Consider the following 133634-nt stretch of genomic DNA (forward strand, 5'->3'; position numbering starts at 1 on the left):
CAGATTTGCTTCCATCATTACACTTAAATTTAAGATTAACTGGATAATAATTTTGCAGGTTTAAGTTTCTCTCCTTATGCACTTGTGTCTTTAACCATTTCAAGGGAAACAATTAAAAAGTGTTAAAGTTCAAGTTAACTGTAATGCAGAAAAGAAAATAACCATTCAAAAAGGTTTTTAAATATTGGATTACGGTGCTGATTCTCTCCCTGTCAACTACTGTTCTTCAAACCTGCTTCCTGTCATTATCCTTTCTGCTTCATCAGTCTTCTTTAAGAAAAGCCTTTTCACTGTATCTCATCTACGAGAACTGTCTCAGACAAGGGGGATCTTCCATTTAGATGACATCAAGTGTACTTAGCAATAATTTAACATTCTTGTGTGACAGTGGTAATGGGAGCAGAAACCATTGAATTATCTTGGGGGCCATTATCAACTGTGCTTTTATCCATGCATCCATTAGACTAGATGTAAACATACACAGTATCACTCAGGCAGACCTCCAATTTATCAAAGAAACACCATGGGAGGGTTAGCTACTAGCTCCAAAGGGAAAATGAACCCAATTGGTCTGAAACCATAGAAACAAAAAGACACATACCACAAAATTGGTATAATTATTTGTAGAATCAGTTAATTACTACCTGACATAACACCAATCATAAAAGTCAAGTATGGTCAGAATACAAATACATAATATTGCAAAAATATAATATTTTTTTATGTAAATAATAACTACAAATTTACACAAATATGATCTGTTTTTAAAATAAGTTGTCATGGATGACTCAGTAAGATGTATGTCATTCTGCCACTATATTTACCATCAGTGATAGAGCCGTGTATTCGAAGTTACAGTTTGCCTATAAATGTGTCCAGCAAAATTGTATTCTATGCACTCTAAATCTAAAGCTCCAAGGACAATTCTGATGTAATTTATTGGTACCATGGTATGGTTTTGACAGACTGTTAATTAGGTTTAACATACACATGACGGACGGCTTATACTGAGTTTGTGTGTATGAACCATGATAATGAAATTTGCATATGATTGCCTTTATACGTGGAAACACGTCTGACTTATTTTATTGGTATTTTATTTATTTAACTTTCATTTGAATAACTGAGGTGGAACATCTCTAGTACCGAGGACAAATTGTTTGTAAACGCCTATTATTGGAGCTTGAAATGTGAACCACTAATTATAATGCAATTACTTTGGATAAAACATCTTAAAAACTTTGCCTGCCAGGCAAGTCGAGTGGTTGGTTGTTGCAATGATGCTAACGATGCATATTTAGGGAAGAACATCCCCTGCTGAAACAGCATTCCGGTGACTACCTGTGAATGGTGCATATTCACGTGGTTATGAATCCTAATTAACACTCCATTGGTATTGTTTACTTGGTACCAACATTACATTTTAACACATAACATGCCACCACCAAGTGATGCGCGATTAAGAGGATGTAGTTATTTCACATATTCCATTTTAGCTATGCTGCCAAAACAGCCTCCACTGTTCTGGAAATTGAGATGCAGGTGGCTGCTTCCATTCAGCTATTTTTGCTGATGTTGGGCTTTTCATCAGAGGACTGACTAGCAAACATGTTCGACATCATTTTAAAGTAGGTCAGTCAATCAGTCATTAAAGTCATTCAGTAGGGTGAAGATCAGTGCTCTGAGTATACTAGTTGGTGCTTCACTTTGCACTCTAGGGTACTGTCATGTTGGTGCCAATTAATCAAAGGTATTCATGTAATGTATGAACTAGCACCTTTATTGGGAAAACGGTGGCTTGTCTTCCTTCCACCATTGGAGAGGATATGTACTAGGATATGTATAACACACTCAAGACCCAGGACCAGCTAGAGGGAACTGATGTCTAAATTATAACTTGCTGTGCTGCCATAGATAGATAGATAAATTGCATAAGCTGATTGAAATGTTCAGTAATTGGAAGTTGATTGATATTTGGCATTCTTGATGTTATGTCATCGAAAAGATTTTCTCTTTGTGGCGCTGTCAGAGGCAGCAAAGACAGATGAGGAAATCGACGATTAACTATAACCTCAAATGAAATCTTTCATGTTACCGTAACATGAAATCATCATGCCAAGTAGTTACCTTTCTGCAACTATAGTAGCATACAAGCTTTAAAGCATACGAAGCCTTTCAGTTTTTTCCCCAACATAATACTGTCTGCTTCCTCTCAAGCCTCAAACGAAGGAGCATTAAGTCTCAAGAGTGCAAAAGAAATGTCGGAACACATTGTCTTTGCTGTGCCATGTCTTTGGCAAAAGGGGATCGACAGTTAACAAGGCTTGCCTTCAATTTTACTCATCAAACAATGGGTGTGTACACAGCCCATTCAAGGCAGGGAAAATGCAACACAACGTGACATGAACATCAAGCATTTGGCCATCCGGGGAAGAAGAGTGCCAAATAATGACTCCTTCGTGAATATGGAAGCACACTTCTTTTCTCTCCTGTCACGCCCCCAAAAATTGTTAATGAATGAGAAATATGTGTGTATTGATCTTACAATGTGTTGTGCTGACATTGGTAGGATTCTCCTTTCGTATGTGAAAAGGGTATAACAAAAGCAAAATGAAAACTATAACATAATGCACAAGAAATGCTGCTAATGCGGATGTCTGTGTCTGATTTGAACCCCCGCCATCGACCCTTAACTAACTTCCATTAAATGTATTTTCCCATTGCTTTTGACCCAATTCCTGACCTCACAAAGGCTCCTCATTAAAATCTTCAACACATAAATATTTATTTGAAATCAATTCGATGACCTTCACCATGCAAAGGCAAGTGCATTGTCGTACCCGTCCCAATTTGAAGCACTGCAAGGTAGGTAGGCACTGTCAACACGACCTGAGTAATTTGGTAGTGAATCAACACGTCATCATGTCCCTTTTTTTACTTTTAAGAACATGCGTGGACTGAGAGGTTCTTAGTTCTGGCAATACTGGTCCAGCGACTCTGTTGACTGGGTGCTCACCCGTCAGCCCAGTTTCTTTGATGCAGGCTAACTGCTAGCTGGCTTATTTTTGCTGATTCTTTACTAGCGCGTGTATACCCATCTCCTTGCTTTGCCGTTCTCGTGCTCTCATCTGGACTATAACTAGTCCAACTCGTCCGGACAGTGCGCCTTGCCGCTTCCTCAAACCGCGATCCGCTTTGGCTCTTTTGCCAAGTCAATCTGTCTGTGTCCCGGCTTTCTATGTGTCTTTGTTCTGTTTGCTCTATGGCTCCATTTTGGGCGAGCAGTCACACCCTGCCATTGTGCAAACTGCGCCGGGCGGGTTCAATTTAGTGCTTGTAACCAGGTCAGACTAAAACAGAAAGTACAATTCAACACAAGTACGTGCAAAACTGAACAACCCAAAATACAATTCTATCCAAACAATAATAATTACATGCAAACAGCCCTTTGTAAAATAGAATTATTTTAAACAAAATAGTTTGCCAGTTTGCCAAAATTAGCAGTTTAAGTAGCATCTCTTGAGGGTTTTTCAACTATTGAGTTAATTAATAAATGCAGAGATGTACATGTGAATACAGGTTGGGGTTTTATTGAGCTGAATGTACAAGGTGCAGCCAATAAATACATTATTGTGAGACAGTGTTGCCCCCGGCTCTGTTTTACAGTAGACCGATGGAAGGAAACATTACCACAGCATGTAAAATCACCTTCATCAAATAACACACAAAGGCTGTTACTTCTTGTGAAAGAGAAAGATCTCCACAAAGAATTAGAATTCGGGCATCCATCGTCAAAAGAAAACGCTGTCAAGTTGATATCTGTTTATGTTCTGCAGGTATTTTGGAGCATTTGTAATTTTGGAACATGGTGTAATGTTAAGCAAATAGGGACAGATAAAAGTGAATAGGTGAACATTTGTTTCTCTTTTGCTCTACAAATTGAGCTTGCACTGTACTGCACTATTGTTTTATTATCAATTGACATGTGTTGTCGATGCCTGCAACACTCTCACCCATGCTTTATCAAAAGAATACCACCGTTGGTTTAAAACACAACATGGGACATTTTTCAGCCCAAATATCCTATTTTATCAGTTCTGTACTTATTGTAATAAGTAGATTGAAGACATGAACGCACATTTAAATCAGTTCTCATTTAACAATAACCCGTAGGTCTCACACACACACACACACACACACATTCATTTGCCAATGGAACATGAGGCGAGGACATGTCAACGGACAATAATGGTGGTTCACTGTGCTGACCGTAGTCTAATTGGTGTGTTGCAAATACACTCATTAGCCTCAAGAGTTGTGCGCCTTGTGATGAATTCTGTCTCATACGGCCTCGGCCATGCTTCAACTTGTGAATGTTAAAAAATGTAATTGTGCTTAGGCCATTTAAAGATGCGTGTGCAATTATCTAATAATTTTCATGGCAACTGGCAACCCTACCCTTCTTTTACCCAGTTGGAATAAAATGATGTCATATCTATATATTCTATATTTTATTATTCTATATTTAATTTATGGAAAATGTAACAAAACAAACTAAAAGTAGAAACAAATGATACAGTAAATTAAGTAGATTTCTCAATGAGGTTTTTGCAACTCCAGCAGATATCATACATCTCGAAACCTCCACATTTTTGTATGTGGTATCTTCCCGATGAGATTTAAAGGGTTGATAACTCAAAGCAGTAATCTGATTTGAATGAACCGGTGATGCCCCTGGATTTATCTCTCGGTTTTTAGCAATTTTTCCTCCGACAGGATAGACTGTAATCGGCCTTGCTAAAGGCTTTGTCTTCTACACTATGCTGTTCTTGACAAAACCACCATCATGCACGCTGCATATTCATAAGTTCAAATATTATTCCATTCAGGGTATCTTTTTTTTCGGGTCTCAGGTTTTTACATATTTTCTCTGAAATTCTACCTCTGTTGCCAATAAGCCAAAAGCAAATATTGAATTGTCCTCACTCTGTCCACTCCATCTTCCTCGAATCCTTTCTGTCTCCCGAGATCCTCGTGAAAGTGAAATCGAAAGAAAGAAATGACACAATAACGATTCAACTCGTAGTGAATCTCAGTGGTTCTTAAAAGTTGCAATGAATAAAAACCCACCGTATGTGGACAAGAAAAAATGAGTTTTGTCAGGATGTCTCCAACTCTTCAAACGTGTCTGCTGTATTTCTACAGAATATTCTTTGGACACTTTGCACTGCCAACTTTCAAAATTCTTTCGTTTTTACTGTCGGCCAGATACAGTACCATTCCCAATTGAGGCAAAAATACACGGCCACTTTTAACGGAGCAACGAACAAAGATGTGGTTCTACAGCTATTTCATAGTGGTCTCTTTGAGACCGAGAAAACGTATGCTGTTTAAGCTGAAAGGATAATGAAATAATAGAATGGCATTGAATCGAGGAGGTAAATCATCTTTCTCAATAACTCTGTATTTTAATACACGCCGACCTTGCAATGTAGCTCTACTACCCCTTCCTTCACCCATCCCCTTGTACTGCTGTACCAGACTGATAAGATATATTAGTGAGTGTGCTCTTTCCTCCAATTATTTCTTCAGCGTGTGCATGACAAGTCATGGATTTGGCACCAGCAATCATGATTGATGGAAATGTCGAGAAAAAGGTCAATTTGATCGTTACTTCTTTAAATTTTTACCACTAAGTGCCTTAGCGGAAGAACCATTTTGATGTAAGATTGTGGGGAACAAATGTTATATTTCTGTTTGAGAACCTTCTAAAGTGATATACTTCAGAAACTAAAAAATGAGCTGGGTGGACATGTTGCGTTGGATCTATTGAGTAGAACAAGAAATCAGGGTAAAGAATAGTAAGTGGACTTTAAAGCTAATCTTCTGCTACAAAATTATAACCAAGGATTTCTTGCCATGAATAATTAATCAAGGGTAAAACAGTAATCTCAACCAGTGTCACACGTTTTACACATATATTTACATTAACATAGATATATTTGAGTTTTGTGAAATGTAAGAGCTTACTTATGCATCCTAAAAGATTTTGAAAACACTGCCTGTTTATTTTCAACTCATTAGAAATGCCAAAGGTTTCCTCTAAAAGTTATTTTTTTTAAATATCCAAATAGCCATATGAATCATGCATGAGGAATGTTGAGTATTCTGACAGATATTCCAGCTTTTTGGCTGTAAAAATTGGTTCCGAGGAGCATCCTCAGAGTCTTAACAGTAAAATTAACAAACACATATTGTTTGTTTTATGCCGTGTTTTCTCACTGGATGAATAAAGATGGAAATACAATTTCCCAGCAGTTGCTTTCAGAGTAAAGTATTATTTGGCCTAAACATAACAAAAGAGGTCTGGCTCTACCCCCAGATCCCTTGTCTTCAGGGATGTGTGTTGTGGCATGAAATGATGATAGAAACGGTGCACAGGTGAAGAAAGCTGGTAATGAAATCTTGCCAGGGGCTAAACTTTTTTAAATGCAAAGCTACAGCCATTCGTTGTGCGAGGTGATTGCAAAAGGTAATCCGTTGTGTAATGGTGGTGGTGATGATTTGACCTTAGATTGACAACAGCCCTTAATGACCTCCACACAAGCACCTGTAAGAATTTACTTTACACCCATTCAATTAGAGAGAAAAGTGAAAGCTTTATGATTTGTGATCAGGGCTTTATGAGCTGATCGATGTGTTGCATTGATACCTGTGTGGCATTGTGCTCTTCGGCTGCGAGAAGACACTACTGTGCATTTCTATTTAATGCAGCCTTTGAGTTACATTGTCAATTTGTATACAATTACGTTTGCCTCAAATTGTTCTGTAATTTGTTGTCATTTCCTCATATTATAAGTTTCATAACAGGAACTGCACTAGGCTCCTAGACCACAGGAATTAGATTATACAACACCATTTTATACAATGGAACTATTGTAATTGTCAGCAAACCTATCATTGGGCTAATTTATCTCCCGAGCCACAATAAGAGCTTTGCCACAGCCTGTTGACACTCTTTGGAATGTCTGAAAAGAAACCGAACCTCATTATATGCTGAGGTGCCAACGATACAGTAGAACTAATTGGAAAACGAAAAGCAGAAACAGAGCTCGGTATAAAAGTGAACAGTGCCCCCCTCTTCCTTTCCGGCGGATTTCTGAAGCACTGTGGCTACGGCGAACAGCAGAAGGCATCTGTGGTCCACACACGGCCGCGCAATCCACCTCAATGCAAGACGCTCTGCATCGCAGTGCGGCTTTAAGGGGACCAGGGCTCTTAAATCTGCAGTTGGCTCCTCCTCCCCCCCGTGATGTCAGTCGGAGGGAGAGCGAGAGAAGGAGAGAGAGAGGTGGGCAGAAATGAGAAACCGAGTTCATACAATACTACTGAGACATCTACAGCTTAGCAGACAGATACGGTGAACCGCCTATCCCAGCTCCTGTAAATGATGCTGCGCTGAAGCACACTTTGATCCTAACTCCGTTGGGGGGGCGATGCGCTCTCTGCATCCCTCCTTCAAGAGTATTTCGGGAGCGTGCATAACCTAGAATCAGTCAAAACAAGTGGTTGTAAAAAAAAAACAGGTTTACGCTTTCAGTTTTTCCATCAGAACTCTGTTTTTTGCGCTCTTGGATTGAAGTTTTACGAGGTGGTCAAGAAACATTTAACGCACACACGCCAAGTTTGGTGCCGGCGTGTTTTTGATCTGCTAGAAAAGAAGAAGAAAAAATTGGCAATTTCAAGGCAAACGTAGGCTAGGGTTACAAAGTTAATGTAGAACAAGCCAGGATCGCCGCGTATCGTCGGCCGTGGAATTTTGAGTCCAAGACATCCAAGGAGGAATTACAGCGACCGTTTCAGTCAAAGTTGATCGCTGTGAAGGTTTTTTTTCGTGCACACGAGGACCACCGTTTTTTTAGCACATGGATAAGTTTTTTTAGTGGATAACACATTTTTTCTACTTGCATTGCGTTTTGCTGAGACTTCTGATGAGGATCCTCTCCCACTTCAGTTAAATTCTCTTTTTGTAAATCAGTGATGTCTCCACGCGGCGGTACTCACGGTTGATTTTTCATCATATCCGAGCGGAAAAAAAGGTAAGATTTGCTCTCAATCTCGACTTTACTGTTCGAAAGTCCTGAGATCGAAATGCCTTTTCTCTCTTTTTACTTAAGTAGGCTGTGCGCATGTGAATGCACATGGCTGGTCCGTATCCTGAGCGCGTTCCGAGGAGCTGGAGTGCGCCCAACAGCCGAATCTGTGTGGTCCGTGTAAAATCAAATGGACGTCTTAATACCGACGAGGACCTGCATTCTATTTATAATCACTATGAGCAGCATGAGCCGGCCGTAAATGCAGTGCTAGTCCACGGCACTCTGATGAACCCCTGTGTTTCGATGGTGGGTCGTTTAGATGTTCCGCGGGGTTTTTTCTTTCCTAGAAGCTTTTCCATAGATAGAACGCATCGCGGCGCGGCTGCTTTAAACAGAAAGTATCCACGGACACGGTGCTTAGTGGAGAATCTGAGATGATTCGTTGCACTGTGAGTGATCCACACCGATCGCTAAACAGATAGGCCTACTTTCCAAGTGCATTGAACCGCGGGGACTTGTCGGTGCGTGTTTCTCGGCAGCTTGGCCGTAAAGCCCGGTGCGTGGGTGCGCGGTAACGGGGCGCTCCTGGTCAAGCGGTCCAGCTGTCACAGCGCGTCACCTCAGGGGGGCTCAGTCTGTTCACGCGCACACTCTAGGAATATAATTCGTAAATATACAGTAATGCATTGCACTGTAAATAGTTCAAACTGTCACGACGTAAATCCCCGTTGGCGTCGAGATGAAGTGGCTGAGCTGGTTGTTTGAGATCCTAATAGGTCACACCGGCTCCGTGCGCAATAGATTATTACTGGGCCTGTTTTTAAAGAGTCCCACAAGGCCAACTGAGCTCTAGGTTTGCTGGAGAATTAAATCAAATGTTAATGTGAACTATCCCAAGGTGAGCAGTTTATTTGGGCTTTAAGCTGAGACATTTGTATGAAAAAGAGTCAGTGGGTAAATGGAGGTAAGGCTGTAAGTAATTGTTTGATTGGAAATTTGCAATAAAACCATTTGCACACGCACGTCTGTATTTTAAAGAAGGTACAAAGAAATCCATCACGATCTAAAGCATTCTGGTGTATACCGGTCAAAAACAAATCTTAAGTTATTCTTCTGAAGCGTGTGATAAATTCAACAAAATGATGTAATGCCTTTGGGGGTCAATCTCTTGGCGGCAAACTGCATGTGTTGTATAGAGTTAATAGAGAAACTGACTTTTTGTCTCAGAAATGCATCCCAGAGATGCTTTATGTGAAAACTTGAGTTTTTCTATCATTTAGAACCATCTTAGGTTTTGGATCCTCTCATCTGATATCATAGCAGTTGAACTGTCTTTTTTTTTACTTCCCATAAGGGGTAATATGTATTGAAAATGACTTCCCACAATTGATCCTATATTTTAAAATTCACGGTTATGTCTTGAGCACCATTTTCCCCTGAAATATGGCTACATCAATATATATGAAAATTATTTTCCAGGATTATTAAAAAAGTAATTTCTCTTTGAGCAATTTCCATAATAGGTTAATCACAAGTTTTTGTTGTGCTTTGTTTTAATTAATTGCATGGTTTCTCCGATTTAACGTTCCATAATTTAAAATGGTGTCCCATTTTCATTAAAGATAATGGATTTTAAAGCCAAGTAAACATTAAAAATGATGTACACCAAGAAGATCCAACTTATATTTAGCATTAGGATTACAATTGCATGTATGGACTGCCCCCTTGAGGTCCATCATTACAGCGCTGTAAATTGGTTCGTCATTTTGCTAATGCAGAAGGGTCAGAAATATTACCTAACTATTAATTATCCAGGTCTATATGAAAAAAGACTGGGAAATGAAAAGCCACTGAGTTATGCAGCATAACATGATTGGCAGGCTGTATGCAAATATTGCGTGACAAATAATGCGTCAACGTTTCTATTTATCAGCTTTTTCCAATATGCAATCCCGGCGATATTTGAACTCTGATATATATCCATTCTCAGTATTAACATTCGTGTTAACATTGTCATTGGGGTAATTTTAAGTCACGCATCATTTTATTGCACTTTCTCACTTCCCAATACAACTCAAGTAATATAGTCGTTGCTGACATTTCCCAAGAGAAAACAACTTTTATTCCTCCACCATGTAAAGAGAATTGTTCTTGCTGCGTGGACTGAAAAATAACTGACTGATCTTGACAGAAACCTGGTCTGTCAGGCTGTCAGCGAACCTTAAAGCTGTTAAAAGAGAAAAAGCCCAAGACAATCAAAAGTAATAGTCCTGCCAACGCCCTCTTTTGAAAATCTCTTTGGATCCAAAGGCAGCATTGATAGATACAACAGTGGTGAAAACCTCCCTTTGACAGTTAAATCACTCCAAATGTCTTGGTTCCCAACCTCCGACTAAATACACAGAAAGTTTCCAGTTGAGGGTATCTTTAGGGGTGAAGGTGGGGGCTGACAATGTACGTCTCCCCTCTTACTGCTACCTTCAGGAAGGTCTGTCCATCACGCTGTTGTGTAAAGTGATCCTGGGTTGGCCTGCTCCTCTTCACTGTGCGTCTCCCAAGAGGGAGTCTTAAGTTTGCCTGCTGGATTCAACCTGCTGTCTGGAGCTCAAAATAGCATTTCAGGAGACCAGTGAAATGTAAGCAAAGGAGACACTCTGACTGACACCTAGGATTTCTTTCTCCTTCCCTTGTACTTTTTGCCCCCTTCCAGCACAATTCCTTCTCTCAACCAGCCCATTCCTCATGGACAAGCATATTAAGAGTTGTGACAAGTGAAACGCCATGCAAATGTTGGAAAAATCATGGGTACGAGAAAATAAAACTGCATTAATAAAATAGGAGTATTTGGCAAACAAGTTTGGCAGCAATGGGTTTTAAGGGCAACATTTGCCTTGTGTGAGTAAAATATCAAAACGAGAGAAATAGCTTTATAAATGTTTCTCCTATATTCATTACAACACATAGCGTACATGTATATCTCCTATACCATTAGCATTACCAGGGTGTTTCTTTTGCTACTACGTTTGTACTCCATCTTCTCCAAAACTCTTCATCCTTTGAAACATCATTGTCAAATCTGGATCATGCTTTGATCCTTTCTTTTTTTCCACTTTACTGAATCACATCCCATTTAGGGATGTAATTTAAACTTCATTATGCGTTGTGCGAGCTCAGCCTTGGACTGCCCGACGATCATCAGAGTAAAGCAATTGCTTCTCACTCTTAGAAAGATGCCCACTTCAAAGTAAAGGAAGTCACAGTTACTAATGGGATATATCCCATCAACATTTTGACATGACAGTACAACACTGCTCGTGCTATGTGTGTAAAATTAATAACCCTCAGACTGATCAATGTCAGAGCCATGTTTTTTCATGTTCTACTGTTCTTTAATGAGTCTCATGTGACTGCTTTATGAAATGTGTGAAAGGAAATATGTCTTTACAAGCTGCATGACTGCCTCGCAATTGTTGCTGATTCAAAACCAGCTTAATTAAATTCTTATTTTTAATCAATTCCCCTTTGTGTGTAGGACCGGAGCTTCAATGGCTAAGAATGCTGTTGCCGTGGCAATTTAGAAGACCCCTGTAGTGTAGTTTAGGTAGTCATACCTTTTCCCTAGGCTATTGTTTGAGTCATGTAAATGGATGGGAGTTTCACGGAGTATAAAATATTATGATTCCCAAAGAGCTGTTGGTGGTCCCCTGTTAATGTGGGTATGTATGCATTTTCAGCATCGTTTCTATGATGGCTGTCATAGATTTTTTTTCATACTTTAAAGAAAATGGACGTTGATTTTGAGGCAGTTGCCGTATGAATATAAACCAATGTCTTGAAGAGAATCATGCAGTTGATAAACACATAAACACTCAAGGGGGTTGGTGGACTTAAATACACAGTGGGATATGAGCAATGAAATTATATTAGTTGTAAAATATATTGCGCTGGAACACACATTTCTACGGAAAAAAACACTTAACAAGAATATACTTTGATAATTAAACTCTATTACCACCCCTGTAATGCGAAAAGCCAATTAAAGCATGTGTGGCCAATAATGTATTGAGATCTGTGACATTCTTTCTTTTATTAAAGTTACCCACAAATCGATTAAATCAATGAAGAAATCCAAATGTTAGCTAGGAAATTACATGAAGTCAGTCCCGTAATAACTTATTAAATATGCCACTAACTGGTGAAAGGTTGTCAATATTTCATACTAGCATATACTGGCAGAAAGGCATTGCAGAGCATGACTCCTTCATCATCTTCCAATGACCTACTTGGGTTTTGGCAAATGGGGTTCTTGCCCTTTGGCGAGCATTTGGAGATATAAAACAGGTACAGATTCTGTAGAATAACGGCATGAAATAAAGTGGCAACCGAAAATTAGATGCATTAATAAATACTGTTCAGTGATGGTAAACAATTACATAGGCATCGTTCAGCTCAGTAGACTGAAGGCTGTTCACATTTGATTTAGGAAAAAAACATTTCTAACGATGTAATGACGTTATCACTCAATTTCACTAATGTCACTGATGCCGGCACACTGGGTAAATAACACAATGTTGTCTCCTTCCACGGCAGATACTCTAAACAGCGCTCTTATCAGTCTGTGTATGTTCCCACATGGGTGTTCATAAAATGTTGGAGAGCTTGATTTTTTGCATTCAGAGCAATTGAGGTTTCCCATTAATAGCTGTTATCAAGTGCTAATATTGCAAGTGTGGGTGTGTGTCTGGGGGCATGCTTCCAAATAAGCTCAAGTCTGGATGTGGGGTGCTGTTTATGAAGACATCGATGCGGCATATTGACTGACATTGACTCAGATATGAGTTAAGGTTTTCGCTTCATTCCATTGTTTTGTGTGAGCAAGCTTTCAAAGCCCATCACAAATCAGGACTCCGGGGCTATGATACTTCTCAATAAAAATATTGTTTAACCACAGCATTGAAATGGATGGATGGAATATGTGAACTACTAACCTTTACGTGTCCGCTTGCTGAAAGGATGCCATGAAAGGTTAATTGTGTAAAGCCGTCGTTAATTTGCTCTGAAAGACATACAAAGGATGTGCAGTCGTAACCAGTTAGGATGAACAGGTCAAGTTGAAAACTCTCCATATGGGGAAATACTACTAATTACCCGAGAACTAGAATGCCATTTGTGCACTGACATTGTGTGTTCTCTCTTTCTCTCTTCTTTTTTTTTTCTTCTCTCTCTGCTTCTCACCTCTCTCGTGGCAGAATTGGCTTCTGGAGAAGCAAAGCTCCCATCCACTCTTGAGTATGGACTTAGCAAGTCAGGCCCATGTGCTGGTGGTCTTGCTCACCTGTGTGGCCGTGCTATGTCAGGCCCAGGAGAGGGACTACACGGTGAAGGAGGAGCAGCCGGAGAACGTTCGCATCGGGAACCTGCGCAAGGACCTGGACCTCAACCTTGACCCCAACATCAGGTTATCCTCACCGCTGCAGTTCAAGCCTGTGTACAAGACAGGTGACGTGCCTTTGGTGAGGGTGGAGGCCAACACGGGGGAGATCTTTACCACCAATCACAGAATCGACCGGGAGAAGCTGTGCTCAGGGGTCTTCGCTGACAAACGCTGCTACTATGAGATCGAGGTGGCCGTTCTGCCGGACGAGATCTTCCGTTTGGTAAAGATCCGCTTCCTGATCGAGGATGTAAATGACAACGCCCCCCTTTTCCAGTCAACTGTAATAAACATCTCCATCCCGGAGAACACAGCTATCAACACTCGATACCCAGTGCCCTCAGCATTTGACCCTGATGTGGGAATCAATGGGATCCAACACTATGAACTGGTCAAGGTGAGGCTCACACCCATTTTATCTATCACACATAGAAAAGAAAATTAGTAGGTATTTAATATATTTCAGGGTGACCTTAATCATTGTCACATATCAGGGTGTGGGGGGGGGTCTATGAAAAAGCAAACGTTTTCTAAATCAGATTTATGATTTCAGGTTCCTTTATCAATGCTGATGTTGTTTATTTAACACTAGGACTGCAAGAGTCTGTAAGTAAATTGAAGTCATGACTCCTATAGATCCTGGTTGAATTGTTTACTGAATTATCAGATGTAATTGGATAGTAAAAAATGTACTCGATTTCTTACTTAAGTCGATCTCAAGATCTTTATGTTAATTTAATTCAATAATTATTGATTGAACAATATTAATAGTGAAGGATACCGGCCTGAAGACTAATGCTACAGCACAAAGTTACAGGATTTACAACATGAACTTAAGAGAAAACAAACTTTGTGTGACTCTTAAATAGGCATTTTAGAAATCCCAGTTCACATAAATTCCATGCAATAAATCAAAGACCAGTGCAGCTAAATGTCTTAGAGAAACTATTAAAAAGAGATAAAGCGTAAAACAAAAGTATTAAATTAAATATCTTTTCAAATGACGTTATGAAAGGCAAGCAGAATAACTGATTGAATTCAACACATATTGTTGAATAATTCAAACATACTGCTATGCCTGCAGTATGCCAATGGTCTGATTGTTTTTTTTGATCATTAAGTCCTTACGATATTTACTGTCTTCATTTTTCTTACCATATATTTTGCATGTAACACGATTCAGATTCTCTCTAAAAGCTCCTCCTGTAAACCTGCTATATTGCTCTTGTAGAGCTTTAGTGCATTTTTCAAATTGGAAATTCATTTTAATTTGTAGAATATATGACATACTTTTTCATGAAGTAGAATACTGTATATCATAAGGCTTATCTTTTATCTTTTATAACTTAATAGTTAAAATCTATTATATATTTCAAAATGATGGAAGACGAAGGAAAAGTTCTCACCATGTTCGGTAATATCTGAGAACAGGAATTAGAAAGTGCACACAAAGCATATAGTGCATGTTCAATTTCCAACAATAGGTTACATGTGCTGAGCTAAGTAGATATGTGAGAAGGATAATAATGTATAATGTAAATAGATGTCTCATGAAGTAGAACTAGGAAAATCCTTTCGTCTTCATCCATTTAATGCTTCTTTTAAACTACAATGCATTTCCTATGTCGCCTAATGGAGTCAGCCTTAAAACCAGAAATGTAGGATGATATCATGCACTCTTCATTGTGGTCTAGACAACACTCTATGCTCTGTGGATAGATGGATATCGGAGATGACATGAGCTCTTTCAAATGAAGTGTAATTAAAGGGGGAGATGCAAGCACTCTGGAGGAAAACCTAAACATGAAAAATAAAGAAAGGTTAGTGGATTTTGAGGGCACGGTGTAAAACAGAAATGACTTGTCCATCTTAGATTCTCAGATAAAGTTTGTACTGGGTTGGAATCAACAGAATTGTCCCTCTCCGTGTCTGCCTTGAATACCAATTCACATTTTTAGGTCTACTGCCAAGGCCTCTCCAGTGCAATGTCGTGAATTGTTCATGCCTGGAAAATCACCAACCAAATGCTCCGCTCATTAGGACGATCATCTGCAATCATTTTCTTTACCCTTTTCACAATATAAAGCTCCCTAAAACCCTCGCCTAGAACGTGGTTGCATATGCAGAACATTTTTCTTAGAGCATCCTCGGCACTGTGTTCCTGATTTAGTTCTTCTCATTATACTCCCATTGTACTCAAGATTCATTTCCTTTTATTCCAGGTTCCATACGAGTAAAACACAGGGAAAAGCCTTAACCAGAAACATGTTCAACCTTTGTTATCTGTTACTTCAGAAGAGCAGTAGAAAGCCAAGGGTTTAGTGAGGAAGGAATGTGCAAGCATTTCCTAGAATAGCTTTGGCCGCTAAGCCACCCTTGGACTATCTTTGTATGGTCCTGTGAGATTTGTCTCAGAAGCTCCCTCGGAATGAAGTTTGCCCAGTTTCCTTGTGTTGTGCAAGGCACGGTGCTGAAATTGCTACCATTGTGTAGCACAGGGAGCCAAACTCAAGGGTCCACCACCCTTGTACTGTGTGGTGGTGTGCTACGCCATCAGAGCTGCAGAGAAGGCGTCCCAAGAAATGGTCAAGGTCAGAGTTAACAATCACATGGATGAAGGAAGGATCTCCCATGAAAGCAGATTAGATCACTTTACGTATTCACAGGATCACTCGGGGGCCAACATGGAAACATACTAAAGACGAAAGGAGATTCTGCTTTTGACTTTGCATGAAACTGTTCACACACATTGGCCTCTCTCCTTATTCCAGTGGTTTATAAGTGAGAAGAAAAACACACCACATGAATCAAAGTTGAACCTTTGTCTGCATCTTCAGACAGACGGGTGGGTGTCACGTTCAAGTAATTACATGTTGAGCCATGTTATGCTGATGAATTGTATGATGAAGTGTGTGTGAGCATTTCGGTTGGGCAATCTGGAGGGATTTTGGCTTTAACCTTTTGCCACCTACCTAGATTTCCCCTTGCAACATTTCTTTCTGAAATACACCTCAGATTTATGGGTAAATGAAGTGGTCTTTTTGCCGGCACTCCGTCTTAGCTTGAATAATTTCATTCCTAAACTGATGCTAACTTTGCATTTGAAGATGCAGAATTTATTCAAGCTCCCTTCCCAAATAGCAGGAAAAATGTGATTAGTGCATTGCATGCTGCCTATAGGCAGTGAATAGGTTTTAGGGGAAGAGAGCTCACTGTCAAGCTTTTCCAGTTTTCATTAGCATCCTATTTTGACACATTATCCTCTTCTAAGGGTTAACGAATAGAGAAAAACAATTCCCATTTTTTTGAAAAGTGGATGAGGGATGGAGGGAAGGAATGAGGCAGGAATGAGAGCAAGAGACGGAGAGTGTGTGAGTCTCCATCAGCATTATAAAGAGGTGCAATAGCATGTGATGAATAGCCTCCCCCAGTTAGCCCTTTCCATGGGCATCACCGTGACTCGAGTCCTCCTGATATATTCACAGCCCAATCTCAGTCTCCTCTTAGTTTTAATAAGGTCATCAACTTGACTGAACGATGCATCCTCTGATCAGTCGCTGTCTCCAAAACAGTGTTTGGTGTCATCCTTCCCTCTTCATCAGCCACCGCTGCTTCTATCAGTATCCCTTCATTTAAATGAGCTATCTGTGGAAAGATAGGGCACCATACGCTTACCACATGTACATCGCCATGAGCCCTCACTGATCGCCCCTAAAACCGGTAATCTGGAATGAATGGCAAGTCGTCAAAGTTCAAGAAGACATGTACCTGTAAAGTGCATGTGTGGAGGGAGAGAAAGGTGTATAATGGGCATACTTATCTGTTTAAAGAGTTGCGTCTTTCTCGCTCTGCCTCTGGGTTTCCAGTGAGTGATTCATGCTAGTATTTGGCCTTTTCTTAGCCTGCCCTAGATCTTATCACAATCCACCAGGCTAATTTTGCATTCAGGAGGATGCACACCCTAAAAGATAGCTCCCTTCAACTTATTGAAATGCACTGAGTGCTGCCTTATCACTTGTAAAATTGTGTGAAACCAAGACAAAAGCATAGAGGAAATGCTGGCTCATAAATCATTGTGCAGCATTCCCTTTGACACATTCTAACTCAACATCCTAATATTAAGTCAGGCTTTGTCAAATATCAGTGCATTAGATACTAAGATTCTGTGCCGCATGTGTGCACTATAACTGGGGATTGAGGAACTCTGTGGATGGAGTAGTCCTTAGCAATAGACCCCCCCACAATGTCTTGGACCATTTGGTGGAGGCAGAAATAGTTCTGCATAGAATATGAACATGTAGCACAGTCCATCCATGAAAGAGTTTCTCGACATTAGCACACATATTGCATACGCTGCGTATCACAAAATGACTCTTGCTTGCCGGAAAGATCACAGAATAGGGTCTGAAAGATCACTGCTGCAGTGCTTACTGCTTTAAGTAGTTCTGTCAATCACTGACATGTTGACAACAGTCCCCTTGGCCAGCAGTTTTTAAAAGTAATAATCATTTACATGCTTCAGCTGCATGTGTTCTTGAATCGGCAGCAACACCAGTACGGCTCGAGATTTTAAAACCTACTGAAGACTCACAATTTGGTTAAAATGTTACTTCCTTGAACGAGGCAAATGCATATATCTTAATCTCATTTGGTAGCTGTAGCTAGACAGAGTAATCTCTTCCAACATTATGTGCAGCATGAAGCTTATCTCTTTAAAGAGGATGCTTTTTCTTGTTTTACCATGAAACTACTTCTGACTGAATGAGCTTCAAAGAGCTTCTTTGTTTCATAATGTGCATGCAGCTCATTCATGGGCTTGATCTTCTTATTTCCTCCCCGTGCTCTCTCTCCCTTTCGCTCCTTTTCTGTCACTTGTCTCCCTCTCCCTTCCTCCCTCTTTCGTCCTCCCTTTCCTTCCTCTCTTGTGTAATTTGAAAAAAATAATGGATCCATACCATACCCAATCTAAAATGGTAAATGTTAGTGCTAGTTTTTTGGGAGGAAGGCAATTACTCTTAACAGCCGGTGCCAGTTCCTCCGGGTTTCTCATGGGGATTACTTATGCATTTGTTTTCAATTTTCTTCAGCTTTACTTTTGCCTAGATGTAGCCCTTCTTGAGCAAAAAGCCTTTCTGATATTCAGGGTTTTTTACTCCCTTCTCTTAATCTCTGGTTATCTAGTCATGCAGTCTATTTTAAAGGGGAGCTCAGTGTTGTGTCTCCATTTCTAGCATTCTCTCTCCCGTTATGAAGTAAAAGGCTGCCCGTTCTATTTTGACTTGACCCAAGATAGGAAGGTAGCGTGAAATCTTTTTTTGTTTTTTTTTAGTGGAAAGGAGGTAAATCAGTCCCTTCAAGCAAATGTTAGAAGGAGGGATGGAGGGACCTGATTTTCTACAATGATTGGTCACATTTGTAAAAATTGTATCGTGTAGGTGGGAAATTAGTCAAACAATCCAATGATTAGCATGTTTGAAAAGGCTTTTGATTAATGGAGGCCCTACTGAGATGAGCAGTGCAGAGCCAAGAACCAGCTGCATTGTTGAAAAATGTCCTGGGTTTATATTCATTTTCTGTTGACATTCATTAGAGCCTAAAAGCCTGATCGCAAAAAGGGTTCCCAAAAAAGCTGTGTAACCTAAGAAAAATACCCCGACAGCTGTTTGGCTTCAGAATATATTACATCAGAATATATTACACATTACTATAGGGATCGTCAACAATGTTGGTAGATTTTTGTAAGTACTCATTGTTACTAATCAGAAAAAGTATAACACAAAATGTTTTCTTGCCTTTGCAGAGTGTCAGCGAGTTTGGCTTAGACATCATAGAGACTCCTGAAGGGGACAAGTGGCCGCAGCTCATTGTTCAGCAGAACCTGGATCGCGAGCAGAAGGACACCTTTGTGATGAAGATAAAGGTTGAGGATGGTGGCAACCCTCCCAAGTCCAGCACTGCCATCCTCCAAGTAACCATCTCCGATGTCAATGACAACCGGCCCGTCTTCAAGGACAGTGAGCTGGAGGTCACGGTCCCAGAGAATGCCCCGATGGGGACATCTGTTGCTCAGCTCCACGCTTCGGACGCAGATCTGGGTTCCAACGCCCTGATCCACTTTGCCTTCAGCAATCAGATCTCTGCCCCCACCAAACGTCACTTTGTCATTGACAGCTCTACTGGGTTGGTCACTGTAAAGCAGCCGCTGGACAGGGAGGTAACTCCTGTTCACAAACTCATTGTCCTTGCCAGTGATGGCAGCTCCACCCCCTCCAGAGCCACGGTGATTGTTAATGTAACAGACGTTAATGACAATGTTCCCTCCATAGACACTCGCTACATTATCAACCTGGTTAATGGGACGGTTCTGCTGTCGGAGAACGCTCCCCTCAACACCAAAATAGCTCTCATCACTGTAACTGACAAGGATGCAGATCTGTATGGTAAAGTGGCTTGCTACACCGACCATGATGTTCCTTTTCGATTGAAGCCTGTCTTTAACGACCAATTTTTACTAGAAACAGCTGCCCCCTTAGATTATGAGACGACTCGAGAATATGCAATTAAGATAGTGGCCTCGGATAGGGGGACGCCTCCTTTGAACACTTCAGCTATGGTTTTAATTAAAATCAAGGATGAGAACGACAATGCACCCATCTTCCCCCAGCCGGAAATCCAACTTTCCATACCGGAGAACAATGACCCCTCTACACAGTTAATAAAAATCAGCGCCACTGATGCAGACAGCGGACATAATGCTGAGATTATTTATACTCTTGGCCCTGATGCACCCGACGGGTTTAACATAGACAGACGGTCAGGAATTCTCTCCGTTGGCAAACGACTGGACAGAGAGAAGCAAGAGAGGTACTCATTCGCTATCTTAGCAAGGGACAATGGCTCCACGTCCCTGCAGAGCAATGTCACTGTCAAGCTAATCGTCCAGGACCTTAATGACAACAGCCCAGCTTTCACACACCCAGAGTACAACTTTTATGTACCCGAGAACCTGCCTCTCTATGGGACTGTGGGCTTAATCACAGTGACGGACGCGGATGCGGGAGATAATGCGATTATAACCCTGTCTGTTTTAAACGGGAAAGATAATTTTATCATCGACCCCCAAACCGGTGTGATTAAACCCAACATCACCTTTGATAGGGAGCAGCAAAGCTCCTACACATTTATGGTTAAGGCAGTTGATGGAGGGCAACCTCCAAGCTCATCCTACGCCAAGGTCACAATCAATGTGGTCGATGTCAACGACAATCGCCCAGTGTTCGTCATCCCATCCTCCAATTACTCATATGACCTAGTGCGAACCACCACCAACCCTGGGGCTGTGGTCACCAGAGTGTTCGCCATTGACAATGACACAGGTATGAATGCTGAGCTGCAGTACAGCATTATCAGCAGCATCATCATCACATCTAGGGTCTCCCCTCGAGGTCTCTTTGCCATCGACAAGACAACGGGTAACATAACACTGCAGGAGAAAATTGTGACAGCCGATCAAGGGTTGCATAGGCTGATAGTCAAAGTCAAAGATCTGGGTCAGCCTGAGTCATTACATGCCATCGCACTTATCCACTTGTTTGTCAATGACACTGTGTCAAATGCAACCTTTATCCAAGAGCAGCTGCGAAAAAGTATGGAGACACCTTTGGATCGTAACATAGGGGACAGTGAGGTAACACCTCAAGCCAATGGATATGTGATTGTTGTCATAGCAATCATAGCAGGAACCATGACTGTCATCTTGGTGATATTTGTAACTGCCCTGGTCCGCTGCCGACAGACACCAAGACACAAAGTGGTACAGAAGGGCAAGCAGAGTGGCGAGTGGGTGTCACCCAACCAAGACAACCGTCAGATCAAGAAAAAGAAGAAGAGAAAGAAGCGATCCCCCAAGAGCCTCCTCTTGAACTTTGTGACCATAGATGAATCCAAGCCTGACGACCCCACCCATGAGCATGTTAATGGAACACTGGATCTCCCTGTGGAGTTAGAGGAGCAAACCATGGGGAAGTACAACTGGGCCACAACGCCCACCACCTTCAAACCTGACAGCCCAGATTTAGCCAAGCATTACAAGTCTGCGTCCCCTCAGCCTACATTTCAAATCAAACCCGAGACTCCAGTGGCCCCAAAGAAACACCATGTGATCCAGGAACTCCCCTTGGACAACACGTTCGTGGTGGGCTGCGACTCACTCTCCAAGTGCTCATCGACTAGCTCCGACCCATACAGTGTCTCAGAGTGCAGCTGTCAGGGGGGATTCAAGACTGCGGGGCAAATCACCACCCGACAGGTAATTCATGACTTCCTTTTTAAATCCACCCACACTGGTCCCCACTCACACTCCCCTTGCTGTCCGACGGTAGGTGATGTGAAAGGGGGGGGGTGGCAGCATGGAGCCCAGGAATTTTCCCATACAGACCATGACCATGTCTACATGAATGTCATTTGCACTTAAAAATGAAAATAATAAAATCTAATTTGTCACAATTAATGTAGGAAACCTGTCACGTTACTGTTATTAATTCATGTTTTCACCCTCCTTCACAAGCACTCATAATTGCATAATCATTTATAAAAATATGCAGGTTAATTTCATCTTCAATAGCTTGAGTAATGGCACCAGTGCTATTATAATGGCTAGCTATTTTAACGTCAGTCTGAGTAGTTGGAGGCAGTCTACCCTGATTTAGAAGAGCCTGAGCTAGGTGACAATGATTGAACTTTCTACTGATGTATTTGAGGTCAGGGGTGAATGATGCTGTGTGCTAATATTACTTGATGCACATGTTTAAACACGTCAAAAAAACAAATAAAAATAGCAGTGGAAAAACTCTGATGGTCATAGTACAAAACAGAAAAAAGGATCTGGACATCCCAAAACAATGTGATGAATAGTCCAACTTGTTGATTCTGTCCTTAAAATATTAGGTGCTGTCTTAGTTTTTGCCAGGGAAGTTTTTGTGGGAGGAAATCCTTATTTCAATGCCGAGGTACAGCAAAGGGCTTATGATTCCGTAACACATATCTGCCAAATGCGAAGTGCCCCAATACATAAAAGCCGGCGAGGGAAATAAATGTAAATCAGAGTTAAGGAAAGGTGGCCTTCCTCCGTGCTGACAGTCAGAGCAGAGCACTGTGGGAAAGACTGAGCACTTCTTGGGGCATGGGGAGGGGGTCACAGAGATCAAGGTGACGCAGAGCCTTGAGACCAATATACTTAAACACCAAGGGAGCAGTAGTCCATAAAAAGCCTGCTACGTAGACGTTGCATTCAGCCCATAAATACTCTACTTTAATGACCCCCAATTATTGTTATAAACGGCATATGTAGATACAAATTCTTTACATCGTTTCACTTACCTCACATAGGAGAGGCTGTAATGGCTGCTGTGATGTGTTGTAGTTTATGTTAGAGATAATTTATTCCTTAATACAGTGAAATACAGAGTATGTACATGTTGATACTTGATTGCTATCACAAGCGCAATGGATTGAATTAAAGCCGTGCATGTGGTAGCAATTATTTATACGGATAGGTTTCTAACCATGTTTCTCCTCAATGTCAATCATTGTTGAGTTGAATTTGTTGCCAATTTCAAACATTTGAATTTGTTTTTTTATAATTTCGTGAAGGTGTAGTTGTTGTTGCATTGGATTTCATTTTTGTTACTGTTTTGATCATAATTATCTCAACTGCCATTCATCCAATTCTGGGTCAATTTTATGATATTGCATCAATAATTGATTATGTTAGATGAGGTGCTTGCTTTTCTTTGTGTCTAGCGTCGTATTGCACACAGTCTTCAGATCTTTGGTTTATGTCTGTCTTTTGGCTCCCAGTACCCTTCTATGCAACACCTATAAGAATTCAAATGTCTTTATGGCATAGTTTTGATGAATGACTGTTGATCCTGTGAAGTATTGTGCTTAGGGTAATTTATGAAGACACCCACACAGAGTTGATAGTCATGCCCTTCATCCACCTTTTATTTGAAATCCATGTTAAAAACGATCTGCCATGGTACTTTTATACATAAGCCAGCTACATGCCCATACTACCAACGATTACGTTCATAATGTGTTTATACGACACACTGACAAGTTGTCAGGATGATTTTCCCCTTTTACTGGTAGGGACTGGCCTCAAATATCCCGAAATATTCAGTATGCGTTCTACAATTCTGAATTATTTTCTATAATGAATTTTATGCATTAAAACTTAAATTGATTTCCACTCTTGTTGCTGATCAGAGTGGAGTATTTCCGTCGAAATAATTCAAAAATCAATGAATATATGATTAGTAAACATCTTAATCTCCAGGCCCTGTTTGAATCTGTGCATTTCTAAGGGACTGTATACTCTTCTCCAAGAATTCTCAAAGAGAGGTCGGATTAATTGTCATATTTTAGTGCCACATGCACCCAAATATATCTATTTTTTTGTTCCCTAGAGCAATTGAAAAGTCAGGCCTCCCACTTTAGACATTAGATTTCCCACTAGTTTTAACTGTGCTTATTTAAAGCCTGTGTCATGGAGAAAAAAAAGAATAGCATGAAACCTTGCCTGATGAGAATCAGTGGCTGCAAAGGTTAATTAAATGCACTAAAGGGTTAATCACTCGTAGTACAGTATGATTAAAATCACTGTAATTAGGTTTCGAATGAGGTGGATAAGAAGAAAAAAGGCAGCCAACCTTTAAGATTATCAGCGATGCCACATCTGTGGGTGACTCACGTTCTCAGGATTCAAAGGGATGTAACAATACATGACAAGCTGTCCCGTCTGTCAAAGCTATTAGAATTTAATTGCTGCTTGACTTTCTGCTCCTTTAGAGTAAATTCACATTTAAAGAACAACACTTCTTTCCTTCAAAAGGCGTAGTTGGTGCCTTTATCTGAGGTGATCTTATTTGTTTTAGATTTTTAGAGATTATTTCTGACAGAATAATCTCACTGAACCCACATGGTCCGTCAATGCCAGCGATTCAGTCTCTCTTTGACCCTAAAAGTAGTACCAGAAGCCCAAAACTAAAGATCTCTGAGGTCTTTGTGTTTTACTTTTCGTTCATTGTGCCAGATGGTGCTTTAGGCCATTCACGGTGATATATTTTTGCCCCACAGCCTCCCATGCACCTTAGGCAGCTGAAAATAAAGCCAAGACAAAAAGCCTTCCCATGGAATAGCGATGTGGAGGGCACAAAGGAGGAGATGATTATGGTTGAAGGTCACCAAAATGTTTTCAGGGACTTTACAGATGTAACTGATGAAGAGTAAAGCTTGTTAAAATACTTCAGAGACCACAGCTTTGTGTTACCATATGGCTTCATCGTTCAGTGAGAGCTGTATTTGCAAATGCAAAACTTCCTCCCTCCCGTCACCACTCTGCTCCATTTTTACGCACCTCATCGTTTTCTTTGAACCCTTAACCCCATGATATTAGAGGTCAATCTGCCTCCAGTGATCAGGAGCTCTTTTGAGTGCATTTGCTTAAGCGGAGGCAGATCAAATGAGTGCCTAAGTGATCTCAGACATCCCCATGAATTTGCACGGCATAAAAAGGCTAATACATTCTTTTGTTTGGCCCATAATTCTGGGCACGCGTGGGGTCACCGCTTAACAAACCTCCTGCTGTGACTCAATGTAAGAGAAACTGATGTTGGTGTTTTTGTAGAATCACACACACGCAGACCTTAGACCATAAGTGTTGAGGTTATGAAAAGGATTGGATCACAAGGGCAGCATTGGACATATTATTTGCCTACGTGTGGGGGCGAAGATATGATGGGCCCTTCACACTAGCCGCCGTGTCTCCGATGACATGGCGCTTGTGCTGACTCACAATGGCTGCATTGCTGGGGGTAGAAGCCATGATTTTAAAAGGCTAACTCGTCTTGTAAATCAAATTGGATCCCAGTATTACATCTCCTCTACTGATCGTGGCTTTGTCTTACTTTGATATCATTGTTTTTAATTTATTTATTTTAAATTCATTTATTTCTGTTGAGTCATTACATCTGTGCATTACTGTGCCTTGTTCATGTAAGCGCTATCAGGTCAGATTCTTCCTGGCTAAAATATTGGCAGATGTGTTGCTAAAGTTTTTAGGAACAGCAACATGTCTTATTCTGTACATATCAGAGGACCCACTGGCAAGGGTCCGAAAGAAAGAGGGGGTCTAAATTCAGCAAAATGGCTCTTTGGTGGGGAATGAAGAGTGCTGCAAAAGTGTGGTGGGAGACAAAAAGACAAATTGGGAGTGATAATTGGACTGCATGCTCTGATAAGTACAAGAAAACACACAACCATGTGACACTTGTAGCATTCTTCAAGGAAACCTGACAAGATAAAGACTTGATTGCCAGTCGTGCCTTGAAGAATGCTTTTTTTAATCTTCTCCACTCTCTTTGGAGATTTTTTTATTCAGAGTAGCCTCACACTGATAAGGCTACAGCTTAGGCTGCGCAGAGCTCGATGATATTGTAACTACAATCTCCCTATATCTGTCTGTCTCTCTATATTTCAGGAGACGGCACTGAAACCACCACACTATGGCACACTCTGTGGCACAGGTACAGCTCGCTCCCACAGGATTAAAATCAATCTCTAGCTCCCACTACCTAAAGCGAGACAAAGAGAGAAAAGAGGGGGAGAGGGCAGAGGGAGGAAAGAAGGAAGGAGATAACTGAAGAGGAGAAACAAGTACTTTACCTTCTCTACTGCCTCAAAACCCCATCTCCACATACAATGGGGAGAAACGTTGAACTTGGAAGGGGACGGGCGAGGGGGGGGGTAATCTCGGAAAGAGAGACACTTCATGTTGCCGGGCTGAGACTTGACAAAGCTCCTCCTGTGAATCTGTTGGAAGTTTGAAATGCTTTATTGAGTCGTATGTTATTACTTACCTGTGGCAGTGAGGGGAATTCTGTATGCCAGGAACCCTCCTCGAAAAATGTCCCTATCCAGCACCCACGCTGTAAAATAGGTGTTAAATACAGTCAGTAGATCTGTAAATTATGTTTATATTTATGTATGTCACAGAGCTAATGGTGTTTATATTTATTGATTCCAATTCTTTGCTTTGTTTTCCTAACCGCCTGGTGGCCATTTTATTTTTTTATTTTCAGATTTTTGTGTCTTTTGACGTTGCTCTCTCTGGGCTCGCTCATGGAAGTAATCACTTGTAGTGCATTCGTGCTACGAGGTGTACAACCTGTAGGCTTACAGTAATACTGAGCGCACTTGACAGTGTACCTTTTCTGTCAACTTGGCCTCTTTCTGTCCCACTTTTAATGCCACTGGTAGCCTTGTTATTGACCAGGGTGGCTAACCTTACAGAAATATGCACAGCCTCACAATACGACCCACATTGGCTGTGATTTACAACCGTGCTACCGATCGCCACGCTGTTATTACAGTGGGACGAATGCTCGGACAAGTTTAATACTTTGAGCTAAGCCACAATCACAAGGGACTAACTGCTGGGGTTATAATCAAAAGCTGTTTATGTAGGGCAGATTTGAAGACCACTAAGCCTGACCTTTTGTGTTTTGCTTTCAATTTGGAAGTGATTTTACCGGTGAGAATAAGAATAATCCTCGGGTAGTCTTTAAAATGAGTTGTTGGACTTAGTATATATGACTTGACTTTATGCACTTATTCACATTGACAAAATACATTTTTTGAGAAAAAGAACATTGAAACACCAAACTGAAATAGAAATGTAGGCATCGGTTTAAAAACAGCAATTTGTCAACATTTGACAGAAAATCCACTTTGGTGCACTTACTACTTCTGAGCCGTTTTGTTCAGAGAATCATTTTGTTTCCATTGTTTCTTCACCTATAGAATCATTATGGTACAGTTTGTCCTGCCTAGAATCATTTCTACAGTATACACCAATAAATGGCTTGATGGGTTAGCAGCATTGTTGTTCAATAGTCCTGTTAATTGGTAAGCTAAAGACTGCTTTGATAGGTAAGGCATAAAATACACCTAGATACAACCATAGAATTAGTCTTTAAAATAGACATAGCCTGTGTATTCAATTTAAAATGTACAGATGGACTGGACCACAGGCCATTTCCCCTCTTGTGAGAGATTATATATAATTAAATGAAATTACGGAACAGACATCCGTTTTAATATGGTCCCAGGCTTAATAAGTCACGGCTATACAGACTGTGTCTATTTTAAAGCTTTCAATTGTATGCCAGTTGTCAGTTGTTGAAGGAGGTATATTCATGTAATTATGGTATCAAATGTATTCACTACTGCGTAGGATCCACAGAATGAAATATACATAGCATCCTAGCACTGTGTAATGGTTAGATTTGCCTGATCTTTTGGGGAAGGAAAAAAAAAATCATACACGGGGGAGAGCTTTTGTCCTTGTAAGGGAGACAGACAACCTCACTTTTATTCAATGTCAAGTACAATATGCACCTTACATGATCTTTGTGATTGAATTTGATTTGCCGGTGTGCAGAAAACTGTAAATGTTTTGTTTATGTATGTGTGCGCTTCTGAAATTTATTAAAGTCTTTTGCATTGTATTGCAGATTTTGACGACTCTTCTTATTCATTGCCTGGAGCATCAAATATTAGTCTACATCACCCAGTCAGTTGAGTAAAACTAAAATGAGGCACAGCACACATTGTAGAATAATTATTTGTTTTTCTCATATAGTTAGCCAGGAGCACGTAGTATGCGTCAAACAGGCTGGGGCCTGTAGACATGTGTGGCTGTGTTGGTTTGGACACCATTAATTGGACCATTTCAGCATGAGAAAAACCTGCCTGTTCCTCTTTTTCCTTCTACATTTGGCAACAGACTAACAAGGAGACTGCGATAGAGAAATGGTTTGGATATACATCGCTCATTAGGAACAGATTACGAATGAAAAAAGTTATGGAAATTTGGTTGGAGCACATCCTTTGAAGTGCACAGACAGAAAAAAACAGCGGAAGAAAAGCTTTTTTTGGAACAACACAAATGTTGTTTTTTTTGTTTCTCCTCCATGAGAGCTGATAATGATCATTTGATAAAGATAACCCTGCTATTGTGATGTATAGTAGTCTACAAACAGAGGGTTTCACACATCTGAGAGAAGATTGATGCTGGAGGGGGCAATAACCGCTGCTCTAACATTGTGTTATGCAGTGTTTATGCGGATTTGATCCAAAAATACTGACTTGAAAGGCATAAAACAAAGCCAGAGAGGAGACAACAGAAAATCTTTAATTGCTTATCAAAGTTACCTCACATTTTAAAACCGAAAAAGAGATAATCAGTTCCCTCGGGAAGATTTTCCTTGGTGATTTGAGAAAAAGATACACAGTCGAGTAGAGCATTCTCTTATGGAGAGTGCATAAATGTCAGCCTTCTTTAAATAGATAAATGTAAAGCTGCTAAGTGCCTCGTTCTTCTTTCAAGAAAAAAGAGCTTGGGTTGATCATAAGGTTGTATCTCTTTGAGTTGGATAAATAATGATTAGATTTTCCTTGTTATTCGTAATTAAGCAATGAAATGCTTTCAGATGATCCATTAATAAATAAGAAAAAAAAGTCTGACATAGCTACAGCATTAATGAGAAGATAGAAGTGATCAATGCGTTCTTCTCCCGAGTGCAAAGTCAAAGGTGAGAAAGGGGATGGCGTGAAAGAAAAAGATTTAGTGGAAGCAGGCGTTGCCTGTCTAGTTTATAACAGAAAATATCTTTGTCCTTGGACCATCTTGTTGTTGCTCTTCCATAGCCACAGAAATTGGTAGTTGTCTCAGCGTGCACCAATATTAAATTCCTTCCCAGTGTTTTCACTATCTCTAACATGACTTTTAAAGGTTGACCCAGGGTTGTATTGCAGTATATTCACTTAGAGAAGTAATTCACGAGGAGTTACTTCACGACGTATTGATTCATGATTTATAAAGATGCAGTATTAAATTTCACAGGCCAGGAAGCCAGTTATATGTTTGATCACATTTAATGCAATGATATTTCTGCAGATGGAGGGACAGATCCGCATAGAAGAGCTTACACAGACATACACAGCATTTCATTGTGCTGCAGTGGTCAGGTGATCCATATGGACTTCATTAATTGCATTTTTTATTGTTTTCCACGTTTTTTTCACCATTCACAGGATGGCTAAAGGGCTTTTTCAGTAAAGATGTTTAGAAAGTAGTATCAAGCATACATGTTAATGATTAGTTGTGCATTTTAGACAAATCAGAAACTAAAGTTTGTTATTTGAAAAAGAAGTTGTAAGACTCCAGTAACCTTCCACAACCTTGGCATTGTAATGGCATTGTAATCAGTAATCAGTACCTCACACGGTTATCAATGTTGACCCTCTGATAAATGTAACATCAAACCAGAAGCTTGGTTTTTCTGTGGATAACATTGCAAAGAAGATATCAAGATGGCAAGAACCGTTTTTTTCTTCTCATTACATTGATTTTACAGGTCACTCACATTGTCAGATCACAGTCATCCGCTGCCGATGGTTTAGAATGACAATTCCATTGAGTGATCTCTGCAGGACTACATTTTTCACAAAATTGTACTGAACTTGTATGATTGAAGGTTTATTTTTTTCTCCCTTCTTACAAGTCTCAACTCGCAGTTCAAACGCATCAGTGCGTTTCAGTGGTGACTTCGGATATTTTAAAATTCAAAACAGCTTCATTTGAATAATGGTTTCAATAACAATGTCCCCAAATTCCCCAAAAGAATTTAAATTATATAATATATCATTTATATAATTTTAGCAAAAAAACTTATCAACAACAAAATATCCGTTGTAATATGAACATTATTACAACATTGTATTCTCTTTTCTTGAATCGGGCTCTTTGGACCCTGAAATTTCAGAAATGAAAGTAAATGGCACTTATGTCATTGAATGTTTTACATATTCCTAAAATTGCTAAATAAAAGATCTGGACCATTTCTTTTGCCTCTGAACAAATCTCAACATGACTCCCAATAATATTACACTTGACTGTTGGCTCTGCTGTGCTTTGAGAAACTAGTAGGCTACTGTGCTCTTAGTGGCTTGTACATATTCCAAAGGTTGTGGGCTTATTTTCCTCACCGAAGACGTTTGCCCTCAAGGTTTAAAATGGTACATTGTAACTTTTACCATGGTATTATTTTAAACTCAACCCAGTACGTTCAGTATATTTTACCTTTACCGTTCTCTAAGTATATTTCTTACTGAGGCTCGTGCCTGCGTTCAATATCTATAGTATGTGTAGCATGAAATTGTCAACTTAATTATCCACACTCAGAAAGCACAATACTTATTCTAGATGAGTGCTAACATTTTTTGGCTCATTTCCTGAAAGCTCCAAAATGAGCGGCAGTTAACTAGTTCTATTTCTCAAAATATTGTTTCCACTCCTGTCGAACGGTAGGAACGCACATGGTTAGGCACAAGTTGATCTTCTAATCACAACACAATAGTACTAGCGTAAAATTGGAGCAAAGTTTAAACAGCGGAACCGGACTATGGCTGCTTCAGGGACGTTTCTGCGACAGCACTGTTTTAGCTGTTACCACTTAGCGCGGTGATCGTGCAGTATTGACCGTGCACTAGCTAATGGGGGGGGGGGGGGGGGACACTCACGAGCAAGAACTAAAAGCACTCAAGGGTCGACCTGCTCTGTAAACAGCACAAGGAGAATACAGAGGGAGAGCGACTTCATTATCTGGGCAGGTAAATTAAGCCATTACTCCACCTTATCTTTACATAGAAATTACCCGTTTACCACTGTATCAATGCTCTGAATAATTCAATATAGCAGCTTAATTCAGGGTAATGATGTTTTGCATTTTGCACTAGCAATGGACTCTTATGTAAGTGTTCAAGTACGAATGTGATAAATGCTTTAAATGGATCATTTAATGCTAAGTATGTCTATTGAAAGGTGTGGGTCAATTAGCCCAGCTGCATGCATGTTTAGAGTATGATGTGAAGTTCTCCTGAAGCAACACTGACTGTTAAAGCAGCGGCTATTTATGCATGTGCTGTGCAGTGGCGCAGGAAACAAGAAGATGCTGTCTTTCTGTTGCACTCCACTCAGGGCAACACTCCACACAAATGCTGCCAAATCTCTGCCAAACTGAATAATTCAATCATCCCTATAGCTGCGGTGGTCTAGCTACCTTTGTGTGTGCAACAATCAAATCAGTGTGGAAGCCCGCCGAGTGGTTCTCTCTGAGACACTGAGTAGCTCTACAGCCCGGAGATTGTTTTCATTGAAAACAATTCTGTTGATTAAACGAGGTGTGACTGTGGTGCGGGGATCAGAGGAACATCGATTGCTCCTACAATTGTTTGTTCCTTGTTAAAAGTGTGATCTAAAACAGTGGCTGCTGATAGTGTGCAAGGATCATATGGTTTGCCGGTGTGCCTGCAAGACAGTAGTGTGTCTCTGTCATCCCTAAAATACCCCGGGAAGAGAAATCCACCGTGACTGTTCGTGCAGGATTAGTGATGCCCTCACGAATGACTCACCAAAGGTTTGGAGATGGACGTGCTTTGGCATGGTTTGTCAGGGCTTGATTGTTTTGTTGAGTAGATGTTAGTCCAGTTGTTACAGTAGGGATAAGCAAGCTTTACAAGCACTCTTTAGGAGACGCCCTCTTCACCCATTTCCCTCACCCCACTCTTCTTTGATCACAAGTTTTTAACCATATTTTGCCCAGTGGAGATTTAATAATAATTCCCTGAAGCACACAGCCACAAAACAGTAAAGGGAAGGCAAAATGTATTTTTTGTTCCCAGGTGTATCGGCATTCTCCAGACCTCTGCAACACTAGCATAGAGGTTATTTGCTTTGATATTTGCCCTCATTTGATCCGCTTTGTAGCATACACTGGAAAACCTGTCTAGCAATCAATCATTCTGTTGCACTAATAAATGCAGTTTCCCAACCTAACCTCGTCCCACTTAGCATCTGTGATGCTGTCAATATTGCAAAGCGCAGGCTCTTTTCTGAAGAGTAACTGGGCTCTTAAATGCAATTGAACACTGTAGGGCTGCACTAGTTGGATTGTGTGGGAAAATGTTAATCATGTATAATTTCCAATATCAAACATTCATTTTCCAGCTTGAGTGAAAGAAACAGTGTTTAGGACAATGTAGTGACAGGATGCAGTTTGTGTATGTTTGCATGCTGAAGGTAGTCAGCTTGAGAGGCTTCAAGTTAAGACATCGTCCAAGGAGAGCTCTGTCTGTTTCCTCTTTAATCCTGGTAATCCTTGTGCAGAATTCTAGATTTGCTTTTGTAAAAGAGATTGGGAGATGATTAAGATGCTCGTCCGCCTCCTTAGAATAGCTGATAATCTGGTTTGAACAGAGGACTCAGGGGGTATTTAGTCTGCCTTAACATTTGCCCAAGCAGATGGCGTTGAAGGGGGAAGGTGCAACCGTAGCCGGCAACCCCCTCTCTTTTCCACATGGTCCACTTTGAAAAAAAAGAAAAAAAGAACAGTGGAATGATAATCAATGTTGTTTATTTTGCTGCTTGACTCTTTAAGTACTTTCAGCCAGATTATAGGCTTTTGCAGGGGATAATCGGGAGGCCGCAGACAATTGCCTTTTTCTATCCTGATGGTATCCTCTTTCCGATGCGTAAAGAAGGCGATTTAAAGTTGATGCCGACTCTTAATTCCTGATTAGTTCCATGGAAAACCCTGTTAAAATTAACTGGACACTGCGCTAAACACTGCATTTTAAACACCCCCAGTTTTGGCGCAGTGGACATGCCGTGAGTCCTATCCTTATAAGTAATCATGGTTGACGCTGCTCGTTCCTCGAAGTGATGAAACCTACACTATGAACCCTGGAAACCTACTCCAGGGTAACTGTAACACTTGAACAACGAGTGTGCTGACTTCTTCTGACTACAGACACAGGAAAGCCCCTTCTCTTCTATCTTGTCTAGTAAAAAGAGACAAAAAGGAAGAATCCCAATAGATGTACAGGCAACTCTCATTTCACTGCACTTCACTTTACTGTGACAACTACAAGATGCAGTATCATGTATTTAAGTATGACTAAATACAAACTTTTGCGTTCTTTCTATTGGGTTTCTAAGTGCACATCTCAACCATTGTGCTTCTGGAAATCTTTTCTGCTCTGACTAGACACTTGCAGCAAAAGAATTTATCTGATGAGATCAACCCATTAACTAATTAGAGCTTCCCATGACATAAGCAGGATGATCGTGGAAAGGTTTGCATATAGAGAAGGACTGTTTAGCCAACGCATTTGATGCTCTTCCTGGGTTCTTTGTGCAGTTGTGTTCTATAACAGGATATTGCACATGGTTGTCAGGCTCAATCTGGGGGGGAAACAACAAAAGACAAGCAGAGGCCCCAAATGCATCAAACATTTGCACAGTGCAAGTTAATCCACACGTACACAACAGCATGCTGATTTTATTTTCTGTGCTCTCACTTCCTTCAGTGACAAGCAAACGGGTTCAAAGTGAATGCTTGAAAAGCAACCTAATGTGAATATCTGATTACATTTGAGGCGGTTTGTACGAGACCCACGAACGTTACGCGTTATAATTGCAACTACATCCACAGCTTGATATCTTTGTGTCATATTTGCTATGATTAATGCCTTAATTACATTTTTTTCCTTGTCATCAGTGCTGTGCATTGTAAGTGCTTCCGCATAATACAAATGCACTGCTTGTCATGTTGTTGAGATGTGTGTGAAAACTGCATATCGGCTTTGAAGTTTGCGAAAAGCCATTAGCAGAGAATGATAGATGTTGAACCACAAAAATAGTAAATGCTAGTCAATGGTAACATACATTATACAGCACATTATAATGGCTCTACACCTGTACCAATATGAGGCTGAGGTGTTATCAAAAATGTCTTTAACAAGCTGTTAACAAAGTTTTGATGCAGTCACTTTTCTCCATTAGAAGCAGGGCTGCTTTATTTAACTAAACAGCATGAGGCTTTTAATATCCACATCTAGTAATGTAAAATATAGTTTTACTGCCTGGGATCCTTTTGCACCATAAAGGGAAAGAATAGACAGACCTTGAAACATGAAAGCACAAAAGAATCATAGATATTTTTGAAGAGTCTTCCTAAATAATGGTTGCGGTATTCACATCTGCTCATGAAGAATGTAAGTGCACAAAGTCTTCAAAAGAGGCAGTAACTCATTCCCAGGATCAGTCAGACAGATTACATGCCATCTTTTTAGAGAACTGACTTAATTTACAAGTAAAACCAATGAAAATAGGTATCTGATGATTCTCACAATCCTTACTGTTTATAGTCTTCCTCTCCATAAATACACTTGTAGCGAATCCTACGGGATTAGAATTGTGAGATCGGAAACACTACAAACCCATTTCATCAACTTGTTTTCCGTTTCAATTAACCTCTTTCTATTTCTGGGATCCCGTGTACAGACCACCATGTTTTCTCCAAATCACTTTCCCTCTGCTTGTGCTTTGCTGCGATTGAGGTTATATCATCTGTTTTCAACAAAAGAAAAAGTCTCAGGCACCCAAGAGAATTGCACATGTATTACAGACAAATTCACTACATATATTACCAAAACTCCACATATATGGACAAGCTTGTGATGGCGCACACGTGGTCAAGCCCTAAGGTAATGGACAACACTTCAGCGAATTGTGCCGACCTTATTGTATTGTGTGGATGATTGTGTTATGCTCCCCCAGATAATGACTCTGCCCCACTTTGACTTTGAGGCAGTGACCTGAAATAAGGCTCACAAGTGAAATCCGAGCCTGGATGAATCTGGAAGTAATTAAGGTCACCCAGACACACCACATTTGTTTGACCCCCACAGTGACAAACATCGACCAACGTTTGCAAATCCTTTGGGAGTCTTTTATGGGATTCCTCCCCAATGCAAACATATGCTATTGACAACAAATTTGGGATGATTGTCAGGATGATTATATACAGCTGCAAGAAGAGAAGTACTCCATTGTCCTTACAGATGCAAGAAAGCAGTTTGTTTTCTCTCCACAGGTCATAAGCTCTCTACATTTCTGGGGACAAATCTCCCAAAAAGTTGGAAGCACACAAGTAGCCAGGCGCAATTTTTCTCTCGCTTCGTTTTCTGGATGCAACCAGCTCTAGCAGATATCAACCTTTTTACGGTTCAGTTGGCCTGATTTGTTTTCGACGGGGTAACAATATGATATATAGTGTAATCGATGAATGGTGCTCAGCATGCTGCTACTTATGTGTCCAATACTGCAATGCACTCACTATGGGTGCTGACGGCAAAGAGGAAGAGTCACTGAGGTCACAAATAGTTCAATGGCAACTATCGTTAAAAGAATGCCAGTGAGCGTTGACAAAATGAAGAATTATTTATAGTTTCTTAGGCAATATATGCAAATACATTTAAGTACTTAAGTATGCATCACATACAGGCAAAACACAAAATGATGTGAATTGAGTGGGTCAGATGATAATGCGACACTGAATCCTGGAACTGCCCCAAACTAAACCCCATTCAGCTGGACATTATTTAACATGACTGAAAAGGCAGTTTCCAAGAATAACATGAGATTGTGTCGTCCTTTTGAGCATGGTTTGCTCTGAGAGGATCTCTGGCTTGCTTTCAGTAACCTGCTATTCTGCTGGGGATCAGTACACATTTCATTTCCACAGCCATGACACTCTAACAGAAATTTCTCATTCTCTGGTGTGCATGTAAATCAGAGTGGGGGATATAATGAAATAATGAAGCGAGGCTGCTTTTTTCCAGAGAGACCATTGGGACCCACTATTTTTAGCCACAACAAAAAGATTGCCAGGGGTGTCCAGTCTCTCCCGTCAAGCTATGGAGTTCTATCCACTTGTCAATGTACAATCGCTTGTCTCAGGGCTAAGACTCACGCTGGGAAGAAATAGAGGCCAGTATCTCCCCCAAGTGAATGTATATTAAGACTCTGTGGACTTCACTAGATGGATGTGTACACGGGTCATCATTCTGTCCACACTGATAGATGATAGGCATTGGTTAGTGAGTTGATTTTGAAACATACAGATGGTATCCATTGGCTACATGGTAACCCATTAAGATGACCCTTCGAGCCATCAGGAACTGCTTTGTCACTCAGACAAATGTGGCAGATGAACACTCAGCATGATGCCGGGGTATTTGTCATCTGTCCCTTCTCTTTCTATTGGCGTTTTCTGCTGATGATCCAGATCAAAGAAGGACAAAGTGCTCAACACCAGAAGTTAAGAACAGATTCTTAAGAAGGATCACACGACAGACCCTAACCTCTCAACCTCGTAGATTTCATAGTCTGAACACTAGTCTTATTTTCACTGCATCTTTAGCCTCAACTGCCACCAAATCATATCTGTTTAGTTCATAATGCTCTTTCTAAATTTTAAGGTTGTTACTGACTGCACCAGAACATGCAGGAGCTTTTCCCTCCTTGAGGACTGCTCAACCATCTATTTATTCATCTGGAACTCTGAAAGAGATGCATTCCCATAATTTATTGTAACACTATTATCTCCCATATTCTCAATTCAACATTTAACCTTCAAAACGCAAAATTTGCAGATGCAGCAAGACTGGATCTTTGCAAAGTCAGACATTTTCTGGCATCCTTGGTTAGGAGATTGCCATGTTTGCCTTCTAGAGATAACACCTGAGAGGTCATTTGAATGGCTCAGTGTAATGTTGGTCATATGGACACGTAGCCTCAAACGCACTGTGCGCCAACTGCCTGTCATGTGAGAGTTTTCCTCTCTACCAGCTTTTTGTTATAGGACACTGTCTGGTTACTAATGTATGTACGATCACTTAATACACTATTTCAATATCGCCGAGTCACACGCCGAGTCACACGCTGAGTCACACTGGGTGATAAACCCTAAGGCTACCATTTACACATCAGCCTGGTTTAGTGTGAAAGTCATAGCAATGTCCGTTCTACTTATATAGGATTTCTCATAAAAAAAAGTCACAGAAATGGAAACCGTGATTGTATCCCTAATATTCAGAATTAGAATTCCTCCAAAAGTACCTGTCCTTGAGTACTTTAAAAACACATAAAAGGCAGCATATGTCAAGACACACATTCCCCAGCAAAGTGAAAATGCCTGGCTCTTATCTGTTTGATTTTGCACTTAGGGATTTTTTTTTTCATCTCTTCCCTTCAAACATCAAGTACCAAAGTCATTTACATGTGCTAGGGGCAACCAGAGTTAAAACACAGACATACAACTTACTGCTGTCCTGAGGCAGTCTGTGAGGAGAGCACGGAAGTTATATGGATGGTTAAAATAAGGAAAAGTAGGACGGGTAAAATGAAAGAAAAAGGGAATAAGAAGGAAGGCGGAGGTAGAGGAGTAGACCAATGAGGCAAATAAGGACGGTAGGGAAACCAGTGAAACACAGAGAGGGTAATTCGTTTGAATAAAACTTTCTTCATACAACAGTGAGATTGGCCTAAACACCGAAATGAATTAAAATTCATGAACTATTGAAGAATGAGCTGCCAGTTGAAAGTGGATAACATATGGATAATATATTTTTCTAATTACAAATAAATTAAGATATTAGTTTACCTTGAATAAAAAACATGAGCTATCTGATTCCATGTGTAACTCATTTAAGACTGATTTGGATCCCCATCGATGTCGCAGGCAAACTGAAAGTTGTGAAGCGGAGCAATCCAACTTCATGGTGTTGTCTTACTGCTGCTGGCTGAGCGCCCTTTATTCAGCTTGAAAACACAGCAGACTGTTCTATACTTGGAAAAAGCATACCTGTATCGCTAAAGTTGACCCAATCCAATATCTACACTTGAACAAATGAAATGATTTATGATTCTTTATGAATTTGATGATTCGTCTACTAAGTGGAATCTGGCACAGAGAGAACACACGCAGCTCGCCATGCTCCCAAAACCAGCCAAATCCAAAGAAAAAGCCAGTGTTTGACTCTCGATCCACAATATAAATAACCAATTTATCAATTGTGCTTGAAGAGGCGTGCAATGGGCAGAACAGAGTACATTGTGTAGCTGGGATAATCCCTTAGAAGATTTGTCCCGACGTAGCCTTGAGGGGAATAGTGGGAGAAAGAAGCAGTTCTTCCCAGTCTATCTCTCTCTCTCTCTCTCTCTTTCGGGATTCATGGTCACTATCACAGCTCCCGATCAGCCCTGTTTAGTTATATTGCATTGTGTTCTTTGATATTCCAGTTAATCCGTGAAGTCAAAAGAGATTTAGCCCAAGATTACAGCGATCCAATGAACTTCTGATGATACACTACTCATGTCTAGAGCCTTGAGGCATTTCCACGATGCACATCTTGTGCGCTTGTATGTTTGTGTGTATTAAATAAGGTGGCTGTCTTCATGTCTTATGGGGCGGCTTTGACAAGATAGTGAGAGCGATGGGCTGACATACCCACGACTTCCTTTTAACTACTCACATGCTATTGTTGGCTTTTTGTATTTTAATTGTGAAAGACAAAACACAGAATTAGTCAGTTTTTTCGAATCCGAATTTTTGAAAGGTTGCTTTTCTGTTTAAAATAAATATACAGTATATCTACAGTACATGCTAGCAGTTAAAATGTGATCACAGACACCCGATTGCATGATCAGATAGGACACAGCATAAATGCAGGTTTTGGGCAGCGACCGAGTCGTGAGTGGATTTTATTTTCTGTAGTCTAGTGAACCTGGTGACTTGATCTATAGGCAGAACTCCAACAAACATACCACGGAATGGCACCGCCTGAGACTCTCTTACAAATATGCCATGGATAATCTAACCCAAGGTGAGTTGTGTTGCTTGGCAACAAAGTAAACAAGCCAGCATAGATTTGGATAACATCTGGTTGCAGTTCATGAATTCTGTCAGTGGGAGCATTCTGTTTGTGCAATTACTTGAACCAATCACATGCAAAAAAGCTTTTTCAATCTGGCTCCCTGAGTGCTGTCACTAGTTATTACAGTGCTTGCTATTTAGCAAAAGTGCATTTGCGTTTTGAAGAGCATCCCAAGATATTAGTGGCATCTAATTGCATTACCTGGAGGAGACTGATGGCGCCAGTTAAAACGGCTGGTCCTAGATCAGGCTGCGTTAAAGGCAAGTGCTTCTTCACAGGTTTCCGACTGGAATCTTCTGTCGACTAAGTGATTTTCTGACAGCTTTAAGCTTCCACTTGCCTCACCAAATACCCATACTTGCTCAGCAATTTTACATCTTACCAATAATCCACTCTCAGCTGTGAGTGTGAGTGTGGAACTCGAACAAGGCCAGAATGATAATGGCAGTTAATGCAGCCAAATTGTGATTGCATAGGTCAATATTTGTAGTCATTAACTTGTTTTGAATTGATTCATGCGTTCATGTTGTTTACCTAGCTAGAGTGTAAAGTGTCCCAGCCCAACCATCCATATCCAAGGAGGACAGCTGTGAGGCCATCTGCAGTACTTTTCCATTTAGGCTCTGTAAAAACTAAGTTTCACTTTTCTTATTCGATCCATTCTATATGACCAGTGATCAGATATCTACGTTTCTGTACCGATTGATTGGTCTGCTAATATTTTCAGCCAAATAGAAGAAAATCTCTATATACTGTATTTCTTCTTAGCCAGGGTAAAAAAAAAACGTACAGTTTCTTTAGGAAAAGAAAAAGTCATCTTATTGGCGGCTCAACATCATTTTCCAAAAGCCACAGGCAAATCTTGATGACTGAGAATACAATAAGTCGAAAACCGCCAAGTGACCCTCGCAGGATATGTCTCTAGCACCTTCTGTCTCCCCCTTCTAGATTTAGTATGGACTGGAGGGGTTTTTACCTCACAGTCCTCACGCAGCCCACTGGGACTCTCATCCTGGGAATAGCAAGCCAGTTTTATTGAGCAGGGAGTGGCAGTGGAGAGAGACGAGGGCCCTCAGAGACGCTTGGATGTTTTCCATATTAAACTGCATAGAGAGAGAGAGAGAGAGATCTGACTGAATGAAATGACTTTCATTTTCAATATCAAAATGCCAGATAAAGTACCATAATTATCAAGAATGACATCTGTTTTTTGCTGTGATATAAGATCTCACTTCACCTATGGCGCTCTGTCCCCTGCTCTCATCGCACTTGCACCCCACCCACACATTCCTCTATTCCTCCTGCGCCCTCCCTCTTTTCCACCCCCCCCCCATGCTTGCACCAGTACCCCTCTTACTAATTCCCCAACCTCTAACTCCTCCTGTTTTCTGCCTCACTTCCTACAGAGAGTAAAATGGCTATGGGCATTTATAGTCACATTAATATGAGCAAAGGATGTGGGGTAATAAATCGCTTTCTTTCTTCCAATGAGCCATAATAAGTAGTGATAAAAACAACTTTTCCTGTTGTTGGGCGCTTTTGCCTAGTGCGTTGCAAAAAAAAAGAGCTGTGTTTGAAGTTCAGATCAGTCTTTAGGGAGTCCCACCTATTGGGACGGTTAACCTTTAGCCATTCAGCTATAAAGCAAGTGAGTTCCATTAAAATACATAATGCATGAAGTGCCGAGATTGCATGCCATTGATCAGCACTTGAATAAATTGAGTTGAAATCCTATTAACATAACCAGTTACACATAAAGTGAGATGAATAAAGTGCAGTATAACACCTGTGAAAATTAGCCCCCATCAGACACATTTTTTTGATAGTAGGCAGACTAACTCAAGGCAATTTAGAAATTAACACTAATTCACTATAATTTCAGTTATTTGTGCAACGGGTTGCACTCTGCTTACCGATTGTTGTCTTTTTTTTGCATTTTAGTAGCAGCAGAACACCTAGTCTAGGTTTGAAAATCCCTTCGTAATCCTGAGCCTTAGAGAGATCTTGTTGTGGCCATTTCTTCATTTTATTCATAACAGGACACAAGGGGACAGTTTTTCCAACGTCAGTTGAAATGTGTCATAGTGTCACAAATGTGGGACTAAGTTTATTCGCTTTGCCTCTAACTCTCTTCCTTTTTGACTATTGGTCGTTGCTGGTCCTTTTGGCTCAGTACTCACAACCGTGTAGCAATGGAGCATTGAAGAGAACATCTTGACCATTGCCGCCTATGTTCTTCAGCGAGTGTGAGTGTTTGTGGGAAGACAGATGCCCCCCCCTTCCACCATCAACCACACTCGCTGCTTTAGCATAAAGCATGCATAGCTTCTTCCTTTTGAAGCAATCAAGGGCCATGTTGACATCTAGTCAGGTATCCTCCATCCCTCTAAATGCATGTGTGCCACAGGTTTTTGTGGGACACCCGTAAACCATAATTTCAAAAAAATGTTTTTTTTTTCTATATTTGACTCCCCCTCTGTCCTGTATCAGGAATAATTAGGTCAATTAATTCAGGTGGATACCCAGTACAACATATGTGTTTTCAGATTAGTTGCAGGGGAGGCTCTGTCACCCGACCTCGTGCAGACTGGGAGATGACCCAAATTAAAGCATGTTTCCTCCCCACCCACTGCTCCCCCTTCCTCCCACCCCGCCATCACCCCCCATACCCTCATCCCCCACCCCGCCTTCCGGTGCCGTGCCAGCCTCCCCACAACAATGCCAGAGAACGCCTGCCAATGGTAGCAGCTCCTTAATGAAATAGTAATTGTGACTGTGACTTGCATTCATCAGTTGCTTTGCTGTCCTGTTCTGTTTCATCGCACAATACCCAGAGAAGTCGACTGAGTTCCAGCTCTCTAATTTTATTAATGCTCAGTGTCGCACCTCTGCGTATAGTTTGTTTGCACTACAGGTTTACATTAGCTGCGATTGCTTTACCAAGTCTGCTGCCTTATTGTTCCAGGTGTTATCATCTATAGAAGAAATGTAGCACACTGTATACCGTATGCAGTGTGGAATGCACTGAATGCACTGGAGACTTGCATTCACTGGAGTTACACCCAATGAGTGAGATGCATGAAGTGCACTGAATATTCCCTAAAGGAGATGCGTAATGAGGTTTTCGTGTGGCGGCAGTAACAGCTGTTCTGAGAGACACGGGTGTGAAATATTTAAGATCAATACATCATTTATTTCACCGCGAGTCTATAATGGGAACACAATTGTACGGTCCATTACTGGACACAAGGGCCTAGACTGCTGACCAATCCCATCTAATGAAAACAAATGTACTGGTAGGCCGAAGAAAAGAAATACTCCACACCACAGTTCACGTTCCAGTGTCATTTGGTATGTGCACGGCGCCCCTGGACTATGCAGAACATCAGGCTTAACAACTCAAGTGTATCATTCAGTGTGGGCAGGGAGAGGGAAAGCAAAACGTGTCCTCACTGCAGACCGCTACTGAAACAAAGAAAAACAGATCACATTCATTTCATAGGCATGTAGCTGCCGTACAGAACAAATCTATATTAACTTGCAAATAGATCTATCTGTGTATCTGTGTCCGTCTGAATTGCAGAAATCTCATTATGTTACTAATTCTAGATATCGTGTTATGATTTTTTCAACAATAGTGTCTTTTATAGCTCATTCATCAAAAGCACCAACGAGATCAGAAATGTTATTTCCAAAGTGACCATGCTGATCCAACATCAGTTTTAGGCTTGGATCACCCAGGAAATGAAGAAAAACAAGGACATATTTAGTGATCCCAGATCAGCACACCTCCTCTGAGAGAACTTTGATGAGTGCAGCTCCCGATAAGATTAGAGACCTCGACTGATGAATGTAATCCATCATCTTGTAAGCAATGGAAATGTATGACAATTTCGTTTCAGTAACTCTGTCATGAGCCCTTAGCTTTTAGTTTTCAGACTCGCATAACTACAAACAGACTAAAGGAGTACAAGCGAAGGCTCGTGGGGCTGCATCTTTCAGGGAACTTGAGGGATTTTGATATGTGACCGTGACAGAGAGAGATTGGAAACACATCTTTCTATGTTGAAAGTGTTTTTTTTTCCTGTTTCTTGCATTTTGTTTCTTTATTTCACCTTTTGCCTTCCCACTGCAGGCAAAACAAAATGTGTGGCGGTTCCATTTCATCAACTAAACTCTGAGATAAAACATGTAGAAAACTGGATGTTCTGTGAATCTTTCACCACTTTATTCCGGTTTGAGAGACGACAACTTCTTTGTACTTGATTTCCCCCCCAATGGTGCAGCTAGTGTAGCTCATGAAGTGCGTATTCTTACTGGCCACCGAGGGAACACAAATCTTTTGTTTTTGTGTTATTCTTGTCATATTTCTGTCAGGTGTGGCAGCTCATCAAGCTGAAATAATGAGGCCATGTTCCATAATTTGTGACAATACTCTTTAGATATTCATTTGATTGTGAACTGTTTCCTTAAACTGCTTCAAATTGTTGGTTCTTGTGATTTATTTACCCAGAGATTCTTTCATTTTGTTTAAGTTTGTTTCATGGTCTTGTTTAAACCTAGAATGGCTTTTTTGTAAAACCACAACACAGCACAAACCATTGCGCAACATAGTGAATTAAAACCTCAAATTTAAATAAACATATGCTTAACATGAACATTTAAATGATAAATTGAAAACCAAGTGGGTAGATGCATTTAATTTAGGCAGAATATGTTGGCTGACATGATAGATGGATGTGGGTGGGGTGTTTTAGCTGCTAAACAGTTTAAATATTATGCTTTCCCAGTTTTATAATTCCTAACACCAATTAAGTACATGAAATAATGTGATTTACCCGAGGAATAACAATTTAAGTATTCCAATACTGAGTCTTGCTTTTCCCCTGTAGTGTGATTATGGCGTACATGTTGTTTGAATAGTAATGAAAAGCACATAATCACACTGAGCACCGTGGTTCATATTAAGCTGTTAAGAATGTGAGAGACAACAATGTCAAAGTTGGTTAGTTGCGTCTCGAACATATCTCGGAAAGTGTGATAAGAAAAGGCGAACCATGCATCCATCCAAGCGCTCCAAATAGCAAAGTGCGGGTTTAGGGTGAACTCTTTGTACGCTGCCTGCACAGACAACAGCGTGACAGTCGCTTTCAAAGAAAGACTCAGCACCTAAAAGGACGTGTGCAAGGAAGGAAAGAAAATAACTAAAGTGGTTCAGTCATGCACATCGCGCACCGTTCTTGTTTTTATTAATCCCTACTGTACATCTCCTTTGCACTTAAAACAGACTGCAGCTAGCACGCTCTAACTCACATCAAAGTCCACGCTTGTTTGTTCTGTCATCCTTAGAATTAGGCGTTCAGCCAAACGGCTGACAGTCACGTTTCCTGTTATGCAAATAGGAAGGTTGGAGTTTGTGTTGCTCTGTGCGTAGGGAAGTACTGGTTTCACATACTGGGGCAATGAGATCAACGCAAATTTCGATTTCCGCAGTTCCTGCTGACCCCAAAACTGAAACGATGTAATTTGAAGTAGCTAGCCCTCTGTTAGTTCACTGCAATCCAAATACCCGGGATCCAGTACAGCTCATTTCTAGCAGCTTAACTGTCTTGGCATCCGAGTGATATTGAACCAGGCGTTTCTAATCTGTTCACGCGTGCTTCTAAACACTCTATGTATTGTTTTGGGCACTGTCTAAACCATTTACCTTTTAGCTTTATTAGATACCACAGAGGTGAAACGTTCATGTAATTGAACTCATGTGTCGCCTCATATTTCAACGGCAGATGATTTGAATGATATCCCTTCGGTTTGGTGCACATGTTGCATTAATAGTGAATTAACTCGCCATCCACCTCTACGCTGTGGATGGCGAGTGATGTGAGTTGAATGCCGATAACGCACAGCAGGGAGAGCTTTGCAGAGCATGGCGTGCTAAAATCACACAAATTTAAATAATTGACATTATACATGCTGTGTTGAATAAATAATTATATATATAAATAACACCTACGGATCATAGCTGGGTTTCTCATTAGGAGGCAAGCTGTGCAACTTCGTGCTCAGGAATGACAGTCAAGTGAAGCAATTGCAATAATTACAGCGGCAAGAAAGAGAGTGCGTGCGCGTCGGCAGGGGTGGGGGCTTAACGGAAGGCAACAAGGAGGGAGGCGCTGACTGTCTACAGGTGCCTCTGATTAAGGGTAATCTGGGCAGCCCTCCCCCTTTTCTTGTCTCTGCAACGAGCCCTGTTGCCTCTGGGTGCCTGGAGCTCCGCGGCTGCTTGTCGTAATAAGCTCCAGAGCAGCTCAGTCGCTGGCCCGCAGGACAGTCCCTACAGAGCCATAATGAGCACTCCAGTGTACCAATTTGTGCTCCACACCAAGCCCCCACACCCCCCAACCCCCACACCACCACCACCACCCAAGACTGGCTCCCCTCAGACATGGGTGGGTACGGCCTGTTCACCAAACCTCCCATAGCTACGCTCCACTTCAACTCCCTTTTCAAGGTAATGCATCCCCTCTGGGTTCAGTGTGATTTCCCTGCGTGTGTGGTTCGGAGGGATGGCCCCAAGCCCGGGCTTGGCATCAATCAACCCACAACGAGTGTGAGGCAAGAGGCGGCGATAGGGACTGAGTTGCTGCAAAGATAGAGGGGAGGCACGGGATACTGGGATGGAGTACCGGGTGAAATGTGAGGACAGCTGGAGTAGCCGGGGATGGAAAAAGGTAAATGGTGGGAGAGGAATGGACAGGGTGAGGTAACTGACAGATGGAAGAAGTGCGAGAGAGGCAATCGTATGAGAGCGGGAGAGAGAGACAGTATGTGGGTATAATGAGGTCTATGGAGGAGGGAGGGTAATGAGGAGGGGGAGATAGTCAGAGTACAAGGTTGTGGAAAGATAGCAGGGGAGGGAGGGAGAGAGAGAGAGAGCGATAGAGAGGGAAAGAAAGAGACTTTTTTTGCCAAACAGCGGCCCCTCTGTTGGTGCTGCCTTGGATCTGCGTGTTTAAGAAACTGCACGGCTGTGCTTTCGCTCTCTTAAACAACCAGGAGGTGGTTGAGAGGATGGACGGGCCTGACCACATAGCAGGGCTTTGAAGATGCCTCATGCTGAGAGAAAGTGGATTGGATGTAGCAACAAAAAAATAGAGGACGAAAAAAGACAAAAAATCTGAAAAAAGAGATGAATCCAAATAAGTTATATAAACAATAAACATATTTATTGATAATCGTGGGATGCCTCACACATGGGATTTTGCTTGTTTATATTTATCTCTGTTTGGAAGATTAGCATAATAATTAACATTTTAGCAATATGGCAATCACAAACATAGTGTGGCAATCATTAGGATTATTTACCATCATTAATTGTGGTCATGAAAAATGTTCAAGGTTAGAAGTGATTCCATCTGTTTCTAATGTCGGTTGTCTTTTGCATTATAAAGGAAAAAGATAAAGCAGTTATCTTCAGTCGTATGTTTATCAGCGTTTTGCATTTGTTGATGCTTTTCTCTATGTGAACGCCTGCGCATGTGTGTGTTCTTAGACTCTTGTGAAGTACAGGAGTAAGAAAAAACACTCATCATCCTTCATCTGTGCTGCATTTATTCTACAGTAGCACTGCGGCAGCTGTTGCAGCGATATTTTTTTTTCTTTTTTTTAACCCCTAAAGTGTTTTAGACTGGATATTTTAAAACCTAAATGCTGTGCTTCTTCAATGGCAGCTAGTCAGACCACTGTTGCAGCTTCTGGCGTCTGAGAACATGTTTTCATTTTCTGAAGAAATACATTAGGGATGGAACGAGAGTGCAATATTACTGGCTGATAGACGATAGACAGTAAAGTGAAAAAATGAAAAGTTTTTGCACTACAATAGCAAAATCTTTGTCAGAGAGGATTAGCATGGCAGGAAGGATTGGACTGTGTGTCTTATTTTAATTACTGTATATTTTAAATCACTTTTCATTGCACTTCTTGAATGGAACCTCCTGCGGGCCAAAAATTGTCTTTCAGGAAATGGTTCCATCTGGGAATGAGGATTACACCACTACTACTATTATTATTATTATTATTATTATCATTATTGTTGTTCTTTTTATTATCTTGAGAGGGATTACAGCTTTATCTCAACCACTGAGTGTTGCTCTGCAAAATAACAACAACATGTCACAATGCATTTTTTTCAGATCATGAATATATATTGAGGAAAAAAAACATGTATTCTTGTAAAGGAGATGTTTAACATTCTCTGAACTAGGACAATATGCTCTTTTAATAGATGCACGTAACATAATTTGAAGAAGAATGATGTTCGCAGCAGAGTTCCAATATCGCTCCAATAACAGTTTTCACAAAGTTGGTTATCAAAAACTTTCTGACATTTTGTTTCCACTATCAATCTTTTTAATTTTATGACACATCTGTACCTTTTACCGGCACCTTTTTAACACTGGCCCTGTATCACACAAAAAGAAGGAATATTAACTCATGTAAGAACTCAATAGTGTATAGGCAGTGTTATATTGAGAAAATTAACACATCAAAAATGTTCAAAAAATGGTATAATTTATTGTTTTCACACAAGACCCTTAGCTTCAGGGCAGTACAAAAAGAGAGGACACCATAACAAAGCACAGCCCACAGCCACAATTGACCTTTGGGGTGCTGATCCCTTAATGTGTTTCTCTGTGTTGGTGCTGATAAAGCCTCCCTTTGCTGCTGTCCAAATCTATAAAGCTTTTTCCAAAGATGCCGGTAATGCGGAGTGAGAGACACAAATATCCGCCCCGTTCCATGGTCTCAACCTCTGCCTCTACCATCAATATCTCGAATAGGCGTTCAAAAGGCCTTGTGCTTTCCTCCGTTTGATATCCAGTGATAGTTTGTCATGTCAATCAGAGAACACATGCAACATGTTTTTTGTGCGGTTCGCCGAGGTCTGACTTGCAGGATAAGAGCACCTTTTCAAAACTAATTTCTTTAAAATGTGCTACACCTTATAATAGCATAATTCATGTAGGTCCAACTGAAGCATACAAATACATAGATTTGCATTTCAATTTGTAATCATAACAGTTATTATGTTAGAAGCATGTGTGAGAATTGACAGGTCAGCATGCAGGGCTACTGGTTACAGATTGATCCCTCTACAACACTAGTTATTGACCACGTCTTTTTCATTCTTAATAAAGGCGGTTTGCATCTGGAGAATTCATCCATGTTGCATTTAGACCAAAACACTAGGTTTTAATCAGATATTTTGCTTTTTATAAATATTAAACATTTGACAGCTCTTTTGCCCCTCTAGTGGAATTTATAAGATGATCAAATAGTTCATATACGTGTGTATATGGTTTAATTGTGCAGTATTTCTTTAAAAAGAAAGAAGGGAGCTGATCTTTTACTTAAATCATGTACCTTGTAATATGTTTGCTGAATGTTAATCAGCTAATTTAGTTAATGTAAATACACATTTTGTATTTAGTTTAATTTCTTAATCTGATATGCATCACTATAGCATGTCATACAAAACTAACCTGTCTCACGACGGTCTAATCCCAGCTCACGTTCCCTATTAGTGTGTGAACAATCCAACGCTTGGTGAATTCTGCTTCACAATGACAAAACAAAATGAGTCATCATTTTCTCATCTAATCAAAAATAGAAGCTTTTCTGTTAATCCATGTATCACAATATCTTTTAGATTTAATAACAATATGATTCTTTTCACTTTCAATTATTGCCCGGCCCTAATTGGATTCTTTTAGGAAGAGCACTGGGATTCATAATATTTGCTACCTTCCATCTTCCCACCTTTTCACTGCTCTTCAGGAGTAGACCGCTTGGAGAAAAAAACCCTCCACTGAGGTTTAAACGCAACCAATGAGATTATTTGTGCTGGCATAGCAGCTCATAGCAACATTTGTGTAAATTAAACCCCAATCTGCCTACATGTCCCGGTTCCTGTGTGGCCGTGCCTCTCCAGACACTGAGTTTGGTTGAGGCAAACCGCCTGCTAGCAGTGTAGTACACATGCCTGGCACAGCCACTGCCATTGGGGGAAATGGCTCACAGCTGGTTTGATTGGAGCTGTAGCCTTAATCGTCCATGGCCCTGCCATCAGTGCTCAAGGAGCAGTCACACACATGTTAACTGTGCCCATACAAAGGGAAACTGATTGGAGCGTTCCAAATTCATATCCAATCAAACGCCTGTGTTGTGGCGTGAGATGGGTATCAATGTCGAACAGGAAAGCGCGGGCTAAGCCTTCCACAAGCTACCTCTCATGCAGACAAGGAAAGGGTCTTTTTTTAGAACTGCTCATTGTTGGGTTTGAAAATGCTATAGATGCTATAGATGCTATATATACGTCAAATTCTGTGAAAATGCATAATTCCAGTGCGGTACATAAATGAATCCTAAACAATATTTCAAAGAGCTGAAACAAAAACAAACACAGCGGCCCTGAAAGGTCAAAGTCAAACACCTTTGCAGTGATGAGAGCAGTAGAGTGATTATCAAACGTGTTACACATGCACTCTGTAATTTGACCTGATTGGATGTCATTTATTTTCATTTATCCAAAATAAAGTTTTGCCTGACCGTGAGAAGCAGTCAATAACAATGAAGAGCTAATGTAATTTTGAACGCACTCAGTGCACTGCTCACCCGACTAGAGAGAGACCTGCAGTAGTAATTTGGTTGACTGGTGCTGATAAGCTTAACAGCAAAGCAGCATCTAAGCATTTGAATGAGGGCATTAATGGTCGTTTAAAACGGGAATAATGAAGTGATGAGAAAAAGTGTTGTCTTGCCTCTTTCTTTTCGGAGGAAGTTGGGCCAACAGAGGAAAATGGTGACGGGATAGACTTTTTTTAAGGACATCAGCCGAGAAGTAGTAGGTCATCAGAACTACTATAAGAATACTATAATCGCGAACCAATTTCAGGGTAATTTTGTCTTTATATATAAAAGCAGCTTCACACACTCTCATGCATGCACATACAGATTCAGTCATGCTCAAACACTGACGTACCAATGCATACGTACACCCAGACCGCTCTTAATCTTTCTACACACACACACACACACACATGCACATGGGCACAAAACACACAAACAAGCACAAATGCAGTGCGCAAACACAAAGCAAATGTCCCCACAAAGTAGATGAGCTCCGCTCTGTGTCAAATTGAAAGCTTCTGCAGAGCTAGTTCCTCTCGGCCGTGGAGGCGTGCATCAGCCGGCAGAAGCGCCTGCTTGGTGTCCCAGGGTGGCTCGCGCAGCACTTGGCCTGCACCCTAGCCACTGCCTGGATCAGAGAGGCCCTCCGCTATCATCTAGGCGCTGGCAGCGGAGAGGCCAGGCTTAGAATGACAAATTGGTTAGAGGGAGGGAGCGACGAGAACGGGCCAAGAAATATACTTTGAAGAGAGAAATGCATTTCGGGTTGTGACAAGCATGCCATATTATGTGGTCAAGTGTGACTCCCTCCATGTGGATTGATCCAGATCCCAAAGACACTTAAATGAGGCAAACTTTCTCATCAGGACAATGCCAAAGTATTTATTTTAGAAAGTCACCCAAAGTATTACTGGATTAGATAGCTTTTCAGCACATAGTCACTCTTCTCATGGACTCAATTTGTATCGAACTGCCACATCTCTCTAAGCTGTTTGAGCGATGATGGTTTTGTTGTGTTTGGTTATATTTTTCACACTGATAGTGGTGTAATATTCACAGATTTCTAAACATACATGTCAGCACATCCATCTTGATCCAATGAGACGTCTCCCTTGCAAACCAGGAAATTAACTTTCTATAAATAGATACAGAAATAATAAGCAGGAAGTTTTCTTTTTCTTTCTATGAATATGATGCCACGCTAATTTGATTCTGATTGATTATTTATTGATTCAGAATATGTTACCTAGTTGACTCTTTCAACAAACTGTTTTCCCCCCCATCATGACCTGCCAGCAAACATTGCTACCCAATTTCATTTTGGCAGAAAGTCGTTGAATGAATCGTTCTTGGAAAGCAGTGATATGTTTAATAAATGTTGTTTCGAGCTTGATCTTCATTTAGAGTGCATACACGCCGTGGACCTGGGGCTTTTGTTGGAGGTGAAATATATTCATATTTCAAAAAATGAGGCCGCCCCTTTTCTCACCCGAAGGTGAGGTCCCATCCCTCTGTAACTGGCAGGATCGAGAAACTGTGTGACCTGATTTTTAAAAGCAATCAAATGCTTAGATCTGGTATGAAAACATTTTCGGAGCCACTTAAATATGCCCTACATGTTTTGCGGTACACAACAAATTACATTACTTAATTTAAAACAGTATGAGCCTGTGCCTTTTCTCTTGGTATCAGGGTTCTGCAAACTAAATGTCCTTGTAAAACGGCACAGCCCTTGTAAAGACAGTAAAAACAATATTAAGCTTCCCTGACACATAGTAGATTATCATAAACCCACATGGGATGAAATCCTGTTCTAGTTAATCCAAAGCAATATTGCACTTGTCAAAACAATCCATGGCCTCAAAGACTTTTTTTTATTTAAAACATACCAAGTCTCCAATGAGTGAAGACTGTGTGATCGAGTGGAAGGAGACCAAAGGTTTAGTGTTGGAAAATGTATGGTATTCCAGTCAACCATGAGTGTGTATATTACGCAAAGAATTCTAAACATTATAAAACATATTTTAAGGTTAAGGCTGTTGAACTGATTTACGATAATGTTTTCCTGCTGTGTTCGTTTGTTTTAAAAACAGCAGCTACGTAGGTGGTAATTACATTGTTTTTCTGCAGGCTTGTGGGCACCTTGGTCAAAGGCAAGCCCTCGTGTGCTTCCAGGACTCTCTCTCATGTAAATTAGGGCCTCTTTCTCTGCCAAAGCAATCATGACATTGCACTGGTGCAATGCTAGGTCTGCAAATAAGCCATGTCAGAAGCACACACGGGACACCGGGTGTAACCCTTTCAAATTCCCTCTGCGAGCCTACTGCAGGGCTGCACCAGTTGGCATCTCCAGAATGTGGTTTGAAGTTGTAGAGTATTTTACTTTTGTTGTCAAATTGCTTTGCAAATGAGGCTCAGCCTGGCACAGTTTCAAAGAGGCTGTGCTATATGTGCAGCTTCCTTTAGGCACTATTTTCTGAACCTTCATCATTCTGTATGCATATGCACAGTACTGCGCTAAGCTCACATTGAAGACTAGATAAACATGGCAAGCAGCGACGGATATGGAAGGCAGCATGCGTATGTCTAGTTGGCCTGTCTGTATGTTGTTTTTGTGTGCCTCAACTTGACTGACATGGTCTATCTAATAACATGGCAGGTAAACAGTATGAAAGCCTTTTCACTTTTTAACCATTAAAATGATATCCAATCATTTTTTGATGGGATTTTTTTTGCCCGAAACCACGCCTTATTTATTCAAGGTTTGAGTGCCATTCACATTGTTGCTTGAAGCCACATCAAAATAATTGTTTTGATATGTCCTGTTTTTATCTTGGCATGACATTAATGGAAGGTGATCGTACAATGAGGCTAAAGAACATTTTTGAAGTATATTGACTAGATTTGAGCCATGTAATCGCCTGGCTTGCAGTTATAGGGTTTTCGTCTGGGCATCACTGAAAAGGCATTGCTTTGCGATACAAGTGTTGCACATATTGCGTGCCCCTTTGATCGCATGTCCAAGTCAGTTGCTAAATAATAATAATGCAGGGATTGAAACACTGCAAAATAGCCCGAGGCTCAGGAATTGCTAATGAACAGCAGCAGGGTGCAGTTGGGGGTACAATGGGGGGTTGAGCTGGCGGAAACCTTACTTCCTGTTTCAGACAAATGATCTATGGTCTCTTTCTTTCATACTCAAAGCATCTTTTTCATGGCATCAACTGGGGGTAATAACTAAATGTAATATGCACTCACCCAGCTATGAATGTATGAAAACATTTTTTGGTAAAATTATAGTAAATACAAACATCTTATTCTCCTTACACGTTTTCAACGTTCTAAACAAACTTCAACACAGACAGGTTTATCTCGCACGGCACTTGTGTTTTAGGGATATTATACTATTTTTCTCACTGCCTGTCATGAGGTCTTTTCACACTGCAGAGAACCATCAAGCAATGGGAAATCCATGGAGAGGGACAGAGACGGCAAGAAAAAGAGAATATATTTGGTGCTGTGTGCTGCAGATCAAAAACATGGCAGTCACATGATCAAAGGCATTCGATAATCCTTGAACTATATTGCTCTTTTAATCCTAGTGAGAGTACTATATTTTATTGATGGGTGGGATTGAGGGGCTGGGACAATGTCAAGGGTGGCAACAGAGTAAGAAAAGCATCAACTAGCTGGTGAAAACGCAGTTTACTAAACGTAGCTTGGCACTTTTGATGTAGCCGGGGAAGCCGACAGAATAAAGCCTCCCTGTGTGTAGAGAATGGAGGCTAAGCTGATGGAGCTAGAAACACAAATGTGCCACAAGTCCCTGTCCACTCAGCTCTGAATAGGGCTCTTGTTTTTTCAGGGGACTTGTGAGGGAAGTTGGCTTGTTGAATGTGACCAGACTACTATACTACATCTGGCACGTAGAAACAGAAAGGAAGTTATGTCGGGTGTCGTCTAATATTCTAGTTGGATAGTTCTGTTCCATGCTGCTGAATGGTTAACCTACATATGTTGATAAAGTGCATAGTGAAGACTTAGTCTTTGGGGTAGGAAGGACGCAAAAAGACAAAAAATAAACTACATCAGCGTGTATTGAAGAAATCTGACAATGAAACATCATGTTTCCGTTTCCTGAGAAAAAAAATCTTGCGTTGTATTATGGCCTCGTGCAGCCTGGGCCTTATCAAATTACAATAACCACCTCTAGTGCTCTGAAAAGACTTAAACATCAATATATGGTGTAATCCAAGGCCCTGTCAATAATGTTTGCCTATCAGATGCAAAATATTCCAGACCAAAGGTGAATTGAAAAATGTTTTTTCCCTCCATTCCCTCTTCTAATCGTGATTTATCTACTGATAACATGAGCGTCATTCCATTTGGGTTTTGTGTAAAAACATGGGCTGTGAGTTATTGCTCACAAAGCTGCATGCTTTCGCATTGATAAAAAAAAACCAAAATGATTAATAACTACTTTTTACATGTATGTGTGACCCTTGCGCTGTGTGGGAAAGGAATATGGCCTAAATAAAAATGATGTTTTTCTCTGCGCAAAGATTAAAATGAGATGGTCGTAGGGGGGGGGGGGGGGGGGGTTCTCAGTAAAAAATAAAGCACTGATTATAGCCCGGGGAGATCTTGTGATTGTGTTTGTGTCCAAGAAAGGGACACGGATTTAGATGATCTATGTTCGGCCTCGTTCTTCATTTTTTTTCTATGAACTAGTACTGAATCCAAACAGCAGCACATTGTAACGGTAAATATCTCCTTTTCCATATTATTTGTCATTTCAAATTGAGACGCTGGATGAAGATGAAACGTAAACCCTATTCTTTGCTTCAAATGTATAAAGACATCAAATCAATCCCAACATTTGGTGCTTGGGGAATTCGGCAATTTTCTTTTCCGATTTCTAACACGGATTAGATTCATTACATTCAGCACTTTAAAGCTGTAGTTAACAAGAGGCGGAGCGTCTACCAGCAGGATGTGCACAGGTAAACAGCATTTAGTGATTTAGGGAAGTGATTTGTTTGTTTCAACACCTGACATTCTAGCTTAACCACAACCCTGACCTGATGGGGGTCTTTGAGCCCAAACGCTAAAAATAAAAAAAATAAATGACTTAGACTTGTAACACTAACAATGGAATTGGAGTGGCATGGTTAACTGGAAATGTTTTGTGTATATATTTTATTAGTATTGTCAATAGGGGTACAGGGAAAAAAATATCTTCAAAGGTCTTTTGAATGTCCTCAGTATTGTATTCATTTCCATTTAAATATGCAATATAAAAGGTAGAAGTCACAATATTGGAGACTGGTTGGAATCAAGGTCATTGTGTTTTCTCTACTGTAAATCACCCTCACACATGCAACACACTCAAAAGCAAATGCTATGTATTGCTCTCATCCCCAAAGAAAATTATGTTTATTTGTCACATCAATTAAGATATCATGGTCAAATAGACTACTCAATCTGTTGGGAAAATTTTGTCTACTAATTCCATCATCCCAGCCAGGCCCATTTATTCATTTATATTTAATGATGCAGTGTTTATGCTGCAGTGAAAGCCTACTCTCCGACTTGCTCCGGCCACAGATGTGTTCTCCTTCTATGTTGCTATGAAATATAGATGTTAAGAGTCTGGAGAGTTGAGTGTGTCTTGTGTCCTGGTGATACCATAAGGCAGCCATTAATAGTGTCAGGGAGCATCAGACATACCACAGGCACATAATTGGATATGAGGGCACAACTGAAGGCACCTGCTTGGAAATGAGCAGTGCCTTCCCGGGAGGGAAGCCCTTGGTAGATTCCCAAAAAGGTTTGCAGAGCCCGTCCACATCCCTGCTGGGTTTGCCTCGATCATTTCTCTTTTCATTTCTCACCGAGGTCAGCTCAAGATGGCTTGTTGTTTTCCCCTTTCTATGAAGGCATTGTGAGTATGCAAATACTTTGAGTCTTTGCATAATCACAAGCAGCAGGGCCATCTGTTGTTGGCTTGTTGACTTACCTTGCGTCAGCTTTTTAAATTGTGTTTTCATGTATCTGAGTGATGTATTGGTGTATTAACAATGTGATTATCATTTAACCTCAAAAAATGAGCTCAGTTGTGTATGCAGAAATCTCAACATATGTTCAGTGAAATCTTCTGACAAGAAGCAGAGGGACAGAAGGAAGGAGAAAACAAACAAACAGAACAAAACACTATACCCACTAACATGGTGGACGATAAGATGATATTGTCAAGATAAAGATTTAAAATACAACTCTCAACAAAAGCTGTGGTTTTGGATTAGTGGGCTGCAAAGATTGCCAGTCGCTTAACCCCTCTAAAATATATCGCAAAATGCTAATGGTAGGACTTGGGAATAAGCTGCAACCTCTGTCACTGATGATTTACTGTGAGATGCCTCCCACAGAAAACACATCCCTGATAATGTGTTTTCCTTGTAGAACCTGAGCCCGACACCGGAGCAGTCGTTCAACTCACCGCCCCCCATTTGTCCTCATAAGGTAAGCTCCAGTTTGCTTTCAGACAAGGAACAAAAAACACAATTATTTTAAGCATTTAATGTTCCCATTAGCTACTCTAATGTGCGCCTACTCTCATCTCGTATTTGTAAATCAGCTTCATATCACGTCAAAGCTGTTCTCATGTTTTCACAAACGTGTTCTTCTGTGCACCACATTCCATTCACAAATCTATTGGCCAAAGTATGTGGAAATTAATTAGCTTTTAAGTTGTTCTAAAAATAGTGCATATTTTTTTCTGTCCCTGCATTTTATTTGGATTTTTATTTAGCCCGAGGTGCAAAGGTCAGATTTATTCAATGATAATTAGACTTGTAGATGCACAGTCAAAGTCATCACTTCCTTCCGATAGTCTCAAGTCGTTTCCACACGTTGAAATAACTTTCCCCTTCAGTTCCTGCTCCGGGTTCAGGCTCCTTGCAAATGTGATAATGCGCTATGTGGTGAAATTCACACGATTTCAGTTCACTTAGCACCAAATGTGTCAAAAATGCCTGTGCCCTTTTCTGGATGAATGGCTGGTATGGTGGCGTGTTACAAGAGTGGACCTTGGTAAAAAAAAAAGAGAGTCCAATGGAGGGAAGCTGTCTGACAGCCTGTCATCAACTGTGCAAAGTATAACACTCCTCTACATCACTAATGCACAGCTAGCTGTCTAAAATGACTTTGCTGGCATTGAAAGCTTTAGATGGTGGCAGGACAGTAAATAATAATAATATATGACGACACCCCCCCCCCCCCCCCCCCCACGCTTCCCCCTCCCCATGTCTGTCATTTGTAAATCAGATGGAGGTCTGTCAACGCTGCATGGGTTTCACATATCACCTGTACCTTCAGGTTTTGGTTGCTCTTGACGAGGAAGTTTCCGTCTGACACAGGTTTAATATCGGAGCAGTACTTTCTCTCTTTAGCTTGAGCATGTCTATCTATGTTGTTTGTGGCCGGGACAATTTCCGTCTTGTTCTCGGTTTCACTGACTCTCTTTCCATTTGCAAACAGATGATCGGCGCTGATGTAATGGGGAAACACCGTGGGTTTGCCGATCGTGTTATTCACTTTTTAGCTGTTAGCAGCGGAACATAATCTCCCTCTAGTCAGCTCACATTAGTCTCCGTGATCCGCACCAACCCAATATGTGCAGTGAATGCAATGGGCCAGCTGGGCTAATTTAGTATGTCAGTCAGCTCTGGAGGCTGCTAAAACCCGTAAATGGGTGGGTGTGATTTATATGAAAAGAATATTCTGATTATAATGGCTCTCAGAATAGAATATCCTCTGTCTTTTTACACTTCTCTTCATCTGCATTGTGTGCGTCCCTAGATAGATCGTAAAATGAAAAGAGGGCTTTTAAACTGACTACTCTGTGATTATATTAAGAGTTTGAGAGCGAGGAAAGACAGGGGAGGGAGGAGATCGGCTACCCGAGCACTAAGTATATATAATTGCTTCTTGACACATTGGCCAAATTCTGCAGTGCCAGGATCTGAGCGAAGATGATTAACGGCTGTCCGAGTGGGTGGGCATGCGGGTCTTCCAGGGCCTTTGGTTTCCATAGCGATCCAAGTCTAAAGGCCATATATTGCACACTAAAAATCCCAAAGGTCTGCACGTTGTTAAACTACAATTATAACTCACATCAAGCGCATTGTCCGTCCACAGCAAGCTATCTTATTCACCCGGCAAGCGGCTTGCTGCTTTCCCTCTCTCTCTCTCTCTCTCTTTTCCTTTATTTCCTCCTCTATTTTTCTTAAATGGTTTCGTCTAGCTGGCGAGAAGATAAAGAGTGAAAATCTTGCATTCTGTGAATAATTGATGTGCGTGCTCACCTCCGAGCATCATTACAGTACGGCAGTCAGGGTAAGAGGTGAGGGTAAGATCATATTTCCGACAGTAGGCTTCAGGCGGTAGAAAATTGTGTCAGTTTTCACAAGGTTTTCTTCTGAATCTACATTATGAATAACGGTTTCTCATTACAGCAGGAACAACAGGATAGCAAAGAATTTTGAAGACGGCTGTGCCTATGCATACCCGTTGCTGTACAGTAATATTTGTAGCACAGACGGTAAACACAAACCTCTGAAGCAAGACAATTGTTTATTTCTGTTTGTCAAAATCCGATTTGAAATATTTAATTCTGACTTGGTTTTACATTTGTGTTATAAATACCAGAATGTTACAGTTTACTTATAACCGTATACTTTTGCATTTAATTCCCAACAAATTAAAGAAAGACAACTAAACTCATTTCAGTCATAGTGGTTGGAGTTTATTAGATGCCTTTAAGACAAAAATGTTCGGCATTTGTAACCAAGATCAAAACATAAAATATGCCGCATGTATACAATAATAAAAAAATGAATCATGAAATCATTAGGAACAAGGTAAACTAACTGCAACAATACGCTATGGAACGCTTTCAATTGACCGCAGCAAAAGGTTGGCGTCCTTAACCCAGTGCCTCTGTAAAACAAACCAAAATAAAATATTTAGAAACACTGTCATCGGTAAAATATTAAAATTACAAAGTTGAGGAAGACAACAACATGTAAGGAAGGAGAATGTTAACACTTACCAACATTACTTGGAGAGACGAGGCAATGAGAAACTCCTCTGATGTTGAACTGCACTGACAGGTGTTCTGGATGAACTGAGACTACACTTCTGACCTCAAGTTCAGGAGCAGTCGGTCACGATTAACACTCAAATGACTTTTAGGCAATGAACACTTTAAATAATACAAATATTTATAATCTTTACATTCCGGCAACTGACAGCGACACGACGGCGAAGGCGGCGCATGGGATAGGGAGGGTGTGCTGTGCAGCACAAGGTTGGCGGTTCGAATCCTGGCAGCTCCCTGTGCCAAGTTGAAGTGTCCCTGAGCAAGACACCTAACCCCCAATCACTCCACATAAAATGATATCAAACCATGGGCGTTTTGTATAAAAGTGACAGCTGCATGTACAGTAATGTCCTGTAAGTCAAAGTCATCATCGTATCTCATGAGATACTATCTCATTATGATGACTTACAGGACCTGACCATACATTAACCTGCAAAAGATGTAGATGGATTGTGATTCACTGCACTTGTATGTGTAGTTCCACCACTTCATAAAATATATGTAACATGCAGTTGAATTACGGTAGTCTGCTTTTATTGTAAATTGACAACTTTAACTGTTTATTCATGACATTGGCCGTTAATTTACAAGCAAGGGATGGAACTGTATGTTACAGTTATTATGACATACTGTAAGATACCGTTAGAAATGCAACGCAAATTTACAGCAATTTGTTACAGTGCAATGTTCTGGCTGTTGTTATTGTTGTTAAGATTGTGTGTGTGTGTGGGCGCGCATGCGTAAATAGATGTTGTGTGTCCATGTGAACGGTGCAGTCTAGTAAGGTGACAGATGGAGAGGGCAAGGATCAGGCTGTGGATCAAGCACATCTGACAGTGTGGGGCCTGCACTGAACCTTGTTCCTGCCACCTCTGAAATTAAACTAAAGCCGTGCCGCTCCAAGCCATTTCATTTTACAGTTTTACTTTGCGCACAGGATGAGAGCCTCTCTTGTGAAACGTCACTTAGCAATGTGAAAGTTAAGGGGCAGGAATACCAGATGGACACACTGCCTCTTGAAGCACACTTTCTCCTGTGGGTTCTGATGAGGGTGCAAATGCACATTAATGCACGCTGATTACCACGGATAAAATGCTGAAAAGATCCTGTGGACGGCAGCATTTTAAAGGAAAGGCCAGTGAAGAAGCACATCTTAGCAATGATTAATTCTGTATAATGAAAGAAAATCCCTCTGGCCTCCAAACAAGGGGCCAGTCATGCAGCAATTAAGTTTAGTTGAAAGCATGAAGCTGCCTATGGGTTGCTAGTGAGGGATCTTCCTGAATACGTATTTCCACATGTATGTCATTGCACATGCAATAACACAGACGTGATCATTCACTCGCTCCACCCCTCTCACACAAACACACACACACACACACACACACATGCAAACTTCATAAAAGGCTAATGTGATCTCTTAAGACAAGCAGGGAAAACCCACGGCTCCATCAAAGTGCTCGGGGTGGCATTGGTGGCCATTGTCAAGCAAATAATTCTTTGAGACTGAAAGAAAAGACAATCCAAAGGTCATTTGTAACCTCTGGGACCAGTACTGTGCAGAATCTGTCACTAGGCAGGACATGTCTGTGTCAAATGGCAAAAGGTATTCGGTGCAGCCAGCCTGCCGTATAATAAAGACGTTAGGCCTATATACATACAGTATAATATATATATATATATATATATATATATATATATATATATATATATATATATATATATATATATATATATATATATATATATATATATATATATATATTATACTGTATGTGGTGTTGCTGTCACAGTTGCATTAACATGGCTCTGCCTTTTGTCTGCTTATCTGCAAAGCATCCAAAATGCCGTACTGTACACATGCACAGCTTGAGGACTGGCGCAGCTTGAAAATTGTGCACGCTTGATATTTAGATTTCTATATGTGGAAAACCGTATGAACAAATATCACTTTGACTTTGAACGTATTTGTCAACTGCTTGAAATATACTTTTGAGTGAAATATTCAAACGTTCATGTATGACGTTCATCTATCAATGTGTGTGCCTGTCTGATTTCTGAGGTGGAGGTAATCCTCAGGAGAATAACTAACAGTGACCAGCCTCCATGCTTGACACTATCTCCCTTCTCCTACAATTTCCACAACAAGGCTTAGTAGTGTCAACAATTCAGGGAAAATTGAGGAAGGAATATATATTCTGTGCCTCCCTCTCAGCTAACTTGCCATGCTAATATATCTGCATCAGACCACACCTCCATGTGGAACAAATCAATAATACTCCATTTCTAACCAGATTCATTTTTTGGAATGGTGAAATCCCATCTTCATGGACACACTAACAAATTGGATATCCTGACTGTTACATTAGAAAAAGAAACAGAAACAGATGTGATGGGTGGTTCTGTAAAATGAATATTTGTCATGCATATTGTGTTAAGAAATTGCATATCGCGCAAAATGTTGAGTGCAAATGAGCTCTTTATATTTCTCTGCCACTGTACTCTCTCTCTCTCTCTCTCTCTCTCTCTCTCTCTCTCTCTCTCTCTCTCTCTCTCTCTCCCTCTCTCGCTCTTTATTTCACAGCATTTCTCACCCCAACTTGCAGCTAAACCAATCAGGGATTTGAGGGACTCACTTCCAATCAATTACCACCTAAATCAGTGCAGAGGCCTTTGATATAGCATCATTTGTCAAATCAGTGCAGATGACTGGGGGCAGGTGCCCCTCTGCCACAGGTCACATCCAGATGGAAATCTCTGCTCGGGGTGGGCTCTCCCGATGCTCCGCAACCCATTAATGGGAAGTCATTGTGTGCTCCAGGACTGCTGTCCAGCTGCCTGGTCCCCTAGATTTGCTAAAGTATAAGCATCTTAGCCTGGCTGGATAATACTAAGTACCAGGGCCGATAATAATGATTTGGACAGTTTTTAAGGCAGACTAAATGTGACTTTTAGAGGTGTTCACGTGGACGGGAAAAAAAGTATTTTACTTAAATTTTTTCCCAAGCTGCATTTCTTGAGTGCTTCTTAATTACACTTGACCTACTACTAGAAAATAAAGCGTAGTAGTGGAGTGAGACATGCTGTAGGTGCTGCATTGCCAAGTTTGCAGTGATATGAATAAACGGACATTCATTGTATTAAAATCACCATATAGGACGGTAATGATGATAATGCAAGGAAAAATAATCAAATCCTGATGACCGATGTATTATTAATTAAATGAATGTCAATGATATTTTTAACTACCACATCACTTTAATGTGAGGGAAAAGATGCAAAAGATTCACGGAAAAATTATTTCTGAGGAAGAGTCAGACCCTTGTTCTATTGCTGCGCTTCATATGAAACAAGTAGAATAGTTAAAGGCTGTAGAACTGAAGCAGTATATGTAGACATTTTCTGATGGCATTGATTTTCGTCGGCCAGGTTGTTATTATGCAATTGGTTGCCATTAGATCATAACTGTGTAGTTAGTTTTCCATGTTTAATGACTTAAGCAAAGCCATTGAGGCTTCATTAGTTTGCACAGTGGTGCAGACCAAACTATATTGTCTAAGGAAGAAGTTCAAGCAAACAAAACTTGTGTCCTCAGGTGATCTGCCCCAAAATGTGAATACACAAAAAAATACACAAAAATGTAAAAATAAAAACCTTCAATACCTAAAAGCTTTAATTTATTGATCAAACATTAATCATAAAAGGCTGAAGATTCACAGTTATGGTGTAAGTCCTAAAGGAGCTTATTATAATGATTTTATTCATGAGCAAAGTATTATTCAATACCTTTATGTTCCAGTGATGTATCCTGGCCTCTTATTGTCCCCTCCCTACCGTTATAAATCAGTGCAGCGCTGTGGGGCGACACGGGTTTCAGCCCTCACTTATTTTTGCGAGAATTTGACAAGTTCTCAGAGTTTGAAATAATTCTTTCAGATTATCTCTTCAGATCAACGCCGCACAACTGTGTCTCTGGCAGACAGAACAAATATTGCCCAAATTAGAATTGTATAATAAATCTTGAAAACCCTCTGAGGGAGCCAATGACCACAAGCATTCTAACTGAAACTACCCCAATGGCCGGTTGATATCTGCAGACTCATTCTACCAAGCTACGTTTTAGCCGCAATCAACATAATTATCAGCAAGCTGCATATGCAGATTGTGTGGGTGTGTCGTTGGTTTGCTAATTTCGCAATTCTTTTTGATGCATTTCTAAGTAGTATTAAGCTTTCCCCCGAATATCATCACCTCTATGTTTTGTGTACCAAAAAGGTTGTTAATGTTTTTGCAAATAATTTTAATTAACTGCAAACATATGTTCCGTCAGAAAATGTCTGCTTCTCTCTGAGAGGTGTCTCCTTGTGTCGTAAACAAGTATAATGTGGATTATTGAAAAAATATACAGTGGAGATAAAAGTGAGCTTCCCCTATTTTGCACCAATTGTAACGGATGCATTAATTGTTTGTAATTCCATGGACAGGGAGAACAACAACAAGAACAAGAAAAAACAAGAAAAGGACTAATAATGGGATATTTAAGTTCGTAAATGAGTACAACCATACAAGCTCTCCACCAGAACCTGCTGCATTGCTCCGGATATTTTTCTCACCCTCTGCCTTGGCATATTTCACACTGGCATGGTCTTTGGAGATGTAAGTCATGCTGAGAGAATGTGACTCTGCATGCTAAAAAGGCATAAATACGAAAGCAAAAAAACCCATAACCAGCAGATGACCTTATTACGCTCAGTGTGTACTATGCAGTAGCAATATTGCCTTTATTTATCATTATTACCACCCGCCATTACTGTGAGTGGGAGGAATATCAATATGACAAAGACGGCCTCTGACTAAATTTGAAGGACCCCCCCCTGTCATGTGAGACACATCCCTACTGTTGTGAGTGGGCCGAGATGGCTGTGTTTTACTACTTATGGATATTCAGTGGAAGAGCACAGAGCGGGTCCTGCTGTAATAAGGCATTTACTGATTCAGAGCAGCACTGTGCACTGTTAGAACATATGTTAATGCACTTGGCTGTGGCCAGAAAAACAGCAAGAGGTTTGGGGGAAAAAGCACATGGGACTGGCCTCCTGGCGCACACATTTGCCTTCTAAAAAGATATTAATATGACTGCCGCTCAGTGGGGAAAGAGGAGCAAAAATTACCCTGGCAGCGAGGCAAGTTTGTTTTGGTGATGGTGATGGACCCCGATTGGGTGAGGCGGGCTGGAGAAGAGGGACAGCTCTGTACTCGGTGGCTTTTGAATTACATCACTGCCACACTTTTCACTGACTGCACTGCCAGAAAAACTGACATCAACATATTTGAGGAAGATATGCATGAAGCAAATGGGGATACGACTGTGAGCCTTGTCTCAGCGCTTTATCAATGTTTTACTTAGTCTGTGCCACTGGCTTTGCAAGATGGCTTGTCTGTGTTTCCCAAGCAAAGGTTGACAGTTACAGTACATACTGGGACGTAGCTGTCAGAAAAATATCTAATTCAATGTATGCTGGTCACATAAGTCACCATTAGCGAACACAGAGGGGAAAATAACGCAGTTTAACTTTTACTGTGTGCTTTGAAATGCCCAACAACTGCCAACAATATGTAGATGTGGTGAGCGGAGGCGGACAGGGATTCACAGCAACCAACTAATCACCTTGCTTTGCTCTCACATTCATATGAACTAGTGCAATGACTGTTGGGGGCCTTTCATTTCAAGGAGCGCTCATTACTCATTGACTCCAGGGATGTGAAAAAGGGTTTAGGTAGTAATGTTAGTACATTTTGCATACCAATGACACCTTTAACGGGAAATGCAGTCAACGAACTGTGACCTGTGAAATCCCACTGTGGGCCGACCCATTCGGAAGGTATGTGTGAGAGCTTTGCCTTCAAAGAGAACCCGTTCTTCGGGAAATACACTTGAATTTAGGCAACAAACCTACATGGTTAGGCTCAGGAAAAATATCTTTATTCAGTTTAATTAAATCTCCTCCCATATGCCTGAGTACCACATGTTTGGGCCCCCCGATTCAAAAAGACTCCGGCTATTTACCCGCCAAGTGTGAAGTACATCAGGTGTGAAGTCTGTGAGGCGAAGGAGCTTAATTGTTAGGTTACCTTACACTGAACTTGTATCACCCAAGACTGTGGAAGAATTTGCTAAATATTTAGTATATTGACTATATATATTGTGGCAGTAAAGTCAAGTTAGTTATTGTGTGCTAGCTGCATAGAACGACTCTCCCTGTATAGGCAATTACTAACCATGTCAATCTGCCAATTTTACCATCTGTTCGTTATCTGTTATCAACATTTCAATTGTTAAACGTTTAGACATTTCTTTGGTGTCGTGCACAATTTTTTGTCATCTTTGAGGATCAAATGATAACTGCATGAAATTGTTTTACTCCTGACAGTTATTTGTTTTCATTAAACTGTTTTGTGCAAGACTCAAAGTGTACTTATCAGGTGGCTGCATCTTATACAGGATATATTTATGTGTGTATCCTGTATGTCCCTTAATTTAATCATGGTTAGAAAAGATAGGAGCGTTATCTAGGGTGGAATTTTATTGTAAAGGCTTGTCATCTAATTGGTCATTTCAAAGACGATTTACATTGAGATACAGTAAATGTATAACAGCAACGATATTCTGAATCACCCCTCTTATAAAATATCTGCACAATATATTCAAATATGCATATTCATTGCATTTCATAAGATAAATCGAATCTCTTTGTAGTTGTCAGTGCAATGGTCAGGTTACATAACGCTTGAAATACAACAAACAAACATCTTTGTGAAATATTCATGCTTGTGTTGATAGTAAAGAAAGGCAATATACAATTTTATCCAAGATGAAACTGCCGCATGTTAGTCAGTGAGTGACCATCATTCTGGCTCCAAACATGTGATACAGTATGTCGTTGCACATTGTCATCCATGTACAATGCTTCTGCCAGTCACAACGAACAACGGCCAGATGTTTCAATGAGAGAGAGATCAAACCGATTTATATTTCCCATTATTAGCAGATCTTGATTGTGATAGTTGAAGTGAAGTTTTGACAAATCAAGGGGCATTACATTCACACTAAGTGTCCACTCAATTACACGTACCTCCCCATTAATGCTGCTCACTCCTCCAGACACTGCGTCAAGCCTTTTTGACTCACTATGCAGCAGACAGCAATTGCAGGGAAAGTTCACCTCATGTCCGGCTGAACCGGTAGGCTCCACTCTGTGTGTATTTAGTGTAATTTCAATAAAATGCCCCACCTTTGCATTTCTGTGTGTGTGTGTGTGTGTGTGCGTGTCTGCATAGGTGGGTGTTCATCTCCGTTTGACACCGTTATTGACTCTTCTGTTAAACAGTGTGGAGTCTTGTTTCCGCTTCGGATTGTGAATTTATTCCTCCCTCGATTTTCACGATGAGATAAGACATTTGCATGTGCGTATGTGTAACAATCGCTGAGCAAATGACAAACTCAACAGAGTACTGACTAAAATGGAGCGCTACCTCCTGGTAGGAACAGGGCTAATTAGCCGTTAGCAGCTGGTGGGAGTCCTGAAGTGTGTTGGTCTCACAGAGCTAACCACACAGCACGACTGACTGATTTCTGGTCAGAGAAAGTCTATGAATTGCCGTTAAAGTGAACGGCAGGCAGCAGGTAGATGTGTGGGACAAACGCAACTAATACGCTTGCATTCTGGACCGAGGGTTAAACAATTGTGGTTTGTATTCATTCAATAGAACATTACAGAAGTGGCCGCTGCGGACACACCTGGCAGCGATCTGCACTCAGTACACTTTTCATTTTTTGTTCCCCCACTGATTTGGTACAAAGTGCCCCATTAAGCTAAATAAATGCTGCAGTGCTGGGCTTGTGTGAAAATCGGCATGCTATTATTACGTGTAGCACCATTGGGCTAGATTAACGTGACATTTTATAGAGGTTTCATCGTAGACACAAACGTAATTTTTGAAGAGTGGATGAACCTTAACTGTTTTTTACAAGAATTAACAAATTATTGTGAGCAAATCGATGCTTAAGTAGTTTAGTTCAGTGTATATTTCATTTTGAAGTCTACATAACACACACAAGCAGTTTAGGCTGATTTTGATTAAGTACTACAAATGAAACAACGTGAATAAAAAAAAGCTAAACTTTAGCATGCAGTACTTAAAAAGACTAAAATTCCCAAAAGACTAAAATTCCCACAAACAGTGCAGACTCGTTTATTTAGGCAGTACAAACATCTGGTACTTAGGATAAGCATCAAGGTTTTTTTAACGAAACAACTTGCTTTTGTCAGAAAAAAAGTAATCATTTAAAATAACCAAGCTTGTTATCTAACTTAGAAAAGTATCTCTAGTCGAGTATCCAAAACAAGGTTATCTAATGCAACGTCTACCTGATTTCCAATGAGACACAAACAGCGGTCTCATGGATTAGAATTCGGATCTGTTTAAACCGATCCCTCCATGAGCACTTTGTCTCTAAGTGGACTGTATTGCTCTTTAAATTATGTCACCTGACTTTCTCAGCGGCTGCCGTCCTCGTTCAAGATGACATGGGTTGTCCATGGATTACAGTCCATTACCTCTGTTAGAGCCCACAAATGTGGGCGAGAACAGTACCTGGGATAAGCTTGAATAGCTTGTTAAAATGACCATAACTCGGGTGTAATTGCATCTGATGTTGGTGTTATTGAAGGGCAAGATGTTAATCTATGCAATGACATCTTTATCCTGAAGGAAACAAATAGGAGCTTGAAAGACTGCCAGTAATTGGTCTGCTCAGATAGTTTTGCTTCTATAAATACAGCCCACCTTTCTTTGACCAGGTGCAAACCTTCATATTGACAGGATAATGGCTTTTTGTCAAGGGGATTTACTTGCAAGATAATGTGTGTTTGTTTGAAGAGGTTTGCAGGAAATGGTAAAGGGACTGTACTAGCGCTTTTCTAGTCTTCCCACCACTCAAAGGGCTTTAATACTGCATGACATCATTCACCCATTCATACACTGATGACAGGAGAACCATACACAGTGACACCTGCCCATCAGTAACTAACATCCACACACTGTAGTCGCAGGAGCAATGTTGGGTTATGTGTCTTGCCCAAGGACACATCGACATGCGGGTTAGCAGAGCCTGGGACCGAACCGACAACCCTCTGATTGGAGGACGACCGTGCTCCCCGCTCACCCACAGTCACCACAGTAAAATGACTTTACGTTACTCCAATAGTTTGCTCAGTCCACAGAATACCGCCTGATAAACTCCTTTTCGGGATGAGGTAAGGTGGGAAGTTCAGAGACTCAAAAACTACGCCGTCAAGTCAACATACGTCATGCCAATTGAAAACCTCTGGATGGTTCAATCAATGCCTGAAAAATATTTTGCTCTTCTGAGGGTCGAAAAGTGTGACGCACAGTAATACCAAGGTGCACCTAATAAAATTGTCAATGAGTGTATACAACAATGGTAAAGGACTACACTTGAGTCTAAGACCTCTGATATATCCCTTGCTTTCCTGGGCTTCTTAGCAGAGACACCATGACATCCTGGATTTGCATAGTAGTAAAGATCAATGTAGCTCTTGGAGGATGGTGTGACACTTATTCAAAACAGCTCTCCCTTCCCCCCCCCAGTGTAGTCTGGAGTGAGGGGGTGAGCAGGCAGTGAGCGATGTGGGTAAAGAAAGTCAGTCACTTCCTCAGCCAGAGTCGACCTCAAAGAGCATTTTGTCATAAAGCTTCTTCTCGTAGAGTACCTGCAACCCTCCTCACATCACCACTGAATCAAGGTTTGTTTCCAACCATTTGATGCTGTTTGATGTCGTTGTCGAGATGTGACACAAGTAAAACTGGCAGCGCATTTTTAAAATGTATTTATTCTTATTTTATTTTGTTCTATCTTCGTCTATCAGCACGTGAGTGATTTCTGGTAGGCGATAATCATTAAGTTAGATGCCACGGCCTTATGAATAATGTCCTTCAAGTCGCGCCTGATTTCAAGGGACAGCTTGACAAAACTCACTTTGAATTTTGTTGAAAGCATGTCTAATTGAATTTTGATACGTAATTAAATCAAGCAATAAATCAGCCCAGATCCCACTGCAACCGACAATTCAACACTCCCGAGCACCACAAGCTAATTATGATGAAGTTATTATCTCAGCCAAAGGGAGTAGACTGAATGGCTCCTTCTGCATCATGTAGAATCTTTTTAACTAGACTGTACTCAACCTTGAGGAAAGGGCATCTCTCATATTAAGGATCCAAAAGATCCTATAAATGTCACTCACTTGGTTGGAAATGGATCCATGTTGAAACATTGTCCCACTTTAAAGCAGGTGATTAAAGCACTCCGGTAGGTTTTTTTTAGTCACTCGTATGGATTAACATATTGATGCACCGAGCCAGAATGTGAATGTGATGTGAAATCAGATGTGTTGTAAATCAGCAACTACGGCTTGTAGTCATTTCTCCCAATAATCCTTTGATATACAGGAAGTGGCTAGATTGATTTAACATGGATTAAGAGCATCGTCCTCATTAACTGATTCCCAGGTTCATATGGTAAATAAATTACATTTACCAGTGATTTAAGTATGCTTTAGACGCCATGTGCCACGCGTGTAATCTCATAACATAAGGTATTAAATGAAGTCTAATTATAACTTTGCAGTGTCAGATCATACCCTCATAATACCTTCCTGAAGAAGACAAGCTGGTTTGTCAGTAAATAGGGGTGTAAAACACAAATTCAGTCAGTGCTGTCTGTCGCATAAATAAAGAGAGTATTTGTGTTCAGCCTGCTTGAAGTTGAGAAACCTTTTACAAATACACAAAGTAAAAAGGACAAAATTCTCTCCAACTCCCCGGACGACCACACCGCGTCCACACACACACATCTAGCTGGTACGGTTTTTGTAAATTAATCCTCTGCAACAATTGCCGGTGTAGGATCCTTCTGCATAATTTGATGAGCCATGAGAAAATTGATGAACTTTTTTTAATTATTACGCCGCTTGGGATTCTGACACAGGCACCACAGAGAGGGAGGGGGGGTCCATCACTACAACTGCCAGGCAGCTTCTTCTTTTCCCCTCCCTACCTTCCCTGTTTTTTAATTCACCCAATTTGTTGGTCCAAATGAAACAGCTAAAGGTTAGAGTGTGGAGTAATTAACAGCAGCTAGCCTAATGAAATTAGGAGGGGGCGGCAGACTGGAAGGATCAATACCTCGCTTAGAGTGAAGCAAGGGGGGTGGATTGTCGAGGGAAAACACACATATACGGACCACTTAATAATAATAAGCTGATGAAAAGGCAGCATGTTGTCCACTTGTAAATCAAAATTGGTTCGAACACACTCTGACGTTATTGCTGTCTCGTAATTGTGTAAAAGGAAAGCTGTTCCTTGTGAGCACTCAAGACGTGTACAGGATTTACACCACTCTGCAGGGTTTGCTGAGAGGGTTTCTCTTTATTGAATGTCAATAGGTACATCAATACACTTTGGACAACTGAACACCAATGTAGAGGGAAATGAGGATTCTATTTATCTGAGGCTACACTTAAGTATATTGAAGACTTTATTAGTTCCTTTTGATGAGGAGGTGTTTTGTTTGCAACAGTTTTATCACGCTGTCTGAGGTGTGCTGCGTTCGCCAGAAACACAAGTGACACAAACTTGAACTCAGCCCGCTGTTGCTTGGCTGAGACATCCACGTCTTTTGAGCAGTTGGCATTCTCGTTCAAATTTTCCCACTGTCACTATTTGCATCACGCGTGCGTACGTCTGAAAGTGTGTGACTGTGCCGTCATTTCTCCTCTACTGATGAATTCAGCTGCATCCGTCTCACCTGTGTTGGTAAGCACTTGGTGGCAGGCCGCCTGCTTTTCTCCAGCCTTTCTCTAAACAGCTTGAGTCGTATAGACTGTCACGCTGGCCAGACATTTCTGGTACACAGAGCAGACCTGACAAGTCCTGACAAGTCCAGCTTGACCATTATTTTCACAGACTTCATCCAGGAAGACTGGATAAATTGAAAAGCAGCACACTGGCAGCTCAAGAGAATACGTCTAGCTAGCTATGCTTGCTGTCTCTGTGCCTCGCTCTGCGCTTCTCCCCACCTTCAAAGGTATTCACCCTATGAAGAGTTCTGTAACGTGGGAGGCAGTACAGATGGGAACAGCAGATCTCATTAGTGTTAAACTATTAGGAGCATGGGGACCCCTGGGAGGAGCTCCTTTTTAAAGCTTTTCATTCGAACTTAAAGTTATCACATCATACGTTCTCGATTTTTTTTTTTTTACAAACTGCAGCAAAGCGTCTACAAGTACAACAAATTAAGACCTGGACCGTACTGCTAATAAATATATCACTCCACAAAGCGGTGTACTGTGACGCTATCTGACGGATTGATGAAGTCAGACAAAGTTGGTGTAAAAATGTTTAAGCACAAGTTGTGAAGTCAATGATCATTTTGGCACCTGTCATAGTTATTGCTGAAAATGAGCACAAGGACAATGGCAAGGCCCCGATTTGGTAATGTCACAAGGGTCAAGGGGGAAATCTTATCAAAGAAATGAAAAAAAAAAGAAGAAAGAAAATTGACATTTAGTTTTTTGATCTGCTGTACGTGTGAGACAGCTCGCCAAGAATTATCACTTCAGCTAAATACGTTTTCTGTTTGCAGTTTCTTCCCCATCAATACTTGTGAAGAGCAGGCATTTCTGTTAGCTTTATATTTTATCAGGAAACATTTATTGCCATAATATGTCAGACATACAACGAATTTGACTTGCTGTACAACAGTGCATGAGGAATAAAATAAAATATAATGCTATGGTTTAGTAGTATAAGACTGGGTTAGTTTAAAAATAAAGGAATAAAAGTTAGTTAAAATATTTAAAATTTTCTTTGCAGGAAATTTTTCTTTTTTTTTCTTTAAAAATAAAGTGCACCAGCGAACAGAAAGTGACAAGTAAATGATGTTCAAGAGCTCATCTCTGGTGAAAGCTCCGGGAATCGCAACAGGAAACATAATTAACAGCAAAAACAACAAAAAACGAAGCGCACCGAAGCACCGTGGCAGCTATTGTCGGCGCCATCATGATCAAAATCATTGTTCCTACATCACAGTACAGGACTTCTGAAATGAAACACAGGCCTAATAATGAAATTACCAACAACCGACTGTGCCTTTATTGTCAACCCAATAGTTGTGTAAAGGATATTGCTTAGCTTTAATGCTTAGACGCATGTAAAGTAATAAATGCACATCTCTTTGGCCTGCTCTCCTAAGTTAGAAACCTACATTAATCTAGGTTCATTTTCATGTTCTAAATAGATTGAGGGAGATTAACTAGTGTATGCACCAAAGCTGATGGAGAATTCTCTTTTTAATATCCTCTGCATGCACGCAGTGGGTTCATTGTCTTTTGCATACTGCAGGCTTCACTGTAGATACAATATTAGCTCCCCTCCAGCAACCTGTGCACCGCTGCAATGCACTCTCACCTACCTTTTGACTATGACCGTTTCCTTTCACCTCTATGCCGTAGTTCAGATCCTCACTGGAAGAGACAGATTATTGCAGCCCTCCAACCGGCCTCACGTTGACACTGTGAGATAGTGCTGCAGAACAGATAGACAGTGTTTCACATGGTAGAGTAATAAAAAAGAGAAAGTGTGAACGCAGCAGGCTGTACAATGTTACAGTGTTCTACATGCTCCTACCTACATACATGCTTTCACAATATGGATTCATTTGGATACAGAAACAATAAGATCTGGTGTTTAAAATCAATTATTTATCCAGTATTTAAATGATCATAGTGCCTGGAGCAATCAAAGGCTCTGTTCGAGTTCCACTGCCTTTGCTCACTAAGTCATTGCTCTCTACTTTGATGTGGTTCACCAACAAATGCCCTTATCCTAAGCATAACTCTCTCTCCCAGGCACACATGTGGGTGCTTTGAAACGGTTAGTTTGAGAGGCTTACATGAAGAGAGAAGGTCATTGACCAATCCATACCAGGTACAAAAAAAAAACTCTCCAACAATCAGATGTACAACTTTTATTTTGGCCGTCATCTAAGTATGAAACAAGCATAGGTCACCTTCTCAGATCCCTCATGTACATTGTCATCTATTTAATTGGTTCGCAAGGTCTCTAGCTTGAAGTAAGTGTCACGAGATGCTGAATAAAACATTACTTGGAGAAGAAACAACTGCTTAATGGCAGCCTCAAGTAAAATCCTGCTTCAAATGACCAGTCACTGAATGCAAATGAGTCCAGACAAATGTTGGTGTGCTGAATTATGCAATAAATGATGAGAGAAGAACATGCATATATATTTTTAAATCTATTTATTCAAGAAATCGCGTTCATTAAACATTCTTTATCCCTTTCAATGAATCTAGAGAGGATCGTGCTGTAGCGCGTTGCAGCCCTGAAATCAGACTGCTGGATAAAAGCGTCTGCTAAATGACCTGTAATGTAATGTAATGTAATGTGTGTGGTATGTAGAATGTGCAGTGGAATTATACTCAGCAGCTTATGACAAAATTGGAAGATCTCTTTAAACATGACCGGCATATGTTTAACATATGCAAGACAGTCCTGTTTTAGATTGCGTCATTTTTGCATGGTTGTCTTTTGTCACATCCAGCAAAACAAAACAAAATGTAAAATCGTCATTACTGAAGAGTCACGTTTCTCTCCACCTGGCAAATGCAAGTCCAATGTTCCCATTATGTACCGATTAAGCAGTTAATCCGAGCAATTTGGCTCAAAACTGATTCATCATAACTTCAAATAACAACGATTTCTTTATCAGAAAAAAGTTAAAGTGGCATAGAAGCACATTAGTCCCATAAATATTTAGTGTTAAAATTAATAAGCAGCTTAATACAAAATATGAATAAAAAATATAAATCTTATAAAATATATAAAACTGTTGTCGAGACACATTGTGAGTGACATGTTCATATTAGTGATATTGATATTATTCACAAAAAAACATTGCGAATGTAATCAACAAAATCCTGTATGTATGCCTCCTGGCAATGCACCGATTTAGTGTTTACCTTTTAAACATTTCTTAAATATGTCCATGACTACCTCGACACACCACTAATCTACGGTGACATTGATTTTCTCAGCCACGTGGTTATTTGTCAGGGGTTGGGAGATAATTTGGTTCAGTTGTAGGCCTTGCAGCTCCATATTGTTTTGATGAAAAGCTTTGGGTGTACAGCTCTATTGCTCAGTTAGAAGCAGCATCCCTCGGTGAACAATTATAATGGGATAATCTGTTGACAAGAATGTGTTTCCTGTTCATTGTTTTACCATTCTTCCCCCGATAGTCTTTTATGATTCTCCATGTCTAAATGGCTCCTCACTGCCAGATTTCTTTTATTTTCTTTGAAAATCAAGTCATGTACTTATATTATCATACACAGTACAAAGAAAACAAAATTGGTGATTAAAATTTAAATACTCTTATCTCTCTGTGAGTCATCTCAGTCCCCAGAGAGAGGCTTCTATTTTGCAGGCTTGCAGTCGTCTTTTGTTCCCAATTTAGAAGCTTGTCGCTGTTTATTGTTAATTTCTGATGCGTCATTTGATATTCTTTCCACATTCCGTTCTGACATGCAGAGAAAACATCTATTTCAAACTGTCAGTTGTACGGTGCGTCTTGCCCTATTCTTTACATTTTTGGGGAGAGGGTTTGCACTCTGCAGCCACGTTTGCTGGCGTGAGCATGAAAATATGTACTGGTTCTGTGGAGAAAAAACAATGTGTCCTAATCTCAATTCGAACAGAATGTTGCAGTTGTGGCTGGACCTAAACATTTCCACAGTATTTGCTCTGTAAAGTTGCAGTCAAACAGTGACCTGAAATGTTCTTCTGTCTTTCTAGGAGGTCTGTCAACTTGGCAAGATAACCTCTATGAATGTAAGTATGTTCTCTGCTCCTTTTGCATGCCAATTTCCTAACCATGAGGTCTATTACTATATCTCACATTGGTTAGTTTCTAAAAAAAAGTATTTTTCTCTCAAAAAATAAAATATTGTTTCTCTAAATCTGCTATGTTACTGTGATGACCACCATCCATGTAGTAAATGATTTGAACTACTGCACTACCCGTTAAAAACATGCCTGCTTTTTACCGGCAGAATGTTTGTCCTGTAGTGTGGTAGATTTTATTTTTTTAAATGCTGATACAATCAATTTATCTGAGCAATACAGCTGTCGATCATAGTTGTGTCACACGCAGCCTCTCAAGGTGAGGGAGAAATACAATCACACTAATAACTAAAAACAGATATAGGTTTACTATGGTATTTATATCTAAACATATTTAAATAGTAATACAGTATTATTTTAGCATTCTGAGACATTGAAGGTTGTTTTACTCTACTGGAACGAAAATGTTTCCTGATCATGTTGCAGATTCAGAGTTGACTACAAAAATATGAAAACATTCGTTAAATCAATTTGCATCGCATTAGAATTGCAAGCATCTTCAACAGCTGTCATAACGTGCAGCAGAATTCAAATTTGTCTACTATTGTCAATGCAAACATTCCCAGTTTGGGAAAAGGGAAATAGTATAGCCAGTAACGTAGCTGGAATGCAGTTGGTTGAGGTAATTGCCAAATAGAAATATTATTCACCCCATATACAAAGGAGAGCATGGATTTAATCAGCAGACGTATTTGGGTAGTGGTAGATTTATTAGTGTCTTACACTCGGGAAATCTAGTCCTATTCACGGGGGAAAACACAACTAATTCCCATATACTGATGGTCAGACAGACCCGGGGAAACACTCAGGCGCGATTCAGCTATTCAGTTCTAATATTATTTGATGTGGATTCATAAAACCATTTGCAGATATATAGCCATGATATGGTTAATATATAACAGATTATTAAGTGGTTTAGTACCCAGGATCATTGCACTTCAGTGTAGGACCCTTCATTGGTACAATTGAAAAATATTACTAAACATGAGAAGATCATCATGGCATATGACTCAATATTGGTTGAGACTGTTCAAATTTGATGTCAAAAACCACCCAGTAATCTCTCATCCCACTTGCTACAATCACCTCCTACTTGCATGTTCCCGCTAACATCATCATTTCACACGCGGCGTCATATCACCTCACACCGAATAGGCTAAGCTGGAACAGCATGTAGAAAAACAAAGGATGCAGTCGCAAAGTAAGATGACAAACAGTTGAGTGGATATTGCACAGTCTTGGTATTATGGAGAACAGCGACCCGCGGGACAACAGTTTTAGGATAAATACCTTGCCATTTGCTTTTTTTCCCCCACATGTGCAACAGGACAAATCCCCATCTCCACTCAACAGATTTATGCATGTCTAGGTGTGCCCGCAAGCTGATCTTTATCTGAAATGGCAGAGCCAATCTCCCCTGATTCAATCCTAAGTGGTCCCTGTTTATCACTCAAAGTGAGGAGGTTGTCAGCCAAGTCCTTCTCTGTGCAGCACCAACTTCCTGCTATTTCTAGAGCGTTTTAGTCGCTGCAAATGTATATTTAATAATACAACAGAAAGCGCGGCGGCCCACCGAAGCAAAAAGGTTGCGGCCACCTGGCCTCTCCTCCCTGTATGTCTAAATATATCTTACTTTTAATCCAGGAACCTGTGAATCTGCTTATTGTCTGGGTGGCTCCCAGAGGGGGGGGGGGGGGGTTGGATTGGCTTGCATCTTGTATGCTGGACCCTGGCATGCATCTCTCCTGTTCGCTTTATCGCTGTGTACATACTTCTCAAGGCAGTGTTTTATCTGGCTGTACAGGCTTTGTTTGGTCTTGATATCTCTTACCACAGCTTGTCTTTGCTTTATGGATTTCTGGCAGCTTCTTCAAATAAGTGATAATTCCTAGCAAAACACTCCCCTTGACTCCTCGGTGAATGTTTGTGTTTGTTTTTCATGTTTATCTTTCAACATAATGTTAAATTCACATTATTCATTCAAAACTTTTATTTATTTAAGACCAATTAAGTGTTTAATTGGAATTAATATTTTAGCTCAATACAAATTAGTATTGAGCGTGCGGTGAAATCAAATTAGACTTTTCTTAACATCTGGCAGCAACTTCAATGGGCTTGAATAAACAACCGTCTAAAATGAAGACACTGCCTTATGCAAAATGATTATGTCCTAATTGTCGCGGACAGCTGTTTGTTCTAATAGATTTTGGATGCCATTGTTGGAGCAAGTTTTGAATAATTAGAGTCATGTAGAGAAGAAGCAGCCACCCTTTCATAAGTGGGCTCTTTCTTGTGAACCTGGATGATGCCGTTTGCGTGCATCATCCAGTAATTTAAGAAATAGCTGCCAATGCTGTAATGCTGTTTGAGGACAAGTAGATATTTAGACTACTTGAAAGCGTGGGCAGGCATGGCACACGTTATATGATTTGAAAGTATTCATCCCTCTCATAGAACATGAATAGAACCGCATGGTAGGTGGAGAAAAGCATTCCTCTCGATGCCGAACCATAGAAATATACCTCGTTGTTTGTCTGCAGAATTCATCGCAACACATGAAGCAAAAAACGGATATATTTTCCGTCCTGTATCTCAAATTTGTATGTTTTTCAGAAATAAGAGCATTCTTTATTATTCTCCTACTACAAACAACCACCAAAAACAACCTTTTGTTTCAGAGTTATCTCCGAGTAGTAAAGGTTGTGTGTTTTTTCCTGTTTATCTTTGATGTCTTCTACTTACTAGAATATACGTGCCGCCTCAGGATCTAGTCGAATCAAGTGAATGGCATTTCTAGCTAGCTGTTTCATCATCACATCATTGAAAAGCATTCAGTTGTGCTCCCAGGGTACTAATTGTGTGGATTTAGGTTAGTCAACCCTCTCTGATAGTTTGTAAATGAAGCTTTTTTGTGCACTTCTTTTTTGGCAGTGTGTCCTTCATTAGTTCCAGGCTTTATTTCTGTCTCCTTCTCTCCCATTTTCCTGGCCTGATTCAGCCTGTTTATAATGTTTTTAATTCAGGACTCACACATTGCTCCTGTTGCTACAGTGACGAAGTAAATCAACATAGTAATTTGGGCTTCAGTTGTATTTTCCCCTGAAAAATAAATCTCTCATCAGCTTGAATAATGGGATGAATGAAATTCCCAGCAATAACCATAGCAGAGGGTGTAATTATATTTAATGTGTTTTATTGTTCTTTACATTGTGATGCAGTATGGTGCTAGTTGGGGAGTTGTATGTATCCATGAATTTAAGCTAAAGTATATTTTCCTGTGACAATTTTACAGATGCATCTCAAAGCCAAGTCAGATCGCCTGAGTCTTCTTTTTCTTTTTTTTTTCTTTTTCTTTGTCAAACTCAAAGTAAAAAACGGAAAACAATGGTATCTCCAGTACAGATTACCCACCGCGCTCCGGATGTGTGTGCTGTTTCTTCTGGAGGAATCGCTTACATGTTAGCGCACACATACACAAGATATGTTCTGTTTTTATAGCTCCAAAGAAAGGTCGCACCATGAACTTCTGTAAACCACGGGCAAATCAAAGACGCCTAGACCTTTCAAAGTAAAATGCCCACGTTGCTGTGATCCTCAAGACAAATCAAAGTCTCAGCCTCCACACACATTTCTATTCTATTCAATTTAGTGTTTAAACTGGGTGAGAAGGAAAACTAGGACAGTTCAAACTGATAATACACATCCCATCTATTCACAGGATAAAAAGCCTCAATTATACATCTTTTAGTCAGTAATTCCTTAAGTTTAACAAAGCTGAAATTACTTTGGGGTTCTGAGGTTTCTGTTTCAAAGAGCACCCCCTTAGTGACAGGATGCAATTTAGGGGCATATTTTCCAACAAAAATCAGGCAAGTGTGATGACGACGTTGTACTTTTGGACACATTGTTGAGGGAACACTGCTTGTTTGTTGGTGTGCTCCAGACCCAGCGCCGCGTGACGTTCCATCTTCCCGACGGTTCCCAAGAGAGTTGCAGTGACAGCGGGCTCGGAGACCCAGAGCCGAGCAGCACTGCCAGCACCACCCAACCTCTCCCCCTCAGCTTCCCCCAGGAAGAGTACTATGAGCAAACATCACCAAACAGCCGCACCGAGGGAGACGGAAACTCAGACCCTGAATCTAGTGAGTACTGATTTTTGCTCGGACGGCAGGAAATCCATTTTCATTCATTTTGTCGTGTTTTTTGAGGCCGACTTTCCATTATGTAGTTTACAAGTGTCCATCTGGGTTTTTAGACGGTAAAATAACTTCACTGGGATTACAGCTGTGATTGTCATGGAAACAAGATATCCTTGCAAACATTTAACAAGGTACAATGTTCTGGTAAAAAAAAAAAAAAAACGAGTGACAAACTAGTTAAACAGAAACGTTTCTTGCTACACCTGCTGTGTTTGTGAGGGTTTTTTTGCGATGTGAAGGACAACAGTTTTGTTGCACAAGAATTCAACCGAGAAGGAGGGCTGTATTCTAAAAGAGATAAATAAAACCGCTGGGTTGAGATTTAAAAACAACAATCTCGGCTGCATTAGAAAAGCAAAATAATTGGATTTGATCAAAACAAGCAGTGACCATGTTGTCACCAGAGTGCCAACATTTTATTATTGCCCGTTAATTTTGCAAGGCTGAGTTTTGTCAATGTTGCCCAGTGCTACGCTGTAGACGGTAGAGGAACCGCACCTCTGAAGTTGGAACCGAGTTTATTCAAATGATTCACAAGACAGCTGTCACTGCCTGGCTCACTGCCCAATGATGTTCTCCATGAAAAACAGGAAATCAACACTGCTACCTCATACATATACAGCAGATTTGTTTCAAACGCATTGCTCAAATTACTGGCTGAGGGAGAAAAGTGTGCTGAAGAGACACCATAGAGGATTCTGGGTTTTTCCACCAGTGGTAGTTTAGATTCAACACAAGAAGCATGCCAATGATGCTGCTAAAACAATTTTGCTCCGACTTGAGATGAACAAGGCTACTGTAAGTTCCATATCCCTCTTTGTCACATACCAACCCTCTTACTTCAAGCTGGATACTCTAGTCCTGATGGGTTGCATTTTCTTTTCTTGAGGTAACACTCATACGTTGCAGTCTGGATCGAGGCTCACATCAGAGCAGACCTTCACTCCTCCTTTGGCTCTTGGGTGTCATTGCTAGAAATGCTTCCGCCACTGCGTTCCTTGTCAAAAAAAGTATTTTTTTGTGTTCTGTATTGCAAAAAAAAGCCAGGGCACAGGAAGAAATAGATTGGTTTGCATGCACCTACGTGCAGCATAGTCATTGTGTCATAGTTGTAAGTGAGACAACAGCTCTCTGTGCATCTGCCTCGCCGGCAGCTGCACCGACACGTCTGGGCCTCGGGTGTCAGTGTGCGATGGTGAATGCGTTTGTTAGACATTAGACAAGATGGGTGGAAATCCTGGCTATGGCTTCCTGTTCATTCACATGCAAACATCAGTCCCATATGTGACTTTTTAGTATATTGCAAGTAACAGAAAGGCATATATTTTTCTAAGATAGCCGGCAACAACCAGCTGATCTCTATATCGCCCAAAGCACATAACACGGCACACACACACACACACACACACACACACACATCTGTATACCAGGCACATGTATAAACACATATCCAAACACATACATCTAATGAACAAACCTCCTTCCCAGCTGTTCCCTTTAATGGATTCACCCTGATGGCAGCAGTGATTCATATATGGGACGCATTCACATACAGAGGCTATTGCTCATCATCTCATTAATATTCAGTGACATAAACATCTCCTACCTCATACACTTACTCAAACACTGCACTTATTACCCACTTCCCCTCTGGGGTAATATTTGTTGAATTGGATTAGTTTTAGATAGAAGACCATGCTAATGTGGTAGATGCATGTGTACACTTACAAATTGCTGCATTAAAATTTAGAGAAAGAGTGTAACCGAGCAAGAGTGCAATATTGGAGTTGAATATTAGAGGTTGAATATTTGAAAATACTTCTTTTTTTTTACCAGAAAGCTCCCAGCAACACTCAGTTGTTAACTTATCACACCAAATTAGTTAAGTCAATCTTCCAAGTTTCACTGATAGAAAAGAGAGCAGGTCAAATTTGAGGTTTGTATATTCACCATATAATATATATATATATAAATTGACACATACAATTTCATGAAATATAGTGCATGTAGCTATTCAGCTTTCATATACAGTATGTATTACTTTCCAAGCTGCTTGGAAATACAGGAAGCTGTGATTTAAATGAATACACTTTACACCAAAATAAACTAAAGTCAAGCAAATGATTTAACATGCACTTGCACACATGCGCACATGCACACCCGTCCGTGCGACATTTCAAGACAGAGTGAGATGCCTGACTCATCCGACTCCATTTTCTCCTTCCAGAGGTTTAAGATGGACTATCACTCTGTAATGCTTAGTTCAAAAGGAGAGTCGGAGCCTCTGCATGTTGACCGTCTCAGCGAGGAGTGCGTTGGTGACGCAGGGGGGGGTCTAAGATGGATACGATACGGCTTTATCAATGAGCACCAGGCTGGCGAGGCGGCGCCTATCGCTTGTGATGTCGACCCGAGCTTGTAAAGCAGAAAGAACAAGGGAAAGCGGAAACGGGACAGGGGAAATGGAAAGACTCCAAGTGAAAGAAGAGGAAACACGGCTGAGAAATCAAATGACTTAAGCGTCGAGTCGCTGGAAAGAGAACTTCAAGAGTCAAGCACGGCATTGTTTTTCGCAAAGTCGCTTCAACTCGGAGCGGAATGTCAGCTGGCACTGAATAATTGCGGGTGCCAAAGGCAAGCCAATGTGGCCTTCTTGTGACAATGAATTTCTCAACTCCTCTTTAAACCTGCATCTTTATTAGGCCACCCACTCTTGAAATAAAGTTCATGTGACATTTTATGTTTCTATTATTTATGAGTTAGGCGGCTGTTCATTTTATAGGCTCTTGATTCCCCCTGCAGGGCTTCCTCACCGCCCGGCATCAGTCTCTGTCGCCTCCTTTGTAACACGCTGTTCCAAAGGTTTTCATATTTCCTCCACTGCCTCGACAAATAGATAAAAGCTGCAAATTAGTGTCATTATTATGTGTGTTTTAGGTCTGACAGCTGACTTTCACATACACATCCAAAACGTTTAGGCAGGGTGAATCTTACCTGTCCCCCTTCAGGCCGAGTTGCAGCAGCTGATCAAATGTCAGAAACAGGAGTTCATGTTTTGAATGCAATGCATCTCTTTCCTCAGATAAGAAAGACGCACTGTTTCACGTGACGTCAGAGGGCGAGTACAGTAACAACCTTGATGCCGGTAAACAGAGGTTGACCTTGGAGGCTTCAGGAGTGGGTGACTTTCCCTGGATTCACAAAGTGCTTGTGGTCGTTTTTAAAAAAAGTGAGCAACGGCCTTGTTCTTATTAATGTGAATCAGTTGATTTGTTGACATCGAACGATAATATCCTGTATGTTCATTTCGGTAGTTTTTTTTCTTCTTCTCTGAATGATGGGAATCGTCATGTCATGAACAGCACACAGAGCTAAGCCCCCAGACAAAGAGCAGCAAAGTGGGAGCAAATCCCTGAGTCTAAATCCTTCACTTTTTTCAAACAATACACAATTTTGTTCTCTGGGCGGTTTGTAATATACTTATTTCTTTCCCCTGTTGTTGGAGCTGAGGGATTTAAGAGCTTGTGCTTTTTGCCCACTTACACGAAGCTCACTACAGGCAGTTTTGAAGCAGTGCATTAGTCTCTGGAAGTAACATGAAAAAGCCGTAGAATATGGTGCAGTATCTTAATCTGTGGCATATGGCTTTCAAATGACCAGCTTACACCTTGTCTGTCTAAGATCTAAATCTGCTATTAAAATAAGCCAATCCTTTTTAAACACTGCAAGTATAATAAGATTATAGTTTTAAACCTGCTCCTGGTGTATTATAAAACTACAGACTTTTTACTAAAAGAAAAAGCTTCATCAAGCAACAGATTTCTATCAATTATTTTGTTTAATACATTGTATTTGTTTTCCTTGTGCGATTTTACATCGAAGGCTTTTGTAGGTCATTACATAATGCCTGATGCCAGTAGACATATAATCTGATTAAAGGCTTGCTGAGTTCATACTTTGTGGGGGTTACGTTCCCAACTCTGATTTCTGTAGGTCCAAAATGTGCATTATAGCTCTCAGACGGAATTTGCGGTTGACTGATTTTCAACTGCACTTTTTTTTGGAAAAATATAGTGTGAAGGGACCGCTTTAAATTTTAATACTTTTCAAATCTCTAACTTATTCCAGTGTGTCTGGCCACCAATTCCAAGCGTGTGCTAAGATCGGAATTTGACTGTCTAGACACAATATGCCCATTAAATAAAGGGATTTTGAGAGGAAGCATGAAAATAAACTCAGTTGGTTGCGATTGGAATTTACAACTAAGCGGCACCAGCCTCGATGTAAAACATTCATTTTGTTCTGCATGCCAATAGTTTAGCACATCATTATGTGACGGCAACAACGCCATAGTGCTCAGTTGAGCAAGCTGCATTAATTATTCATATGAGTCCAATCTCAGTTTCACTTTGAGGGTTCTCAGATGCAATTAGAAGTAATGAATGTGCTTCTTAATTACATTCATTTGTGCAAATTTCCATTCCCCATTGAATTTTTCTGTGGAAACATTGTGACACTGACCAATGGTATATCATTTGCAATGTGACTAAACCCATTCAGCATAGAACAATTAGCTGTAATTAGTGTTACAATGTCATCAGCGACCAGGGGGAAAGACTAAGCTGACATGCAAAGGAGAAGAGGACCCTTGTTCAGAGAGTTTAAAGTCCAACGATGTAGGAAGATCCAGATAATTGGCTGACAGGTTTGGAAAGATGATGAACTGTTGTAAGAATCTAAGGCCTAGTTTTTTTTTTCCACCCAACTTTTGATTCATGTGAAACTGCCTAAGCAGGCATTCTCTTTGATAGTGATATCCTTCTCCACATTAACACCTGGTCCAATCTTTTACCTCTCCCTTCCCATCTCGTCATCTGCCGCTGACAAATGGGCGGCATCGAGAACTAAGCGCCTTGTTTAAGGGTACGTTGCTGCTGGTTTCTTAAAGGCCTGAGGAAGCATTTTCAATTCATTTCACATTATGACCTTACAAATTGTCATCTTATCAGTGATATTCTGTCTGCAGTGTGTATATTTAATTCATGCCGCCCATAAAATGGTAATGCAGCTATGCCTTTTCTTGCAGTTATTCCACAACGTACAAGATAACTTCTTCAAACTCCTTTTTTTCTCCACATCATTTTCACCCGTTTGCTTCTCGCTATATATTCTCCCTCATATAAATAAATAAAAGCTTTGGTGCCTTCTAGCTCCCAGAACTTTTTACAGCTGCCCCAGCGGGCCAGCAACAGAGCTAAATGAAGTAACAGTGGGTATTAACCTACATAGATTGTACCTCTCCTTTTAAGATGATTTGGGATTTTTCTCCTCCCTCCTTCTTCTGACCGCTGGGGGTCTACAGCTGAGTCAGGAAGGGATTTAGATGGACTCATCTGTATCCTTCTCAACCAATTGGGATTTTGTGGAAGTGGTCCGTTCTCAGAGGTGAGGTGGAGGGGAACCCTTGTTTTATCTGGTTCAAATGCCACACCAGTCTTCTTGGAGAGAGAAAAAGAGAGAGAGCGAGAGAAAGAGATAGAGACAAGCTATTGATCTGAAGGAGTCAACTCAGCTCACAGAAATCTCTCTCCACCCTGTTTCAAACAACTGAGAAGTGTCATGTTAGAAACCTCCTTTTTCCAGAGTATTAGTCGCCTTCTTTGTTGCTCTGCCATAGTCTTCTGTGAAGTTGAGACATGGGCTTTCTGGTACAAACATTATAATCTATACAGGACAAGCCCGGGAAATATAGGCTACTGAAAGATTCCTGGATAATTCAGAGCATGATATTTACAATTTTCTTAGAATTAATAGAGCGTCAAGTTGATGACCCGAATAAAACACACATAATGGAACTTCAACACACTATGACAACGTTGAGGGCTAAATTATAACCTAATTGACACAGACAAGCAGTTTTACACTTGAGTACAGATGTCTACAGCCCATTACGACACATATTTTAAAACTTATTTTTGGTTAAAGAGAGAATAGATTTAAGCGTGTTCAGTTATTAGCTAGACATATATAAATGAACCTTTTTTTTAATAATAATTATCTTGTTGTTTTGCTTAACTTTTAATCAGGCAATAAATAACTTTTTTAATGAGGTACATATTTTAATAAATTGCTAATGCATCTCCTTATATTTTCTTATTTCAACATTAGTTAATGCTCAGGCGTGCCGGAGATGTGATTTGAGCACGCAAAGAGCTCAGAACAAAATGAAGAAAGTTGGCTGGATACGCCGTGTTTGACCGGCCAACTGCTTCCGCTTCAAATTCGCTCAGCAGCACTGTGACTTGAGTAGGCTTTTAAAGACCTGTACAATTAAAATACTCATTCCGAAGTTGTTAACATGTTCAGTAAGTCTTGTGTCTGGTTCGGGAAGGGATCAATAGCTGCCAAGTTTGATCTTGTCTCTGGACAATGTATTCTGAGCTCGGCAGGGAAAGAGAGAGACTTCAAACAAGAATGGAGGCTCAAAGGCCCCAGCCAGCAATTCACTTTCTTCCCTTCCACTGACTCTGTGATGCCTAAACTGGAATATGGCTCGGACAGCATATTAAACCATTGAAAGGCTGTGATCCAGAGAAGTTAACTAGTGTAGTCCTTGATTCCTTGTATCTGATAGGATCTCTAACATCAAACACAAATCATTAAAAATTACAGCTACACACCTGAAAAAAACTATTCAAAAAAATATGCAAGTCATTTATTGGATGCTAATAGTGTCTTTGGCACATGATGCAAAAGGCCGCTCATCACGTATTTTTGATCCCTGTTTTAATGTGGTTGGAATCGAGCCGTCATTAAAATGATTGACCCGGATCATTTTTAACGTGAACTATTAAAACTTTTTTTAAATCCTAACGCAGATGTACACACCGGACGGAACCTCCCAACATTTTGCTGTCCTCTCCCTATGAAGAGCTGAGGTCATACCTATGTGAAAGAGCAGCAACTTTCACTCCCCTCAGAAGCAGGGGGAAACATGGGAAGCTATAAAATATAGATGCGCTGATGTTTTATTCAAGGCCATTTGTTATAGATAGCTTTTTACAAAAAAAACACTGCTTTTCATTTTTAGTCCGAGAGCCTGTGTTTGTATTAATAGTTTCCCCCTGAAATTTAACTCTTGCTGTCCCTCCCAGCATCCCCTCCCATCTCACCATGAGATGCACACCGACCCACATATAAATACTGCACACAGTGCACCTGCCACTTCCCAGTTTAACACAATGCATTGTATTACTGACTGTGGTGGGCACTGGTCATGCTTTGGCTCTGAAACAGAACAATTGTTCTACATCTGTGCATATGTAAAAGCTCATAATTGAGAATTGATGCTCTATAAATTCCTTCATGAGGTCAGAGGTCAATCTGCTGTGTACAGCAACCGATGGTATGGTTTATTGTTAACAGCTGCATTAGTGAGGCTGAGGCGGGGTTAGAGGAAGTGCATCCCTCCTGTTCCCCCACCCCCCTCCCCCCTCAACCACATGGTCCGTCTCCCCCACATCCCTTCTTCCTCCCTCTAAGATATAGCGGCATTGACAGATTAAAATGCATGGTCTCATCCCTTTCTCATTTTTCACATGCAGTCGGTTTCAAGGATAGGGATGGCCTCTGCTCAGAAGGACTTATTGACCAAAATAACTGCGCATCAATATGTCTCCTGAAGGCTGAGTGGACCACAGCATCACAGGGGTTGTATTTTCACCAACTCTTTCAGCCTTTAATGTTATTGAGCTGGGCTGTCTTGATATGCTGCAGAACAGCATGGCGGAATGGAAAGAAGATATTATATGGCAGAGCTGTTTAAAAGCTGCATTGTCCTAAACTGAGCACATTTTGGATGCTTCAGAGTAAAATTTGTATTCTGACAGACAAGAAAGTGGAACAAAAACGTAAATAAATTTATATTGCTGTTGTTCATCAAGAAATTACTATGAGTTAAACTGCAAATTTGATGACATTCAATTCATAGTGACTAGTGCAGTATTGCTGCAATGATATGATGACAGACGGCAACAACTGTGATGCCATCTGTCTACATTTCACGTATTACCATATTTCAAGTCAAATGTGTTATTCGTAGTGAATGCATTATTTTCCTGTGAAATCATTAATTTCACAAGCATGGGCGTTGCATCGCAGTACACCGCATGCATAACAGTTCCCTCTCTCACACACACACACAGCCACACACCTACACAAACACACCCTGGACACACTAGAATTCTCATAAAGTTAACAGCAGTTAATTGAATTTGTTGGAGTATAATAAAACATGCAGGTTACGGTACGCTTTTTAATCTGCATCCTGAGTTGCTTCCGTGACTTAATCCAGATGTTGAATGCACACCCATGCATGGAATTACTGCCCCATGTACTGTATCATAATGCACCCATATATGCACATACCGGTTGATAAATTGGTATTCATAGACAAAAAATAACCTTTCAGAAACCACTGGAAGGCCGGTACCTCTGACAAATGGGGTGAAGGTGTGGCTTTGTAATAAAGGGTTGTGCTGCGTGAGCACAAGAAGGCAGAAAGAGCAGGTTGCAGTTCTCCACATGGGATCTGCTGAGGGAGTAGATTTCCAGGTAGGCCCTCCAAGACATGTTAGCCCTAACAGAAAATGACAGAGGGCGTTGAGGGTCTTGACACTGGACACATAAAACCGTGTTGTTTTGTAGCCTCCTCAGCAAGCGAGCCGAGGTATTCATCACATTCACCATGGTCAAGTTGGAGAGGCACTTCTGCCCAGGCTCTTTCCGAGGCATCTGTGTGGACCTCAAGGCGATGTCGCACTCGTGCGGTCAGTCAGCTGTCTGCCATTCCATGCAGAAAGGGAAGCAGACCTGGGGCTCTAATCCTCGCCAGGGGCTCTTGCAAACCGGTGGACCGACTTTGTCCCCTTTTTACCCCCCAGACACCAGCGTGATTGCATTGATTTGTCCTGATTCCATTTAGAGAGGAGTCCACTGAACTGCCAAGTGTCAAACATCTGTCATACTGAGGCTCCCTCATGCCGACTAATGCATCCCTTTCACACAAAAGAACACCTCACGGAACTGATTGTCAGTATCCAACAATAATTGGATTAACACAGAGAAAGCAAAAAGCATTTTTCCAATTGTTCGCGGGGGGGGATTTTTTATTTTTTTTCCAAAGTTTTCTGAAAAGTTTTTTTTTAATTTTCTTTCTAGTAATGTCTGTGACTCATGTATTCACAGGCACAAATCTGTATACTGTACCTCTTGTGTTCATTTTAGATAGAACGGGAAGAAAATGAAATAAATTTGGAGAGAAAGGCAACGCTGTTACACAGAGTGAGATCACAGTGGCAGCAGAAAATAGACTGGAACGTTTCCTGAAGCCAGTCACAGGCGGCAGCGGTAGTCTTTGTTATGATAAAATCAGGGACCTCTGCGAGCTTGCCCTTGATTTTGCAGTTGGCTTAACTCGGCAGGTCACCAAGGGGAGGCAGATGTTGTCTCGAGGCATGTCCCATCGCCTCAGCAAGGGCTCCGGCTGGTGTCGCCGAGCTTACAGGTGCACTAAGCCGTCCCTCAGCCGCCACAGGCCAGCTCTGGGGATGTTGAAATGAGCAGATATGCTCATTTTGATCCACTGAGGTATGATAATTGATGATCAGCCCTGCTGTCGCATCTGGGAGTCACTGGTCCATGACATAATACAGCCTTAATGCAACACACGGTGGTGTGGACAGAGGTGCCACAGGGTCTCATGCTGGCTTGTATTTCATGTAGTATAAAGGACGAAGGTCCATTTAACAAACTATTGAAAAACAACCATTGCAACTTAACTTATTTTACATGTCCAGGTCACAACGGAAATCCCCCTTAAAGGACTTCCATACATTGCATTATTAATGCTCTCGCTGTCATTATGCCTGTTTTAACGCACATGCTAAAACACGCCAGAAAATAGTCGTAAAGTAAGTTCAATGTAGTTCCAACTTCATCATACTTCAAGCTTAAAACATGACCTACTTTCTTTTAGTCTTCTTCTAGTATTAATCACCTTCACAGATAAAGAAAGCGCTTCACAGATTTCAAGCACCAGGCATGCAGAGGCACATTCATAAACATGCACCTTGATCTGAATCTTGTTGAGCAAATGTTTGTACAACTAAGAAGCACAAAACACTAACATTGACGAGCTAAAAAGGTCTTTGAATGCATCCTGATCCGTCTTCGCTGTGGTTCTCCTGCTGCAGGAGATAAAACACTAACACAGCAGCTCAACTGCTCAAAACTCAAACAGAAAAGTCTCCCAGTGTGTCTCAATAACCAGGTCTCACACAGCGCCACTACCTCTATTCAAAATGAACGTGAAGCACTGAAAAGTTGGGGCTTCAGAATAAATTCCAAAAGGATCAATAGGCTGCCATTATCCAGGCCACACTGAACAACATTTAAACCACTGAGCGGCTTTGTGTGTTCAAAGGAAAAGGGGCTCTGTACCATGTTTGTTGTCATTGTTGGTCGTCAGTGATCCGATCAAATTTTAATCACACTATTCAGCCTCATTGATTTCAGTTTACCACAGATTGTATTGAATGAAATATTGTTTTTTCTCCGTCAGTGGCAATTACCCAACAATGAGAGCTCGATATCACAGTGCAGGCATGGTGGAATACTGGGTTTGGGCTAGTCGTCAGCTGCTACTGGGATTTAAATAAGAGTCATACGTGGATACATATACAAATGTGAGGCAGACGGAGGCCTTTGAGCTCTCAACCAGACGTTCATTGACTTTAATATACGTTAATATATCCACTCTTCCACTACTCACACAGCAGATGAAAGCAGATATACAATCTCTTTTGGCTGCAGACTTGTTTTCATGGTTCAGGACCAATCAGACCCTCTATACTGTAGTCTGGGCTGTCCGTAGGTGTTGAAAAACATGTTCTGTTGTTAAGGTCAAGCAGGCGAAGAGGTCCTAATCTTTAGTCAATCTGAAAACGAAATGCATTAAAACCATTCTGTTTTATCACTTTTGCAAAGAGAAATCTTGTTCATCGAACATCACACTTTTTTTTCCTTCTAAATTTCCAGCAAATCATTATATTTTCCATTGTTGGGTTTCAAACAATTAATATTCATTTTCCTCAAAGTGTAAAATGTGCGTACTTTCACTGAACACTGGCAAAAATCCATCTGTCTTACCTTTAAAACATCTGCCATCGCTTACAGGGCCGTCCACCTCGCGAGTCACAGAGACATAGGGACATCTGTCCCAACAGATAGAAAATCAGGATAGGGCCATCCATTCTGCTAACGCTCCACTGAACTCTGTGTTATGTTCACCATAATTTGCTTTTGGTTGCTGCAGCATCCCGGAATATTGCTTTGCAGCAGCTCAGACAAAGAGCTGCTGTTTGTAATGTGTCCCTTTTCGGCCATTCTGCGTGCAGATAATTTGATAAACCCCCAGATGTAATGGCTAAGCTGCATCCTGATAAATGTGGGTAATATGACAGGGGACAGAGGATTTCCCTAACAATTTCTGAAGAGAACTTTAGCTATTTGGATGATTTGATATTTTCCGTAGGGACTACATTTGATCTGAAGGGAATGTATTTGGTTGGCATTCAGTGTAACACTGATTTTTTTGGTTACAAGAATCAATGCATATATTTTCTGCGTGGTTTTAAGCTTGTTATCTGTAAAGTTGGATGTTGTATTTGGATTTTTCAGGCAATATCTGTAGTTTTAGATACAGAGCCCAAATTCCACTGGGAGAAATGTAGAGCAGGGTTACAAATCCTCATCTTGTGCTATAGTGCATATGCTCTTTCACTTTTCACTCACTGCACACATATTATGTATAATACCCTCTTATATATTCTTCAAAACACAAATCAGAATAAAGTTAGTGAGACTGACCATGGGGTGACCCAAAAGCTCACACAGTCGTTCCTCCTCCTCTCATCTCGCTTTCTCTCAATCTTCTGAGGGGTAAACGCGTCAGCTATTCCTCATATGGTAAAATATGCAATCTCTGCCTGCCAGTCTATGAGCGAGTTTCGGGTTAATCCTCATGAATACGTGACTTTGTCTGCATGAATAAATAAAAACCTGCTCACTGGGTAATTGAGGTGCCGTGGCACCAACAAACGACGACACGATTTGTAAATGGGATTTTTTTTTTTTTGCCCTGAACCGGACCAATGGTGTTTTATATCGCATTAAAGCACTGACCAAAATCAAACACAATATGAAGTAGATATGACATTGAAATGTTGGATTTCTCCATGCGGGCTCTGGAAGAGTTCTATTATTTTTCCTTTATAAACCATTTGCCCCAGTTCTGCAGATGGTGGTAAAAAACACTAAACAAGCCATTGATTTTAAAATTATTTGAGTCTGTGAGCAGGTGAGAGTAACCATTTAATGTAATGAAACATATATTTCAACTAATAAACATCTAACAATCATTAATTCCCTAAGCTAAATTGTGATTTTTTAATTCCCTTTATTAAACAGACAAGTTGAGGCTGCAGAGTGCAATGTATTTGGAGAGAGACAGAAATACAAGGGGATGCAGCAGCCGTGATTCCATCAAGCCTGGTTCCATTTTGTATTTAAAGTGGTCCAAATTATGGTCAATTTTGGGATGTGTGTGTAAGGGATTCCATATGTTCATCCCTTTATAGAAAAAAATGCCTGTCTAAAGGACCTTTTGTGACAAAGCACTTACCAGCAGCGCCCCTGTTAATTGAGCCAAAAGCCTCAAAGTTGTCAAAATGTCAGAAAGAATCTCAGCAGCCAGGTTAGGTAAACATTTCTGGGTTGTAGGGCTGTAGTGTTGTCCAATTTAAGGCAATTATCAGACCATTGGTTATACAGGCCGGGCGGAATATCGTTTCAACCGGTATAAGAATACCATACAGCAGAAATGTTTCCTATCGTCATACTGGCGTCAAGTCATGACTACTGTCGCTCCTCGGCAGGTGGTTAAATTTATCTTTAATGCTCACCACAACAAACACTCATCAACACCACGACACAACAGCTTGTGACGCTTAAGCAATTTGTAACATTAACAATTGTACATTTATAAAATAGCCCGCTCACGTGCGTGCTGTGTACAGCTCGCCCGCTATCACAAGCAGAAGTAACTCGTTACATGAAAACACGGGAAAGAGAGAGATGCACCAACACAACTTGTGGCCAAGAGAGGAGCTGTGTCTGTTTGGAGGGTTTTTGAAAAATCCCACAGAGGTTAACGTTAGATCAGAAAACGATTTATTGCAAAGTTTGTCGAGCTACTGGTATTACCTCTGGTGGCAACACTAGCAGCCACAACAGCTAACACGCTAACGAGCTACGGAGCTAGCACGCTAACAATCTAATTCAACGGCCAGTTGCGAGCAAGCGGTGAACAGCTGTTCAGGTGGCTGGCGGCCCTTTTTGCGGTCAGTGAATTACTTTAAAAAAAATACCGACATATACTGGGAAACCGTCAGAATCTTCCAAATACCGTGATTTTTGGCCATACCGCCCAGCCCTACAGCATATAATGATTAACAATTCTAACTGATTCAAGTGTTAGACCTCTGTAAGTTGTGCACTAATTTTATTTTATTTTGAACTCTGTTTAATGAACCAAACAAAATCAAAAGGACATTCATTTGTTAATAAACTTGGATGTGGATGTCCTTACACACGCTGAGAGTAACTGACGTAGTGGAACATGTGAGATTCATTTCACCGCGTGAGACCTTATTGTTGTTAACCACGTCACTCGCGTAAGTCGCTAATGGGTTGATGATCAACCCAACCCAACCTTCTGCTAAACCTATCTGTGTGTTTACGTTTTCTGAACGTAACTCAGTGCGAAGACAGAAGTTTATTTTGAGTGATAGTTTTTCAGCCTAGAATGAAATGAAGCATTTGACTTACATTTGACATATTGGGGTGAGGAAAGTTAAAATACCATTTTTTGTAAATTATCACGATGAGAATATAATCAATTGAAGGTGTTATAAGTAGGAACTGGCCACCTGCTACAAAAATGCGGGGTACCAGTACAGTAGTGTCCTGGGTCGTCGCAATCTAAATATACAGTCCTCCATAGAGCCAACTAGTTCTCTTCCGCAGAGGTTATCTTCTTTTACCCCAAAAAGACCAGAGATGTATTATTTCTTCTATCTTGGGAGACAAGCACTATAATGGTTGACAATTCGGGTAGCGTTTACTGTAACAGCCAAAATACACAACTATTATGGACTCACAAGATCTGATGACAAAGAATGCCTTGGGAATGATATAATCAAACTCAGACAGGGCACCTCTAGCTTTTAGTCCATAATTTACCACCAAAGTACACATTTCTGGTGTTTGATATCCCACCAAAGCAAGCTCTGAGAAGTGCATTGATTTCTGTTGGTTCCTCTTTGCCAGTCCTGCCTCTCACGCCCAGTGCTTGACCCACTTATTTTCTCATCTTTCCCTGTTTTCTCCAGAGAGTTATGGCTGCACGTTGCTTTTCCCATTATAGTGTGAGTGGATGCAAGCCAAGTATGATTGCATTGTATTGTCTGTCTCTCTCTTGCTCATTTTCTCTCTCTCTCTCTCTCTCTCTCTCTCTCCCTCTCTGCGACTCATAACACACACACACACACACACACACACACACACACAAGTACACACACTGTCTACCTGAGTTAGGTGACACCAGCTCTGTTAGCCAACAAATAAATCATAGGACAAATTGACATATGTGCCGCAAGAGAGACAGCCTTTAAGGGAGTTGTTGAACACTGCACGGACTATAAGATTTTCAGCCTTGATAGTTATTGACAAAGCACTGAGTTTAAACCAAACCAAAGGCTCACACTAATCCGGTAATTCCACGAAATATCAATGCCATATGCGGCCGGACGGCGCCTTAGCATCACTGCCGCTGCCCTTTGGATGCAACCTAAAACAAATATACAAAAATATATTTAATCCTTAATGCATCAGTTAAAATGTTCGGAATTTTGCAATGAAAGTCTTCAGTTAGCAGAGAAGCTTGTGTACTTTGAGCTCTGTCTGCTTCCACCCTGTCGGAGAAATGCATGCTGTGTAAACCAGGCCTTCTAATGGGCCCGGATGCAGAGATGGGCAGTATTTCTTGTATTGAAAATACGTGTTTCGATTACTTTGAGTATTTTGTCATTTGTATTTGATTTGAAAAATCGAACGTAATAACAAAATACTTTAGTAACTTTGTATTTAAAATTCCTCAAATTACTTTATCAACGAATCCCAAAAAAGAATTCACAAGTTCCACTCTTCAGTTCTTCAAGTTCAACAGACAGTCAATCGTTGGTGTGTAAAATAGCTTTGCCGAGTTACACTGACGTTCTGTGACTGTAGGGGGTTCACAAGAGCTTTTTGTACATTATGTAGGCGAAACCTGAATCCTTTGCTTTACCAAATTGTGAGAAAATGAACTATATTTTAAATTACATTACAAAAATTACAAAATTACATTTATCGGCACCGATATATTTTGTATTTTTATTGTAATACATTTATTTCAGGCTTTGTATAAAGTATTACATTGTAACATCTTCTTGTACCTGATTGTATCTGCTCCTAAAGAAGCCATATGTTTTAGTGTGTTGAGAAGTGTTGTTTGCCGCACTAGAAACAGACATTAGCTAAAGCTCAGTGCTGGCAAATTCGCTCAAATTCAATGACCCTGTAAGTAGAAACTAAACAGTAGACTAACACGTAATGTTATGTTAAATAAAGGAACGCTCACTCAACAGACGTACCCTTATGTTTAAAACTGAAGAAGGTCAATATCTTGATCAAGCCACCTGATACGAAGAAAGCGCGGTTAAAAGCTAAAGTGAAGCCCTCAATGGATTCCGGGCCAATATGCTTTTGCTACATTTGATGAAGAGTCCCACTATTTGCCCAAGGCACAGTCACCTAAATATCCAAAAAACAGGCAAAGCACTCTTCTATAAAGCCCTCTTGGGATTTGGTTTGGTTGTGTGAGAAAGCTGAGATCTGTCATTTTTCCCTCCCTGATCCAGGACCTGGAGTTTTAGGTATTTGGTTGATCTTTTAAATCATTTAAAAATAGACAAAAAAAATTGGCCTGGTTGAGGTGACGGTTCCTAACAGTGCATACGGGGCTGTTGTTTGTCTTTTTATTATTGTATAGCCCTTTTTACTTATATACAGTATTGATTTGGTTCAAAATTATCAAAAACATCAAATTAGAATAGAACACAATGCTAAACTGTAATGTTTAATGATGTAATTTATGCATGGATATCTGTCAAAGGTAATCATTCATTACTAATTAGTAATTTGACTGGTGCTGTGAGATTTTCATTGTGATACTTGCTCAGCCAGAGAGGGCGAGGCTAAAGAAGGCTTGCAGGCAGCAGAGTTCAAGGCTTGATTTTTAGGTTTCGTTGGAAGGCTGCATAATATTTCTTAATAGGGTTGAAAGAAAGCTTGAGGCAGGTCTATAGGGATTCTCCTTTCCTCTACAGGATTATCATGTTTAAGCAGCTTCCTTGGGACGATCGAGAATGAGCAATATAAAAAATAGACTATGCAAATTTAGCCAATTTAGCTTTTCTTTCAAATTATTTGTAACATATACTGCCCATCCTGTTGTAAGCAAGTTCCAAAGGCGTTGGGAGCTGCACTCTGTTATGCCAAGTACATTGCTATCATTTTTCACAAAAACTGTTATTAGGACAATGCATTAGGAAGCTGATTAGTTTTATTGATGAAGGAATAACAGAGCAATTGCATATACCATAAGTGCTGATTCACAGAAGTATTTTTTCATTACCTAAATAATTCATATACGTTTTATGTCTGAAAAAAATACCTCTATTTTGGAAACGTGTGCCACTGGTCTCTCCGTTGCCGTCATTGCAAATATCAAAGGGGCATTCCACTTTATTGTTTTATGTAGTGTATCCATTGAGAAATACATATGTAGCATGGCAATTTTCTTTTAGAGCAAGTTGCAATTTTATATTGAAACAGATGGTAAAATAATAATCCAGTATTACTATTGATCCTCAGTGGAAGCTGAACTACAAAGGATCCATCATGCGGCGTGGTTGCATTTCCAGCCCACTGTGTCCGTGTCATAACCGTAAGACAAAGCCTGTTTTTATTAGCTGCCAAATCCGACCTGCTTCAGGTACCTCTCTCATATTGTCCTCTCACAGCAAAAGCATTTGCATTTTTCGACTGAGGCCGGATTTGAGCAACGACTGTGATTGCTCTCTTTGCTATTTAAATGTTTAAAGAAGACATGCAATTTGAATTGCTGCGGAGCTCATCAATATGAAATTGGACTACTGGAGGGAGACAAAATGTAAGGATGCAGCCGAGCACTCGGTATGCCAAAATCCAACACTCAACCGTCCAACAAATCTAACACTATTTTCCAATAAAGCAATAAAGCGGTAGACCTTCAGGAGGAAAAGAAAGAAATCCTTAGGCTACTCCCATTTGAGGATTTCCGTGGTTGTCAACAGCAAAAGTAACTTGCAACATTTTTCCTGAGCATCTGCTGCGTAAATCTCAAAAGAAAACAGAGCGGCTTTCAAAAGACGAAATGAATGATTAACACATTGAACATATTCAAAAACATATCATATGCTAAGCCTAGTTATTAATGAACCCAATCAAACTATATTAATAAAGTTACTTTTGTTAATTTTTGTCATTTACAGCTAGGAGACAATGTGTTTTAACAATAATAAACAGGATTGTAGCGTTAAGCATATCCATTTGGGGAAAACTTCATTGGGCCTCTGAGGTGTTTGTCAATCAAAGTCAGATCTAATAGCATTGCTAATGGCGCCAAAGCCCACCCGTAGATTTTTGCCCCCAAACCCTGCTGTGCTTCAAGATGTGTTGGCAGCAGAAAAATATTTGTTGTATTTTTTGTTCTCCAGGTTTGTCAGCAGCCTTGCAACAAAATAGAATTTCCCACTAAAATGATGATTCCTTCATGGAAGGTTAGGGAAGCTCCCAGCAAAGTAGGGGGCTGAGCACTGTTGACAACAAACTCCGTAGTCAAATTTTGTCTCTGGTTGACAGTAAGAGGATGAACTAATAATCAAGCTCCATCTTACTCAAAAGTAGCTCAATGGAAAAAATTATTTGTATGGAGACAGTCAGAGTTCAATAGACATTCTGTCATGAACTCCTTGAGCTGATAAAACGCACAAGGCAGGAGAGCAAAAGGGAGCTATTTGAGTTTACAAATTTGGTCATGGATGACTTTGTCATATTGCTTTTCCCTGCCTTTTGCATACCCTCTGCAAGCAAAAGGAGTGATGAACCGGCCTTTAAGAGGTCAGGAGAGGTCAATCTGTGGGAACGGCTGTTTTAATTCCGACGTAACTTAAAGGCGCTTTTAGCAGGATCGAAGCCGTATCGTCCGCGCCCGCCAGTCCGATCGTCAGCGCCACCCTATGATTTTAATGGTCTGGCCCGCTTTTGTTTCAAAGTAGGCAGTATCTGGCCCGAACCTAAAATGAGTTTGACATATAGTTTGTTTCCATACGTTTTTTCCCCCAAATTTTGTAGAGATATTTTGTATCACAATTCAAAATGAATATTCCAAAACGTGGACAGTTGTGGCCATCCATCTTATTTTGAAACCATACTGTCCCCTTTCTTCAGTTGCTGTACTTGCATCATTCTGATAAATTCATCGGGCTGTCAAACTGAACGCGTATAATCTATGTGATTAATGTGGCCGAGATTAATATATTTTAAAATAATATATTTTAACACAGTTTCCGGCACACTGGAAGTAAACAAAGTTGACCCTGGAAAACAAACCACCGCGTGCTGCAGTCCGTTAGATCGGAGAGACCGAAACGGTAGTTCAAGATGGAGAGAGCTTGTGTCAAGCAGAGGGGGGACGAGTGGCAAATGGACCACTTTACGCACCGCTGATCTAAGCTAGCTGCTGGGCTAAGCTAGCTGCTAGGATAATTAATGAATTTCAAAATGCAAAATTACAGTAATTAGTTTACTTTATATTCGTATGTGGTCATCTTGTTGCCCTGGAAAAACACATTGCTAAACAGTTCAAGGGGCACAACTGCTGGGCCATAAAAAGGGCAGCCCCGGTGCACAGAAATGTTAATATCTCCTGGACTGAGGTGTCTGATGTCTCTTCACTCTGATCTTCCCTTTGAATAGGTTGTTGATGTTGTGAACTCAAATTTTCACACAGTTTCGCCCCGTGCACATGTGTGTGTGTGTGTGTGTGTGTGTGTGTACATTTTGCCAGTGGTCTTGCAATCATAGGGAATAACACAGCATGATTGCACACTGCCCTTGAAAAAAATCTATTCCCTGTTGAACTCAAAACAGCCCAAAGCCTTTTCTCACCAAACTCAATATTTTTCCTGTATACAGTCAGCTATAGATGAACAAGAAAAAAATAAAAAAGAAACAACAGGATTTGATGTACTGAATTACAGTAGAACATGTATAGTACGATTTTACTCAATCGGCCCACACAAAAAAAATTCACCTAGTAAACGTAAGATGGAGTTGCCAGATAAGTGTAGATATATATGAGATCACAAAATATGAGCACATGAAATGAATGAACTGTGTTATTTCCAGTCACATGTCATGTGTATTGGTCTTTTTCTTCCGGAAACATTTTTGATCTGACATGCTTTCTCTTCTTGTTAAATGTCACTGACAGGTTTTGACATGAAAACTTAAGTTAGCAGTATTCAACCTGTCACACTGTATTTGTAAACAGCTTACGTTTCCTTCTCCACGCTTAGGGGAAAGGAGGTGAAGCCTGACGGCAGACAAGGGTTTTAACAAACATCCCCACATGCATACATAATGCCCCATTTCAAAAAATAAAAAAGTTTGCCGCTCCATTTAATACGTATAATTCTCTGAGCGCCCAGAGGATACCTTCTGTCAACAATTTCCATGTGCTGCATGCACTATACTTAGTAACCCTGAATCTCACTGTATGGCAACACAGTTCACCACTTCTCCCATCCATCCATCAAGGGAATGAGTGATTTAGCGTCATGGGATTAGGCCTCCTGAGAAATCCATGTGAGTCAAGTTTCTTGCAATAATCTATCTATTGATGAATTTCCCTACATTTCTGTGGGATGAGCTGCTTTTTGCTGGGCAAACTTTGGACGACATGCATTGGCTACATCAGCTGCTGCATGCCATGTCCACGTTGCAGGATTATTGATTCATGTAGCTAAGTGGTGCGATTGCTGTCCTACACAGCAGCAGACAAGGCCGATAGAAATCCTGTGGATTTTTGTGGCTCAAGCAGGTTTAACTCATCAGCAGAATGGGGATCCCCTAGGCCCTCTGGGACTTGGGCTTTGGGATACATCAAGGGCAGGTGTGAGGGACAGGTGACCTTCGACCTTTGCTTTCCAATACCCGACTTTGGAACACGATTTCTGTCTCCGAGCTCAGGCTTAAATCTTCGTCACTAGATCCATTTGATGATGTATTGAGGGTTAGCTGCCAGCTCGGGCTAAGAGCTCAATATCTAAGTGTAAAGACACACAAGGGACCCAGTGGGTCTGTTAAGTCCCCTTTGTTTTCTACTCATTTTGCGTTATTCAGCAGAAACACATTGTGAAGCACTGGGAATTGCCAAGACTTTAAGACAAATGTGCAGCATCAGCTCATGGTAATGAATGGTTTGCTTAATGAGCAATATTCACAATCAGTTTGAATTGGCTTTTAAAACCCAAAAGATAACCTCAAAAATGCACGAGCACTGTTGCTACAAAGGTGCGGTGAAATCCTTGAATATCCATATAGATTGCTGAAATATACTGGTAGTAATCCAATATTGCTTGTTCTTCTTACTGGTGGTCATTTAGTCCACCAACGGAATAAATCTGTTTTGTTTTTACATTCTGTTCCTAACCAGTCTTTGTCTTCAAAATCTTCCCTGAAACTGACTGCGCTGTAAATCGTGAAACATTTTGAAGGAGGCAGCAACGTACTAAATGTGCAACATCCAGCATTTACCAGACACATCAGATTATTATATTGTGTGTAAATCCCACTGCCCACCACAAAATGTGCTTACACAAACGTACACAGAGCGAACATTTTGTCACATTGACTCGGCAACTGGATGCAACCAAGGATTAAGGATGACTTGCTTGTCAACATGCACATGCTCAACGCACTGTTGATCCTTAAGTAACAAGACATTCGGTCAGTGCTGGGAAATGACTTCCTCTTTGTGAGGAGGTCTGTGAACGCAAAGCAACGGCAAAACATGAATGACTGGATACATCACGAAGGAGCAGTGAATAAGTAGGGACGTTTTGTATGGCCGCTTGCCTAATTTCTAGCATGCTTATTTTGTTGTGTGTAGAATTACAGACTCGTATTAAGATGAATGACTAAGTGTCAGCGGGCACTTTTTTCAACTAAGAAGAATGTGAAATCTTCTATTTAGTATTCAGAATATTTAGGTTTTTTTCTTTCTTCTCCATTTAAGTATTTTCTTTGTAACGCTGATTTGAATTATTTGTGTGAAACCATAAAGCGGTTATCTTTAAGATCTCTGACCACGTACAATATAACATTTTGTAATGATGCCGGTCACACAGCTCATTTTATTTTAGGTACTGCCTTTTTTATTACATGTGTACATTCTATGCTTATGCAACATGTGCATGGAAACTAGTGACTTGGTGGCACGCATGGCTAAAACATCAACCAGGTGGTGATTGGAATTTTCTCACCTTTTGGAAAGAGGGGAAGTAAACAGATGGCGAGCCTTTAGGGTCCACAGTACGTTGTCGACAACGAATCACAGTCTGCAGGGGAATGGAATGGCTGATAACCTCCATCCCATGGTTCCATCTACTGAATCCTAAGCAACGACAGCACACGCGGACATGCAAACCCAGCCACTGGCAACTGGCACGCCGGCTGAAGAATTGTATAAAAGTTGAATCCGTAAGGATGATCCATTGTTTTCTCATTTTCAGAAATAACATTCAGTCATCTGTTAATTTGTTCTGAATTAAATATTTAAGTTTTTTTAGTTCATTAAGTTTTCTGATCGTAAAAATCGAATACTGTATAAGCTAAACCTAGAAATGTGATGATGATGGAACACGCTATGTAGAATAGCCATTCAGAAGGAATCCACTTGGCGCTCGTACCTTCAATACAAAGCAATCTCGTGACTGTTTCCGGGACGTCCATTCAAAGCCCCTCTGTATGGCTCTATGGGACGATCCAAAAAGAAAAGAAGCAAAGACAATTGTCAGAAAACAATGCAAATCCTGTCCTTTGTCCAGTTAACACAAAGTGGTTCGTCATGTTCTTTAAATTCACCAGGTTTTCAAAATAGGCTTTTAAATCCTATTGTGGCAGAACAAGGCAGCGTTCTCAGAATAAAATATAAAAGGAATAATGTTGTATCTAATTGCAGTCCCGTCTCTGTTCTCCTACTGGGTGTAATCTGGCTCCATTCATGTTCTAATCACAATTCAGTCTGTGCTGCAGAATTACCGCCCAACATAAATTCAGGCTGTTATAATTACACCACAGGCTTTGGCAGCAGCTTCTGAAGTCATCAATATGAACTACACAGATAGAGTTAGTTGTTTTCATTGACGTCTTAATATTTGAGGGCGACAAGGAAAACTGGACATTAGAGAGCCACTCCATCCTGTTCCGTTGAAATTGCAACAAGTACTTCAGCCGCCCGCTCGCTCACTTCGAAAGCTTCTGCAGCACAATAGTGTTTAGCCTGTTTGTATGTGGCGGGAGGTCCTCCTTCCAGCCGCGCTTCCACGAGGATTGTTGCGGCAGGGAATCCAAGCTTCTGCCGAAACAACAGCTGTTTCTACTCATGTAATGGCTGCAGGACGACTGTTCATATCCTGGCTTGTTGAAGCTGTCACAAATCATTAATCTTGGGCCTGTCTGTGGGGCCACGCTGTCAAGTCGTTTCTGGACATCTGTGGATAGACAGAAGTCTTACACATCGTTTAAGGGGTCGCCTCACACCTTTGAAATCTCACAAGACAGAACCTATTCCTTTTACCACATACTTGTGTGAGTGTAAATATGTTTTTATTGATTATCTGTGTAACAAACATTGAATGTATAAAGAGAACATCAAACAAATGAAATGTTTCTTTGCCAAAAGTGTAGTGTAGAAATAGAATATATAAGCAGAAACAACAGCAGAAGGAGCATGAAGCTGGCCCGTGTGCTCTCCCACGCCCTCAGGATCAACGGATCAGCAAAACCAAATAAGTTCTACACATATGTGAAATACCTAACCTATTCTATGAAAATAGAGGGCACGTATTACGTTTCTATGAATATTACAGCGGTGTTTGTGAGTTACTGCACAATCAGATATGAGGCCCAGCTGCTTCGCCTCTTCTCCATTTCAACTGCACATGCGCAAAGATTTTCAGCTTGAAATGCCTTTAATCATACATAAATTACATTTATAGCACCGATCAGTAGAGACATATTAATATTTATTTTATTTTATCATTATTTTCTTTTATTAGTTTTCGTGGTGACAAGGGCTCTGCCTGCTCTGCCTCCTCTGCCTCTCCTGCCTGCTCGTCCCTGGTGTGCACTTGACTGTTCAAGGACTACCAGCACTAATGGTGGGGTTTGTTTATGTCTTTCTCCCTTGTGCAATGGTACATATGTTGTAGTGTGGTTATATTGCTGGGAACTGTGCAACAGAGAGCTCTGCACATGTACCTCAGACCAAACGGCTCATCAAGGGGTTTAGCTGCAGCATAAGTGAAGTCTTGAGTAACTTTTCATGCAAGACATTGAAGAGAACCGCTAAGGGACACTATATGCCCTCTACTGGTGAATAGAAGCAAATAATTGAGTTTCGGTTCCTTCCATACGTAGTCACTTGAAATAATGGGCCAATTAATAATTATTCAAATGCTTAAGACAAAGGTATATTTTATGTAAGCAATGCATCTCGTTCAGTCTTGATCTTCAGAGCCACTAGCTGTATGTGCAGAGATGATTACAGGTTACAGTGATTAAGAAATAGGGAAAGTCCATTTTTCATTTTTCATTTTCATCTACCTATTGCTGGTGTTTGCAAATTGGAACAAATTAATAATGAAAGAATTCAAGCGTTAAAGTGAGATGTACATTTTAGCACAATCCATAATTGCTTTTTTAAAGACTAGCCTTGGAAGTAATTAGAGGTCGCAGTACAAAACACTAACTATTCAGATAATCACCATGCCATTAACACTTTAGGGGCTCTATTCTGTTATCAGCTACTTGGAAAGTCTGCTTCCCCTCCTTGATTTTGCTTCAGTCTTTAGACACAACATGTTGAATGTACTACTGCAAAGGTCACCGTGTAATACTCTCAGCGGATCGCTGGTCCAGAGAGTTATTGAAAAGCCAAAAAAACGGTTGGTGTCATTATTTTCAGAAACACGGTTGTTTGGCAGCCCTGTGCTGAGCAGAGTAAACTAATTAGAAAAAACCCATCTCCTTTTAGTGCCTGACCTTTTTAATGGTGGCAATTGACGAACTTGTGATCAAGTGCGAATTTCAATATGGAGGGAAACTCATCCTTATTGATCAAATTAAAAGGCAGCTCGCTGGAGAGGAAACACGGGATGACAGGTGTATTTTGTCATACTTTTTTCCAAATTAGCTTTAGCGGATAGGTCCAACTTTCCATGAATGCATACATGTTAACGTCACACGCCACAGAAAACTAAACCTAACTTTTGGGAAACTATAAATAAACCGTCAGAAGGGGAATTTTGCCGGTCTTTGATTTGTATAAGACATACCCTTGTTTGTTTCCTGACCATATGCCAGTCCCTTGACACCTTAAAAGAAAAACAATCCTTTGCTTTCAGTAGGACGTCATGCAGCTTTATTTATGGTCAATTTAATGTATTTACAGAATTTCAGCTTCAACCATTAACAAACCGCCCATGGACCATTCTTTTCACAAGGAAGGAAGTGAGCATCCTATTTATTACGGTTATTTTCCCATTAAATCCTGAGAAAACATCAAAAGCGGGATGATTTAATTAACAATGTGAAGAGTCTGTGTACAGCCGTCTGCATTTTGCAAATTACTCTTTGCTGAGAATAAGAGACTTATCAGGTCCATACAGACATCGCTGCACACCTCAAAAGAAGTTGTGTTGACACTAGGAAGCGGGAAATGCATGTCTCTCCCTGACAGAATTATCTACTTTGCAGGTATTTTCAGTTTGCAGTTTACAGGTTGGAAAATGAATACCTTTTCTTCTTCTGCCAGTAGAGTTTACAATTTTTGGTTGTGTGCTTTCTGAAGTGTGGACGGAACAAGGAATAGATGGGGAGTTAAGTGTTGTATCATTGTGATTTTTTCCTTTATAGCATTTCAATTCTTCGTATCTGGTTCGGACGGGAAAGCATCTCAAGGAAGCTCATTCTTAATGATTATTCCTCCCTTGCAACTTGAATTTAGTTGCTTTCTGTCTTCTTACTTGTGGCTAAAACCTACAATACAGCCAGGCACACCCAGGAAAGTGCCATGTACACGTTTAATATTGAAAAAGGAATAATATTTTTAATGGAAATGAAAGAAAATACAAGTTGGGGCATGTTAAACACTTAAAATGGTAATTGCACAACCTTAGTTTTTTGAAGACCTATGTGAATCAAAGAGCGATTGAAAGAACTAGGATGGGAATCGCTTGCATTCCTCGGGGCCTCCAACCAATGAACACATTGTTGAGATGGTTTCGCCAGTGCAGATAGTTTGTTTAAAGTTTCCTCATTCTTCCGTATTCCTCATAAACATGCCTGTGTTGTCTTAAGGAGAGGTGCAATGTCTGATTGTATTTCCTAATGAATTATGAATAGAAATGACTGGGGTAACACGCTGGCTCCTGCTGGCAAAGCAGGAGATTGTAAGTTGTACCCTCGTGAAGAGACTGAAAACAACAGAAATAAACATCAAGAAGTGACAATGTACAAAAGAGGATAACAGGAGACAGGTATGAAGAGAGCTCCTCTCTTCATTGCTTGTTATCACAGTCAGAAGGAGGGAGAAAAAAAATATATATATATATATATGTGTATATATAATGTTTTTAGGGGTGACACTTCAATATCATACTTATGTTGCAATGTTCCTTCTCCTGCCTGACAGTTCTGGGTTGGAAAGTGCCTATTACAGCTCCCCATTTCCGTGTTTCACATAAATTCACGCTAAGACGTTTCCGCAGAAATGATCTTTTTTTCCCCATTGAGGAGCAATCTTGCTCTATTATGCGGGCTATGAGCGAGCCGCCACAGGTGAGGGGAAGGAAGAGCACGCTTAAGTATTGTGGTGATAGAAATGTCACATTTGATAGAATCACACTAATTACATGCCTTTACTAAATTGTTCTTCGATGGCTGAAAATTGTGTTGGCTAATGCCATGCTTTCAATATACATTCTAATTCTCACATTATTTCCGCAAAGAGTGGAGACATATTATCTGGTGCTTTATCATTTATTTTAATAATCATTTCAATTATAGCTTGAATCAATCATGAACGACCTTTAGCAGCAGCCGGTGTTCAGAAGAGAAACAATAAAGCCATCAAAACATGATGACTAAGGCTTCTAAGCTATAGTTTAGAACAACATTATTAAAAACAAGACTTTTACTAGCACAGCTACTATCACTACTACAGTTGCAGTTGAAATGCATCCGTTGCTTGCTCGTTTCCTCTTGATTTTCCCAACTGTTCATTGCCGGTGGATGGGAAGTGTGTGTGTGTCTGTGTGTGTGTGCTTGTGTGTGTGCTTGTGTCATGTGCCACAGGGTGAGGGTGGGGGAGGGGGGGGGGGGGGGGGTGAATGTCATCAATCAGCATTTACCATCAGCTCTGAGGTATTGACTGATGATTCACCATGACAGAATCTCTTCTGACTCTAAAATGAAAGGCAGCAGCGGCAGTGTGAGGCAGAGACACTCAGTTGATTGGCACCTCATTGAGTCTGGCAGGGGAGCCGTTGATTGCACTAGCTGTCAATACCACATAATTGTTTTTCTTACATACTTGGTGCCCTCTGTTTTTGCAGCAGGCTCTACTATTATTTTTGTTTCATCCTTCCATCGTGCAAAAATGATTTTAATTTTGATCTATTAATAAGTGCACCCGTTTGCTTCCCATACAGTGATTTTATGGCTGTATTTGCCTGGTCGTTGATGCCGTGAGCAAGATATAATGTTTGTACACTACCGACACCAATACGTCATTGTAACATTAGTGTATTAGGATTCAAAACCCATCCCACTCGGCTAGATTAGCTGCATATGGTTGTAAATCTGTCCTTCACAGCTACCCGAGGATGTTTCAGAGTAGCCAGTTATGCCTTGGAGCTTTAATTGGGCCCCTTTTAATTATCACATTAAGTGTGTTACTGGAATACATATACTGAGCACCCTTCTGTCTTGACAAGGGTGAACTCGGCGTGTATTCACTGAAGTCAGGCTGAAATTGAGTTTAAATTTCTTCTTAAATGGCACTCATAACTGCCAATGAAACTGTTCAGGGCTGAGAGAGCAACCCTGTTTCCCACCCCAAGGTCAGCAAAGGAAGACGCAATTTAATTGAAATTGAACCTGTCTACCTGATAGTTTGAAATAATTAGCATTATCAGAGTGGTGAAACGAAGAGTCTAGGATGACGAAAAATAAAGAGGACACCAGGCCCTGATAAAAGTGGCAGACTGGCGGCAAGTCATCACTTCTACTGAATTGAATGTCACTGTGATTGACTGGACTTGACTCTCCATGTCACACAAGAATCCCCAACAAGTAATGGCCACGAGATATAATGGAAATACAACTACTAAAACTTTGCCAGAAGTTTGAAAGGGTGACTTGACTTTTTTTTTTTCTCACATAAGGCGAGTGTATCATTGGACCTGCTTTGACCCAGCGTGTCTTGCAATGGTCAATAAATGCTCAACCTCTTGTCGCGGCGAATACATTGTTTTGGATGCGCGACTCCCAAGAATCCCCTGACCGGTGCTAGTAGCCTTCTCCTCCCACCCGTAAAACAAACTGTGCCACCCCCCCCCCCCCCCCCCAATGGACTTGAGAAGTCACTTCTGCCGAGCCCAACATTTCCGCACCAGTTAATAAAGGGGAAATGAATTGTATCAGTGTGGCTGTCTTTGCTCATGGTGAATATAAAATTATCATAGAGATGGGTATTGGTGCCTTCGCACACTGAATTACATAGAAGGCGAGCCAGTGTCTCCTTGCACGCACTCACACACACGCATGCACGCACATCCCAGCAGCTTAAAATAAACTGCAGGATGGAATTACCTGTGGTGATGCCATCGTAAGAGGTGGTGGTAATAAGCCAAGAAGCACAGGCAAATTTCTCCCACAAGTCTACAAACACCTGCACACGTTAGTGACATTCAGGGCCTTTTTCTTTCTATTTTTTCCAACTTTCCTGTCTCACCGCGTCTTCTCCAGGCTCTGCTAAAACGTCTGAACATGAGAGTCAATTCTTGATGCGAGGCAGGAGAAATGTGACATACCCCTGTCTCTTTGAGGAACTTTGTACTGTTAAAAGTGGATGAAACATCAGACGTAAAAGGAATGGCACCCTGAGTGACCTTAGGCCCTCAAAGGTATGCAAAATGAAAGACACAAGGTCTTAATATATCTAATAGTCAGCGGCTAAACAGCATGAAATACATTGGGGTCAATGGGCAGCTGGCAATCTCAAGAGCAAACCTATTTGAGTGGCCATTTTACCGTCTTTTCCTCTGTGGACCGTTGTACCCGTTGGAGCGTTCTCTTCATCAACACATACGGGACACAATCAGCGGACCTACTTTCTGCTTTTGCCCTTTTATTTTTCCTACATAGAGTAATGTTTCTGTTGAGACTGTTTGGATCCAAAGAGCTGTTCGATTGTCCACCCAAGAAATAAAAGCAGTGCTAAGGATGCAGAGGAGATTTTGGTGGCCAAATGATTCGATTAGCCTGTGATTGAAACTATTAAGACGAAATCCAAAATAATGACAGCAAACAATAAATAACAGGAATATCCATGTTTGCAATTTCTCAGTAGATTCAAACGAACTACAATCTAAATGCAATTCAATTTTGTACATTTGTACTGTGTGTGAGCTGCAGTATTAAATAAGGCACACATCTTCATTATGTGGAGTTAATTTGTGACAATAGAACTATGTGATTGAGCACTGGCAGTAATGTAATTTGTTATGTAAGTATAATAATTGTATCACGTACGGACCATCCTTATAATTATTAGTTCTGAAAGCTCAACCGTAATCAATGAGCTTTTTTTTCATGCTGGAGTACATTTAATTTACTACAGTTTACTACATTTAATCCTATTTTGATTATCAATTTATTTTCTTCTCAGTTTTGAAATATGTTCCTGATTTATTGTGATATGTATGCGCTTAACTTAACAAATTCTGCTTAGTTTTCACCAGCAAAATCATTTTACAAACTCATTCACTCGTTTCTGTCTGTATCTGTCGCTCTCGCTGTCGGGAACATTAGTTGACAATGACCTGCACTTAACACGTCCCAAATGAAGTACGTAGTGACGGAGACATTAACGCAAGCCACTGGGTACCAATGTGCTTTTAGTGAGGGCACATCCGTCAGCAGAGCCTAAAGGAGCGAGAGGCCTATATCTGAACTTTCAACGGCTGGTGCTTGGGTTAAAGATTGTGACAGTCAACATCAAAACACTTAAAGCAAAGCTTTGATTCATTGAATGTGCCGCTTGGGTCTGCTTTCATGTTTGCTAGTGATACATTATATGACTTTTCTCCTGCTTTCAAGAACATGGCGATGCGGATGAATTAAACATGTTAAGCAGGAAGAGGTCTCTCCCTGAAAGCCTTTCCCTACTCATGATAACCCCTTTTTAGACATTCAGTGGACTTATCACAGCGTATAAATAGGACAGAATTCATTATTCAGGGGAGGTTTCAGTGAAAAATTAATAGTTGTCCCCGGAGGAGGGTCTGTGGCATTCCGGAAAGGAAAACCTTTAAAGTGTTGTTGCACAGGGGGATCTTTATAGAGTTGGCCATTCATGCTAAAACCTTTACGACGGAAAACTACGCAATGATATTGCAAGTATAAGTTTGCTTAGCATTAATGACTGTGACTAATACGGTATATACAGTTTGCATTCACGCCTAAGCTGTCCTCATAAAGGTCTGAAGAACGAAGCAGAAAAGGGGCAGCATGAGAGTCCGCTTCTGACACTGACGCCTCATATAGATTACACGTTATTCGGATTGCCCGGCAGGGTCAGTCACTGAAAATTGAGCTGTTGACATCTGAGGAGAGAGTCCTTTTTTTGTTGTTGTTGAAAGATTTCAATTCACTGTACAATAAACAAACACCTTGGAAACACACAACAAGAACTGCACCGCAGGTCCTCTTTTGGGATCTCTCCTAGAAGAGATTATGATTTCCACCATGCAGATAACTCATGCACTGAAATCCAGCCGCCGCTGGTGCTGAGTGGTTTTCAGCCTGCCAGTTATCCATTGAAAGATGGGCTCCACGATGCCTTTGTATCCACTTCCTATCTGCCTGGCCGTGGAGGCAATAACAGTAATGTATGGCTAAGGGAAAACAGAGCTAATCATCAATGACTGCAAGATATATAGCATATACGGTGGCACCTTGTTTATTACCCTCTCTTCTCCTCCTGCCGAATCCATCGGCTGTACAGACACGCTGCCAGATCCGGGAGCTTCTTCAATGTTAATTTGATTCATTCTTGTTTTCCATAATAATTGGGGGCAATGGGTCAGTGTGATGAATTTGCTTGTTACATGACACAGGATGTTGCACAGTGATTGCTGTGCAGTTTGTCCCTCTAGTCTCTCCCCCATTATGTGAAGCAAAGCCTTCATTCTTATTAGCTTTTATGTGAAAAGAATCCATTTGTTTTAGTGGTTCATACGCAACAGGTTTTTTTTTTCTCTTCTTCTTTCGTCCTGCTTATGCTTCAAAGGAGCTTTTAATTTGATGTTTAAAGGAAAGCTGAAAGTGTAAAGTGGCATTTTCATTTTTAGATCTAATCATCCAAAAGAAAGCATGATTGATCAGATAGTATTTCTGCTGGAACAATCCAATCTTCTTGCAAATATCAAACAGCTTTGTCAGGTCCCACTTAATCAACTTATCTTTTATCCCCCTACAAAAAAATGTCACTTACCTTTCATTCCGCGCTCTTTATTTTCTTTTCCTAGACCTCACATTATCTACACAATATGGAAATGTTCAGACATTCATCTATGTGCAATGAATGTTAAGTTGGATTCACATTTTTGATCTCATAAATATGCATTTATGTATTGCTTGTCATGAACAGCACACCTACTGCATATCTACAGCATCGTTCAGTCAAGTGGAGACTTACAAAGAAGAGAATAAATGGCTGCTCTTTTATAATATTTTAAAAAAGAGCGCGTGTGTGTGTGTGTCTGTGTGTGATTCTCTGCATGAGCGTGTATTGTGTTTCTACCCCCCATAGAAACTCGGTGCCTCCTCCTCTCTGTGTCATTGTGGTGATGAGTGCTGATTGCAGATTGTTATGGGGTTCGCACCTCTCATCTATCTGGCCCACGCTGGGTATTTGGCCAGGCCTGATTGTGTTGATGTCGACAGCGGCATCGTGTCCTCTGGTGGGGAGGCCCAATAGTAGTCTGCCCATAATGAAGGAGATGTAATCAACGAATGTCACACACAGAATCAAAGTGTCAAGAAAAAAAAATACTGTTGGTGTGTTCTACCTTACCAACTGTGTCCTCTGCTGATGGTAATCACACAATCGCTGTTGTTCATGCCGGCCTTTCTTTTTTTTGTAAACATTTTAGGCTGAGGCGAGAGGAACATTTTAGGTCTTTTCTTTTTTTTTATGCTGTCTGACAACAAAGATGGCTTTGTCTGAAAGGAATTAACATGAAATTCTTTCTGTACATTGTGTTGCTTTTGTATATTCTGGGTGGAGAAATGGGTGCTTCAACCTACAACATACCTGAAATCAATGGTAACAAAGAGAAAAGAGCAAGTGCTTGGCACTGGGATGTTCTGGGGATCTTTTCTCTCTTTGTGCACTTTGTCCTCTCCCTGTGCTTTATTATTTGTTTTGGTGTTCTAATCTCAGCCAAGTCAATAATATTCTTTGTTGTCTGAAATTGTGTGTCGGGAACAAAAAGGCCTCCTCCTTTTGTTGAAAGTACCTGTCTGTGACTTTTCGCTCTCTCTCAGACTCCCAGATAGAGTAATCATTAGATGTTGTTTTCTGCCTGCAATTACTTTCAGTTACAATGGGTCAAACACTAGGAAAGCAAAGGGGGTCGAGGGTAGACAAGGCTAGATGGATTACAGGCGAGGAACTGTATAGGTCCCACAAGTGGTGATAAATACGTATGTGGTTCAGACTCGCCATGTTCAGCTTCGTCTTAGTAAATGCATCAAAACTAATTAGTCTAGAGTATATATGGACAACCTTGCTTTTCTCTTATCCGCGTCACATTGTCTCCTTTAAAAAAAGGCCATTTATTGCATCTGGCACGGTTTGTCTTGAAACGTTAATAGAAAGAAGAGGAGCGATTGCTTGGCCATTTATGTATCTTACCTTCAATTGCTTCTACACAGAAATGTTTGGAAATGGATGTTTCAAGAGAAGAAATCCACTGCGCTATTAGCCCTGGGAACTAATTATCCTTATTAGCGCATGTGATTGGGGATGAATGGCCATTAGAAGCTGAGACCATATATAACGATATTTATATTGTTTCACTACATATTATATGATAGAATCTAGTTAATAAAATGAATTAGCAGCTGTCTAACCCTGGACGTCTCCTTAAAGATCGCAATGCACGTCAGCCCCCTACACGGTACCTCGGCAACCCAGTTAATATCTTCCTTCCAAAGATCATAGAAAGTGTTTTTCTACAATTAAATACTTTCCTCCTCCTCCATGCCCTTGTCAGCGGTGAGAATGACAACTCTTACTGCCTTTTGCAAGAATTATGCTGTACGCTTTCCTGATAAAAGTAAAGAAACTACATCTGTACGGAGGAAAGTTCCTTTTCTGTCTTATTGCCATAGAGACAGGCCTGTGAACGGGCCATATCATCGCACCATTTTTAAAGGCAATGAACACGCAGGACGTCAGAGCAACACCATCTTGAATACGATCTCTAATTTTAGTCGGCTGTCTTCTATTTGTAATTGTGTGAGACAGTTTCTCCTTCAAATTATGATAGCCAAAGCTGTGATGAAAGTGGGGGCATCTCTCTTTTCTGTGCCACACCAAAAGGTTTTGATAGCGATATTATTATTAATGACCGTCCATTTGCTTATCCAGATTGTGGGTTTCGAGTGGGTATGAGGTCGACGGAAGTGATAAAGTCTTGGTAATTACAAACCCAATTATTTCTACTGTGATTCTATACGTTTGAAGGAATCTTCCACATTCTTTTGGTCTCCTTCGCCAAATACAAGACACAAGAAACATACTCGTATTACGTTTCTGTCTCTTTTCCTCTTTCTCTCGGCCTCGTCTCATTCCATATGACGAAAGAATACATAATAATTATAATAGATTTTTACGTACGATAGCCAAGGGACTGAGTATTTTATGAAATAAGTAAAATACAGCTGAAATTTCAATTTTTTTATTTTTATTTTTTATTTTTTATCTGAATATACACTGAGGTGGGCAGAGCTGTAGGTTTAGAATGTGTTAAGTGGTGAAAGATGTATATTCTTGGCATCGTAACATTCTCAATTATATAGCATATAATATATAACATGTGAACACATAAAACAAACAAATATACATAAAAAATGACACTATACATGCTTGTACATATAAGAAGTCTGCAGCAAATAACTTGACAATATAAGTTGAATTTGATAAATACAAGTTTCAGGCTAAAAAAATGAAAAGACTGCACTAAATAAGAGCTTAAAAGACACCATAGTCTGAGGCGTAGTCCACCTTCCGGATGGCTGTTTGAGGAATTTAATATTCTGGATGGATGCAATTATCCTGTTAATTAGCAATAATGACTTTGTAAATGCTAAAGTAATAAGTTGAATCGTGATATGTGTGCCGACCTCAATGTGAAGCCCATCAAGATGTAACTACCTCTGTCAGTAAATATCATCCACTGTCATGTTAAATAACTCATGCTATTATACTGGAGAGGCGGCTAATGTGCATCCTTACTCTGTGTGTGAGTATCTGCCGTCAGAGCTTGTGTTTGAATTTGTGGATTTAGTGGCCATTAGAGAAAGAAATTAGTCAGTCAAGCATATCAATATAATGAAACGATGAAATATAATGCATACAATAATGTCAACATCTCAGAAATCTGGTTGGGGACATAGCACTTGAACAACTTCATGGGTTTGAGCCTTGTACTGTTTGTCATGGATAAACAAGTGATTACATTACTTTCAGGCAACCCTTTATCTTTATATTACTACAATAACTGTGTGCGGTAGCTTCAATAATATGCAGAATGGGCCTGAAATTACTGGTTATTATTTCATCATTACAACCTGTATGAATATACAAAACAAGAATGGCCATACACACTTAAAAAAAAAAATATTCCTAGAATAAGTCTATATTAATCACAGTTATGGAAGACTGTAGTTGAGACGCTTGTTGGATTATGAAACTGGGCCGGATATGAACATATGTACACAATAGTGCAACTAATACAATAGACGTACAATTTCTGAGGTAGGTTTAGTTAAGATCGGCGCAGAAGGGCTTTAATTCTGCTTTTAGGAGGCGCATGGCCGGGGTGGCATACTGGACTGCATCAGAATCTTACAATAACACAAACCAAAGTCTACATAATAAAGGTTTGGATTGCCAATCGATTGGAGTGGATGCACAATATTGGACACATTTAAAATGTTGTGTCTAACCCTTTGGTATTTCTTAAGTAAATAGTCACTTTATAGGATGTGTGCGGTTTATTTGTTGAATCATGTTTTGTATGCAATGCAGCGTGGTCTGGCCTCTCCTACACATGTCCAACGTTTATACAAGCTGCAATGTTTGACCGCACAGATGGAAGGTTAGCTGAAGGTGGATGCGGCATTGTTCAATATGTGGCTGACCAAAGGATGTGTTGATGTTGCAGAACATGACTGCTGTAGGCTACTACAACATGACCTTGCATATGCCACAGGATCAACTATAAAACCTTGTATCAAACCGTAATAATATAATTTACCTCATGAAAGTGCAGTGTAATTTGCCTGCAGGCTCTTTTGAATCAGAAGATTGATTGATTTAAATTCCACTTCAGTTCTTGAGTCAACTTCAGTCTGTTAACCATGTTGATTGTTGCTGAACTTGTATTAGATGTTCATTTATGTTTAGTGTAGAGTAACTAAACAGGTATCACAGCCTGGCTTTCAATCACACTACGAGCGCCTTTCAGCACAGATGAATCTTCTCAAAAGAAAACAGTAGGTTTGATCCAAGCAATGCCGTCTATCACAACCAATTGTTTGCCATTATCCCCACTTGTCTGCCATTCAAATTTCCTTCAAGGGAACGCAGAAAAGAATGTTCTCAGCATCGGGGGATCCATGGCGTCAGTGAAGTGTGATTCCTCCCGAAAGCTCCGCGGGGTACAGTTGTTTCCCCTGAATACAAAAGACGTCGGCATCACAAGCCCGGCTGCGGCATACCTCTAGCTGACGAAAGCAGCCGCAGCTGTCAGCGACATCACTCACGCCGCGCTCCCACCCTCCCGACTCCGCCACCGCCTATTCGAACCATCCCGTCGGAATAGAAAATAGTACAGGCCTACGTCTTTTTTGGAAACGTCTGGGTGTGAAATTTTGCATGCCGAAGCCACAGCCACCGAAGGCTGTTGAAACAGAAGCGCTTTGAGCTCAAACTGTGTGATGTTACCAAGCCACAGACTGCGCTTTCATTTGCAAAGTATGTTACGCTTTACCTCTGGCTGCACAGATCATTTCAAGTTGAAGAGGAGGGAGGGAAATGTGGCAGAGAGATGCCCTTCAGCGTGTTGCTTTTTAGGAGCAATTATTTGTGTCATGCATGCTTTTTGAATAAGATGTTAGTGTTAATAAAATGACCACGTCAAAAATGACAGTACCCTGAAAAAGTATTGGGCCATGGGCATGGCCCATGGTCTCTATTGTGCTAGCTCAGAGGATAAGAAGGCAGCATCCATTTTTTCCTTAATGAAGTTAGTGACCCTTTGAAAGGTGACACATTTACCACCCGGGGGATTTATACACTCCTGCTCCAAGGCTCCAGTTCAATATGGAGAGGACAGATTTGACTCCATGTGGGCACTCTAAGTATATCCTCACAATTTATACCAGGTGATTTATTTTCAGACACTGCTCTTAAAAAGTTGACAATGTGTTATCTACCCGCGGGCACAGCGGAATACAAAAAGAAAAGTTTGCTGGGCCGTTTTTCAACAATCCAGATAGTTGCGGGAGGCCAAGCTTTTGTCACTTACTAATAACTAACTGATAATCAGAATATTCATTTAAATTTAGTAGGAATCAAACAATAAACAAGACGGCGATGGCGGCAAAGGGGATGTTTTGTGTAATCGAATTACATGGAGCATGCAAAACTTTAGCGCATGAAAGAATAGCCATCCCCGTGTACTCGGGTCTAAGAACACTTTATTATTCATAGCATCCTTACTTATGCAAATATACTAAATAATTTCTACATGACAGCTTGAAGCTGATGCCTGGAGGGGGCAATGTGATGTTTGAGTGAGGACCCTGCTCTCCTTTGCGTGGCCTAGGAAACATAACACCGCAGGCTCCTGGTTGCCTCGGTGCCCGCTGTTTTACATTCTAATTATCTGGCTTGACAGGCTTTATTGCTGAGACTCAATGCTGAGGTCTCATCCCAGACTCATTCCACATGTGATGCCAATGCCGGGATAATAAGATAAGATAGTTTGAGTGCTTAGGCTTGCTCAGTTGCCTCCTCGTTCACTTTTTTAAGTTTTGTCTTCCCTACCTATGCAACCTGAAAGCAGACTCTATTCAGCATGTATTAAGTCTATCTTATAATGCCAAAGTTTGGATCCCGGGGTGATGGGATTTCTTTCCCCAGCACTTGTTGAATGAGTTTTCTTATTTGACTAGATTTATTTGGGATTGTGGAAGATCAGAAGGGTTTTAGGTGCGCCACATTGACAGTGATTAAAATAAACAAGGCTTTGTTAAGGTGTTCATTAAATATTTAACACAGCAAAGCCAATACAAGACAGAAGCTAGACCTTTTTTTAAACTCTAATTAAGCTACAGGGAATTGCTTGCGTAGATAAACAGATAGAGTCATGGGAATACCAATGGAAATGACATGCTCTGTTGGGGTTTATCTTTTTAAAAGATGAAATGAAACATTTATTACTGACTTTAATTTCTTTACATCGCCGACATTGTGGGTCAACTGCTGATAAGATGACAACTTTCTTCTACTCACATCATGATTTGTGACTTCATGCAGCGCTCTGCAGTATAATGGTAAAATTGTTGTATTCGACTTGCACTCTCTGTATGTTCTGAACGGTTTGATTAACTTTGGTGTTTTTTTTTCCTTCTCTTTTCACAGCTATCGAGGTGAACCTACAGAAAGCCTTGGCCGAGGCCTCTGAGACCTGTACCCAGGAGTGTCTGATACTGGGCCACTCTGACAGCTGCTGGATGCCCCCAGCCCTGGCCCAGTTCCAGGGTCCTGGCAGCAGCATCCCCACCTCCACCCCAATCGCCACCGCCATCAGCGGCACAATGCCATCTTTTGGCTTCCAGCAGAGCTGCGCCCGGGGAGCCAAAGTTAACATGGTCAGCATGGAGGTCATGGACGGCCGCCATACCCTGGGCAGGTCCGTCCCCAAAAAAGATGAACTGGACAAAGGGATCAATCGGCCGCAGTTCTACAACACCTTAGATAGACACTGCAGTAAGAAAGAAGACCCCTTCAAGGTCATCCCCCTGGCGAGCTTCTCCTCTCCTGGGCAGCAGACGCCCACTGGGGGGGGCAGCAGCTCTTTCTTACATGAGCACCAGTTGTAAGAGGAAAAGACAGATCGTCATCGCCCTGACATACATATGACTCAATCTACAGATGACTGGTTGTCAGTGACGTTATGATCATTGTGTGTGCGCGCGGGTGAAGGGATGCATGATTTGAATTGACCAGCTGCGGCTCAGTTTTACTAATGACTACGGTTGAGAACGGATTCGAATATGATGATGTTGTTCAAATATATATGTGGGGTCAGTCTTACAGCTAAAGCATTTGAAAGGTAATGTAACTAACATAGAACAACCATGTAAATTAAATAAAGGTGGTTCTATGCCAATATCAAAAAAAAGAAAAAAGAAACTCCTTTCAGTACGGTGGTGTTTGCTTGGTGACGAGAGGTGGGGAATGTACGCCTCAAGCCCCTTGGGCCCTGCTCAGTGGGCTCAGGGGACTGACCCGTCATTTGCGCAGAAACACTCGCAAATAATGTACTTTGTGTTGAGTGAGCTAAATCATGCTGACCGTCAATTTTGAGCTGTGGGTGGATAATGTTGCTCTTGAAGGTCTGATAAAGTATTGGTCTGTACAACACACAGTACAAACTCTTTTGGTGGTGGAGGATTTCTCTTTTTGTCTCGCATGAATGTGTTTCAGAAGTCTATTTTGGTCAGGGACTGCAGGAGCATTAAAAAACTGTCTACAAAGCATAACTAGGCCAATGGTAGACAACACCGGACAACTTTTACACTCTACATTTTCACCATGGATCGACACAGAAAATATGAAAGAAAAGAAAAACTCCTACACATCCACACACTTAGCAAAGATGTTTTTTCCAATGGTGGTTGCTTCATCTCTGCCAACTCCATTAAGAAAATGTTCACTCCTGGCATTATCTCAGCAGCTTAGCCTTGAAAGATTAGCACTTTGGAAAAACACACTTTATTTCCTTCCCTTGTTTACTTGTCTCACATTTTGCTGCTCAGAAACACTGACATTAATAACGGCTATTGAGCCAATTATGAAATTCTCAGTCTAATTACTTTGATGTGTGATCTCCGCAGCGACCCTCATTGTGGTAAGAAATCGTTGGCTAGCAAGAAACATGCGAGGCCTGTGCGCAAAAAGGGGACGAACGCAGAATAGCAGCTTCAAACGCTCCTTCTCTTCCAACCCTATCATTGATAACAGCTTTTGCTCGTGCTAATTATTACTTTATGTGTTTTTTTATGCAACTCACCCCGGCAACAAATTTCCTTTATCAGTTTTACTGTGTTGGCGCTGAAATAATAGAAAATGGAAAAATGGCCTCTGGGCCAAAAGTCAAACTAAATTATTAACGTTAATGCTCTTTTTGTAGTTCTCATAAGGTTTAGCATTGGCACCATTTAAAAAGACTTCCCCTCACCATAGTTCCTTCATACATGCACTGCATCACTACCTTTTTTAAAATTATACTGATGATGATAACTACTTCTGACTAGCTTGTTGACGTAACAGATTGGGGGCAGTTTAATCTATTGCCTGAGCAATGAGGGAATATGCTGATGTGCATTTTTCTTTTAAGTAGCATCCAAGCCAGGTGTTCAAATCATCAAGTATGTGATTGATGCAACTCATTTTCTTGAACCATCTTGCAAATTAGGAAGAGCCCTAAATCTATAATGCAACCCGGCATATGTGAGGGAAAGCGCTAGGGAAATTGTGTTTGCATGCTCTTAGGTACCACACCTTTCTCTCTGGTACTTAGGGTCAGAACTCGTGTTATTATAAAGAGGATTTAGCCGGTGAAATGATCGCTTAAAGTAACAGCGTATCAAGGACATGGAAAATGAGCAATTATATTTCCCCTTAGTCAATTACAAAAATGTATTCAATTCAAAACAAGCATTTTAAAAGCATCCTCAAACACTGCTTTATTAAAATGACCTTGTTTGGAGATTTTATTTCATTGTATTTGCTCTTTTTTACTATATTGCTTTTCATCTAATTTTGTTGTTTTAGTACAGACATATATCACCAAATGGTGTAAATTACACATATTTACTGGTGTCACTGAAAATGGAATTTTATCACTTTCACAAATGGAAACCCAACACTTACAACAAAATGTATTATTTCATTCTCTGTTTTCTATCAAAAAAGAAGGGCAAAGAAATTCCAGGTATTGATTAAAAAAATCTGGAAAAATAACAAATTCACAAACAATAAGGACAGACATGTTGCTGTTCGAGTGTTTATAGATTTGACACAAGAAATACATACAATTATACATCCCAGAGGGAGATAATAACAATCAAATATGTCTAATCTAATCACAATGTAGTACAAATGTGATTGTTTGAAACGATGAATCCATACGTGTACAGTGAGCACAATGTTACCTATCTATAACCATCATTTATTTCCACTTATTCTGCCCACAGAATAATCTGTTCCTGATTCCTAATGATTCCTGATAACTTGTGTGTATTGTAATGTTGCAGCAGCTACATTGATTGAAAGAGAACCTTTAAAGCGAATAGAATGTACATCTGTATGTTGTTCGTTTGGACACCAACGTCACTTTTTTTGTCTGCTGCTTGTCCCACTTTATTCTACCATTTACTCTCCGAGAGGTAAAAGTACATTTTAAATTAGATATTATACCTCAAAAAAGGAGCAAACAAACAGCAACTTGAAATAAATTCGGAGGGCAATGACGGGTTCTCACTTTGCACGATTCTTCTCTCCCTTTTATTTTTACAAGTTTTTCTTAATTCTTTTTGCCCTAAAAATGAAGATAGTATACATACATCTTTTTTTTAATTTTCGTCTTTTTTTTCTAATCGAAATGTGTAATTACCATGTCAATTTGTGTCAATTTGCATGATCTGTTTGGACCTCCACAACACAACACTTGTAGTTCATGCATCAATCATTAGATTCAGTGTCAGTATTGGTGTTTGTGAGTCTTTGGAACAAAACAAATGTTACAGTGTGCACATTCAGACTTTGTAAAATGTGCGTACCACTTTTGCCTCTACGTACACACAATATCTACCTTGTCAGGTAGACTGGATTTTAAACTGTAAATAACAGTATCCCGAAGAATTAACACAACATTGATGAACTGGACAAGACAAATATAGTTAAGACTAAAGGCTGAAGGAAAAATACTTGAAGTCGCTATATTGATTTAAAGGAAAAACGGAAAACATAAGTGATGAGATGACAATCTCTCTTGTAATGTAAATGGTTACATACGCATATTATTGCTGAGAGTGTGTTTGAATGTGTTTATAGGTGATTGTGTATGCGTGTGAGGGAGACAGTTTGTTTCTCTTTGCATGTATGAGCGTGTGTATGTGCACATTTGTGTGTACTGGCATGCACCTGCCAGGATATTGTATGTATAAAAATGTATCTTGTACAAAATAATATTAAAATATGATAGAAGACTTAAGTATATGCTTGTAAATTAGTCATCAGTGAGTCAGGTCAAGTTTTGCTTTGAAAAGAGGCTTCAATCCTTGCCCGGCAAATCTGTATTGGTCCGTTAAAGCTATACAGTCTGTGTTGTCATGCCTTTGTAAGATATCCCATTTAAATCTATGAAAAAAATGACCTTCAATATGGTAAAATGATTTTTTCTTGTCATTGAATTTTACTTGAGCCATTAAATATCAAGTCCTCAAATTATGCACGTATCCTGCTTGTCCTTCACTTTACATTGTTGTTTCATCAGTTTTTTCTGAGAGCATTGTCGTATCAGTGAAAGATGTGACATCGGAGCATACTGTCACTCTATTCCAATTATAGCAATTACAAGCTAATGATGTAAGACCCATCAAATTGGACATGGCATTTCACCTTCATGTCTAAAAATGAACAGCGCAGGGGCAACAACTCAATCTATGACATATGACATATATCGACATTTATGGGAAAAGAACAAAATACTTAACCCTTGTTAAATACAATAAGGAGTACAACTTTCAAGGAAAATATCAGAGAGGGGGGTTTGCTTTCGCATTTCCAACAAAGGAAAAAATTAGTCTCACAATATATCTCCTTTGAGGTCGCTAAGTTTTAAAGATGATCCGTGTGGGTTTTCATATTTTCTCAATAGGAAAATACAATTTAAAATGTTTGTAAACTTTACATGTAATTACAGTCAACCAACCACTGATTTACAGGTAATATTTACAATTATCAAAAACCTGTGTCTGTTGTTTTTCTGCCTCTAACTGATTCTGTTGGTGTGGCAAGAGAACCCCCCCCCCCCCCTTCCTACGGCAACATTGACATAGTATCATCTTAAAAATGTCCGTAACTTCATTCATTTGGATTCCTGGCCTCATATGATGCAATTAGTGGTTTGATCCATTACATTTGTTGTTTCCATCACAGTATATATTTTACAGACTATGACAACTCAGGTATGTTTTAAACATTGCAGCTGTAATACATTCTTTAGAAAGAAACAGATACTTCTGAAGTCAAAGTCTTGTGTCGCTTTACCGCAAATTTATGTGATCAAAAGAATAAATGAATAATTTGGCCTTTAGAATGTGGCACAAAGCACCTTTGAGGGTTTCTGTTTAGGAAGGGCAGAACACTTATCGATCCCTTACTACATATTTAAATTGGTCCAAAACTGTAAATCAATGAGCTTCCCTTTACAAGGTTGCACGTCTCCTCGTTAAACTGCACAGCCGTTACCATATCAGAATAGATCACAGCCCAAAGGAAGTAGCCCATACATTTGAGGGGAAAATCAATACAACACAATAAACCTTAATTTTAGGATTTGGTTTTCTTGGGCCAAGAAGTAAATGTCAGCTTAAGTAAGGAGAAGAAAAATGTGTTGTGACTGCTCAGCTTGTCATCTTTAATTTAATTCAACTTGCATCGTCATATCTCCGTATCGCCAGTGATACCTGGAGGCTGTCCGCTCTACATGTGGCTGCTCAGCCTCATATACAAATAACTTTGCATGTGGCATTTTATTTTATTTTATTTTTTTTACCTTTATGGCAAAAGTTTGTTACACAGCCTACGCTGTGTATCTATTCACTCATCCATCCATCTATGTAACCCACCCATATATCATTCCAGGATCCATCCATCCATTCCTGAGCTTTGATACCTCAAAGGAAAACTTTGTTTTGACAATCCCCTTGGGCAACGTGTCCTACCTCAGGCCATTCTGCTGCACGCTTTATCCACACTCGCCTTATGAATACACACAAGCCCTCAGACAGGAAAGCTTACAGTATGGTGCAGAGGTTGATGTTCACGACAACAGGACATGACAGGATCCCTTGGCACCGACTCCTAACTCGCATCACAAAGAGCCATGTCATGTACCTCGTAACGAGCCAAAGGCTCGCTGGACTGGGTCATATTGCCGCTTCTTCAGCATATGTCGAGTCCCCAATCAACTTGTGAGACCCGGCTTTGACCTGCCCCATTACATTTCCATGGTAATTGGCTAATAATGAGACAGTGACATTGCAGAAGATGTCCAAACTGTCAAAACACATGCATACCAAACTACATTTCCAGCAATTACTGCATATTTGAACAGAAAGTACTTTGCGCTCTTTACAGCGCACCCAATGCCTGCGTCTTTTCTCATCCCACATTCCCTCCATCCCAGTGGGCTAACAAGCCAACTTATTGTAAGGCTACTTAGTTCTCAAGGTGTCATCTGTTGAAGTGTCATGAGAACATATAGAGATTGTCAAACAGTACACTCATTTCAAATTGTAATTAAACTGGCCATCAGGTACCTTGCGGCTGTTTAGTCAACAGCAGGTACTAATTACTATAAGATGACCTTTGGAATAATATCTGGTGAATTATTCATAGTTGAGAAAATTGCTTCGGAGACATGCCAGCGACATCCAAGGGACGGCTGAGTGTACACACAGAAAATTCCGATCAAAGATTTCCGCCTCGCCGCGAAAATGAGATCAGCAGATGGTTAAAAGTGTAACTTATTTTGTACGAGAAAATGAGATGGTTGCTATAAACCCTGAAAGACAATGGACATTTCTTTTGGATTAAAAGGAACGTTACTGACCAGAAAATAGACTGACTCATGTAAAGTTAATGTAAAAGATCTTGTAGGGAGTTGGGAGAGAGAAGATGGTCTTGTCACAGGGAAGCTTAAGAAGCAATATTATTAATTTATTAAATGATATATAAGTTGACACTTCTTTTGAGTGGAGTCAACTCTACTGACTGACAAATGAATGCATGTACTGGTGCTTTTAACATAATTTAACAAGAAATAAACATTATTTTGATAAGTTAGGTCTTGCTGCTTGCATGAGGGTGAAACTCTGAAAACAGCAACATAAAGAAATATTTTATTTTCAATTTTTTCAACATTTGGGACCCCATTGAGTTGTTCTTTAGGAGAACATAAGAGCTGTCGCATAGGAAATGTATGATGTTACATGAAAGAGAAGACATAAAGACAAAAATGGAAATGCATAGATAAAGTTAAACAAAGCAGTGGCAACATGTTTGGCAAGATTCATCCTTCTGCCGTGATTTTCAAAAACCTCTAACAGCCTCTACTCCCTCCTGCCTTAAATGTTTCTGTGGACTATTCTGCATAGAGAGGCCAGAGGTCTGGAAGAGTTTATTTCCCATCTCTGCTAAACCTTTAGGGATGCTTTGCAGAAACTACTCCAAGGACCTCCCCCCCAACAGATGAACCTAATGACAAATCTAGGTGATTTGTGGCTAAATCAGTACTGCATATCTACTGCAAATGATTGAAAAGAAAAATATATTCCTTTTTCTTCTTGTCTTTTTTCCAAGACCGGCTCCTTCAGAGTTAACGTATCTCTGTTACGGAGGCACATGTAGTCACCCAATGGACTGAACACCATTACAATGATGTTAACCATATGGCATGGCCCTCTGAATAGCCTCATTCAGCGTGATCTCTGTAAGGTATTTATAGGAGGAAAGAGGGTCAGGGAAAGCGCTCTTCACTGCCATCACAGAAGAAGCAAATGATTAGCAAAAATTTGGGGTAATTGGTAGCAATTAACAATGACCTTCTCCCCTTGGACATTAGAGAACCAAAGCCGTGCCAGAAATTGTCTTGACGACATTGGAGAGAAAGGAGACAGCAGACGATACAGAAATGTATTTCTTTTTAGCTGCATTTGTCATTATTTTTTATTTTCTATTTGTTGTTTTGGTAACTCTGTCCTCTGTTTATTTCATGACAATATTGGTCATAGAGTTTTTTACTTCTAAGAATATGACATCAGACCCAACGCATATACATTTCAGTACATTCATCTACATACTGACAGCTCCTTATGGCATTACCAGAACAGCTGATTTTTGAACCAAATGTTTGAAACATCTGTTGATGTTGAGCAGACTAGTGACAATGTTCATTGATCACATATATATGAAGTATACATGAAGTTGATGGGAATTGGATTTGTTCTGTAGGCTTCTGGAAGGCTTCTACGGCCTCAAGTTAACCTTACAACCAAAATGAGTTTTGAGTATCCTTAAAGTAGTTGAAATATTCAGCTAAGCATATTGAATCCATCAATAGTTGTTCTAAAAAACAGAAATATTCACTACATGGTTGCGCTAGATGAAAATTCCTTCGACCTCTTGTCAACAGTATTTCACCCTTTGAGGAGCATAAATATCTGAATGAAAATGCATTTCAACCAATACAAAAATGTTTGAAATATTTCAGCTTGGAGCAAAGCTGGATCCTGAATGACACTTGCTACGCTCCCTATGGCTGAAAAAAAATAAAAAAAGGTACAAGTATGAAAAGGTTGGTTACTTCAATCCATTAATAACAACATCGCTCTCTTTAATTCTCTCAGGGTGTTCCTGCTGGAGTACAAAAAGAAAAAGATAATATGTATATTGTTGGCTTGCCTGATAAGTAGTAGAGAGAAATTAGATGCCCCTTTCGCAGTTAGGAAGTACTTCAGAGGAACTGCTTTTACTGCAAATCTAAAGACGGTATCACAGGGCAGCCGCTGTGCCTGACAAGACTGTTCACGTTCAGCACACACGCAGCTTTCCTGCAGTCAAGGCACCAAGTCCCTGAAGCTCTTCCTCCATGGACTTTATTGTCAGAGTCTCGATGGTGGGACTCCTCGCCCTCCTCTTTGAAATCCGGAAAGATCAAACAAAACAACAGTGTTGACGCGGGGTGTGTTGTGTTTGTGGTTTAAATATATAATCAATTTCCATGGTTAGGGGTTTTTATTTGTTGTTGTATTATTGCTACATTAATAAATGGATAATGAATGTGATAATAAAGCGTACTGCGCTGTATGTATGTAGCCTAACTTTCTATCTACGCATTGTCCCTATCCATCTGCTGTATCCATCATTCTATCTATTTTATTTTTTTCCTCACTGTTCATTTTCTGTGACCATGTGGAAATCAACTCGGGGGCAAGTTTAAGGCTCAGTTTACAGATTTCCAAGAAGAAATGTAATGAGCAGTCCCTGAAAAAGTTAATCGAATAAAAAAATCTAACTCCTCTCCAAAGCAGTATTATTTTACACCCAATCAACCTTTACTTTCAAGAACATCCATTGAACAATAGCAAGTGAAAGCATGGCGGGATTAAAAGAGAGAAGCAACAGGGAAAATCAATACAGCAATTATGTGTGCAGATAATGGACATCAAGGTGTTATTTGGAGTGACCAAAAAGAAGAGGTGACATAAAGCCGATTCAAATACCGCAAACATTTCATTCCCTCACATCTGGCGCTATTGGCATGGATTTAGTGTTGCCGGGCTCTAGAAAAGCCAAAGTGTTTTTTTGTTGTTTTCCTCCATTGCCACAGCTGAATTAGCATTGTTTAGCATGATGTAATCATTGGGTGCTTCTTTATGTCCGTACGCAATCAGCAGCCTCTGTCAGAGCGCTGTTGGCTATTAAGTTTTATCGGCCGCACAATCCCTGAGAACACGAGCAACAAACACAGCAATTAGCTAATTGAGATCTCGGTCAACAAAATACGCAGACAAATATAAAAAAAAACAGAGAGAGAGAGAGAGAGAGAGAGTGTGTGACAAAAGGTGAAGGGAGAAAGAAGGACAGGGAGACAGACAGTATCCCCTCCTAAATGCTTTTACCTGCTCTAAAGAGGTCACCTCCAGTTCTCCCAAGCTTTACAGGTGGGTCAAAGATCTGGATCTGATAACTGGAGGGGCTTTAGAGAGCTGACATTTGACAAGCATGACAATGCTCTGACAGCCCTCGTTGGGGCATGATTAATGACTGACATCCCTGTCGCTCGTCCTGCAGAGAATGCAAATCCAGCCCCTCGGAGACGATTACCCTAACGTGGCCCATAATTTGATGCAGGATGCAGAAGTAAAATGTAAAGGGAAAACTGCGACGCGGCTTTTTGTGCTCCTGATACAATGCTTTTTTTTTAGGGTAACACTTCAGCGATGATGAGAGAGATGGTGCAGCATGATTGAAAACGACAGCCAGCAAATCCTTCTCATTTGTGCTAATACATTGACATTTAGCATAGAGTCAAGGGAAGAGCAGAGTCGATGTTTTGTGTCTTGAGTTGAAAAGGCACTCGTAAGCTGGCTCCCACATCTCATGCAATAATCATTTGTCTTTTCCTGCCTGGTCGGATGTCACTAAGTTCGTAGAGCAGTTTTAAACCAGGATTTGTAACATGACAGGCGTTTAAATATCTTTTTTTTGTTTTTATTAACTCTGTAGCACAGAGTTCCGATGACATGGATTTGCTTGACAAACAAAAGCTTGACAAACAAGTCAATGAAGTAAATAAAAAAGTAAGTAAAGTCTGACTCTTCAGAAGCTCTGAATATATTGAGCACATTCTTCGTGCCGGTGACACAGTGCTAAAACCGTTGCAGTAGATGCTCCCTCAAGTTGTCGAGGTGTGTTGCTATGTGCTCATGCCTGGTGGGGTTGCATCCAGCTATTCAGCATCGCCTACTTTAAAAATATCAAGTGCTTAAACGAAGGGACTGATTTATATGCACCGCTACACTTATCGTTGAATACTGAATGCTCCAAGACTTTTCCTTGGAAGATAGTCTTCATGTATATTTTTAAAACACACTCTTTAAATAACATTTACATTTAGCAAAAGGGAAGTTAGCATGCAGGTTTGGAATGGGAACCAATTTCTCTAACTTTTGATGTACTTGCATACATGTGTGGCTTCATGGAAATAAGGCCACACATGACAGCAATCAAAAACATAGAGGCAAAATAACAGAGCAGTACATGTACAATCGTCTATCCTAATTTCTCTTTGATCGTCTCATTTGCAATTAAAGAACAAACTGTAAACTATGAAACACTCTGAGAAGAGAAGTGGGAATGATTGTCACACAGCAACCTTATGATAATGTTGGGGGAGACACCCTCATTCTGGTGGGAATAAGTGTCAAAACGTACAATTTTCTTTAAATAATGCAGTATTTACAAATTCACAATAACAACAAAAACAAAGAATAAAAAAGGTAAAAGAGGATTCAAAGAGGAACGAGCAAACTTGATATTCTGCCTGTGTTATTTCTAAAAGCAGGCGGGGCTGAATCTCTCTTGTGCCTTTCCTCATTATCCTGTGTATGATAAATATAATCAAACAACAATGTCCAATTAGGAGTGCACAGACATTCTTTCATCTAAAAAAATGAACGTGATGAATGCACAATTGACACTGAAAAAATTGATTGTATGAAACACTGGCGTTGCGCCCTCATCAGAGAGGTATCGATGAATCCAGGGGCTTAAAGAAAAATAAAAAATAAACTTTGACGTACATCTGTGATATGATGGAGGCTGTGGGATGTGAACAAACAGTCCTTTCCAGGTGGTTTGAGTGATTGCCTAATCCCCTGTAGCTAGATGATTGCTGTGCAAGGTCAGTTTGAAGGCCCAGACTGATTGAGTGCTGTCCGTGGTCGGGGGTTCGCTCAAGCCTCTTATGCCATTAGATGGACAGCGGTGGAAGATTCTCTCTAGAGTTCTTCACTTTTTTTCCACACTTGAACCAAACCCGTCCAAACTGAATGACACTGGTGGGTGTGCCAGTAATCATTGAGACACACCAAAGGTAAAAACATAAAAAAACAATCAAGGCTGTGTTATCATCAGTAATCAAGAGAAAAGAAGGCTAATATTTGAGTTGAAATCATAAAGGAGTACAGATTTTGTTGATTTTGTCCAAAGTTCCCAACAATGTTCCCTGTGTATTTAGAATCTTCTCGGACTGTTTGGATGTCTCCTTGCTCTTTATTTACTTTCGATCAACCTTTCTACAGTGCCGGGTAGCAAAATACGAGATAACTACGTTATCTTCCCCAACGGCCTTCCCTAATTTTGCCTGATTTTCCTTTGCTCGGCATCAGAAACAAACTGTTTTCTGCTACACAAACCCTGTTGTCAGCGTTGTGAGGCTACGTCTTGTACCTCATCAACACCCATGTGTTTCTCAAGCTGTCATTTTATTACTAAACTGGGTTTGTGGTATAAAACATTTCCTGGGGCTGCAATTGGATCAACCCCCCACTGCTATGTACATTCAGATACCCAGGGAAAGTTCTGTTCTTTATATCAAACTCCACTAGTCTGCAGCAGAAATCCTTTGTGTGGACATCTTTGTGACAGCTCCTTGGCAACTTGTACGCCTGTGTGCCACAAACTCCCTAAGCTGACTGTTTGGATCAAGTGGGAAGAGGCAGCAATCCCAAAGAGAACAAAATAGCAGATCCCAGCAGCTTCTCAGCCGATGCTATGAGATTTACTAGAGAGGAGAGTGTGTAGGTGTGAGTGTGTGTGCGTGTGTGCGCGTGTGTGTATGTGTGTGTGATGGGGTACTCGTACTTTGAAATCTTTTCAAATCATGTCTGCTCAGTAAACTATAAAAAAAAGTGTGAAGAATATGCAAAAAAAGTGTCAGAAGTGTACGATGAGTTAGATTTGGCAGGATAGCGATAGTGTTGAGTAAAAATAGGCATTATGTTTCCGTAATAAAGTATATATATGTATATATATATACATACATCAAACGTTTGGACACACTTTCTCGTTTAATTGAATGGCTTTAATTGGAACCACAATAACACACTGAGTCCTACTGCTCCTTGAACCTAAACATAAGCTTACCCCAATAGGAAAGTCTTCACCTTCAAAATGTATAACTCATGAGGAAGGTCAGTCCCTACAATGTGACTGTGTTAATGGATGTATCTTCCTAAATCATGACAAATAAACTCACACAACGTGTGCTACAATCAGCAAATCCAAGCCCAAACATTGTTCAGCCAAAAAGAAAAAAATATGTTAATATTTAATAAATCTTTGACTAAATAAACCAAAAAACACATAACTTCAAATTGTTCCACATTGGACATCAAAATACATATTAAATCAGAGATGAGTTTTGAGGATACACAGCTTTGTTGACATTCCATTTCGACCCTATTTCCAAACCCTCATATAATCCCCTAAACCAACCACAAGTCCACTCTCCGCTGCTGATCCTTCAGCATCTGAGCTTTAAAGAAATGGGCAGAATTGGTTCCAGTCCAATGGACACTCCCATCATTTAATGTATTCCGGTCTATTACCACTTTTGTTCTGACACCTCATTCTTTTCCACCAATATGTGTGGGGGTCATTCAATAACTGACACTCCTCTTCCATACTGTAGTCACATCTTTGTTGCTCTTTGAGCATGTGTCACAGCTGAGAGGCCTGAATTTCAAGAGATAGATTTGCTGACAGAGATATCCCATCACTCCTCCGGCTGAGGCTTGTGCAGGAAATGCTGCACTGTAAAGGTGCAACAGCCTTGTCACTTCCATCTGAGGTAATTGATCAAAGAAGACAACAGCTGATGTGTGCAAGTCATTTGTAGGGGGCAAAACGATGCTGCTTATTCAGATCCAACTTTGCCGTGAGTCACTCAAGCTGATGGCTATGCATCACTATAGACAATACATCAACCGTACTTTTTTGTCATTGCCTTACATACATTACACGTCTTTAGCATGAACTTATATCTATCCGTTTAACATGTTCTCAATTAGGACACTCAATCCCTCGTTACACACTTGAAAAGCTGTCCATGTGATGTACTGGAAGACGCATCTAGCTGCCACCGTGCAGGTGCACTGGGAAAACCATTCTGATTTAAAAAAACAAAAACAAACGTACCCTGGGACTTCTCAAATGCCACTTAGCATTCAAGGGCTTTGTGATTAATTAGTAGCCCAGCAGACTGGTTAGATGGAAGCAGCTGTTATCTGGTTCCATTCCTTATGCCATCAATGTCACAAATAATCACATACAACAGGTGGTTTAAAAGCTACAGGTACTTTAATATGCAGCCTGCTGCATTAGCTTGCATTATTCCTCATTCATTATCCGTACACAAAGTTGGCATCATCAGATTCATGAGAATGAAGAGCGTTTTATATTAGTAGTTTTTGTTTAGCTTTACAGTTTGGAGGATGATTTATTTTGTAATAGATTGCTGAGCGCACTACAGCTGTGGTTGACAACGTTTCAATAAATGGATCTCAACTAAGTCGACAGACAAGTGACTAAACGTGGAGAACATCACAATTCATCACATGCTCGACACGTCTAAAAAATAGAAAACGTGTAATTGAAAATTGGATATCAGAATAGATTTTGGCATGTCTTTTAAAGTACAGGGTTTTTAGAGATTTTTCTTGCAATTAAAACCCATGAAAAGACAAAATTAGCAATGAATTGATGATATATATGAGTCGGATACGGTCTGTCAATCCAAAGGCTGATAAATGTTAATTCTTCGTGCTGAGGAGGTTGATTGTTGCTCACAAACTATTGCACTGGCTTACATTCAGTCTTCCTTTCAATGAACATGTGCACTGTAGTTTATTTTAATTCATATGCATATACACCTTTCTGCTGCCATGCATACAGTCCTCACTGGAACATCACAAGTGCACTATTCAGCAGAGGAAAATAGTTCCCAACAAATAGACTAAGAACCTTTTTTTAAAAAGAAGTTTAAAAAGACTAAAAACACATTTGATGTAAAGAAAGATGGCCGACGGAATGGATCAAAACCTCCCTAACTTAGTCTCAACAAAACAAAAAAATATGGAATATCAAATTCAGAACACACACACATAATTCTATAATTCTAATTCTTGTTTTTTTTTTATTTATGACATTGCGTTCAATTCTGCATGGTATAACGTTGAGGAAACAAACACATCAAAGTGATAATTCCCACACCAGCTAGCAGAGTGGCTTTTGATATTTCATACAGAGACTGGCTTGACTGATGACATACAAACTCATTCCCACGAACACAATATTGCTTATTCTCAGTCATGTACACTCAAGTTTGTGATTCCATGGGATTGCGGTCATGGAGAGAGGAAAGCTACCGATAGTTAATAATAAATGCAAATCTTTTGTTCAACTCTCAGTTGAGTGTATAGTCTTGTGTGACTGTGAGAGCGATAGTTTCCCTTTTTACAGCGGAAAGTAGCCCTAACAGAGGTTGAAGTGGTGGTTTGTGACACTTCTTGGCACATCCCTCCTGCTGAGAAAAGACATCATAATTACCAGAGGATGTGAAGTAGACACTCGTCCCCTTCTAAATGGGGGAAATGATGGAAGTGAGGATGGATGTATGTGAAACCCACAAATTATTTTAAGAATGCACAACGGGGACAGACGGCTCTGCAGATATGAGGAGCAGGAATCCATTTTACTTTGCATTTTTTGTTGGTCTCTCTGCTATTTCTTGGAAACGTGTTCAAATGTACAATAATATTTCAGTGTTTATTTTTCCATCATTCTTAAATCCTCTTTGCCTTGGTTTTTATTCTTGGTAATGCTATGTTTTATTGATAATAGTACTTAACCATCCTAGTATTCCAGTGTTGTGCTCTGGGGCAACAAACTGAGCTGCTGCTAGTATGTGTCATGATCCTTATTTTGGTTCAGTTTGTTCAATTTTTTTATTATCTGCCTCTTGTATCTTGCTTGTTTGACTTCTTGTCTTTGTGGTCTGTCTCCATTTGGGTGCATCCCCACGTCTCTATTCTTCAGGCCATGACAATATGTCATGAGTAATGTGTAGAAAATCTGTTTTTAATTGCATCCTGACATTTCATTCCACAAGCAAATTGCTTAACTTTAATCCATAGCTTTATTTCAAAGATATGCCCTCATCAATCGTAATTTATAATGTCAGAATTAAACATCTGTCGCACCTCACATTCAAGCTGTTTTTAGTGGTTTTGATATTTTGTACTGTTTATGTACAGTTTAGACACACCTTACCAGCTTTGAGGATGGTTGTCTCTTGATCATACATTATTTCCTTCTGCTGGTGCTTACGTAATACAAATGAATCACATTAACACATGATCCTCAAATGACTGTTGGAATTTATTTTTATCGTTTACAACATAATCAGTGTACACTTATACACAATTTGTATTTCTATACTGTCCATTGGATTAATGGACACCTACTTTATGATGAGTGAAAATAAAGTTCATGTGATTTTTATCATTTCTGAAGAATTTAGACAGTCGTAAAAATTAGCCACACGTTTAAGCCGTATTTCTATGACTCACACATCTTGGTCGATAGGCAAAAACTGATTTCTCAGTTTTAAATTGCCGTGGATACAATAGCAATTTCAGGGTTGTTCGAGTTGAGACAGGGCAACAGTTCTCTCAGGCTTGTCGACCTTTATCTCAGCAAACATCAGAATCCCTATACAAAAAAGCAGAAAATGAGCTATTGATTTTCCGTTTTTCTTTTCCCCTCTCACTTTCTAATTCCCCTCCAGTATTGTCATTCCATAGTCTAAATGAAG

At 40.4% G+C, this 133634-nt stretch overlaps 1 protein-coding gene across 2 annotated transcripts; it reads left to right on the forward strand.

Moving 5' to 3' along the window:
• Positions 1-7350: 7350 nt before the first annotated feature.
• Positions 7351-121414, forward strand: pcdh11 (protocadherin 11). 2 transcript variants are annotated; one of them, XM_040173624.2, is made up of 7 exons: positions 7351-8099; positions 13346-13927; positions 19331-21838; positions 56587-56646; positions 75245-75280; positions 79296-79494; positions 117323-121414. In XM_040173624.2, exons 2-7 carry the CDS (start codon positions 13388-13390, stop codon positions 117781-117783), a joined length of 3804 nt encoding a protein of 1267 aa, XP_040029558.2. In that variant the 5' UTR covers positions 7351-8099; positions 13346-13387; the 3' UTR covers positions 117784-121414. The 2 variants fall into 2 exon arrangements, with proteins under 2 accessions (XP_040029558.2, XP_040029559.1); XM_040173625.2 differs by lacking the exons at positions 56587-56646; positions 75245-75280; positions 79296-79494; positions 117323-121414 and adding an exon at positions 26072-28098.
• Positions 121415-133634: the final 12220 nt, after the last annotated feature.

This window comes from Gasterosteus aculeatus, chromosome 4 (genome assembly GCF_964276395.1).
Source record: "Gasterosteus aculeatus chromosome 4, fGasAcu3.hap1.1, whole genome shotgun sequence".
In the NCBI taxonomy this organism is placed as follows: domain Eukaryota; kingdom Metazoa; phylum Chordata; class Actinopteri; order Perciformes; family Gasterosteidae; genus Gasterosteus; species Gasterosteus aculeatus.

Excerpts from the sequence above, each read along its gene's own strand:
- pcdh11 (XM_040173624.2), top strand. The coding sequence starts at position 13,388 with ATGGACTTAGCAAGTCAGGCCCATGTGCTGGTGGTCTTGCTCACCTGT. Across the intron at positions 56,647-75,244 it reads CCCCCATTTGTCCTCATAAG|GAGGTCTGTCAACTTGGCAA; the intron begins GTAAGCTCCAGT and ends CTGTCTTTCTAG. Across the intron at positions 75,281-79,295 it reads GCAAGATAACCTCTATGAAT|ACCCAGCGCCGCGTGACGTT; the intron begins GTAAGTATGTTC and ends GGTGTGCTCCAG.